The following is a 144,179-nucleotide window of genomic DNA, read 5'->3' as shown; positions in this document are numbered from 1 at the left end:
CTCGGAAGACGTGCTTGCGTGAGAGTTCATTGCGGGAGGGACAATGAATATGTATGAAAATGTTCTCGGGATCCTATCATATATCAATCGTTGAAGAATCTACACTATGAGATATTTTCAGCACTCTGGTCATATAACGCGTAACAATAAAAATATAAATACCATCTTCTAAAATTATTATTGCATGGTGAAAACAAGGAGGCTGGAAATTCAACAGAAGATGTAGCTTATGATTCAAAAATTTCAAGAGTTGGTTTAAATTGAGCATCAAAACGTGTGAGAAGTGGAGGGTCGACTTACCATACCATAACATAACAAGAAGGAATTTTTTCTCCTGAGGTTACGGTGAACGTCCGAAATAACCTCCTATCCATCGACTATGAAAGAGCTTTTTCCACAAATAAAACAAAGAAAAATGTAGATGGCATCGTTTACGGGGTAACACTACTATGTATGTTTACCACGAAACATAAAATATTGACAGTCCAAATTGAAAGGAGCTAGTAAACTTACAAGGAAAATGTGGCTTGCCTTGTATACATCAGATGGCCAATGGATTAATTTTAGATAAAACCATACACAAGTGCTTGTCAATAAAAACTATTTTTACGAAAGCAAATATCCAGTAGGAAGTAAATTAGGTTTTGTTTATGGCTCGACTGTTTACGTACTGTTTAAATCTTCTAATGCGTTTACTATAGAGGAGATGTTGAACTTCCTTCTTGTTTCAGCTACCATTCCATTACCGCTTTTAGTGTCCTCGCTTACACCGGGCGGTGCGTCATCTGTGGTTTGATCACCATATGTTCCCTCGGTGTCTTCCTGTGCTTCTTGTGCATTGGTGTATTGATTAAGTGACAATCCTAGTAATAAAATCATACTAATTGCGTTCCACGGAAGTACCTAAAATTCAAAAGTATTTGTTAGTTTTAACATTCTTGATGCGATTTCAATTGATAAATTTATTCCGCTTACCCGAATAAACAGTTTTAAACCCATCATAGTTTTTGTTTTTTTAGAATTTATCTTAACTTTAGAAATTTTATGCTTAAATTCTATTGTTATTTGGAGCCTTATAATTGGTCACAGAATGTTGCCCATATTTTATAGTTTCTTAATGACCTTGACTAAATTTTCAATAAAATTTATAATTTAAAATATTATTGTAACATATTGCCTTGATGAAAACATGAAAAAATAATGGATTTTTGTGAAACTGTGAATAAAAGTAAGAATGCACTTCGCTAAGTTTAATTTAACTCGAGTTATTATATATTATAAAATATTTGTTTTTAAATCAATTACGAATACAAAAAAATTATAGCGTTGCATTCGTTTATTCCTTTTGTTATTTAATTACCGCTTCAATCGAGCATGCACCATTATCCACTAAATACTTTATTTGCTTGATAATAATGTTGTGTAATTAAGTTTCTGTAACTTTGTTATTAGATTAACCCGAATTAAATACCTGTGTCAAACCATAACGCGAGGCTCCAAAGTAACAGCGATCCGATATATAGGTAGAGGGGTAGGTTAAAAATTCTTAATAGAGTTAAAAATAGAGTTATTAGCGAAAAAAAGTTAACACCTTTTATATGGAAAGTACTACCGAGAGTGTTTAAATTTTTTACGAATTAAATTATCTCAATTTTAAGAAAACAAACAATATATCTTTTTTACACAAAAATGGCTTAATATTATTTACGCTATTATGTAGGACGGAGAAAATGGATCATTGCAAATTGAAAGTAGTATATTGAAAGAAAAAATATTGTTACGGTATCCGAAAACTTGCAAGGAGTATGTCAAATCATTTTTTTACCGGCCGATATAACTTATGCATGAGGCTCTTGGGAGAAAGTATCCATTTTACTCTCCGAATAAGTATATAAAATAAAATTTTAATTAATTCCTATTTTTATTGAAATGGTGATATTCACTAGTTATAAATAATGCTATACTTCGTGCGAATTCAACTCTTTCCCAACGAATCATTGTCATCATCGTTTCTATAGGACAATATAGGCCTTTTCATAGATTTACACTAAGTCCGGATGGAAGCGGCCTGCAACCAGCGTTGGAACTCGTAGAGCAATTCCGACCATAGTCAGTCATAAAACATAATATCACTACTGCTTTGAATTATGTATAAAGACCTTGAGACTAAACCAGAAAATCAATGACTAATAATAAAATGTATATTGAATAATTATATTCAGTTTTAAATTTGTTAACTTCTTAGTATCTTCTACAGTTATTGTGTACTTGTGTAGCTACGTCACAAGAGAATATTGAAGTCATAGAGAAGTGCGAAAAATGTCAATAGAAAACTAATTGGTAAAAACTAGAATCAGATTAAGGTTTCCTATAATGTCATGCTTTAAGGAGGCTTCCAAACCCAGGAACTACAGGCGGGTTTTTTTTGTAGTTACTACCACAATATCCTTAATATAGTAGTATAGCAATTGATAAAGAGATATTATACGAGAGTGTCTTCTTACTCGTATATTTGTTATATCTTTTTTATTTGTGATATCTACTAATCTTCAAGACACATATGTATATAATGATTTAAGATTTAAGATGTATCTTAGCAATAAAATTGCATCGAGAATAAAAACTGCCCCTAGGCTATTCGAAAATCAGTAAAAACATTCCTAGCTACTCGATAATCTTTTAAAACATGGAGGAGTTATATCGTTTGCCCTCTTATCATATTGCACGGAAATGCATACCGACGAAGATCAATTTGTGTATGACGTATAGTTTCATAAATCTGCTAAAATATAAAAAAAAACTACATGAAAATTGATTTGTTCTTCGATTCCTTTTTTATAACTTTACTTATTTATTAAAATATTTTGATTACAAATAATAAATAAATAGGCCACATAAGAAGATCATCCAGAGAGCAAAGGAGAGGGCTATGCTCAAAATTTCGCTACGAAACTGAATCAGAAATGAGGAAATCTACAGAAGAACCAAAGTCACGGACGTAGCTCGAAGAATTGCACGTTTAAGATAGGCATGAGCGGGCACGTCGCTCGTACAGCTGACAGTTCTTAGGACCGAAAGGTTATCGAGTGGCGAACGGTATGTCGGTGATTTAGTTAAGATAGCGGGTGGTCGTTGGATGTAGCAGAAGACCGGTCATTGTAGCTATCTTTGGAAGAGGCCTATCTTTTGAAGTGGGCGTCTATCAGCTAAAATCAAGACTAAATAAATCATAACTCCCCAGGGTCTCATACATAAAAACTAATACTTTTAAAAAATTATTGCCTAGAAAGGTCTCTTGATCTGATCCCAATAATTTAGATTGCATGCTATTGCTTGAGATAGGATATTTAATTAATAATAAGCTTTATTAAAATGAAACGAAATTTCTCGTGTCGTGACGTACAGAACAATGTAACTGTAGCGCAATAATGTGAATATATCTGTAATATTCACTTTTTGCTTGTCTATCCAGTCCCTGGAGGGCCACTTTCAGTGACATATGCTTGGGACGGAATCCGAAATGGGGCCCTTGAATACATTTGTTCATACGACATGATATGTAAGCTTTTTGTCGCCATATTGGCGAGTCATGCGCTATTTGTTCCACTAACTATGAAGATACGTGTGCAAACACCGAGTTGTGCTTCTTTACTCTTGCACTATAGTTGAAGGAATTTTTAAATTATTGAGTGGGTTTACAGATGTCAGAAGTCAAGTGGACTTGAACGTTTTTTTTTCGAGATTTATCAAAAATAAAACTAGCTTATCAAAGGCAATGTCGGGTCAATGCGCACGTGATATACTCGTAGACTTAGTGGTCTTATTAAGGGTCACAAATACTTGTATATCTAATAACTTGTTATAATACAGGTGACAGTTTCAAAAATATTTCCGATCATTTAGTTTATCTTACAACCGTCCTCAATTTAAGTATATAACTAAATGTAATAACTATTAAATTTATACCTAAACTGTGAACCTTATTATGCTTATACTGATAAAAACTTTTTACTTGAAAACTTATTACACTAAAATTCGATTTATCTTAATTTAGTTTTATTTAAGAGTCCTCGGATTTAGAATTTAATAAGATATTTATAGGAGAATTAGGGTTAATACCCTAAATGAAATATAAAAAGATTTAAAAATAGTTAAAGCGATAAGTTTTCTCATCAATCTGAAATATGATATTTCTTTGTCCATTAGCGAAGCAATATATCTAAATTTGATACATGACACTGTTTTGATCTTTTATTTTAGAGTTTATTTCTGGTAAGTTTACAAATATTAGACCATACGTAGAATTTTTTTCATGAGTTATTCAAGTGTACGACGGCAGAAAAAGATTAATGTTAGGTTTCGGACGGCGAATGAGGCGGTACATGGCTATTTATATGTAAAGAAATTTTAAAATTGCAAGTAGATTTCTAATTGCCAGGAAAAAAGTCATTATCAGACCTTGATCCAGGTCTGGTGATGCCATAGACTGAGTCGCAATTTCTCTAGTTTTACAAGTCATGAGTGTAGTACGAGTATATGGTTAAGCATTGTCTCATAGATGTATAAAGGTAAACTTTAACATCATCATTTTTAATTCTTAACATATCTGCTTGAATTATCTCATCATCATCAAATCAACTAAAGTATGTTTACTACTGGCCTCCCACATAGATTTGCATTAGGATCAGTTTGGAGCGACATGCATCCAGCTTCTGTCATCGATAAGGTTGTCTGTCTATCCGACATCTTTGGATACACTTGCCGGATAGACTTGATTTCTATACCTCAATGCCCCATAAGACATCTTTTCTGCGTAGTTATCTGCGCATATCTTTAAATTATAAAGAAGTAACTAAATGTTATTATTTCGCGAATTTTATCAGTTCTATTTACGTTGTACATTCACCGCACTGATTCAGTTAGTGTACGTGACGCGGCATACGGACAATTAATTTCAGATGACAGTTACTTTGACAGCCGATCGCATTATGTGATGGTATATCGTATTGTGAGCTTGCCCTTACTGCGACTTGTCTTTTGTGTGTGTGTGCATGTGTGTTTATCTGTTCAAATTTATCATATATTTAATATCTCCATAAATATAATTACAAAGAAAATATTTTTTTCTGTCACGTAAAACATTAATTAAAGTAACTTGTCTTATTTGATTCAGATAACTATCGATAATTTGGTCCCGGGTCCGCAGGTCCAGTTCCAGGGATACAATATTATGTCAATCACACTTCTGTATTAATAATACTGGTTGCCACTGCTAACAATTAAGTTTCCAGAAGATGGGCAGCAGCGTGATCTTTGTACTTTGTTTATATATATATATATATATATATATATATATATATATATATATACATAAGTGTAAGGCCTGTGCTTTGCACAAGGCGCCTATGGGCTGGAATTCTCATTGGTTATAAGTAAAAGTTTTGTGTTAAAGCTTTAAAAGAGTACATCAACTTACCAGCACAAAAAGGGTTAAAATTTTTCACCTATTTCCAATTATTTCGTATAAATTTTGATCTGAAATATATATAATACGTTAATTTTTTTTTTATTTAATCGCGGCAAGTCCATAATTACTGGCTATACAAATTTTTTTAGGGAAAATTCTTCATTGTCACTATTATCACTTGCTTCAAATTATCGTGACGTTTAGTTCATGCCCCTTTAAAAGCATAATATAGATGGCCAGTTTTCAGCTCTGATGAAGTGCGAAATTCACTTTTACTACTACGCTTGGGTTGATCGAGCTTTAGGAGCTCCTGATTAAAGAATCCTTCTTACTTATACAAAGTGATATTGTTAACCGGCTTAACAGGCTTGTCAAAAATCGTATCTTGATATATTTGTGCCGACGATTTAATACAGTCTGTTATAACTACTGTGAAAAAGAAAACAAACTAAAACCCTAAAATAATTGTACTAAGCACTGAATCCCTATCTAAATAAGGCATAGGCAGTGGGCAGGCCACAAAGTGGGCGTATCTGACGGCTGCTGGAGTCTTAATGTTGTAGTGTGGAGACCAAGGAACGGCGAGGGTGTCATAGGAGGTCCACTCAGAACGTGGATAGGGTCAAGGTCGACAGAAGACGCTGAACATGAAAACATATGATTCTCGTAAATATCCTAATATAGAAGAGAAAATGATTACCAAGTTGTATTATCATTCATTCTTTTACAAATGAATGCTAGTTTTTAAAATTCAAAACCCGATAATTTAAGGTCTATATGCAGAAGTTTGCATTGCGCGGATATTGCAAAGAAGTCCTTGAGAAAAGTAAAGATAGAGGAGGCTATGAATACCAATAGGCAATTAGCTTTTGTCAAAAAATATCAAGCTAGGAGTGCCGATGTGAACAATGGTGATCTAGATGAAGGATATCACGTTTTAATACAATGATATAAAATTAAATAAATACATTTTGAAATGACATTACTAACTTTTCTATGAAAGCATATTACTATGGACGATCATCTGTTTTGCCAGCGTAATACCGCACTATCCCGCGCGAAAATATGCAATATCGCTGGCGCTAGTATTCGCGTTATTTCAGAGTTATATTCGCATGCATTCATGTTATAATTTTCTCGCATAGTTCCTAGGCAATATTGCCAACTATTTATACATTCATCCATGGCTTGCGTAACTGATTTATGTGCGGGCCCTTACATACACTGTACAAGAACTTGCACGTGAACATTATGATATAATGTACAGTTGGGTAATAAAGTTGTTCTGAAGTATTTAGGCGAATATTTTGTTAGAAAATTGAGACGTGTAACATTACATTAAAGAAAGCAGTTTGCGTTTGCATTGCGATAGAAAGTGAGACACGAAATAAAAAAATACAGTTCTAAAATATACGAAAGATGCAAAGAATACAAAATGTAATAAATTTGAAATACAAATACTGCCAACAGTATTTAGTTTTAGTTGTGAAATTCATTTTCTCATGTCGTACTATAACTGGTGGAGACAGTTTTCTTGTAAGATGCCGTCTAGACGGGTACCATAGCAGTGAAAATTATGCAGCAAAATATTAGCTCTAGTGTTTTAGTTTTAATAGAGCTGTGACTACGTAATAATACTAGTGGATAGTAATAATGATAGATTGATATGGTTTACTCCCTATTATTACAAAGTGACAGTAAAGTGAAAGTCCGGTAAAAATTGACCAGACCTGAACGAGAACCTTTAACTTTAGCAAAAGAGTAAGGCAATGTCGCATTGTCTTCAAAAAGATAAGTTATAATTTGGAGAAATTTAGTGTCACCGGAAAAGTAAAAGACAAAATATCACAAAGGCGCAACTATTTACAATACCATATAGGTTGCCAATAATCCGGAGTGATGACAATAAACGGCGAAAGCTAGTTAAAAGAGAGTCTCAAGAGAACATTGTAAATAAGATAGGTCCTAAGGTAACGAACGCAAAACGTGATTAGTGCAAAAATCAGTATGTTATTTATTTTTAGAGAATGTAAACAATCGATATACAATTAAGTTTGAACGAAGCAGGTTAATAAGAAGTGCCCTGGTGTGTTATTTGCATCATTATTATTCTGATTCCAGCCGTAGAACGTCAACTAGATTTTAATGATTTATTAGATTTTAATGGGACCAATTGGCAGTAGCTTGGATCAAGCGACTTCTTTTACCTTCAGATCGTCAGTCGTTTTGGGTGGATTATTGTACTACGCTATGCTTCCCGGTCCCAATACAGAATTTTTAGACCCCGACGGTCATTAACCAAGCCATCATACTATTAGAATGTACAAGCATCTTGCTATCAAATCAAATGAACGCAGCTTAGTTCCGAGTGTTAGAAAACATTGTATAATGTAACTACTGTATTACGTGATGATTATTTATTTCAAAACATCTGGACAAATACAGTCTCATGTTTCTGGGTAAATCACAACGATCGCCATTAAGAGCATAAATTATTTATCGTCGGTTTAGTCCATAGACGAAGCTTAAATCGCTCCCAAAGATATCTATGGGTATCCATTTGTAATAATCGCCACGCTTGGCAGGTAGGTTGAGGATCATGTATCATATGATCATGATGATCATATATAATCAATGCACAAAGTGTGATTTACGTAAGATTATATCGCGGGAATCAAAGCAAAGAACGATCTAGTCGCAGTCCTCTACCACTGGGTTACCACTACACAATGATGGACAAAATAAAAAAAAAATCTATTGAATATTTGTAATAGACAGCCTGTTTTGAAATTTTGTAATAAATGGAAAAGTCCCCGTTGAGGTATTCTGAAGATACCTATCTGATGATTAAATACCGCAATTAAACATCAAACATGAAAGATCAGTTAAAAGTTATTGTTTTTTCTGCAACCAATATTTGAATAGAGAATAACTGATAACAAAGCATTATACTTGTCTTATTATGATTGTCTGTCTACCACATATCCACATAACACATTTATTAATAATTAGCAATTCTACGAGATTAATATCGCGTTCGTTAACTAATTACAATATTCTGCGAATGAGAAGTGGGACTATGCTAATGCAAATTCCGTTTGGCAACCAGTTATAATTAGAAACGTGTGTCTGACATCCCTTTTAGTTAAAGCCGTATTACTTATGGCAGATTTCTTTCATTCGAGTGAGAGGCAACATTGTACTTATTGTATAACGCTAGGTCATTACCAACGAATACAGAAAAATGATAAAAAAGAGTAACTAACTATAATAACCTCTTTAAGAAAATGCAACCTCTTTGGTGCACTGACATCTAAACAATTATAAAAAAGTAAGGATAGATTTTAATTTAGAATGACGTGCTTTTTTTAGCACAAACATTACTTTTGATTCGTTAATTGTAATGTATTTTATTTTAAAGGTTTGAAGCCGATCACACATGCCTTTTTGTACATTTATGTTATTATGCTATTATTTTATTCATAGTTAGTTACTATGTTAAGCATAATAGAGGTTTTAATTAATCTTTGTTCTGTAGTTAATGGGAGAAACTTCTGCGTTTAGAATTTCTTACTAATTACTTTTTTATAAACTAAAAAAAAACATTTATTTACTGGCTAGTACAATAAAAACAATATTCAATGCAAGGGGTATTCAAGGTCTGTTATAGTTATTTTAAATAGCAATGGCAATTATAAAGTACGTCTATAATGAGACATTTAGTAATATAACATTTTAATCGCATCTGTAATATCGTTATATCTAGTTATCTTAGATACCAATGCAAGATATAGAACTCCCTCAAAGATATCTATGGGGAAATATGCCATAATCGTCATGCTTGGCAGGAAGGTTGAACGCAGTGTGGTATTATATTGCGCAGAGGATGTTGCTGCCCGTCCTCTGGAAACTTTTTAGTGAGGAGTGGCAAGTCTATATAATATAACACGAAGTGTTTGAAAAGATTGTACACTGTTAATCGATCCCGCGACCTACGATTGCAAGTTCCAGTCCTCTTTGGGATACCAACAGTAAGGTGTATAAAATATATAACAGTAAGACTTATATAGGATATAAGAAATAAACAAATGTGCTAGTATGAAAGTGGTGTGTTTATCAATATCTCCTTATATAAGTAACGATGGATCATCAAATGTTAGTGAGTGTAATTTTTTTTTCGGTAACTCATGGGAAATGTTTTTAGAGAAAAAAGGAAACCGTACGAAGTAAATGGTACAAACAATACTAATCTTTTTACATAACATAGACGGAGTATATAGAAACATGTAATCTGTTAAACATTTGGGACAATTAAAAAAAATAATGCGTGATAATTAAGACTACCAAAATATAATAACATTATATTTTGGTAGTCTTAATGCGTGCTTAATTTATATTTCGTGGCCAAAATAGAAAGTTATTTTTGTTAGTAATAGTTATTATTATGACTGTAAAGTAATAAATAAAGTTATGTCACTATGATACGTTTTATTTACTTTCATTATTAATTTATTTATTCATATACTACATTTATACATGTGTTTATTAAATGTCTAATAGATTCAGGCGTTACTTTGCGGAAGTCCATCCTAAGTAAGGAAGGGACTAATACATAGCTACTTCCGCTTCATTGCACGACTACTGCTGCATAGCGGAAGTAGCTATATATTAGTACCTTTCTTATTTATTAAATGTTATAAAGCTAGGAGAGTAGTGTATTATTAATTTGTATCGGTAGCACTTATATTATTATTTTCAGCAGATAGACGGTCACTAAAAAGCATAGGTCTTCTCCAAAGATCTCCACAATGTCAGGTACTGTGCTGTTCGCATCCTGTGATTTCCCGCAACCTTGTGGGGGACCTACACACGCCGCGTTTACCGGCTCGTGGTTGCCACTTGAGCCATGTCCATTGCCACTTAGGCCGAGGAATCCTTCATGATACGTCGATGATCTTGGTTCTTCTGCGGATCTTCTAATTGCCGATTCGATCTCGTAGCGAAACTTCGACTATTGCCATCTCCATTGCTTGCTTGGCGACCTTGAGCCTAGCATTTATACAGGCCTAAACTTATGTTGAAAAACTTCTTTCACACTAATTATTCAAAAGTACGATATGTGAACAAACTATAGAAAGCATGAGATAAAATATCTTTAGTGTTTTTTATTATCAATTAATCTATTATTATTTGATACAATATTTTATAACTTTAACAAAGAAAAAAAATATCAACGTTATATTCTAAAATAATCAAGTAAACATTTGGAATTAATTTCCCAGCGTTTGAGCTTAAAAATGTCTGCTCTATATTTTTAAAAATTATATTCTTCATGTAATTGCATGCAGTTAATCATGAATGCGCGACATGACATCTGCAGATTGATTTAATTACATTCGACGCTTCAACACGCTGCAAGCACTTAAAATCTTGTCGAGAGCTCCATTCGCAACTCTTGAAGTTGGAGCGTGGCCAAACCCTAACAATGTACGTACGTTAACAATCATCACTGTAATTGACATCGTAGACATTTTAAAAATTATATTATTCATATAAATTACGAATAATATTTATAACTATCTAAGCATTTCCAGTCAAATGGCCAAATCATTTGGTATGTTTATAGTATACCATTTTTACTTGACAAATATTACATTTAAATTAACAGGTAAAAATGAGAAATTTTAGCCCTTTGTATATACAAGAGAGTGCAAATAAATAAAAAAAATATGATTTAATGATGGAAACTTATGTAAAATAGTCTTTACACGACGTCCAAAAGTTGCCTTCAGTGTTTATATAAACATAATATTAATATCACAGAACATTTGTAATATAACTAATATTTAGAAACTCCGATTTTTGAAGAGTTTAGATCCGAAATAATGTTTGTAGAAACAGGATACGTATAGTAACGAATAACTGTTATTTTTATAACAAATTCACATCTTTCCAAATATATTAAATATAATGTTAAAGAGATTTTATTTATATGTTTCCGGAAATGTGTAAATGCGTCATAATTATGACTTCGCAGCTTTGTTCAAATCTTTACTACTATGTTTACGTCATTCGTTGGTATAATGAAAGAGATTGCTTGTAATGACGGTGCCTTCACTACAGTGGTATTGTAAGGCATTTTTAATGACTTTTAAAAACGAATAACTTCTAACAGTCAAACAAAACTTCATTCATTTTAAAACTCAACCAGAAATGGATGAAAAATTTCTATTTAGTATTTATTAAAGTCTATACGTGGCTTTAGATGAACCAATTTTATTTTTAAAACATAATAAAACCAGATGGCACGAAAAGTGATTTTAGGCGAGTCAATACTTTTGGTACACATTAAATCTGTACCGAATTTTGATAAGATCTTTAAAATAGAGTATAAATGATTTGGTAATAGCAAAGCAACTAAACGAGTCAGAATCGGTTTGTTTTAAATTAAACTTGGACGACTACAACGACATTTAACTGGAGATCTTCTCTGGACCTTTCTAGAATCTGGGTGACTGATCATTGCATGGAGCGTCCATCAACTGACAGGTTTGGTGGCTATGCTATCCGGGAGAATACGTAACGTGTCGACCTGAGCCGAGGCTCCCTGAGCTTAGTCACTTTAAAGAGATTGAGGTGTGGCATCTTCAATGGTATGCTATTGCTCAGCCGGTAAAGCTGGAGAAACCATCAAGTAGTGTGGTAAATGGTGACCAAAAAAAGTTAAATAAACTGATTTACTTTGATAAGTTATGTACTATATTGATTATCACTCTATCTCAGGGGCCATAAGCTTTAGAGATTTGATATTTAATAAAAATATTCTTTACACCAAGTAGAGGTTAGCTAAGAACGAAATCTATGAAATTCAACTCAAAAGGAGTGGAGGGGCCTTACGGCCTTAAAAATAAAAATGTATATTTTCTAACTACGGCTGTTATAAGTATAAAACTTAGCCACAAGATTTTTGTTTAAATTATCAAGAATAATAGATCGCTAATAAAAATATATATTTTAGTTAGTCATTTATTTAGATTATTATCGATATATTATAGAATGATTTAGAGTGATTACATCTGTGAGAAGAATGCCAAAAGAGAACAATTTGATAAAAACTACATAGGATGACCGAGGCTTCGCCGCGCTTTCTGGTGGTTGCACGCCCACTTCTGGACATAAGGCTCTACCGTTGATTTCCAATAAGGTCTGTATCCAGCGTTTTCCCATGACCTTAATAAAGTCAGTCCAACAAATGTTCCAAATATAAATTTGGTAACACCTTTCTCGTGTATAACGGTACGCTAATGGAATTGAACCTACAACTCCATTATAAATTTTGAAGTCGCGATTTAATATTACCACGCGTTATCAGCAATTTAGACAGATTTTAATGAAGCAGCAAAGTTTGTTCCACTGTAGAATAATTAAGTCACAAACTTATACGTGCCATAAAATTTTAATTTCAACGTGTATATACTTATGTACTCGAATGAAGTTTATGCGTTTTATTAATAACGTACTGATGAAGCGCCATTAATATTTGAATTACGAAAGATGAACAAAGAAAAATGATAAACATTATAACTAACGTCTAATTTTTATTTAAGATTAAACTCTTGTTAACCATTATTTAAAGTGTAAAGACTTAATATTAGTTTTTCACCAAATAACACACGATCAATAGCAAGTCATGTTCATAAGCGTTTTTGTGGTTACCGTAGTGTTAAACCTTGATTTTATTCGTTTTATTACAATACTTTGAGACCTAAAGAATACAAAGAACACTGTATGAATAAAGAAAATATATTTATATATTTAAAATTGTCAATGTATATATATATATATCTTGGTAAAAAGAATATGCAAGAAATTCTGTGTATGCATGTCTTACTTGCATATTATTTTTGCATATTAAGATGTTGTATACTTGTTAAAAAAACATCATTAAGTGTTTTTTTGGTAATTTAACCTAATGCATATATTTTAACATTTACGAATACTATTGTGAAACAAAAAACTGAAAGATTAATGTCTCGAGAATGGGTATGAGATATATCTATTAAAATATTATTCTTATGAAGGTATGAGAGTGCAATATTGATTACCAAATTATTTAGTTGAATATAAAAATAAATAAATGTTTTGATATGATAATCCCTTAGTGGCGTCGTATAAATCTCGTGTCGTGGGTGTCATTGGAGAAGAGGCAGCTAATTGATGGATGGACCGCTCGTAGGCACAGATTGAGCGATCGCTCTTCAGTCGGACAAGTTAGTCCCACTTTTAAAAGCTCTGCTGTATATCTAGTATGTGATATGTTTATATTATGGGGTGTTTGTTGACAGGCTATTAGTTGTAAGTAGGCTGCAATGGGATTTCCCAATAAATTCTTGATAAAAAATCTTACACTGTTCACCGTTAGGTATTTGAATATTATCACCATCGTCATTATACCAGACGTAAAACGTCCACTGTTGAAAATTGATGGACTTTATTCCAGAACCTTAAAGAACCACCAGCTATATGTTCTCGGCGATCTGTAGCCTACCCATTGCCATTTCAAATTGCAATTTATTTTTTTCAATGGAAACTGCTGGCTCTGTTTTAGGATCTTTAAATAAAAATTGTATATCAATATCCTACTTCCTGCTTTTCCACCGTTAATATGGTCTCTTAGTTATGTAAAATTTAACCGTTACATAATAACTTTTGTACAGGTAGCGATGATACGAAACAAGCACATCATGCTACTGATTGTATATGATATGCCTTCATACCAATGTCACGTTGGCTTCACCAGTTTGGGTGAGTTGTCCGCAGGCAGAATATGCAAAGAGGAAGTTGCCGGCAATAAAACTGCAAATGTAGATTTACGCGTACATTGTTAGAAGTAGTGGTATGCTTAGAAATACTAATTACAGGCGATGGTTATAATACGTTACAATTCAGGTCCCGACATAGACTTACGTACTTTCGTTCTGGTGTTATTGTCAATATTGCCAATCAACAAAAAATGGGCGGTGTTCCGAAACGAGAAAAATTGTGCGTCTGATAATAACAGATGTACTTTACAAACTCCGACCTTTCATAAAATCGCTAAATGCACAGGTGATCATTTAGACTTTGTAAATTGTAAATAATAGTTAGCTTATATTTAGCTACCTTAATTTTGTAAAATATCAATACGGGATAGGAAAAATAGTTTGGTCTTCAAGACTATATAACAAAATAGTTCCTTTTGTCGTTTTTGAGCAATTTAAAAAATTACCAAGTTGCTAATTAATTTTGACAGGCGCTTTTTGTAAAAAGATAATTTTCAAAGACAAGTCACCAAAAATTAAATAACATTACTCTGATACTAACAGAATTTCATGAAGCAGATAAAAAGTTAAAAAATGTATAGAAATCTCGACAGAATTTTAAATGAAATAACTTTTCTTTTAAAAATTTAATTTAAACATTCTCTACATATCGAACGCTTAAATGAGAGAAATAATGTGATAAGGTAGACAAGCGGAAAATTATTCCAAAGCAATTCAAACAGTCATCATTTACTGTCAGTAAAAATTTCTGAAATTGCATTTATTTACAATTATTTTAGTAATAATGAGCTTCTGCAATCTCATATAAGCTCAACGAGCAATGGGCTGTGCTCGGGATTTTTTCACACTCTTTTTAAGAAAATTTGTAGGTTATTCCAATACAATGTAAATGATAACGAATGAAATAAATAGTAACAACCTAATAATGACATTTGTTTTGTGAACTAAATATGTATGTATCTTTCAATTTTTTTATTTATGAATATTACGATAAAACTAGAGCTTTTCAAAGTTTTTTTAAAGCTTACTTTGTATTTTTGTTTTGGCGCAACAATGGAAACGCGTGGTCCTCTGTGACGTGAGACGAAGACTAATAGGGCAATGCCGCACACGGGCACCCTGTCCGCACACTGTCGAACCGTTTTAATGTAGTGATGAATGTTATGAATGAACTGCTTCCATTTCTCTTTACTTTGTTAGGGTTATAAAAGTTCAATACTGATTAAACTAATATCAAATGACATGTGATAAATACTAAAAAAAAAATTTAAAACAACTTCGTAATTCCTAAATTTAGTCTTTAAAAGTTTAAGCAGTCCTTCAAGGATCTGAGTTACATTATTAAAAAATCTAATTATAGCATTCAAAAATTTTAAGTCGATCAAAATGTATGGTGCTTTTGGTCTGTTGCTTCATTTACATGGTTCATATTAATAATGTATACGTCAAACAAATTTCATTTTAAAAGAGCAATAGTTAAATTTCTGGCCGGCCATTCCTAGCGGACCGGTACTCTAGTGGCAGCTTACTACTTGTAATGTTAAGAAAATAGTCGATTCAAATACACACTTGAATGGACTATTTTATATTGAAATTCATATTCAATTTCATTATTCAAATAATTCAATTCTGTTAATATTCAAATTCATATTCTAAATATCTTTATTTAAATAGGCGTGTGTAAATGTGTATTTATTTTTTGAATAAAGATATTTTGAATATGATTTTGTATATATGTATACAGATACATGGTTGTTATTTTTTATTACGTCTTTTAAGTTAGTTAGTTTAAGTTGGTATCAATTTATTATACTACATACATTTAAATAAGGAAAGTGTATCTTAATCGCATTGTAAGAAGACTGATAAAATTTTAAATGCTGCTTTAAAAGCCAATTGCAAAATTGACGTTCGACCATGACGGACCTAAATCCTCCAGGAGGCTATAAAGGTGTTTCCTTGTTATACTTCTTGCTTTAATCTCCGCCGCATACCAATTAACTATAATTTGGAGACTCTATTTTTAGTTATTTTCAATCGCAATATTTGTTCTACATTATTTTTTACTAAGCATAAACAATATAATGTAAACAGACAAATATTAATTTTAACGTTTGTTATATAAGGTAGTTATGATGCTGTTGTACATAATGTTTTCTTCTAAATATCAAATAGATTTAAAACCAAATCATCACTAATATTAAAATGAAACCTATGCGGCTTCACGAAGCGGTATATTTTAAGCCTTTGGATACCGTGTCCCACTGTGAGTTAAAACCTCTCGTAGAAATTCCCTTTTGTCGAACTAAAATTCGTGTACGGTAACAGTGCAGTCACTAGTTTTAGTTCGACTGATTCAAGTCAAGGAGCTTAGCTTTTGTTACAATTGACATAACCGCGATAGAATGTTAGAACCTTAAAAAACTTCGGTGTGTATTAACTAAACTAACTTAAAAATATATATAGTTACACTTTTAGCACCGATTACATTATTAACTATTTAAAAATGGATTCATTTCGTAAAGCATATATAAATACATGGGTGTATTTCCACCGATATAAACATACATATATTAAAAAGTAGGTAATAATTTAATTTGTAGCCAATATTATTTATGCTGGTTAGGGCACATCGCTAATACAATGTATGGCCGTTTTTTTTTATTAATTCTAATTTGTATACCTAGTGTTTTTTTTTTACAATATTTTTTTTCGTTTTTACTAAACGCAGACAGTTGGGAGAGGGCTGCCATTATTTGATACGGATCTTTCTACTTCCAGCTGCAAGGCACGACAGCGTTTTATAATTTTTTACTATTTTTCTTACACAATTTTGTGTTATGGGTAAATACAGCTAAAATTTATTCATATTAACAATACAATTTGGAAGTTTTACTTAATTATATGTTAGTTGGTACATTATTTTATTTCAAGTCGCTGACCAAGCGCTACAGACCGTTAAATGTTTTGAGATTAAGGACAATGTGCCGGGCCAACTCATCAAAAAATTCTGCAGTACATATTTTCTTGAGAAGGTCTGGTAAGTTGAACGGAGTTATATTAAGGTTTTCACATAAGGTCACTTGGTTACGTCTTTTGGATGCGAATCTGGAGCAGTGTCTGAGTAAGTGATGACATGTATGGCCGTTAAAGACAAAAAGCTATCGAGTGGCAACAACGAACCGTAAGACTAGGCTTAGGCTTAACGAAAAGACACTGGATATAGGTAACCCAAGACCGGTCTATGCCTAGCAGTGGGTGTCAATCGACTGAAAAGAAGATAATTAACGTAAGCAATAGTTAGTGTGATCATAAGGTTCTATAGGTCTTAATTGTAACTGTAAAGAAGGGCACGTCTTTATCTTTTATATAGAAGGGATCCAAGGGTATAACGTAAATCTAGGTAAACTTATGTTTAATTTAGAGAAAGGCGTAATTCCAAATCAGCAAACGAGGCTAATTTAAGATGATAAAGGATAAAAAAATGCTTGTTAATCGCTAAGTTAAAAAGCATAGTGTAAAATGCCATATACATTATCATAAATATAAGATGATACGATGCGCATTTTCAGATAGATTATAATATAAAGTATTGGGTGTCCGGTGGCAGAATTAAAATTTCAAATTTTTGGTTTTGGTGACCGTCTCAGCTTTTATAGAAAATATCGTTGGCGAGGTTAATGTTATCCCACAATTACTTTTAAAAAGTGGGAGTGTAGCATGAAATACTGAGACCAAATCGAAAGAGTGTCCGACGTGTTGGTCTTATAATTTTTAAGAAATAAAATCCACATAAATTTTCTTGAACTTCTATTAAAATAAATGTTTTGTTATAGTATTTTTTTTAATTTAAATTTTTAAACCCAATCTACCACCGGACAGACACCCTTCACAAAATTATTGTGTAGGCGAAGCAATATTATTACAATATGTTTGTTAATAATAGTGACACTGGCATATGTACATTGTTTATATTTATACTTTGTGTAATTAACAAAAAGCATAAATGTATATCAAGAGGTTGGCTATATCTCAAGAAGATAAAGTATAAAGCATTAAATAATAGCATAAATTTGTCCTCAGGCGGAGGTCCAGAACATCTAATTCTTATCTGTAAATACTTTCATGTTTAAAAGACCACATTCCTCGGATAAATTTCTAAGAAAAGGAATTAGTAATAGACAATGTTTTTTTTTAAAATGATTTCGCGTCATCAATAGAAGAATTCATGCTCCATTTATAGTTCGATTTGTCTTCATCCGTCACCGTCTCCTATGACGCGACATCCTATTGTGTCCCGGTGACACACGATACCGTATTCACAAAAATGCACGCGAATGTAAAATAATATCGTCCTTACAGTGAGCGTAGCGGTATTGTTCAATAGAAGGAATGTGCTTTGAAAATCGAGAAATTTATTGCACAATTTTTTATCAACATACTCATATTAACGTCGATACGAACGGCATTTTTCTAGGTGGGTTATTGAATAATAAAAATATTTTATATTTTAAAACCATGAATGTTTAATATACGCTGCTATGTATAAGTATTTTATATTATAATACATTACATTGATATTACATATAAATATATTTATCTTATTTAAGACAATATGTTGACAATGCTACTTTAAGCACTGCTGGTGTAGTGGTATCATGCAAGATTCCCATTCTTGCGACCCGGGTTCGATTCCCGGGCAGTGCAGTTTTTTATTCAAATTACTCTTGCGTTTTCCTATTTTTATAAAAAAAAAAAAACATTATTTACCTTTTTGGTTTCGTAATAGGTCTTAACATTATAATTCCCAACGTAAGACGTCTACTGCTGAGTATAAGTCTTCTTTATAGATTTGCAAAAAGACCGATTGGAAGCGATCTTCTGAACTTTATAGAAAATATTCGTATATGGCACATATCCCCCGTCTTGCATTGTGAATTATTTGTTACCTTAGATTTTCTCAACTACATGTTACGTATAGTCAATTTAATGTAAGCGAAGATTGAAAAGCTTTTCAACAAGCAAAACTTGTCAATTACTCTTACACATTGCTCCTTCAGGACAACGCTTTGCAAGACACTGCACGAAAGACTTTGAATTTAAAGGAGCTGCGATTGGATTTTTTTTTTGTTTTATTTATGATCTAGACCTGGCTCTAACTGATTACAACAGAATATTAATAAGTAACAAGTAATATCTTTTTAATATCGTGATTTTGTAGACTTTATCAAGTTTCTTCTTCGTATACGCCTGTGCAGCGCCTGGCGAGGCATTTAAGTGGCGGTTCGTGGACCTGATAGAACAGAAACTTTCCTTTCTCACAGACGGCAATGCTGGGCGGGTAGTTGGTTTGGTCGACCATGGATGACCATGGTCGACCAAACCAACTACCCCCGCATCCATCATCAGATACATTCTGATATAAAAGGAGGTAGTTAAACGGTATCGACAAAAGAGAGACCAAGCTCGAGGTCGACGCTGTCAGCGCTCAGTGTCGAGAGTATTTAGCATCCTAAACTCCCAGTAGCTTCAGTGACTCGGCTGAAGACAGGGCGACTTGGTCTCGAACAATCGTGATAGAAGTACGAGATGGTGATAATTTCATGGGTAGTGTGAACAACTCATACCTTGAGACGGTCTATCCAGAATAAAAAAGCGCTAGCGACAGTGAGAAATATAAAAGAACTCTTTATAGAGTTACCGGAGTTCCTCACACCGCGTAGAGTTATAGGAACCCTTTCACCACCGAACTCAAAAAAGATATATGTAAATACCCAAAAAATAGAATGTAATAGTTTTATGGTAAATACAAAAATGTACGACATTATTCACAAATCAGACCGATGTGCTCGGTTAAATCAAGCGATAATTGAATGATTAATTGAACCACACGCATTTTGCGAAAACAATTTGGTTATGATTGATCAGCTATAATTTTCCCTTTAAACGAGCACAAAGATAAAAATATTTTTAGTGATATTTCATACATAAAATTTGTATAAGTTATTATTTTTTTGAAATACTAACATGTATATAAAAGTATACTAATACTAAAAATTTATAATCAAGCCCAGTAGCCAAGTGATCGAGGACTAAGACTTTCAATCGGAGGTCGCGAGTTTCATTCCCGGAATATATTCGTAAATAGCTCAAACTTTGTAAATTAATTATGCAAGATTGCCACTGCTCACAAAAAAGTTTCCATAAGATGGGCAGCATCCTCCGGGTACCGTAATACTGCTATGTATATCCCTTCATAGATATCTTTGGAGGAAGCCTATGCTTTGCAGTGGGCATCTACGGGTTCCAAAGATGATTTGAGGGCATAATTTTTAACGCCATTATAGAGAAAAATACTTTATTAATGGATAAACAACACTCGCCAATTTATTTCTTAAGATTGCAAGCGTGAACAAAGCCTTGCCTTCTAAATTTGTTATTATAGAATCATGAGCATTTACAAGTTATGTCAAAATTAAATTTATACAACAAAATGAATAAAAAAAAACATAAATTTATTGTGTCCCGGAAATATATATAGTCAACATTATAGTAATAACTGACGGGAATATTTTTTAAATTAATTTCTATATAGTCGGATGGCTTTTGTGGTGACAGAAGTCTCGGAATTACACTAATTTTATATTGAAAACATATTTAACTATACTGCGTAAATTGATATATAAATAAAAGAAAATCTAGTAAAATTATTTGTTAATAATAATAAAAAAAAATCGGTAACATCGTTTTGTAATAGATCTTTATATTCAAATGAATTGTTTACCTATTTTTGCTATTATAAATTACTTTATTATAAAATATCATCACTCTTCCATCCAGATACGTCCAGACTAGTGACCGCGGTAATTACACGCCTGGTTACACTAGAACGCAGCACCTTTCTATTACAAATGCACTTGGGTCACAGCTGTAATGGTCCATTTAACTGGCGAGCTCTCAACTAAATCATGGCTTTCATTAATTGCTCTGATTGTACTCGACAATACAGACGATTGAATGGGCTCGAGTGGCGTATGCTAAACGTGTAGTACAAGATTCAGTATTTATATCGAATTGGTATTTAATCGATTATCTATTTAAGAACTGGATTTTAAAATAATTACTGACGTATTTGTTTTTTAAAATAATTATAACATATGTTATAACATAATCGTAATAAAGTGAAGAGTGCTAATATACTTAGATTCTGTATTTACTTATTATACCGTATCACGCTGTTCGTGGTAAGGTGAAAAGAAAACAGCTACTCGGTAACAGAAGAAAAATATATTTAAATCAAAAGGATAGTGGGCAGAAGGCCTGTTCTGATTTTACACCGCAGCTCGGTATTCCTCTGATGGGTGTGGTAAGCAGCCGCAAGATCTTCCAGGCGGCAGCAGATCGATAGCAGGGAGCATCGGTAGTTGATAGGATGTGTTCGTTCCGGTGCGAGGTACGAATAGATTCAACCTCAATGACCGAAGATTATTTTTAGTATAAAACTTGCACCTTTGAATAAATGTCACAGTTATAGTATACATCTATAAATATATGTACAATTTGCTCCGCTGTCAGTAAACCTCAAGATGCCTTGCGATGAAGGAAGGGAAGTTGCCGAAAGCAGTTGATGTGATTGCTTTCTGTCAGAACGGAGTTACAAAATTGAAAATATTGTAAAACAAAAATAGAAAAGATAAACAAATAAACAAATTGAAAAGTTATAAAAAAGAATACATAATGATGGATCAATGGACACAGAAAAAATGTTGAGCTCTAATTTATAGGTAAACGCTACTTAATATTAATGTTTTTGTAAAAGTTGTTCAACACATACCTATTTGGGGTGCGAGACGATATTAAGGTTGTAGCGTGAATTTAAAGATGCTCCGAGAATCAAAAGAATCAAGACAAGAATTTACATCGTAAATTTGTAAAGTAAAGCCCAATTGGCCCGGCGCGTGAGACGTCACGTAGCTAGTGAACGCAACCGACACAAAGAACACGTCGATGCGTGAGACGTCACCTAGCTAGTGAACGCGACCGAGGCCAGGGTCCTTCTCCCGGACAATGGATGTAAGCTGCTGTGGCTGGTGCGCGGGCGCATTGATATGTTTGTTATAAAAACAAAGGTCCGCTGAACCAAAAGCACGTTTCCAGATGTACCGTTCCTCGCAAAGGGTTCAACAATTTGTTACTGTATTGCAATTTATGTGACGTTTCTTGTGTTTATATATTTTTGGTAAAAATTTTAATTATAGATGTATGGGACGTCAAGATGCAACGTTACATTATTTCTTTTTGGAGACCCTTTGATACGATTGAGATTAGTAAGAGACAGTAGAAAGCCATATACTGCACAAAATGGATGACCTCTAAAGCTTTAAGGTTTCGAAGTGGAAATCCAGGACCCGACAAGCGCAGCGTACTTACAAAGTTGAAAGACGACCTCGTTAGGGTTTCGGAATACGCTGGATGCAGGCCGCTTGCAAACGGAAATCTATCTGCGAAGCCTCTGGTTGCTAAAGTTGAAATGATGAGGATAATGATGACCCTTTAAATCTTTATGTCGCAACTCATAATGTCAAACAGCGTCCTATCCAAAACACACCTTGTAAACTATACATGCCAATATTTTCGTATTTAATCTAATGAACATTGGTCGTGCGATACAGTGAACTTACCCGTACTACATTTAAACGGGTTTGTTGTAGTTTATTATTTAGTTTTTATTTTTGAAATTTCGGCCATTTTTAAAGGTAAATAATAAAAAATCTCCAATGAAATGGTATTTAACAGGATGGATTGCCCTTAAATAGCCACTACTTATTAAAAAAAAAATTTATGGTATTCTCGCCAATTTTTATAGTTTCCCTATCCACCGATCTAAATTAATGTAAATATAACTTATATAGAAAAGTTATTTTAAATAGGCTTGTTTTACGAGAAAATTACATTTATGTTCCTATGTAAGAGTAAAATAAATACATTAAATTATGTATTACACTTGTTAACATGTAATAATTAGGATTTTGGTATTAGTTGGTATAAAATTAAAATTTAGCCTATAAATCCAGTAAAATATTTTGGATTAACGGCTGGCTGGCGAGTTTTTGTCGCGGTTTCGCAGAACGCACTCGTATCAATCCATCGTTTAATTTACATTTGGCCGGATGGCGGGGAGCTATGTTTTGTAAAAACCTAAATGAATAGAGGCACAAACTTTTGTTTGGAAAGACAATTAAAAAATGTACTGATGAGAATGAAATCCTTTGTTTCAGAGTTCCAGCATTGTTGTAAAAATTTTTTATTAATACAAAACATGTATTTCGTATTGCCTAAAAGAGACACATATTTAGAAAAGTAAAATGATTAAAACAAAAATAGGACATAGCTGTCAGCAGGTTTATAGATTCTTGCGGTTTGTAATTGTCATATTTAGCAGTAAGTGTTGTATGATTTTAATATAATTAAAACGTCCTTCTGTGTCCTTGTGACGAAAGGATTGGCGGTTATTACAGACGAGTGACATACTGAATGCTGAAATCTGCTCGTGCAGATCGTTGTGTCGAGTCATTCTATAGAGAATTTGCCGAATTAATCTAAGATTACGGCAGTTTTCTAATCCGGTAAAATAGTAAGTAGTGATCCGTGCTGAGGTCCTCCCGAAAGTTCTCGACTCTCACTACATTAAAAGCGATCTTAGACTTAGTGCCCTCTACGCCCTTCTGCTTTGAAATTGTGCAAAAAAACTGCAAATGCAGTTTAAGTAGCGGTGTCCGGCTCAAAAAAAATCATGTACCAAGTTTATACGTAAGCAGCGAAATATGTTTTGAAAATGTCTGATTATGGGTATATTAATCGGCAATTGCAAAAAGTGCTTTTTTCTTATTTCATTTAAAGAAAACTTCGAACAACTGGTGATGGCTGGAAAAGTCGAAGGTTAACGTTAATCTTCAAGAGTTGCTCCAAGATGTTAATGAACAGAACAGTTAACGCAATATAAATACGGTGACTCTGTGTCTAGAGTAACTTTTTTTCTGTGTCCAGAAGATCTTCGTTTTTTAAAGATGGCCCTCTTTTTGGAGACCTCCCGTTCCTCCCTGCTATGTACGGGACAGGGATGTTACAACTCGGGTAAACAATTTTTTTTCATTTTATTCTTTTACTTCACTTCCTCTTTTACTTCACAATATCTTTTATTACAATTCTCATCTTTCCTTCACAATTTCTATTTTTCGTTACATTCAAATCGTCTACCATTGCATCACCTTTCTTCCCTCATCTTGGGTCATAGACCACATTTTGCTACAATATCAGAGTTTGTTACATTATCACAGTTGTGATATTATTCGATTCGATATTATTTACCTTTTACTATTTGTTGTAATGTCTATATCTAGTTTTACTTTTGTACAATTGCAACTATTTTATTATCTTTTCTTGTTTACTAATCCTATATTGTTTTAATCATGACTGACTGTGTCCAGTGGATCACAGCCCCGAGCAATGGGACGAAGATACATTTTGAACAGAATTGAAATTAGAGTTTTTTGCAATCGCAAAAATTATAATGAATATAAAAATTCAAAATGAATCTATTCAGTAAGACAACGTGTAATTTACATTTACTTATGTGAACATCGGTTGGCAACTGTAATGATGCACTCAGTATCCGAGCTCTTAACTAAATCGTGTTTCCTGTTGATTGCTCTAATTATACTTGACATCGCGTCCGATCGTGCAGGCCGGGGAGCTCATGCGAACTCTGATGTAAATCTTTAATACTCTAAGCTACACTAGTCTCGATATCCTTTTTACGAAAGAAAAATAGGAGATGTACCAGTAATAGACACGTATATGTAATTCCGTCACTAATAAAACTATTAATGGGATTTTTAATATAGGGAAATTTAAATAACTAATAATAAAAATAATAAGGATGGAAAAGATGTAAATCTTTAATACTAGATTAATAATAAAGTTACACTAGTCTCAATATACTTTTTATAATAGATAAATAGGAGAGACACAAGAAATGTATATAAAATAGCAAGAATGAACAGTGATAGCCCAGCGGTAGAAGACTCCAACTTTTGATTTCAGGTCGCGGGTTCCCCAAATCGGATTGCCACTGTTTACAAACAAGTGTCTAGAGTGAGGCGGCGTCCTCTGCGTAACCATCTTACCACATAGCGATTGACAGCCCGTTTTAAGGGAAATTTAATAACATTATGAGTTATAGAGCTTTGTTGAGATCGAATAAGATGTGACGATATCTGCAGAAGAACCAAGGTCACTGACTGAGGTGGAATAATTGTCCGTGTAAAGTGGCAAGGGAAGCGGCACATCGGTTACGCCATCAACGGCCGTTGTGACTGAAATATTTTTGTGTGGCGACCGCGAGCCGGTAACACTTCTACTAGGTAGTTAATGACATTGTGAAGGTTGCGGAAATTTGCTGAATACGGGCAGCACAAGACCGGTCATTGACGCTATTGAAGCTTACGGTTTGCAGCGAGCGTCCAGCGGCTGATGTGATAACTATAATGAAGACTAAAACGAGGTAGTTCCGTTCACCAACAGTGGTTTTGTATGAAACATTTTGAAAACATTAGAGAGTACTAACGTCGTGTAATCGTCATTATTTCAGATTTAAAAATATTGGGTGGGATATATGCATCTAGTTTTTCGATTTGGCAGTTGTATAGAACATTTTGTTTAGAATCGCGTTTAAAAAACGTCTAAAACATAAATATAGTGAGCCGGCGACTATGTGTAAATTGAATAATGAATCGACGCTCGGACGAGTGCATTTAGTGAGAACGGTGCGATAGTGCCCGCTCAGCCATTTATTTTGTCCATTTTGTTATTGTTTCAAACGTGTTGTTGCGGATCTGTGCAGCTCACTGCTTGATTTTGAACATTACATTGCTTCGGAGTTAAATATTTATGTGAAAACATTGTAAGGCACCGGAAAAGAATTTACGAAATCAAAAGTTTTAGTATACTAATTGTAGTTCATCATCATTATCATCATTGCAGCAAACTACGATCATTGCTGAACATAGACCTTCCCAGAGATTTTTACCAGCACCAGCTGGACGCAGCAAAATCTATTAACTTAATGAGGTCCTCTATCTACCTTGTGGGTAGACGTCGATCTGGCTTTATTCGACTTGGATAATCCAACGCCAAAGAGTATCGTACGTGTTTAAATTGGTTTTTAGCTGTATATTTCTGCATGTTCTTAATTTAAATTTTATTAAAAACACGTCTTGACAACTTTATGTACTATTTTAATAACATGTCAGAGGAACTATATTTCATTTTGTTAAAATTCTATTACGTACCTGCCTCGACTACTAAACTTAAAATATTGGTCTACCACACAATAGAAAATATAAAAAATAGAACGTATTTGAAAATGATTCATGCTTTGATGTCATAGTAATGAATAATGATTACTCAAAAAAAAATAAGTTTCCTATTACGTATACTGCAAGATTTTACCAACAATATGAAAATATTTTTTAAATTTATATGGTGCACAATATTTTTTGATTGATTTTCTACAAACAAGCTTTTTTATTATTTCTGGTGTTCTAATTTATTCTGTGATTTATATTATAAAATAAACGTGTCGTACCAAAGGTTTACACAAGAGGCATCGACGATCGTTGAATAAGGTTACATTAATTTTCTTATTTTATATTGATAACACTTTTTTTCATACCATCAAACAAAAATGAATAAAAAAACTGGCCGATTCTGTTAGTGTCTTATATTAAAAATTTATTTTAAAAAAATTGTTTCATTATCCGTATTAATTTCATTTTCTCCGTAAGAATTTTTCCTGAACAGCAAGGCGCATCAACATGGTCACCCTGGACAAATCCAATGTTAAGACAAGATTCTATACTATAAGCTACCATCGAGTCTTTACTTGCTTTCGCTACGTCACTTGCCAACAGACAAAAAACGTCGAAAAATTAGTGGTTTAATATTCGCCCTGGAAGAGCTTAGGGTAGGTTAGCTTCTAAATATTTTGACATCAGTTCTGTCAAGGCATTTCAGGACGGACATCCAAACTTCAGACTTCAGAACTAATAAAACAATTCTATGTGTGAAAGAAGAACATTCCTTGTGCCCTTACTGAAATATAAAGAACTATCATTTGAATTGGACAAGTTGTTAACGTGTTTAGATAACATATTTAGTCATTCATATTATTACATATACATTTTCATTTATATAGACATATGCACCACGTCATGCGGGGTATATATATGTATATATATATATATATATATATATATATATATATATATATATATATATATATATATATATATATATATATATATATGATATCTATGTCACAGAGCGTAAAGAAAAGTCGCGTATTCGAAATGTTACACGTAAAAGGCGTGACTGAAAGAACGATGACTGCGTATGATCGGAACCGATTGGACTGGAACACTACCGACGAGAGAGATTTCTTTTATTTTCAGCGGCGTCTTCAACTTTAAATACAGCTTTCTTCGTGTTCGCTTTTTATCATAATGCTTATGTACGTACAATGTATGACTGAATAACCTATATGAAATGTTAATAGCGCTTACAACGTTAATGAAGTTTTTAGAACTGGCCAGTTAGAAAACAATATTTTAAAAACATTAAAGCTCTTAACTAGTTTTTCCTCGTACATCAATTACTCCGTCACCTATTTTAAGAATATACCTTATGAATTACGTCATCAGCGTCATTGTGGACTTAATACGTATACATTTTCTGTGTCTATTTTTTTCGATTTATACATTTTCTTTTTTATAGTAATTATGTAAATTTATTAACAACTATAGGAATATTTTATTTGTTACAAAATATAAAAAAATAATTATTTGTCCCTTCCCACGAATACAGTTTTGTTATTAAATCCGGCTCTGGTTCAGCGAGCCGTATACAATAGCCCATACATAGTATGATTCATAATTGAGTCCTGAATGTATTAATACTTTTATAGACAAACTTGTTTTTAAAATACAAGTTTATTTTTTAAAATGGAAAAATGTGCCTCTTTTTAGATATCTTTTTATTTCAGGGACACAGCGTTTTTTATTGTTTATAAATACAAAAGCTTATTTTAAATTGTAAGTATCAAAGGCATTAGACGTAGATATTCATTTCCAACTGTTAATTAAGGCGAAGGTTAGACTCTTTGTGCAGTTTGATAGAAAGCTAACCAGTTAGTTAGAATAGGGATAAGATAAGACATTCAAGCCGCAGGATGTCCACTTCTGAACATACGCCACGTTGCATCGTAAATACTCTTTTTATTTATTAATCATGCGTAGAGCTTGTCCCAATGGTTATTGTGAAAGGCAACTAAAACGCGTAGGGCGTTCAGCGTGGGCATTGACCACTCAAAGCGAACCAGGGGAGGATAGTCTCGAGGTAGTTTCGTGTTATTGCGGTCCAGTGACGGTGTCGGTGTAATTACAGCTTCTCTCCGGGATGTGTCTTGGCACAATACTGTGAGAAACTTAGCGCGTTTCGTAGGAGAACCTTGTCCTTCACCTATAAGGCAGTGTAATTTATACGTATCCAGTAGATTTACTCTCAGAAACTATAAAAAGGTAAGTTCTACGTTTCATCTGATAACAGTTTGAAAACTAGGAAACATTGCCTTTTAGTTGCATACTACTTGTGTACATCAAACTATTTTGGATAAGACCAGACAAGAATAAAATAAAAGCAGATAAATGACTCGCTTCTTTTATAATTGCTATTTTTATTCGATGCAGTGCAGTTGTTATCGTTGGCGCACGGCCCCTTTTTCGCAAGTATAACCTATACTGCTTTCAAATAGTCCTTTGCTAAGTCATCGTAAAGAATTATCCCACAGGCATTAATCTGGACATCAAGTCGCTTATCACCATCGCATCATCTATCTATGCTTTTTCTCGTTATATTTGCTTGAACCTTTGGCTTTGTAGAAAATGTAGTGAAGTCAAAAACTGACGCGAGGTTTAACGACTCAAGAATATTTTATTTCTTAATTCAAATTATTCTAACAATTTATTCCAATTATTTGAAATCTATGGGAAAGGCTCGAGTGCAGCAGAAGATATCCTAAAGCTGAAGGGTTGATGATGATGATAAAAACTCTATGGGCTGATGTTGACACCTTTTGACATAAAATCGATGGTTTCAATTATTTTAAACGTATCCTTAATTAAGAAGAACCTACAATAAACTGTCTTTTCCACAATCACTTTTACATATATTCTTAGTCTGCTAGTTATAACAATTCTCTTTAAAGCTTAAGTTTATATTTATACACTTTAGTAGGAATTTTGGTTCGAGTGTTTGGTTAATAAGTTAGTCTAAATCACTACGTAACCAATATCTTAGACCACATGACATAACAAATGTTCAAGGTATTTTTTTTAATTTGAAAATAATTATCATCATGAATTATTATATCAATCACCATTTGAACGTAATATTTTTTCGGTCTTCATTCGTTTAAGAAAAAAATAATTTCACTTAATGAATATGCATATTAAAACCGAAACCTCAAAAATCCTTTTGAAATGCAAAGACTTAGTACAACTTGAAGTTGTATAAGTTGATTAATTTAACGGTTGTTGCCTCTCGGGACGAGAAGTGGCAGAAATTTGAATAACTTAGCATTTTTTGGCTTCCCACTGTCTGTACGTTAACACAAAATAGGTCTATACATCTCTAGCTAATTGCTAAGTAGGCTGCGTTGTGGTTACACATATTCTACATTTTACTATCTATATAAACTTTTATCTTAATTGTTCTTATTGCATTAAAAACGTTTAAAACAAAAAAAAGTGTTAAGATTTTTTTAAAAAAGAATGAAGATTAAATATTAATTTATCTACTATTGTTTTAAGGATTTTGTGGAGTTTCTTCAGACCAGTGCCCGTTTGGAACCCTCGTAGCACAAGTATGTCAGGATGGGACCGCTTAGGAGTACGTTTGTATAAAAATGGACTTTCTGATTTACAAATAGTTTTGATGACGTACGCAAGTGATGACTGTAAATGATTCTATTTCAAAAATAAGATGTATAAAGAATAAAAAAATATAATTCAGGGTTTGAAACGTTAACAATTATAGCAAGAAATGAAGTATATATGAATAATAAATTACATTTCTTTTCGTAAAATCCTTTTAAGTATGACTAAAAAAAAATCCCAATATCTTCTTAAATATTACCAAAAGTAATTTAACGTAACGGGACGGTTTATCAAAGCGCGGAAAGTTCAAAGTCCATTTTAAAGCTTTAAGTTTGCGAGACTCCTAACTCATAAAAGTTCGTTTATTTAACGGTAGCACGCGTCCCAGTGGCCGCCGACGAAACTTTAAATTATCTTTGCCATCGGCTTGTTTACTATTAAGATGTCTTATTAGTTAATTGCGTTGTTTTGATCTGTAGATGTTGCTCTTCATCGTACATCGTCATTTGTATTTCGTTCAAATATACAATTGGTTATTGGAATCTTAATAATTGGAATGCAATGTAAGGGGCAAATTAATAGCTCATTTGCTGTCAATAATTTAGACTTTATTCAAAATCATCGATTTCAGAAATAACAATAATGCAATGATAATATAGTAAAAAAACTTCATGTTACTTTATATTAAAATATCTTCCTGCCAAATTAATTTTATTAGAGGTCATTAGCTCATCGCATTGCAACGAAAAAAAATCATACATAAAGTGTAAATGGGTGTTTAAAAGATGTAATGCTTTGATTATTTTCTCTGACAAACGAGACCCTTTAAAGACTATACATATAAACACCTAATATCACTTTGTGTTAAATTAAAAAAAATAACTTATATTTTAAGTGACGTCTAAGACTAACTATAATAAATAAAATAGTATACGGAGAGTACTATGCGGGGGATTTCTGTACGAGATCAAACCAAGTAAACCGACATAGCTCAGCGATTCGCTAAGATGAAGTGTTAGTGGGTCACAAAGTGATAAGAATAGATGTCTGCGGGGGAGGAGGGGGGTTAGGGTGTTGCACAATGTGGACAGATAACATTTTTAAAACCATCGGAAATCGTTGGGTGCAGCTTTAACTGGTTTTTTTGGAAATCTATGGGGCAGGCCTATGGACGTATTATGGCTGAAGTTGTTGACGATGATTACTTATGATAACAAAGCAAAACTCTTTTTAGTACTCGTGACAATGGGTGTTCAAAGTGTCTCAGAAATCGGGAACGTAAATATAAAAATAATCTAATAAGCAGTAAATCACAGTATTTGGTTTAGCGAATATTTAAAAAAAATATTAATAATAAACTACAATTTTGGGATTTTTTATTAAAATAATACCATCCGAATAAAAACCATCGCGTTTGCTAGACTTATTTAATGAAACAGTAAAATTTCTTATCACGACTCAGCAGGTAGACGTGATGGGTACCCATTTCGGGGCGAATATTTTCTTTTAAATGCGTGAGTCAGTTTAACTTTAAATTTGAGGAGACCCCGCTGTAAAAAGAACGTAGGAGGTAAATCAGTTACATGGAAGCTAATTTATGTAATTTCTTCAGGGGATCAGCCTTAGATATTATTTCGAACGCACGGCAAATAGATTTTGAATTTCTCGGCAACATGGAATAAAACAAAAACCGAGAAATTACTAAAATATTATATACCTATATTATAAAAGCTTATATTATAAAAGCATTAGTTATAAAACCATTAGCATTATTTATAAAACCATTGATTTTTAGATGAAGTGCACCGTATATTAATCGGCAGCAAAATACATTTACCACTTTGGAAATTTTACACCAATGAACTATCATTCTGTGTATAAAAGGTTTTGTTTTTAATTGAAAATAAAAACAGGCCATGTAACCTTTTGATTATTGATTTAAAAAATATATCATTCTGTGTTTTATTACACATAATGTAATTGTATTAAAAAACTACACTAGTCACTAAATGGATATTGTTGCTATCGACTGTAATATCATAACATTTATTGATTTTTCGTATAATTATTCGTATTATTTGTGACGCCTAGAGGTACCTATTTATCGACAAAGGAATTACTTACGCTTGACCCTTAGCCAACGCACGGCGGAGATTCGTAAGCCACGCGATTTATGACTGTACTCTAATTAACTCCAAGTGTGGACTTTGTTTAGTGAACAACCCTCGATAGTGAAAGCTACAGATTAGTTGGAAAAGTACTATTTGTTACGGCTATGTGATTTAAACCACGAAAGTTAATTAGATTATTTAAGGTTGGGCAGGCCACATAACGTTTAAAAATGTGTGGCGATGGGGCGTTAAGGTTCTGGAATGGAAACCATAGATCGGCAAGCAAAGCGTAGAACGTCCATCCGCTAAACACACAGACAGACAGATTAATCTAATTAAGGTCGACTGTCTACAGGCCGCTTCCAAATGTTCGTATTGGTAATATATTGGGGAAGGCCTATCTCTAAAATAATGCTGATTTGAGTGCCATTTGAACCATGTGACTGCGGCGAGTACTTTGCTTACATGACCGGAAGGACAGACATAACCTCTAATAACTGATGGTGACTGGAAAAATCGCAGTTAGTTGTATCAAATGATTCGAACTTCGTGCTGCATTCCACAATGGTATTTACCATTCATCGGATCAGGTGGCGCAGTATAATAAAGACGAAGATTATTCAATACCCAAGGGATCACCTCAGCAATGACGATAACGAAACGAGAATTTGAGCTTGATTATAAAAAATAATTCATGTTGTTATCGATTTTAGTAGGAATGAAAGATATCGATATCGTCGCAGCCGCTCTCACTTTTTTTATCGATCTAAGGCTAACACTAAATAGGTAAAAAGGCGATGCTATTCACGGCTTGCAATATAAAATTAAATATACCTCTACAGCGCTAGTCACGTTTTTACACTTTAGACGTAATTATTTCAGGTTACACAATAGATGTATTGTAAAAATAAACGCCTGCAACTTTGTATCCGTTAAATAAATTATGTTAATTAAAGTATTCATGTCTAATACTACCTTGTCCATATAGGACTCCACAAAATTTAAAAAGCTTGTAAAAAAAAGTAGCCGACGGACAAACAGAATTTGGTAACGATAAAACTTTTAGTGCTTTGAGATATGATTCTTTTATTAAACAAAATAGTAACAGGAGTGACTTACACCGAATATATAAAAATTGTTATTATTGTAAAGTGGATGTCAATTAAATAACACATGCATTTATTGCACATTTAATGCACCGCCTATTCCGTTATAAAGATGTTATATGTGTTTAAAATATTCATAGCATATCGTAATGAAGAAAAAATCTCGTAAACCTTGCTTAGCTCAACTTCTCCATTTGCACGACTTATTTCAGTTTAAATTTAAAGTAAACCATGCGACTGCTCTGAGAGCATACATCATTAGTTGCAAACATATGCGTTTGTGAACAGAAAACTTCATTTAACTTTACATAACTTGACTTGCATTACAGTCTAGACAGGTGTTGAAGTAGTGTGGATATGCCAAAACGCTTGTTAAATTTATGACTATTATATTGCAGTTAGTATGAATAAGCCTTGCAATGTTTCTTCTGTTTGAAAATAATAGAAGTAATTTACGACGCAGGCTTAGTACACTAAGTAGTATTAATATTATAGAAGCATATGTAAATATTTGAATAACGTATTCAATCCCAATAATGATATCGATATTAGTAATGGTTCACAAAACCTTCAGAAAGAAACTGATTGAACATAATGGTTCTTAATCTTTTCTATTTTTACCCTCCAGTTTATTGTATGTAATGTATATTTATTTTGTTACTTTGTAAAAACCTTATTACATTGATGTAAATTTTAAAACTAGTTTGATGTGTTTTAACATATTTTTTAATTATTCGTTATGGCACTAGGAAGCTTAGGTTACGAAAGCTTATAAAGAAATAAAAAAATCGCAGAATGCAGCAAAAATATCACTTTTCTTAACTACAGAATAAATTATGTAATCGTCAATTATTATTATTTTTATACCATTAAAATGATATGTAATAAGAGTAATCAAATAAAGAAACAAAACAATGATTTCTTCCAATAATAATAATATATAAAACATTTATAATCACACTATACAAGTTTTGCAGTGTATGAAACAGAAAACTTTCGCATGCAATATATTTTAATTATTGAGATATGAAATCTTTAAATCTAGCCGAGCGTTAGACGACTGAGACTTGCGATCATAGGTCGCGGGTTCGTTTCTCAGGATAAAATGTTATATGATTCACAATTTCTGCTATAATTATATAGGATTGCCACTACAAAAGGAAGTAATCAGAGGATGCATACACATACTGTGATCGCCAACCCGCCTGACAAGCATGGCGATTATAGTATATCCCTTTATAGATAGGTGGGGGCCTATGCCTTGTATGTAGGCGTCTATGGGCCGAAGCGATGACGATATGCACATATAATCTACAACGCATTAATGATAAGTTTATAAATAAGTAAGACACTTTAAAATAAGTTTTCAAAGTCTGTTGGTGGCACCTAGTTTAATTACATAAATATTCAATTTAAAAAATAATGATTACCAAAACTTATTTGGATAAAAAATGCAGAAAAGTTTATTTCTTAATTAGTAAAGTTAAAAAATGTTTTATCGAGGAATGTCCACACAAGTATAACGTCACCTTGAAAACTGCAGATTCTTCCAATCAGAACTTGAACATACTGCGCTGCAGTCTGTAAAATAAACAGCTCGCCATTAAACACGCTGAAAACTCCACTGGAACTTTTCATTTGCATAACTTCTTAATAGAACTTCTTTTACTTTCCTTTAAAGTTCGTCTGTTCGAAACGATTGCTATATTGATCATTTATCACATTTACGTCTCGGAGACAAGAATTTAATGTACAACTTTTATGTTTTTTTATTTAAAATATAATTAAATTTGCCAAATAACACTTCATTTATTAAAAGTACAAATGATCGTATTTAATAACAACGAAAAATAATGAACTACTAATGATTTCGTACTTGTATAATCTATAGGTTCTTGCAAGAATGTGAGCGCGTTCTTCTAAATTAAAAAAGGAAATGATTTATATTATGTGAAATAGTAAAACATTATTGAAGTAGAGAGAATTGATCTTCATAATATGTTCCACTTTCAGTATATTATTTAAGGTTGAATAATAAATTAACACATAATATTTAACTGTAATTAACACAAATATTATTACTAAACGATATCCTCAGAAAAAGTTCGAAGTATCTTTATATATCTTTTCTCAAAATTTATTTAGAAAAAACTTGGGTGTTTTACTATGTGTATATATTTAATTTTTTTTTTCATTTTTAAGATCGTACGTACGGCCTTGCATATAAGGTAGTAGATACGGCCAAGGTAGAGAAAAGCTTGTGTAAGTAAGACATAAAACGCCGAAATCTTTTTTATTTTTTATTTTAAGCGAAAATTGTTTGCACAAATTTAGCTAATATAACTACAGCATATTTATAAAGCATGTTGTTGCCTTAGGAAACCTGAATAATGGTTTTAATATAATTAACAAAAAGTGAATAATCGAAAAATTTTCAAGTCGGTTCGTTCACCAATAAAACCGCTGTTCTAATAAATCGTTAGCATTAAAAGCCCTCCCCTTAGATCCTCGCAAAAATAAAATTGTCACCTCCTGTCCCTGAGTCAGCGGATTTAACTTCATTTTAATAAAATGAACGAGAGGGAAAAAATTACGTTCAATTCGCCGAAGTCTCCGCTTGGCGTTTTTTACAAACGCATAATTGCAAGATCATTTGGATTGATGTTTTTGTGCCGGAGGAAGGGGTCCGCAGATTTTAAGTTGATTACGATTTGTTTTCACGGAATTAGAGAAATAAGACTTTTGAACTTAATCATGTTTGACTTTTTTCTGATAATTTCGCAGTTATGTGAGAATAATTCATTTTACAAAATTACTAAGTGTGCAGTGATAGCCCGGCGGTAGAGGACTGAGGCTTTCGGTCATAGTCCGCGGAAAGATACAATCATATATAATTCACACTTTGTGTATTAATGGTATAAAATTACCACTATTTACAAACAAAATGTCAGCATGGTACGCCGAGGACGCTCTTCTCCTCCAAATTGTGATCTCCAACTCGCCTGCCAAGCGTTGCGATTAAGGTATATTTTCCATAGATACGGAGGAGCCTGATAATTTGATCTCATTATATCAACATATAATGAAATTAGAGAATCTTGTATGTACGTTGGTCGTTTACATATATATATTTATAAATATATATGTGTGTGTGTGTATATATATATACATACGTTGAAGCCTAGGGGAGCTTGATCTGGTTTCCATGAAATTAGGCTAGTTAATAATAACCTGAATAAGTAAATAATTTCTATTAATTCAGGTAAGTGTAGATAAGCGACCTTCAAAATTCTGCCAGAGCTTCGTCCGTCCTTATACTTAAAAACATAAATAAAAATTTGTAGATACAATAGTAGAAAGGTAATATATCCTAATGTTATAAAATCCAAAAATATATTTAATAGCTGATGGCTTGGTAATATTATGTTTAAGAATTTATTTTTTGTATTAATTTTTTTAACGTAAATATAAATATGAAACTAACTTTCGTGTTAATGAAATAGACATGAATCAGTAATAATATTTGAATTGATAGTGTATTTCAGAAAACCTGTGACCGAAGCCGGGGCCAATTAGTTGGTCTTAATTTAAATCCCCACTAATTACGAGGGTATCCCATTGTTAGTAAAATTTGTGTTTTGTGTAATCTGACGCTGCGTATTGTGAATTCAAAGTTAACAAAAGATTTGTAATATGATGTATGTAGAGGAATAATTAGATTATAATGCATAGTTAGGTTTAAGTTAATATAGTTATTATATTATTTTGTGTAATAAAATTCACCAAAGTTTATTTTTTTCTGAATGTGTTAGGTGAAACTTTGACGTCTTTTGACTAGACGAATAATTATTTTGTAAGAAATATTCCTTGGAGATATTATGTAAATTTTTAAACAATTAAATTGTTATTGCGATCCAATCTCCTGACAATATTCCAAAAATTGGTGGTATCGAAACTGCTTTGTTTATAATGATAAGGTATTGTTTGTAATGTAAGGTTTTTGTGGACATTAATGTATTTAAAATAATACATGCATCGATATAAAAAACTCTTTTATTTTTTACAACGAAAACTTATTTAGTTCGTAAATAAAATCTAGTTTCTTAGTTTAATATTTGTCTTGTGGAATATTTTATTTCAGCTGATAGATGCCACCTGCAAGGCATGGGTCCCTAAGATATCTGTAAACGAATATACCATAATCGCCATGCCTGGTATGCGGCTTGGTGGTCTCTGTGTGGTATTATGGTACGCAGAGAACATTGCTGCCCATCGTATGGAAAATTGTTTGTGTGCAGTGGTAACTCTATATAATTAATGTATAAAGGGTCAATTGTATGATATTGTACCCCGTGAATAGAACTCGCGACCTATGACCGCGAGCCTCTTCTCTACCAATGGGCTACCACCGCTCACTCGTTCACCTGTTGGTAAGTAATAGGTACCAGCAATTACAAAGCAACATGACGCCTATTGGAATACAAAACCTATAGCAGTGTCTTATTCGTATTTGTCATCGATGTCAAAGATTTCATGAGCTCCTAGAACTTTTAAACTGGAAGTAGATAATGACTGCGCATTATTGGTGAACGGCAGAATTAAGTGGTTCCTGCTAAAGACAATGCTCCTCCTTGTGTGGTATCAAGCACTTCAGAGGATCGTGACTCTCTTAGGAATGTTCACGGCGCGCTATATCGCGTTATATGAGTCAGTCTTCGGCGGCGTGAATTGCTTTTACCACTGTGACGACGAGCGTGGTTCAGACTTGAATGAACCAGCCCATGAGGGTACCTCATCTACTCTTCCAGTGATAATTATGTGATAGTTAGCGCTTTTTCTGAATATGTGATATAGCGCATCATATAGTAGAAAGGCGTTAGTTCTATGAAGAAACAAGAAACCATGAAACTGCTTAATTTAGTATAAATTAAGAAATGATCCGTTTCTTACTTCTTATTTAGTTCAGATTTTGAAATAAGAATAACTGTAGTTGCAATTGAAAACGTTGGTGATCCTGAAACTTTTTAGAACTGGTCAGTTTAAAAAATACATTAAAAAACCTTTTTAAATAGTGCTGTAAATTGGAATTAAGAAATCTTTCTATTATTAATGCACATTAAATTTTTTCGTCCTTTACATTTACAATTGGCGGCAACTTAAAAATAACTTTTCAACGTGTTATTATATTAACAAGGTAAAATTTTACTAAAATCCAATAAGTAGTACATATGCTTTCCGATATCATATTTTTATCATATAAGTTATTTTTATTCTTTTTGAAGACTAAAACAAAAAAAAAATGGAAAATGAATATTTAACTACATATTTTTTCCTTGAAAAAGGTTAGTGGGTAAGTACTTTTATAGCCTGACATTAGTTTAAATATGTACAGTGATTGACATTGAAATGTACAGTGATTTTTTTAGGCTACAACCAGTGGTTTTAGTGTTTCTCCGTGGCAGTTGAAATTGCTGATGCCACTGAGTATACGGTTTACATGAAATATTTATCAAAACACTTATGATTTGTGTTGGGTTACGTTACGAAACTGCCTTAAATCTCGTCTTACGGGCGGCGTACGTGCTCCTAGCAAATTGTATGCGTGAAGTATACTTAAAATAGCAACGCTTCGGTACACTGCGGGGGGTGAGCCAAATCGCATTTGCCTCCAAATAAAAGGAAGTAGCGACAACCACGGGCGTTCGTACGTAGCGATACGAGATGCGCGTTTCCATTGTCATATTTTTAGCAAATGATTTAATACGTTTAAACATTTATTTATTTATTTAGTTACTCTTTATTGTATATAAAGACGATATAAAAAGAAATCTTATGTAAAGGGCAAATATTTGTTTATTAACCACCATAATTTTTTTCCAAATTTGACCTCCTAAATCATTAATTGATATAATTTTCATGAAGAATGTAATCTAAGACTAGATTAACTTTAGATACTAGAGATAACAGACAACAATAATATAATATACGGCAAGTGAGTACATATTTCTCAATGACATTAAAAAAGTTAGCGCCGAAAAAAAGTTATGTAGAGAAACTGGATCCAGTATTTTGGTCATTAAGTTTTAGATCCATTAACAATTTTCAACAATTATTAAACCGCCATTGTTACACTATACATATACCTCCCCCAAAGATATCTATGAGGGGATATACCATAATCGCCACTCTTTGTAGGCAGGCTGACAATAGGAATAGGATATTATAGTAAACAGAGGTCGCTGCTGTTTATCTGGAAACTCGTTTTTGAACAGACGCAATCCTACATAATTAATGCATAAAGTGTGAAATCAAACCAGCGACCTATGATCACAAGTCTCGATCATCATCTGCTGGGCAATCACAGCTTACCTATTGTTACATAAACATAAGTTACAAACAATATTTTTTTGATAAACAATGAAGATTATTATAATTAACCTTTTACTTACGTGATTTTATAACTACATGTTAACATATAAACTGATTAAGATGGTATCTAAAAATATCGCTTGCTGGCACCCTTTTTTTAGCTGCATTAATAATCACTCGTAATCGCAGACTTCATGGAGAAGAAAGTTAATGAGAATTATGCGTAATTGATAAAAAATATTAGTAATGCTTGGCGCTTATATTTAAAAAAGGTAAAGACAAGTTACCATCAACATGGCGTCGATCGTGCCGTGTGGGACAATGCCAACCAGCCCTCATCCGGTACGCTCCATAAGGATGCTTATGATGCGGTGTTGCAGTTTATTTAATTTCCTCAAAGGTATTACGTGGAAAAAGCATGTTTTCAAGTGCCTTCTTTCGTCTCCCTTTATGCGCTTCCTAGAAGTTACGAGAAAAGCTTTTCATCGTCTTTCACGACGCAAATAATAACATATTACTTGCCAGCTTCGGATATATACATACTTATTATTAAGTTATTTATCATTCAGAAAACAAACTTCTTTGTTTGTGATCATGTCTACGTTATTACATCATATATATCGATACGATATAGTGTACGATACGAATCCGGCTTGCAAAGATTCGTTCTAGTAGAACGAAAGTAACCGATATAGCCCAGCGGATTTGCAAGTTGAAATTGCATTGGATTTTGAATTGGAGTGGAGACCAAAGACCAAGTATAGCGCAAAACGCACCCCCTCCTCAATTAAGTAGACTATCTTAAGGTCGTTGGAAGGAAGATGCTGAATGCAGCCTGATTCCACCCAGGCCTATTAGAAGTCTATATAGAAGAAATAATTTACACATATCATACTAGGATTAACCCTGTTTATAGTAAAATATAGATGTAAATTTATGCTATATAGCTCTTTTTAAAAACTATTAAATCTGTGATATCCGCTTATATGAGATCAGCTCAAGTCATTTTTTTTAAAATACAGTATGAAACAATATATTATTAGATACTCTGGTTAATATTTTAATGTAGTAATCATTATGACTATTTTAATTGAAATGAACAAATAAAAATATACATTTAAGCAAAGGCATACAAAATCTCTTATTTTATATTTATTCCATAGTAACAGACGGCATACTCTCTATTCTTGACTCAATGGGGAGTCCCCCGAGGTGGCGAGATACGCTACGTTCATGAAATTTCAATTGAATATACACTTGATGCTTTTTTTCTCGGAGGCCTGGCATAACAAATTTGATAAGGGTGGTGTAAAAAAAGCAGGAGATTTCAATGTGTTTATTTGAGTCGAAATTAGTGTGGCACTTGAAAATTATTATACTTCATATGATTTCTTTTATACTATGTAAAGTTCTCTCTTGTAATATGTACTAAGAATTTTCTTAACTTAATAAAAATAAAAGCAAGGAATAGAATTAGTATAGATTTTTTAGAGAGTGAAATTCATGTATCTCTTTTATTAAATACTATTACTTTGTTGCACCGTTTTATTAATCAAACGTAAGAGAAAGTCCATGGTAATAACTGTTAATTTAATCCGATAGTTAGAGGAGTATGTAACGGCCTGGGCCTAGGTTCCTGTGGAAGTCCTCGGAATTTAAAAGCAGGTTTATCCTACGCGCAAACTGTGCCTTGCCTCCTCACACCTGGAGAATCTCTAAATGCAAATAGGACAACAGTGACCATCTATTATAAATCAACAAGCCTATTACATATTGCAATATTTACAAAGAAGTAACCATTAAGTTTCTGGAGCGAAAACCGCAGACCGGTAAACGCAGCGTCCGATCACAAGGTGACAGACGAGCTTTTTAGGGTCATTGGAAGTCTCTGGATGCTTGCTGCGCTGCCAACCGGTTCTAGCGTAAATCTGTCAAGAACGCCATCATCATTTCATCACAGGTTGTTCACTGCTGGACATAAACGGACGCACTGTGACTAAAATAATGATAATGAATTGTCGTATACAAGAAGAAAGTCATATCTTATTTGCGACTTAACTGATTTTATTCAATCTTCTTCCTTTTCTTTATAGACTGTAATATTATTTTTCTAACCAGATTTTAGTTACATTAAATGAGAAATAAAATTTAATCAAAGGAATGCGTCCAGCTTGATTGATTACTTCGAAGGCGCCAGCTCCTAGTGCATCGCGTAATTTACCTAAACATCCTCGGATTAAACCACATGCTATCGGCGTGATGCATTGCGGCCATTGTACACAGTGAATCGACGTAGCACGCTCCGTGAACAATGGTGTCTTGACGTAGATTACCTGGTCCCAGCTAAACCTATTGCGTGGCCGACCATTGTTCCGGACTGTACAGTTATGCCAACACGTTTGCTTAGTTTGCCATAAATAACAGATTTTGTTACATTAAGTAAAGAAATATTCTAGTTCACCAGGGCATAAGTGATATTAATATTTATAAGAGGGAGGATGCGGATACTTATCATCCATGCGGGCTTAGTGTGGATTAAGTATTGTTGGGTATCGAGTCATTGACCTATTATGGTAACATAATTTGACCTTTAAGTGACATACCCTATGTACATAGTATGAGGGAGGACCGGTTTCTCCAGCAGTGTAAGTCCTAAAGTTTAAATGATGTTGATATACCGAGAATCCAATTACAAAAACATGTACATAACTACATTTATACAGTATACTATATTATTTACAGTATATTATTATAACTTTTGCATTCATCGTTATAAGTAATCATGACTAGTTACAGTAAAATGATATAAATGATAAACTTTGTGTATTAATTGCTCTAATATATATAGGGAAAGTTATCATAGAGAAATTTGTTTGACTTCAGCGAGTGCGTTTTGAATGCTAGTAGCGCTAAGTCGAAGGGTGCTATTACAGGAGAATTCAATTTTATTATTGTTTAAGTCAAATTAGGCACTTATAGCTTTCTCCTCATGGGGTATATAAATTATAAGTAAGTGATGCTAAATCTATATAAAAAAGCAATAAAATAGTTATTTAATGTATTCTTCTTTTTATTTTTCCGCCGATAGATGCCCACTGCAAGGCATATCCCGCAAAGAACTGCCAGCTGCCAGCGTCTAGCGCCTCCATACCACCTTAACCAAGTCGTCTGTCTATCTAGTGGGAGCCCTACCACACGTCTGATGGTTTGTGGTCGACATTTGAGAACCCTTCGGTCCGCTCACTGTCACTTTAGATTATTTATCAATAGCTCCATGGAGAAATAGATACGGACATAATAATAAAAACTAGTAGTAGTAAGATATTAACAAAGGCTACCATCGAAGGATTACTTAATTTTAGATGAAATCTTTTATATTTAAATTTTAAATTGATAGACTCAAGTCTTTAGTCAAAAAAGATCAACTATCACTTCAATTTAAGGGCTGTTACGATAGTCATAATTAAAGAATTCGTGTTTAATTATTAATTTAATTTATACAAACTGAGATAACTCCTATTAAAGCGACTAAAGATGATTATTTTTTACGGATGCTTAAATCATATTAATTACTGAAGAAGTAATTAACGCTTTTACGGCATTCGTTAAAAACTACACTCGCCTGCCGCGATGCCAGCAATGTGGACCGCATTATGCAGAAACGAAACATACAAATAAAAAAAAATTCAGAAAGTGTACTTCGTGTACCTCATTCTTTCATTTATTTTGATTTTGAAAATCCAGTGTCGAGAAGTAATAAATAAATAAATTTGTAATCTTCCTTATTTTATACATATCATAGTCCACTAGATTTTTCAACAAATCTTTTAATACTTTTTATGTGACAAAAAACAATCAAAATTTATTTAAAAAATTCACAAATTCGACTTGGTTCACTCAGCCGCCTTTGTAAATAATAAAAACTTAAGTAAAAATAGGGGAAATAAATGCAAAAGGTATATACTTGTGTAATATATACACACATAATTACGTGTATATAAATTGAGTAGTATTGATAATATAAATTGTTATTAGAATATATTGCGCGAGAGACGCGGCAGGTTTTGTCAGGTTGCTTTGCAAATAAAAATAGCTTGACTAAATAAAATAGAAGTATATAAGAGCATAATTTTACTATTTTATTTAATCGTAAAATCGTTTACCTTCAGCCGCAACCTAAATATACCAAAAAATAACGTTAAAATTTACTATATATTTTATTGGTTCTATCTATTGCATAAAACTATCCCAACAGGTCTACGCGGCAACATCTTGTACTAATTGGTCCACGGCGCGAAGATGCTCAGACGATTTATGGCACGCCTCTGCACCTTAACCTTATACATTGTGCGCTTACTGATTTTTATTCAGTTTAATAATAATTACAAGTATTTTATTTTTCATTCAACTGAAAAAATAACATGTTTCGATTTAAATTGTGGTCGTAATTAAATTTAACATCGAAGTCGTCACACGCAAGTTATCTCATCATACGCATCGTAAGTCTCAGTCCTCTATCGCTGGGCATATCTTATATGAAATTTCTAAAATGTAAAATGAATATGTAAGACCATTCTAGACTATAAGCCACAGTTGTTAAGTACAACGCTATCATAAAATTTTTGACTATTTATCTATGGAAGATGGACACAGACCGCACCCTACCAGCCCTGCCGGTCACTATAGACTTTATAGATTTCTATTTAACAACGGATATCATTCGGCTGAAATAATGACGATAAATTCTATAGAAAATTCATTTGTTGTTTTGCTTTATTTTGGCCCCCGTTTTTGGGGAATTTAAGTTCTCCCCACCATATTTAACGTCGGGGCATTACAGAAGTTTTTTCAATATTCACATTTATTTCTTCTTTTATACGTCGCATGTTCATTCGTTCTTCTATCTTTCATTCATTTCTAATTTTTCCACTCTTCTATTTTTATATATATTATATTCATCTTTTTATTTATCGGTTAATTATATTTCTTACAATTAAAATTTGTCTTATACTATTTAACAATATATCTATACTTATGCTATCCTTATATAATATCAGTTATGAGCTATTTTATATAATGATGGTTCACAAACTATGTTAACGTTATTCTATACAGTTCAATAATTTTTGTACAAAACTTATTTTCTTAATTTCTTACTAGATTCTTATATAATTTTTGCAATAGACTTACATACTACTACTAGTTTTGTTATACTAATATCTAATATTAATATCTTTTATTCTATAGTGGACTTACATTTTATTGCTATTTATAATGCTTTTAACTACATTTGTTGCGAATTCCAAAAATACGGGACGGCACTGAGCATCGTCTAGAATAGAAGAGATGTTATTCCTCCTATAGAAATTGTCATAGCACGACATGCAGCGTCGTGTTTTAAAACTCGCAATCATATCTATTAGTGATCTATTTTTAAACACCACCGAGGCAATTAAGGTCTAAATAGCAACATTAAACAATAGTATAATGTAACAACATATAAATAAAAATTACTAAGATCTTTTCAAAATCTGCCATAGCTCGTCGATCGTTTAGAAAATAAATTTATGCATTTTGATCATTATTATTATTTAGGACTTTGGAAAGACCAATCTGCATAGCCGCGGTTAAATTGTTATTGAAATATGGTAAGGTTCATTCGCGTACTAATTTCCTGTGCAACGGCTCCATTATATTGAACTGTAAATACGGTTTACGAACGTATGTTGTAACTTATCTTTCGCAACTAAGTTTGGCCAATATATGTATATGTATTTATATTAAATTATATTTACATGTACATATATGACAGAACTTCATTGTAACATCGCATTAATATCGAAAGAGGTTATATTTATATCAGTTTGATATTTTGTTTACATTATTATTTTTATACGAAGTAATCTATGTCTCGTCAATTTGATCATGTTGATGACACCGCATTAGAAAATCATGTAATTACTGAAAATTGATTATTGTGGTGCGATTGGGTAACCAACTCCAAACAAATTGTTACCATCTTGTTAAAAATTAATTGTTTTGGGCAGACGAATAGTACTACATTGTCAGGCCGTGTTTTAAGTTTACGGACCCTACGGCTCCGTGAACTCAGCTCTGACTAAGGCGTAGAAGACCCCCGCGTAACAGCAACAACATCAACAGAGAATTAGTAAGAGTCAGGCTGTGAGTTACATATATTGTTATATAGGATGTCATAAACGCCGGAGACATATTTATGTTTTCAATAAAGCTTACGTTGCATACCATTTAAAGCTATTATTTCCGTACCTAATATTGCAGTATTTTGTCTTACAAAATCAAATCGTAAAAGAAAATTTGTATGAAATGAATGTTACTGCGTGACGATGCCATTCATTTATATGAAAAAATTGAACGCACGCAATTATAACACACCGGAGGGAACGTTATCACAGGATTAATAAGTAAAATATATTGCCTTTGCCGACAAAATAATAAATAAATAAACGTGAACGAATTGAACGACAGCAAATGAATCGTTCTTTATTTTGCATATGGGAGTTCGTTGCAAACAAAAATGCAATTTTTTTTGCATAAGCAGTATATTTATATTTTTGATAAAAACTAAAGAACATAAAAATAGATTTTGTGTGTGAATGTAATTTCTACAAAATCTTGCAATTAAATAGCGTTTTTTTTTTAAATTCAAGTATGATTATACAATATGATTGGTTATAGGTTTAATAGGTGCTTTAAAGGGGTGAATCTATTGCTTATTTATTAGCAAAAGCTTAAATGCTTTTACACCTATTTAGATTCTGTATAATGTGATCACTCTAAAATATGTCATTATACATTAATTATTTTTTCTATTATAATACAACTGGCAATAACTCTGACAATATAAAGTCTGTAGTGATACATAGTAAACAATTGTTAATTCTAAATGCTTTTTTTTATTATGTTATTAAATATTCGTTTCGTCTTCAAAAGTTAAATATATCGTTTATGGCACAATGTATACGTATGTACAAGAAAATTATACAATTAATTTCAGATCTGCCACTGGAGAAATTTAAAACTAATATTTAAGAAATATTATTGATAAAAGTATATTAATCTATCCAACAAAACTTTAATGATGTTAATACGTGGAATTAAATGTTGATGCTCACTCAGGAATCTATTTATTGTCTAGCACTCTTTACAAAACTATATTTTAAAGAGTAACTGTTGAGTTTCTCTTCGGCTATTTTCAGCAGAACTGCCTTCCGAGCCGAAGATAGCTTCCTACAAGGACAATAGTGTCAATACTTTGTGTTGATTGACGATTCGAAAGTATTTCTAATAACCTTTTCGAATAATGATTTGATTTTTATTAATTATTTCTGAATCCATTGACTATTGGATACGTAATACAATACATTAACTGACTGTAAATAATCTAAACGTTCACCATCCCATACTTTTTACATCTCTAACGAATCATCTTGTATAAAACAAGTCATTAGATATATTTTGCGTCCAGAAAAGGTTTTGTCGTGTTGTTTCTTTTTTATTGTTTTTTTTTTCAATATTTGATTGTCATACCCTCTATATTCCATATTCGATTTTTTGTTTTTGAGATTAACAATTTTTTTTTAATTTTGAATATCCTGGATCGTTCTCTTATTCCAGGGTCATGTCGTTATGTCACTTATTACTGTAAAAAAAATATTTTTTGGGTACAAAAATAACACCGTGTTTTTATTTCCAGTGTCTTTGAAGTGTTTTATTTCAATTTACATAAGTAAGATAAATAATTTATTAGTGTAATAGTGTAACTTATAACATATAACTTTACACATCACTGAAGTGCCTTAAATAGGCGAAATGTATAGACAGGAAATTTTGTCCCGTCGAATAGCATTGGCTAACCATCGGCACGCGAATAGTCGGAGGCGAATACCGATTCCAGATAATCGGAGTAGTTCGGATGCCGAACAAGACGCTTACAAGCATCAAGACGTTTTGATAATATTATCTTATGATTAATTGATTTCGCAGAGCCTATTTTCTATATCTCTGCTCTTTTTTCGGAAGTGTCGGAGCATCTTCTGCGCTACCTATCTGTCTCCATCAGTTGCTTTTCATTGCTTAGTTATGTATATCTTTTTTATCATTTAATTACCCTCTAAGGATTATTTATAGTAATCATTTGTGTACGGCATGAAAAGAATGCAAGTACAGCCCATCTGGATATAAATTACATTCACATCGAGGTCCCCTATGATAGCAATCTTCAATTTAAAACGATCACTTTCACGTTAACTTTAACACAGGATTAGAGCATTTCATTCCCGGGGTTTATTATCATTAAAATTGCTTCACATTGTTTAATAAACATTTTAAATATAAAACATGATAATTCAAAGACATTGCATGGGGTTGTATTATAACAGTACAGTTTCCCGCAAAAAATATGATTTTATAAAACTTAGGAGTAAGAAATAACAACCTTCTTTTTATTTTTAGTACCAATCATTATCAGTATTATGTACAACGCTATTGTTCTTACATTGCAACATTAATTTGCAAAGAGCTGGATTCTTGTGATCTCTGGTCAGTTAATCGTTTAGGATTATGATTTTTCGGTCCATTTCCTTCCACTTTCCTAGTCACTATCAGTACAAACATGTTCAAATCAAAGAGCTTATTTTTATGATTATTTTGGTACTACTATGATGACTTATTACTACATTTTAGTTAGTATACATTTCATTGGGATTTATACTGACGAAAATATATAATAAATGTTAGGCATGCAATTTATACAACTAAGGCGAAAGGCAGTCTTACCGCTCGAGGCGATCTTTTCCAGACTTCCTTTGGATGGATGAAAAAAATTACAGAAGGGGCAGCATAGGGCGTACGTTATAAAAAATGCCTCTCCCACAGAATTCCAATAAGTCTTGTTAGAAGCGTTTTCCGATGACCTTTATCTGTCCAACCTGAGTTTGTAAATCCGTGATCTTCTCTTTATATATTTTTGTAGTACAAATATTTACATCAAGTACATATGTGTTACCAAAAATTAAGTAACAAATGCTAGTGAATGTAGTACGGTTCAATTTTAGACACTAAGGAAGTATTCTTTTATTATTTCTTTATAATTTGGTTTTGATCTGATTATCCGTCTTTTTACTACTGGAAATACATTCCATAATCTGACAGCAAATGCAGTAAAGGATTTCTCAATAAATAATGGAATTACAATAAATATTTTCAATATATTAGGGGGACCGAAAAGTAATCTCGTTTCTGCGCATGTCGATTTTAAATTGTTATTTGGTAGGTCATTTAGTACTCAGAAGACGTATACTATATGGCATAAGGTTGTTGATAACGAAGGTGAATTTATTGCGAATGTGAAATACAAACGTGTTGAAAATGTAGTAGGGTGATTTTAACTTAAGAAAGCGACGTTACTTTCCGGTCTCCCTAACACTTGCTACATCCATATAAAACCAAAATAAGATAAAGTTTACACTTAGTTGGGCAGAAAGGTTTTCGCGTCGCAAACACGAGCCAGAAGGGGCAGCGAGGCAGGCCTCCATTAGATAGACCAACGAAATAGTCAAGGCAAAACTGGTCATAGTGACGACTGGTCATATTGTTGTCAGTTCGGGTACAGAAATAAAAAAAAACATTATTCAAATAATTACTGGCTAAATAGACAGTCTTAAAATGTGTACTTTGTAAAATATGAATTTACTTACTATTTGTTTTCATAATTACTCTGGAACTATGTACAATTATTGATCTGAAAAATCCGATCTGCTGTCTGTCTGTATCAGTGTCGCAGATTGAGTCAAATCATTGAGCAATTTTGATAGGCTTTGATGTAATTTATAGGATTAAATTGGATAACACAAAGTAATTTCTGAATTCATAAAGGATTAATCGGCTATAATAAATACCATTTAGCTATTGGATTTCTTTTTGTTAATGTAAACATTTACGTTATTTATTGAATAAAAAGACTTCGCTTCACATCGCGATTAAATATCTCAAATTATTTTTGGTTAGTTTCTGTTTTGCCAGATCGTTTGATGACTAAGAGATAATGAATATATCTAATAAAATAAATTAGTAAGAAATAAAATGCAAAACAAAACAAATCTAGACATAAAACATAAGAATTAAATCTTATGTTTTTCTAAAATTTGACCAAAATACATCGATTAATGCTTGCAACCACCACTTTATAAAATATTTACTAAAATAATTCAAAATCCACTCAATTACAAAATAAAACGCAAAGAATGAAATATTTTCCTGTTATTGTTAAAAGTACTACGGATGGTGGGACTAAGGAACATAGAAATGGAAAAACTAAAAAAGTAACACAAAATATAATAGAAAAACTAAAGTTTTCTTTTTCAATTCAAATTATAAAGTAAAATAAAACACCTGTCCCTGGTCAAACATTTGACGTCAATTATAATTAAAAAGGGGTATAGTACGAGTACATAATTTGTGGAATTTTGTAGTTGCGAGATCTGGTAGCCCAGCTGTAGAGTACTGAAACTAGTGATCATAGGTCGCGGGTACGTTCTATGAATTAAATAGTATTGCTACTGCTCACAAACATGTTTCCAGAGGATGAACAGCAGCGTCCTTTGCGTACCGTAATACTACACTGCGATCGCCACGCTTGCCTGGCAGGCTGATTATGATAAGTAAAAGGCAAAGGCCTCCCCCATAGATATCTTTGGGGGAGGTCTTTGCCTTTTAATAGGCGTCTATTGTCTCATGTGAAGTTTTTGCTGTTAGCCTTCCGGCTTTTACAGCTTCATTGGAAACGAGTTCACGGAACGGAGGGGTCCGTGAACTATATAAGTAGGCGTCTATAGGTTGAAATGGTGGATACGATAATGTAATTTGTTAGCAGTGAAGATAGCAGCGATAACCTGCTCACTATAACCTTACTCTATAACATCAGCGCAAAACAACATTGGTAGAATCATTTAAAATTTGGTTAGATAGGAAGAGGAATTTGGTTGGTCAAGGTGAAAATCAATGTATTGGATGCAGGCTTTCTTAAACCTGCTAAGCGAGTCGTCAGTCTTAAGCACGGTATTTGTTAACGCGGCGCACCCGCACCCGTTCGGAAAATAAATATAACGCTAAGAATCTTTATATATATAAAAGATTATGAAGAAAACAAAAAGAAAAGTATTTACTAAGTTAAATATATTCATTAACCCGTAGGATACTTAAAAGGTGACGGTGTATAAAAGCGTAACAATCACCATTAATTCAAAGTCGCTTGTAGATATTCCATAATATTTAGAAATAAAATCGTTGAACATCTGAACAGTAAATTATGAATATATTTGTTTATTTAAGATATGTATTATTTAATATAATATTCGTTATAATAAAAGAAGCCAAAATTTTTGTGTGATTATCGATTATTTTTAATGGGAAGATTTAGACCTTAAGTGACGTAATATTTTCATAAGGGGTCGCAGAAAGTGCAACGTGGTGTGACTACTATTTCAGATGACGTATGAACGGCCACAAAATATAAAATAAAGGGATATAAAATGAGTACAGACTAAAAAGAAAACATAATTTTTAAACAGGGTTATCTTAGCAATATTCAAGTGCTATGCATTGCCTTAATTATAGACAGTAGTGTACGTTCAAGCATACTCCTAGAGCAGTATTAACTGGATCAGTGCAAATCTTACTTCGGACAGATTAAGTCGGTGCCAGGTGCTATCTATGTCGCTAATTATCTCACTTGATGAATGAACTCCTTGTTTACCATTTATACATAATTAGGTTCTATTATGACATATATAATTGTAACGAAATTTGAATTTTGAAAATTAGGAAACAAAAAAAATTGTCGGATTTTAACAAAACTTAGTTTTCTTATAAATCTTAGCTGACTCCTGTTTTAGCCTGAATACAAAAAAAATATTTAAAAACGTAGTGTTCATGACAGTTATTTCTATTTTAGAGTTTATACGTAATTGATGTTGATTCTTTTCCAACTCGGGACGCAGTGACATACAATTTGCCAAGTAAAATACGTGGATTTTCAAGATGGATGTTACAAATACTAAACGATTGCCTTTGCGATTTATTTATCGAGATTACAATTGACGCACCTGAAGTTCTTTTATTTTTACATAACAACCTACTGCAAAGTAAAAGGAAACATATAGAATAGTTAAAAAAATAAGCAAAATGGTTATGGTGTGACAAACGGAAATAGAGATTCTATTTTTATGTACTTATATATATGTATATTAGCCACTAATTGTTTCAACGAGATGGTGCTGTAGAACCGTCATCTAAGCAAACAATTTACAGAAAACCAATTTTCCTTTTGCATAATTTCAAGAAATACCGCTGTCATTTGGCTTATCCTTGTCATTTATTTAATTTTGAAATCGTTAGATTGAATGACTTTATTAAAGGTATTCATGTATTCACATTATTATATACTAGGTTCGTTAACAGTGAGAAATATGACAGTAAATAGTATCAGATTGAGCTTCCCTGTAATGGAATTCTTCAAATTAAACTCCGTTGGTAAAAAAGCCTCGTGATCAGAGAAGAGCTGCAATAGTATAGAAATTTATACTCAAAAGTTATTATCGCCAAGAAGTTAATCACACCGTTTAAGGGTTTTATTGCAAGTGTCTGATTAATGAACTTCCTAATGTATTATTACACGATAATTCAGCGATATTGCATGGGATTGTATCGCAAGACTATACACGGTTACATAGTTATACATGCAGCGGTAGTCGTGCAACAGAGTGCACCGCCCGCCTGCTCATTTTTTTGACCATCGCATGTGCGGAAGTGGCTAAATATTGGTCCTTTTCTTACTTAGGATGGACTTCCGCAAGGTAACGCTCGATTCCATTAAATACGAGTAGATTCTATTTGTATAGTTACTGGCAACACTGACCAGACATGCGCGCTAGCCGTAAGTTCTGCCGGCCAGTTGGGTTTGTGTCCTCGAGGGCTGACTGGGTTGGCCCCGCTGCCTCTATCTCGCGGCCACTACCTTTGTGACTTACTCGTCTCCCCGCCGAGTACTGATGCGGGTTCGGAAACTCGAATCTTGTAAATTTTATATAGTTTACGGACCCCTCCGTTCCGTGAACTCACTACCGATGAAGCTGTAAAGCCGCAAGGCTAACAGCACGAATTTCACACGAGACTATTGACCATAGTTACTGGCACAATGCAAAATTCCTTATAAAATCTTTTCTTTTAACAAATAACGTTTGTTAATTGTTAATTATAAAAAAAAATCAACTACTCTTAACATTTTGATGTCTACAAAAATGGGTTTATTCATGTGTTTTTGTATTATTTATATGTACATTTCAGTACAGGAAGTCTATCAATGTACTTAAATCATTACCAGAAATTATTCAAAGCCGCGCCCCGGGAGCAACACGTCCTTCTTGTCACGTGCAGCAAAAGGGGTATATTTTTATGGAATACGTAATTCTATTTGACTTCATACGCGATGTCCATATTTACCGAAGTCTTCACGTCCTACATGCAAAGAGCGAAGCAAGTCTCCATTATTATGTATTTTATTATTTGTCGTATGTGACACGTGAATTGAAATTGTGTGATTTTTTTTTCAATATTTAATCAATAAAATATTATTACATTACAAAAAAATATTATTACACTAATCATCCTCAAATAAATACTAAATTAAGTTATTTGCAATTAAGTTAAAGGTTTGTGAATATAGGTTATTTCCCATTAATATTACAAGCATGTGTAGGCTTTGTTGAATGACATTAAATATGTCTGTACTAAATCATTGATATGAATCTTTAATCTCAACCCTTTGCACAACAAATTAAATTATATTTCTTCAATCATATAATAGAAATGAATTATAATGTTATAAATTAAAGGATGATTTTGCTCTATACATAGGTATGCAGCCAAGATTCACCGCTTATTTAGTATAAAAATCACATAACACCATGGATCTACCTTGTTGAGTGTAACCTATGTAATAAAATAAATCAGAAAACACTATGACATATTTATAAATATTAGCTAGCGCAAATATTATAACATTAGCATAATATAAAACAAATATTAGCGAGTTTCGTAAAACAAACAACTGTATTTTAATTTTTCAGTTATAACGTAGTCCGGTCAGCATTTACGGAGTAACAAACGGCAGAGAATTGTTATAAAGGTAACTCTCTTATTATACAGTAGTTGGGTTCCTAGAAAAGGACGTGTTGTGTGAAACCGTGTTGTATGAGCCCTAGAGCTAGTACAAAAAGGTAGGTTCCAAAAACTTTTTGAAAACAACTTTTTTCGAACAATTATTTTCGACGTAAACAACTAAATTTTTGTTAAAAAATATATAAGTATATAAAGAACATAAAGTAAAAAATACAAATTGTATTGTTATTGTATGTACAAAGGACTTGCAATTTTCTCATTGCGATAAAACGAAACCGTGTTGTAGTAGGGTTCCTGTAATTAACTAATCATGTTATAACGAAACCGTGTTATAAAATACCGTGTTGTATGAGGGCTACCAGTATTTTCTACAGAGAATTATAAATTTCATATTCGAAGACAAAACCCAAGATAAATTTTAAGAATTGTAGACTGTTTTAGAAATTTGTGACATAGATTTCTCATAGCATATGCACAATATAAAATATGTATAAAGAATACTTAAAAGTCAATATTAAGTATTTATTATTTGTGAAACTATCACCATACAATGAAGTTAAACAATTAAACAAATAAGTGAATAAATACAGGGTTATTGAATATTTTATAATTTATCTTTGTCAAATTTTTGTTGCTTAGTATACATTAAACAAATAATAATATAAAATGATGCAATGGAAACCCGCGCTACCTTTAACGAAACAGGTCTTAGCAAATAGGGGGAGACATTGACTGTTAGAAATATTTTCTCGAGACCTTTTGAAAGAAAAAAAATATGCGTCAGTTGTATAATATAATTTGCCTGATATAAGACAATAATGCGGTCAGTCAGATATTTTTATTTTTGCTGTTAAGATATTATTTAAAAAAAATCAAACGCAGACGACTTTTCTTCATTTTTTAAATAATTTAGTTTATGTTATGAACACATCTATTCGTTTAACTGGTTATGTTTTACGCACTTTTAACTAAAGGCTTAAGCGTCTTTCAGCGACTTTCCTCGATTTTGACTATTTCGTTGGACTATTTAATGGGGGCCTGCCCACGCCGCCGCTACCGGCTCGTGTTCGCGACGCGAAAACATTTCGGCCCAACTAAGTGTAAACTTTATCTTATTTTGGTTTTATAAGGATATTGCAAGTATTAGGGGGACCAGAAAGTAATATAGCTTTCTTAAGTTAAATTTATACGACTACACTTTTAACACGTTCACTGCGGCTTGAGGCCGATTCAGCCTCATGGTAGACTTTGCACTGGTGCGGCGCGTAAAACTCGTGTTTTCTCTCTAGTGCGGCGGCTGTTTACATTCAACCGAAACATGAGGCAGAAAAGGCCTCAACCGCACTACTAGGAAGTTCAGCTTGAGGCTGATTCGACCTCAGCCGCACCAGCTGAAAGTTCTTCAAAATTGGGCCCGCAGTGAACGTGTTAACAACTATTTATTTCCTTACCTTCGTTATCAAGAACGTTATACCATCTAGCATACAAATTTTCAATGCCGGAGCGGTAAAAATCAACCGGTTCTTCTGTAAAATATGTCGACAGAAAGAACATAACTTTCCGGTCCTCCTAATATTTTAAATTATAAATTAGATTACTTGTTATGTATATCCATAAAATTGCGTTTACCTTAATTCCACGAAATATAAACAAAGGGGATAATGTACGATTTACGCACGAACATTGTTTGTTGATTATCATGCGTTGTTTGTTTACTTTTCATACTCAATACAACATCTCTCAGGTATTCGTTGATATTGAGATGAAAGTCCCGATCTATTTTATTACTGATCAGATGAATAGTGTGTAGTGTTGTCAGTCGTGCAAGATGTTAAAAACGGAGACATTTGCTAAATTGTTTTTCCTCGTCAGTTGCACTGGCTTACTTATGTATGTCGTCCTTGCGTTTTACACATTTCACACCGCCTATACTGCTATTTCACAAGTGCAAAAGTTTCGTGATCGTATACAAAATTTTCCTAGTACGGATGTCACTTTCTCCGAAGATAGATTCAGGAATGATTTAAAATATATACTATTTTGGCCAACAGTTAATCTGACTCATAATTTTCTTGAGTCTGGACAAGGTGTTTTTATTAATTACAATTGTTCTTATTTCAATTGTTACGTAACTACTAATAAATATCTTCTGAACGGAGATTATAGAAATTTCGAAGCAATAGTATTTAACGCTAGTGTTTTTAACACGTGGGAAGAACAAAATTTACCTCAAAGAAGATTGACTAAACAGAAATACATTTTCTATAGTGCTGAGCCTTGTGATTCTAGCCCCATGTGTAATCTTTGCGCAGAAAATTATTTCAACTGGACATGGACTTACAAGTTAAGTTCTGATATACCGAGACCATTCATAGAAGTGCGTGATACAAACAACGTGGTTGTGGCACCAAAACAAAAAGTGAAATGGCTAACAGACGTTCTAGATATAAACGACATAGCTCAGGATAAGGAAGAGAATAATAATCATACAAAGTTAGCGGTCGCCTGTATAATCGACAAATGTGTAACAAAAAGTAACAGAACTGAATATGCTAAGAGACTTCAAATAATTTTAAAAAGAAAACAACTAGTTCTTGATATATACGGCTGTTCTTTTCTTAAATGTCCAGGTGGATCTTGTATTAATGATATCAAGAACAAATATTACTTTTATTTAGCATACGAAGAGAGTTTCGCGATGGACTATGTTACAAGTGAAGTTATAAGAGCTTATGATATTGGAGCTATTCCACTTGTTGCGGGAGGTGCTAATTATCACAAGTGAGTTATAGTCTACACTTTGTATAGTTGTTGTCAAATCGATAAATATATAAGTTATACTATTTATATCAATAAGCCCTGTAATATAGATTATTTATTATTTTTCTTAACGCTCTTAATCACAATACTCTTAATTCCAGTATGAACCTGGTTATATTTTCTTCTTATTTTGATCCGATAGACTTCCAGTGTATGTGCATAGGCCCTTTAATACGCCACGATGACCGGTCTGGATGTACTTTCGATCTCGCAGCAAAACTCTGAACGTAGTTTATTGATGTCTGGACTACCTAGACCCTTCTTATTAGGTTATTAATTTAACTCATGATTGTATCATCAAGAAACAGAATAAAGATGTTAAATAAATCTAACAATAAATCGTACTAAGTGTGTCTTATCGCAAATGGTAATTTCTTCTAGACAACCATTGCATATAACTATCCGCTATTCAAAAAAACATAAAAAATAGTCCTCAAATAATAGAAGCGATTGAATATCCGATGTCTATTACAATTAAAATATAAAATATTTATTATACGTATCAAAGGGAATATGCATTAATACTATATTACATATCTACTTATTTATTAATGATTAGCAGAACTATAAAAATAAACTTTCCGTGCCAGTAAAGCTTTATTAGCCTTTTGAAAATATAAAGAAATATGCAGGTAATTCGTTCAATAAGCTAGACAAAGGTAATGATTTATTTAGAAAATTAGTTGCATGCTTGAGAATTTATGATTACTGATTCTTTGACAACCGTTAGCACCGAGCGTGAGTGAATGTTACTAAGGAAGTGGAAGTTGTTTTTAAGATAAGAAGAGTGAGAGGAAAAATAGTACACTGTGTAATAGATATAAGTTTAGTCAGAAGTTTAGAAATTTGGTTATATTTACGTACTTCGAGTATACACCGTATGAAATATTGAAGTCGTTTAAGTTTATTGAAAAAGGCACCACGTGTTTTGATTGCAAAAGAGTAGATTTAAACATTTGATATGCCTTTAGTATTTTTAAGTAAATGTAGAGCTAAATCAATAACATTTATTATAGCTAAAGATAAAAATTTCCTGTGTTTTTATTTAGTAGTTTCAAAAAGGTAATGATATTACCAAAAATTTACGATTTTCGGTGACCGGAAAGAAGTTTCACGAGTGTTGGAATAAATATTGAATTATTTTTCTTATTTCAATCAATCAAAGAGAAACTAACGTTACTTATGTAACTATGATCTTAAGTCATTTTCCATTTAATTGGAGCCGTAAATTCTAAATATTACGTATATTTATCGCCCAATGCGTTGACGGATAAGTGGTCAGATTCGGTGACCGAGGTTGATGCGCCTGGCAGACTTAAAGCCTCATTGCAATGCGTCGGGGTTCACCTACACGGACTAAATTCTTCTAGATAAAAAAATTAAGGGATCCTTCTCATGTTACTTTAAAAGCACGTTTTCCAAATAGGTCTCAAAAATAAGTCCTAAGTCCTTCTGTGAGTTAAAGAGAAGTTATATCCCCACCGAGAACAAATCCATAGTGAATTTATATGGTAGGTATGTTTTGTATTTATTTCAACACCGTAGCGCTTTGAAATAAATGTTATATGGATTTCCTAGATTTTACTTTATGTTTAATAAAGTAAACGTGAACGCAATATGAGAATGTCATTACAATTATTTTTTTTACTAACACTTGCATATTTTATTAAATAATTTCGATAATCTAATCTTTCCGATTCGTTACTTAAAATGCACAACTTTTATTTAACTTCTATTTAACACGAATCTTTGTATACTGCACTAACCATACATTTTCTTTCAATTACAGGTTCCTTCCAGTTGGTTCCTACATCAATGCACGTAATAAGAGTATTGAGAACTTAGTTGACTTAATTCAAGTTATAATCAAGCATCCAGCCATATACAATAGCTTTCATAAATGGCGCAAACATTACGTAATTCGTGAAACCAGGCAATTCGAAGGCATTTGCGATCTTTGTAAAAGTCTTAATGACGACGTGAAGTTTAAAACAAGGAGCTCTCTTAAGAATTTTCGTTCATGGTGGTATTCTGGATCTCTTTACGAGAAGTGCAAGATAGACCCTGATCCATCCGAGCGTCCTCAACAGATTCTTAACGTATCAGATCTCTCTTTGTATTATAATTTGCTTCATCCGGATAACGGGTTGGATGAAAATGAATAATTATTTAATCTTATGTCAACCTTTATTGAACAATACACTATTTTCGTCTATTGATAATTTTTACCCTTTCTTTGTCTCCAAAGGTTATGAAGTCTATTTCTTGACATTCAAGTTTCTTTTGTCGAAAAACGACATTTCTGAAATAGGCACCCAAAAACTGTATTTTTAGATGTATGCATGTTTATTTTACATTAATGGTGAATATTGTTATTAATAAATTTTGAGCATAATTTTCTTATTAAATAAAGTTTTTAGTAACGTTATAGATCAACGTCAACACGTTTTGTCTGGTTTTAACAGAACAGTTTATAATAAAAGAATAAAATCAGTGGAAGTGCTTCTTCTTCCGGTCCAGCGCTGCCTGCATGCTGCGACTTTCCGCGACCTTACTTATGTCGTCGGTCCCGTAGGGGATCTGCCCACGACACGTCTACCAACTCGTGATCGCTACTCGCTTTCGGCCCCAACGGTCGTTGTTCGCACGGATAATATGCCGCTCCCCCTATCATTTCAGACGAGCAGTTCTTCCAGCTACATGAATGACATTGGTACATCTACGGATCGCTTTTTTTGTGATTTGATTTGAAGTAGTTAAAAAGAATAAAATCATATTTATCATAGTATTGATGAAATTATATAACTAGAAAAATATAACTTACCTATTAAAAGTTGGAAAACTATTTTAATTTTTTTAGTTTTTAGTTGTCGTTATACCAGAGCATTTTTTTTTCTACATCAGATTCACGGATACTGAAGGCACTTCTAACAATTTGTAGGTTTCCGGAGATTTCTTTTTGTCCAGTGACACAGTTGATTCAATAATTCTGTGCGTATTTTTGTTTTAAATATTAAATAGGCAACAATTTTTTTAATCTGAATTTTTAATTTAGCTTAATCGAATGATTGTTAAAATGTTTAAATGTATTAATATACGTATAAACAATGTAATACCAATTCTAGGCATAGAATTAAATCTTTTTGTTTATTTCTTTTATAATTTTTATTTAATTGAGTGTAAAAATCAATTTAAGACACTATATTGTATGGTTTATATTGCCTTTGAAAAACCCTAAGCAAAAAGCTTAGATCACCACTACAATTGCACGGAAGTTTATGCGAATGTAAGTAGCGAAGATCTGGGAGAGTCATGATGTCAGTAACTTTGAAGCCACTAACATTATTTTGTTAACACTCTTCTTTCAATAAAATGCAGTTTGAGAGAACCTTTTTTATTTACCTAATAGCATGGATATGGTAATATCAGAACGCACTGGCGTTTTAAATGGCAGTTGTGTCTATACTGTCAGTGCGATGTTATTTATATACCCAACAAGATTTACAAAATATTCGTATATTCTTAAAGAGTCTTACAAAAACACATTTTTCAACATGCTATTTTTCGACCAAGATTTTTTTTTTCAAATTTTAATTCCTTTTTTCTTCGATAATGTTATGATTGGATATAATTATTTACCATTAATCTCTGAAAACAACCTCGTTATATACATGGGATCAATGGTTATCTGTGAAAAACTTTAAAGTATATATATAGTTCATTTGTCGGCAAATGAAAAGCCTTAATGCCGTTGAAACTATTTTCTATCGCTCTGTATAATCACTCTAAAGGATGTTACATTAATTTATTTTTTCTATTTAAAAGTATATAAGCACAAGTCATAATCTGGTAATACTAAGTCTGCAGGAACAGATAGCAAAAAATAAATAATTTCAACATGTATTAATCCGAATTTTGAAAACACTTTTTCATATTAATTATCATTACCTTATTTATTCTCACTGAAACCTTTGATTTTTGGCTGGCGTTTACCATACATTAATTGACAATAAATTAGCTATAAATTTATCCAAAGTTTTTACCCATAGAACCAATCAAATTTAACATTATTGTTTAACCAAGACGCAAATTGATCTTTAGTAAAAATGGAATAACTTTTGAAATATAATCGAATCTTTTAATAAAGCGTCCTGACACAGAGGAGACACATGGGTTGAATCATTACAGAACCTTGATTAAAACCGTTTGCAATGAGATTTGCCTATCAATCGAGTTCGGCTGCCAATAAACAAGTGACGTCACGGATTTGCATAGTGAAGGAGCGAATAAGTAGGGTCAGAAACAAAGAGCTGTTGAATATGCGAGCAGGCGACGAACTCGGCGATATGCTAACCAGCTGGGCGGGATCACTTGAGTCGCCTTACGTACTCCTGCTCGAAATTTAGTACTTGGCATATTTCGAATTTGTTTACGCTACGCTCTATTTGCTTCTGTATAGACCCTATTAATGCCACTGTGAAAATTTACTTTTGTATACTTAACTATAACATTACTTATACCTATACATAGCAATTTAATTCGGGCTCTACTGACAATTACTTCTTCATCTAAAAATATATGTCTCATATAACATTAAGCGTAGTCAAGAAAACATTATCAAAAGTGAAATTTCAATCTAGATCACCTTTACAAATAGATTTAATATAGTATATAAAAATATTCATATACACTCTAAGTTATTTGATGACACAGATGAAAGTTTTCTTGTAGTTAGACTTTGTATATGTGGAAAATATTTGTAGTTAATAAAATGAAACGTCCCCTGTTTTTACCTTTCATTCCCATCTTATTCCTTCTCTTTACTTCCTTGTCCTTTCCTTTTTTATTCCTTTATAATTAATTGTGTATAGTTTTATACTGTGCTACTGTAAACTATTTAAAAACAGCTTCATTTATACGAGTACATACATATGCATGTTTTAGATAACTGCCAGTTTTTAAAAAACTATTAGAACTTTACTTCTCAACACAGAGATGTATATGTTTCTACTGTTTATCTCTGGGTATATATCTATATCGTTTCAACTCACAGACGGTCGTAGCTTTCCCCCATAAATGAGAGGATCTACAATAAGCCCGGTAGGTGATCACAATATGGTATTATGTTACACAAATGACGCTAGTGCTCATCCTCTGGAAACTTCTTTGTGAACATTAGTAATCCTTTATAATTAATGCATAAAGTGTCAATTATATAAGATTGTATTCTCGGAATCGAACCCGCTACCTAGGATCGCGAGTCTCACTCCTCTACCGCTGGGTTACCAGTTCTCTTATAAATCTATGTATTGCATTTTAACTGTGTAGTTATTTTAATGAGATATGTTTTAAATTTAATTTAGTCCTCTTTACTGCACAAGCTAGAAAATCGATACATAGTCGCATAATAGTAAATAAAAAGTACAATAGTGGGGCGGTAGGCAATCACACGAGGCAATTATTTCCGGACAATATATATAAATACAATAATAAACAAAAACATCGAACATGTGCGACATAGATCGCACTTACCTCAGAAAGAATAAAGGAACAAAAGAAGAAAATAAAACGAATAAAGGATAAATAATCATTCGCCATATTTGTACATCGAATACAACCTTGTTCACTTGATTATCATTCGACTTTTGTCTTTGGTAACTTTTCTTGGAGAAAGCTACTTTTTGTAATAAAATAACCATTTGTTTTTAGTTTCTTTCTTTCTTTTTTTTTCTTGCGCTGATGAACAATAAAGAGTTAAATTAATATGTTTCTGTCTATCTATACTTTAGTAAAGGTATCAAGACATCATAGGCATCGGTACGGTGTAATCTAGCCGACTCAATGAATATTCTACTAGGCCCGGCGACACTTCCAGCGCTATTGAGTCAAGAGTGTGCCACTGAACTCGCTGCCGTATGAATTATGCCCAGTCAGCTCCTTGAACGACTATCCTACATTTTCTGATGACGTATAAAATTTCTACCTGATCTATGCTGAAAACTATATTGAATATGAATACAAGAATCATAAAGATTGAAGCCTTTTTCATTTATGAAAAAAATATAATTTTTCTCATGAAATGTTACAATAAAATATGTTATATTCCTATTATATGCTAAAGTGTTACCAAAACCGCTGTACCGCGTTTTTAAATAAGCACGCGGCATGATGCAGGGGTGGGGGAGTATCAGCCGTTTCGTTTCGTCAGTCTAACGACAGTCAACACTGGCGGTGACGGCGCTTATGCTATTTATCCCCGGCCCGCACCTCGCCGCGCCTTCCTAAGGCACGGTACTATCGTTTCGGTAGCATTCTAGTTAAGATAATTTTAATTAACCAAACCTTAAAATACAATAATTATACTACATTGTCAGGATTTTAATGATTATGTGATGGTGGACCGAAAATCTTACTAAAGTCTTTGGATGACGTCGGATGCAAACTGCTCCCAACTTCTCGTATGGGAAATCTATGTCCAGCAGTGGAACTTCTATGACTGAAATAACGTTCATGATGATGAACCTCTGGATAGAAATTACTCTTGGTATTTCCTTAGTAAGATGAGACCTTTCACAGTTATAAATGTAGTATATGATTGGAACAGTGCGTTGCTAATTACGGTAAGATTCGACAGACATTCATTAAACAACCTTACACTCTTGATGAGAGTTTTTACTTAAAAACGCATGAGTACAAATGTAACTAAAATCTGGTAATCTCTTCATTTACATATTGTGATTGCGTTTCAAAGACCATTACGCGTAAACTGCACACAATCAAGCTGCAGAATTGGATTCCGTTTCAGGCTCGGCGATATATCCAAGTCGATAGGTGTTAACGAACCACGGCGCACCTGCTGCACCGCTACAGTGTTCTTTGGTTGCAACCATTTGCTCTAAACTCGTTACGAACTCGAAACTAATTTTGTACATTATTTATATCGGATGTATATGGTTTTACACATATGTTAAATGAAGTAACTATATATATATTTATCGGTAATTATGGTAATATTCAAGATGCATCGTTAGTACGTCCACACTAGGTAGACATAGGTAATATGGGCAGCGCAAGACTGGACACCATGACGATTTTTGGCAGAGGCCCATCTCCCGTAGAGAGCATCTATCGGCAGATATGACGATAATGAATATTCAAAATTATCTACATTTCGTTTTAAAAAGTCAAAACACTTGACAACCGTTAGAATTATTTATTAATAAAAACGAGAACTTATAAGCGCACCTTAAATAAAATATTAATAACATATGTTTCTATATCTAGAATAATTACAATAATTAATAGGTATTTTTTTTAATATTTCTGTGTATCTGTTACACAAGTAAGTTTTGAGTTCAGTCGATAACCTATGGAGGGGATTATTTTTAATATATTTTAAAACCAGTTTCATCAATGCATAATGTTTTTACAGGATAATAAGATGATAGAATTAACAAAATTAAAATGCTTGTTCTAGTAATATGAGTCGCTCATGCATAAGAATTCTGAAATACATACACCTGCATCCTCGGCTCAATATATATCCTTCAAAGTTATCTAAAGTACGTAGAAAATTATAGTGTTTTATATACAAAATCAGTGTTAATCACTCTATATCTAGTTGGAACACTGTGCTACTAAGACGGTGCTCTTTAAAACCCGGCTCAGTCGATCGTTGCCGTTAGTCTTTTGCACGCTGTGTCAAATCAAATGCCGGGATTATTAACTTCTGCCAACTGTATTGGAAACCTATTGGGGAGGGCTTATGTCCATCAATGAATGAAATGATGATGATGATGACCGTTTAGAGGTAGATATTTCATTCGCGATAATACCTCTCAATATGTAAGAATGTCCTGCTAGAAGGTAAAATATATAGTAGTAGTGGACATGCATAAATAGCATTTACTGCGACCAGAACGCACCTGGGTCCAATGTTTCGGGTATTTAAACTCCGTAAACTATTTAAATAGTAGTAGCGGTGATGCAAGCGCGGCCGATTAAACTGCATAATTTATAATTTATAATTTATAATTTTAGACAAAATGTAATGCTTACGTAACTAATTAGGTTATTCACATTTGTACATTTTTAAAATATATTACATGTAACATTCGTAAAAAATAGTCGTAGACATAAAAAACCACAATAAATTATGACTATAATATCTATATATATAACCATAATTATTTGTATAAACCAAATAATTTCTCTTATATGAGATATCATTACGACGGAACACTGGAATTCTAATATATTGTTTATTGACACAAGAGTTTGATGATTTATGTCTTATAATAAATGCTTCGAATGTTTATAATACATTACGCTACATAATAGTTGCTAATAGAACGTAAATGTTTAAGTTGTTGACATATTAAATAAATAAATAAAACAAAGTTTTACAAATTAATTCATATAAAATACACAGGTCTTCTCTAAAAAATGTAAGAGGAATCATCGTCATAGTTTTAGCCGATAGATAGCAACTTCAAGGCATAGGCCTCACTAAAGTCTCTTTATGGAGGGATATACCTTACCCGCCACGCCTAGCAGGCTGGTTGGTAATCGTAGTGTAGTATTATGGATCACAGGAGATGCCGCCCATCTTTTGGAAACTTATTGTTTAATTATTGCACAAACTGTGAATGCGACCTTCGATCACAAGTTCCAGTTCTCTATCGCAGGGCTACCACTACTCGGTTGAATGAGAAATACAGGCGTGAATCAACACATACACGAAATATTGTCTGGTGGTAGATATCGTATTAGTATCTACTTAAATGTCCAAGTGAAAACATCAGTAAAAATAATTCTAAGTAATTTAGTAATAAATTAACAAAAACCGCATATTTTAAAATTAAACCTAAAATGTTTCGCCGGGTGAACAGTTGACAGCGTTAAATAATGAATTGAATCCCCTGGGTGTGATTCGGTGATAGATTTACAAAGGTCACTCAACTTTGTTGAACGGAATGTACCTGTTTTTGCAGCTAAGTAATGATCAACTCTGGATTATATAGTTTATAGTTTATTCTTAAACAAATTTATAGTAAATAAAAAAATTGTAAACATTTAACGTCAATTTGAAAAAAAAAAAACGAAACATTTTTAGTCACATATCCTCAAGGTGAAGGTCTTTGGTCAGTGGGCAGACCACATTGCGTGCAGTACAGATGGCCGTTGAGGCTTTAAGATTCTGGAGTGGAGACTAAAGATCGACAAGCGTAGAACATCCACCTACACGGTAGATAGATAAGACGAACGAGTGGAATTTAAAAAATAAATATTAAGTTTTTTTTTGTTTTTTTTTTTTTTTTTTTCTCTTATAAGTATTTTCTTAAATAAAAGCCGAAGTTATTTCTTATTCCATCAGCTACCTGTCTGTATAAGTTTCGTCAAAATCGTTTCAGCTATTTCAGAGATTAGCTGGTACAAACGGACAGACGGATGAAAACAAAAAAATGTAATTTTTGTATTTTTACCGTGTATATATATATTCATAGCCATGTATTAAAGTTATTTTAATATTACAAACAGACACTCAAATTTTATTAACTTGTTTAGATATAAATAATAAATATATGTATAAATAGCAAATTCGAAATCTTTAATAATTAAAAATAACGATTGTAGGCATACTGTAAGAATCCAAATATAATTTAGTCTCATAAAATAATTAGTATCATATTCTAAAAACAATACATCTTATACGTCTTTGTTAGAAACACGGGTTTGTAAATTACAATTGAACTGAGCATTTTCATCCCCTTGTTTCTAGTGTTTTGTTGAAGAGGTTTTTGTGTTGATCAATGTGCCTTACAATAACCTCTCTTTTGTTAAATTGAGTAACAGTTTCATGTATGTCAGGCGTTTGATCAACTCTCTTGTGATTAAATGTTTATTACATGTATGCATTTAAGATAAGGCAATTGTCTGGTTTATTCAAAATAGAACAGGAACTGTAAAGGTTTAATAAAACGTAGACATGCTTGCAATATTTTAATACATTAAAATATTTTATGTCTACATGTAAATAATATACAGAAAATATTTAAAAACTGAGATTTTCGATGTTTTTAACTGTTGTTTTTAATTTTTGTTATAAAAGACATACCATACCATAACAGTAAGTTAGGGTCTTTGGGAAACGCTAGATAGCATTGTATGTAATGTATCCAACATTCGCATTCAACCAAAAACTTATTGGAAATTAATAGGGAACACCTATGTCTGAACGACCTGTGCCTGTAATGATGATGATGTTAGCACATGGCGCAGAAACATAATTATTTGTGATGCAAACACGAAGTTCAATGTTATATAAAAGTAAGTGATTCCGATGTATGTATAAGCAAGTATTTATTAAATACGCTATTCAGAATGATTCCGAAAACAACTTTGAATAGAACGAAGATAGACGAGCTTCCATTCTATTGACAGAAAAAGTGAGAGATAAAAAGTATTCAATAAATCTGATTCAAGAGCTGTCGATCACAGATGTGATGCCGGCAGTGAAAACGGCGTCCCTTTGTTAAGAAGCCAATGCGTTGATAAAAATAAAGAGAAAAAAAACTCGCATAAAGTATTGTAACAATTTGAATAGTAATTTTCATACAAAGCGTACGTATAATATTTTAGATAAGATAATAGATACTTTTTAATTATTTTAATAAACATAATTACTCGCAATAAAAGAGGATCACAAGATGATGTTTTGCAGACTGTGCTAATACTGTCTGTTAACCCTTATCTAACAAGGTTACATTTAAATTGTATAAAATATTAAAGGCAATATGAATTTTATTCAATGAACATGTCATACATACGCTTTTCGTGACATTTAAGAGGGTAAAAAGGATTCCAATACTCTCTAAAATTTTTATATATCTTACTATCTCTGCGTCTCCCAGTATTCTTATTTAAATATTCACATAAATCGCACACGTAATCTTTAGGCCTAAGTTTATAGTGATAGTAATTTTTCCAGTCAAAAAAATATCCGTAAATATCAGGGTTTTTGATGAGGTAATCGAGGATTGATCCTAACTCCTTTAACGTTGAGTTTCTTACGTTGATGTATGAACCAGGAGGTAAAAAACTGTAACGAAATTATATTAAAAACATTATTAATACCGTTAATATTTTTATACTATAATATTAAGGTTAAATATATGATTATAATTAGCGATATAAATCCGCAATTACAGCTCAGTGGTGGACTCTAGCTCAGGACTGAGAATTGCAATGGTAGTTCGCGGGTCGATTCCAGCGATACAATCTTATGTAATTCACGCTTCGTGCCTTATTTATATAGGGTTGCCTCTGCATCAAGGATGGGCACCAACTTACTATGCGTACCATAATACCACACTGAGATCGCACACCCGCCTGCCAATCGTGGTGATTATGGTATATCATCCCACTGACATCTTTTCGAGAGGCCTAAGAATTGGGTTTTGTATACTATTGCAATGGGCATATATGGGCTGAAACGACTATCTAGCTGCATCAGTCCAAATTTAAAATGCACATACTATTGTTATGTAATTATAATTTTATTTAGTAAAATAAATATTAAATTTGTTCAATAAATATAGCGAAGAAATGCTTACGATGAAATTCACGTTATGTTAATTTTTTTGTAAGAATGCTATTAGCAAATAACTTCTGACAGTATTAATCCTGTAAGGACAGCTAGTAATTAAATAAACCCGGTTGCAAGTGACTGTAAAACTTGATAATTACACAAAAGTCTTTACAAACACGTAAGACTATTATATCATATAAATTATATTTTTTGTATACCTTGAGTATTTTGAACTTCCGTCAACGATGGGTATTGTAGTATACATCATTGCCAGTCCCATTCTTTCGGAAATATGATCTATTGCTATTGAATCTTCCAAAACGAGTTGAAAATAATATTCTCTCTCAATTAAACTGTAGCAACTTAAAATATCATTATTAGGACACTTTCGCCCACCACAACGTCCGTATATATCCAAACTGTAATTATAACCTTTTAGCTCCTTTTCAAGGTTGGTTATTAGTTGCACATGCTTGCGTCTGGATCTGCATTTATTAACAATCCACGCAACTGCTTTGGTCTTGTTTTGAATTATCTGCTTATATTTATCATTATGTTTCATATTAGTAATCCAGTTCATTTGTATTCTCGGGCCCACTAAAGTATTATTAGAATTGTAAATATTAAAAAATGGTTGTGGTATATCGGAATCCAGTCTGTATGTCCAAGTTAAGTTAAAAAAATCTGAATACATAGGTAAACAAATAGGAAATAATTCAGCCGAATCCATAGAATTGAATATATAAAGCTGTTCATGTGACCTTGGTAGTTTTAGATTTTTATGTTTAACATTATAGATTTCATTAATGTTAAATACAACAGTACCAAAGTTTTTTATGTCACCATTAAGAAGATTTTTATCGTAAGTAATGAAACAGTTAATAAATTTGCATCTCTGGTTAATAAACATCGTTTGACCCGTTGGTAACTTGGGCTGACGTTTCAAGCCAAACTCTGATTTAAAGTTCTTGTCTTTCCTCCAAAAAAGAATGTATTTCAAGTCTGTCGGAAACTTTAAATAACGATCTTGGATTATCGATTGATTTTCTCTTATCATCATGTTTAATATGAAACACACTGTGAACATAAATGTTATGACAGCAACGTAGACACAATTTTTAACAAGAGCAACATTGCAAATATTTGCTAACACTAGATTATACGCATGGCACGTTTTAAGTACTTTATTTCTTTTAATTATTTTCATGGCAACTAAGAATTGGCTTGAATGCTTAGAAGATGGTCGCAAACTGAAAAGCAGACAATGGTCGACTGTGAAATATTGCAAAACGGTCATTACACAATACATTGTAAGAAAAAGTTTGTAAATATTATCGAAAAGAATGTCTTTTGTTCAAGCTTCGACATAGTGGTATTTTTAGATACGTGATTCGTGTAATTGATGATTTTTATTGGAGTGTAGGTCTCTTTTGCTAGATGCTATCTAGACAGTTATTTTTTTTAATAATTTCTCGTGATTTCTACCGGACAACCTTTGGTTGGAGATGAAAGACATGATGGATAGGGTAGTTAAGGGTTAACATAATAATATTAATATATACTACACATTCCAGAGTTAAATACATTTGCACATATACATACACATACACTTAGACAATTACATAAAATACTATACACACATACATATATACAAACTTACAACTTACGTAAACATATACATGGAAAAGGTATTACATAAATACGATTAAAATGTACTTTTATTATGTTTTTAAAAGCTGACAGCGATTTAGCGCATCTTATTGCTTCGGGTAATTCATTCCATAAGCTGACACCGACAATAGTGAAAGATTACTCCATAGATATAGTAAAATGAACAGGCATAGTCAATTTCAAGTTCTTCGTTGATCCGAAATCTAGATTCTTTTACAATGCAAAGTCAACTAACTACTCTAGTAAGGATGTTGGTGACAGTCATCACAAAGCGAATATCTCACTGTATTTGTAGTTTGTTTTCGTATTTTTGCGTTTGTAGCTCCTATTATATTATTTTAAGTTGAGATGTCATTACAGAACAACTCAATTTGAGTAGTTTCTATTGAATCCAGTTTTTCTTGTATTTTACTAATGACGTAAACAATATATAACAATAATAATCACAGTGGCGTTATAAATATAAAGTTAAACCAATATAAAGAATACATGAATAAAAATATAAACGTTTTGGTTTATTAATAAAATTATCATGTGAAAAACTTGCTCGTTGTATTAAATAAAAAAATATTCTGTTATAGTTCAGTATCTATGATGTATAAATTGTGAAGTTGTAAAAAAAAAATAAACTAAATAACAGCAATGTATCATGTATGAACTAATACGGTAACTTTTTGGGTGGGTGGTAACATGTTGTAATTTATGTGTTTAATTTCGCAAAATAAAGTCGCGAGTTTAACCGACTGGCGCGAGAAATCGTATTCTCGTATCTGACTGTTAATTTATGGCCAAAATACTTTTCTCGAATATGAAAATCGAGTATGTTTTTCTGTGAAATTGTTTTTAAATTACTAATGTAATGGGACTAGGATTATTTATACTTCACGGTATTTGTAAATGCTTAAAGGTGTGAATGTATGTAATGTGTCAACAAAAAGCGTTAAAGTTTTTGCACTTATTTTCAATGACCTGTATAAAGTGATCACTCTGAAATATAAAACATTAATTAATTTATTTATTGGAATGCGTTAGGCCAATAACCTTTGTTTCTTGTGACATTAACAATAATTAATTTGAACCTGTAGTAATCTGATTTTTAAAAATCCTTTTTTTACTATGTTATCATTATATAATTTATTATTTCTGAAATCATTGATTTTTACTTAAATTTGTTTTAAATAAATTTTACTTGACTATTGTCACACTTGTGTACATGTTTTACTGTTCTAAATATAACTATTTAGAACAGTAAAACATGTTCAAAATTGTTTCTGTATAATAATTGGATGTGTTCGTCTAGAAAATAGCTTTCAAAAATTTTTTTTTAACACAAATTTTGTACATAGTTAATTTTAAAAGGAACAGCTTATATAATCATTACAAAAGCAGAAACAAGCAGAACAAATGATACACTTATTTTAAAGATATATTGGCAGTAAATACTATTACCATCCTAGGCAAATTTGTAATAAAAATTAAAAAAAAATGTTGTTATTTGTATAAAATTTAAAAAGGTCGCTTGTGTAATTGTGATATTTGATAGAAATTTGTGATCGTAGCCTTATTAGTAAGTTTCTATAATAAACTACGCGGAGAATCTTTAGACCGCGAAAGAAAAAGCGGGATCATTACACCGATTCTCGCTAAGTCCGTTTGTATTGTGGATTAAGCGAAACATAAGCCGGTTAAGTCTTGCTTATTTTCTGTTGTTACGCCTCAAATTGTCGACACTTGAGCACAGATTAGCTTCGTTACCGCGCCGAGGAGTACCTGCAATAGGGCGGAGACGTCAACTTGTCGATAGAATTTTAATTTTTTTTAAATGAAACGTGAAACGTGGTGCCCAAGATTTCTCTACAAGATTGAAACGGGTGGCCGCTAGAGGGTTAAAGGTTCTGGAGTGAACTGGAAAGGTACGAACTGGTATGCGAATTAAAGGATGTCCACCCACAAAATGAACAAACGACCTTGTTTAAGTGGTCGGAAGGTAATGGTCGCGGGCAGCTTTTTACCGGTCTTATTGAAAATTTACCAGAAAGAGACCTATGTCCATCAGTGGTTATACAGCGGTGGAAATGATCCTGATGATGATATAAAGTCTTCAAGTTGGTGTAATAGAGATAGGTGTAGACAAAATTTATTTTTAACAAAATAAAAAGTAAATATGTTTAATTCTATACATTTTTCACCAAACAGCTACCCAGAAAATTGCGATCCTTAAAAAAAGTTTAGCTAACAATGGTGGTGTAATTTAACAATAGAATGAAACCATTGTTATCATCATCATATTATATCATTCATCATTTCAGCACCAGGATGTTCACTGTTGGACATAGACCTCTCACATAGATTTCTAAGAGAACCGGATGGAAGCGGACGGCATGTGAAAAGATTTAAGCAAGGTCATTCCGTCGGTCCGCCATTGTAATAAGAAGAAATTTTTCAAATACTCATCTCTATGTATTTGGACCCACAAGTATTCGAAAATTATAGCTCTTATAGACATAAAACTTCGCCTGAATATTTTTTTCTTTTAGACTCCCGTTTTAAGGGCCCTCTCCTCCACTCCTGCATGGGTGATAGGGACTTGCTTTACAAGGGTTTTTTTATTATTTCAAGGCCAGAATATTTTTGTCATGTTAAAAATTACAAAGAACGGATTTTAAAAAATGACACCCACAAAAAGTAGTTCGAGCCATGCGAAGCGGCCGGATGATAGCTAGTATACATAAATATATATAAAATATAACTTTGACAAATATCATTAAGTGTCGACGTATAAATATATACAAATTGTTGTAGTAATTTGAAATTGCCGCGTTCTCAACTTCTCACTACGTCATGACGTTTGACTGTTTTGTTAAACGTCCTTGCCGCCCTCTCTGCTATAAAAGGTTTTGCTAATGTGTATTATTCTGTTAAATAAATAAGTAATTAAGTATAAAGCCTATTAATTACATCAGGTTATGGGCCCAGAACGTAATCTGTTTGTAATAAGTATCAGTGAGAAGTAATATCAGTGAAATAACGATATACAAAGTCGCCGGTCATTAAAACTGACACGACATAACCTAAAGCCGCGTGGTTTGTGTAGAAAAATATTTTTTTTATACAAAATGTCTTCAAATACAATGACTCTTATCGAAAAGTTAAGTGGTCGAGATAATTACAATACATGGAGATTTGCCGTGATGACGTATTTACAACATGAAGACCTCTGGTGCTGTATCGAAAATAATGGCGAACCTGTTGATTCAAAGCTCGACCTGAAAGCAAAGGCAAAAATTATATTGTTGGTTGACTCAGTGAATTACATACATATACAAGAGGCAAAAACGGCAAAAGAAGTGTGGACCAATTTACAAAAAGCTTTTGACGACAAAGGGTTGACAAGACGCGTGGGCTTATTGAGAGATATGAATACAACGACGTTAGAAAATTGTCAAAATGTTGAAGATTACGTTAACAGAATAATGAGTGCAGCACATAAACTTCGAAACATATCATTTGACATCAATGATGAGTGGCTGGGTACATTACTCCTTGCTGGATTACCCGAAGTCTACAAGCCAATGATTATGGCCCTCGAAAGTTCTGGTGTGCCGATTACAGCAGACTCTGTAAAGACTAAGCTCTTACAAGAAATAAAGAGCTCCGAGTCAGTAGCATTGTATGCAAGTAAGTCAAGTAAATATAAACAAAAGGACTCTGATAGTTCTCCGAAGTTTAATAAAGGTCCCCGTTGTTTCAAATGCAACCGTTATGGTCACATAAGTAAAAATTGCAAAACAAAGAAAAAGGACCAAGGCAAAGAAACTGGATATGTCGCTGTGTTCTCGGCATCCAGTGCAGCAAATGACAGTAAGAGCTGGTTTGTTGATTCAGGAGCGTCCATGCATATGACAATGAGGCAGGACTGGCTATACGATGAATCATCACCTCCAATTACAAGCATCCGTATTGCTGATGATGAAATGCTTAAAGTGAAGAGCTGTGGAAAAATAGATCTGCCTATATGTAATAGTGTAGGACAAACACAAACCATACAATTAACCAATGTGTTGTATGTGCCTGAGTTAGCAAGCAATCTTCTCTCCGTGAGTCAGCTGATAAAGAAAGAATGTTCTGTACAGTTTAGTAACAATGGCTGTAAAATATTCAACAAATCTCAAAAAGAAGTAGTAGCTTGTGAATTAGTGAATAACATGTATCGTCTGAACTTAAGTAGTGCACAAGCATATGCATGTGATACAAAGGAAAGTGACAGCTACTTATGGCATCAAAGGATGGCTCATCTCAATATGACTGATCTGAACAAACTCTCCAAATGTGCAGAAGGTGTCAAGCTTACTGACAATAAGCTGGATATGATATGTGAATTTTGTCAAGAAGGAAAACAGTCCCGGCTGCCGTTTCCTAAGGAAGGTTCTCGTGCTAAGAAGGCTCTAGAACTTATACATTCCGATATCTGTGGGCCACTGGAGGTGAAATCAGTTGGAGGAGCGCAATATTTCCTCACATTTGTGGATGACTATACCAGGAAAGTATTTATTTATTTACTTAAAAACAAGTCTGAAGTATTTAATAAATTTAAAGACTTTAAAGCATTTGTGGAAAATCAACTTAAATGCAAAATAAAGAAATTAAGAACTGATAATGGAAGAGAGTATCTAAGTAACGAGTTTATTGAATACATGCAAAATTGTGGCATTATACATGAAACTTCTAATCCATATACCCCACAACAAAATGGGTTAGCGGAACGTATGAACCGTACATTGATGGAGAGAGCTCGCTGTATGTTGCTTAATGCTAATTTACAGAAACACTACTGGGCTGAAGCAGTGGCGACAGCTGCGTACATAACGAACCGCTGTCCAACAAGATCCATTTCATACGCTACACCTGAGGAGTTATGGTCCGGGAAGAAGCCAAATTTGAAGCACCTTAGAATCTTTGGATGTGAAGTCATGGTTCATGTTCCTGATGCTAAACGTCAAAAACTGGATCCTAAGGCAACAAAAATGATATTTATTGGCTACTCAGAAGTCACTAAAGGTTACAGACTATTAGATACTAAAACAAGAAAAATTCTTATCAGTAGAGATGTTGTATTTCTGGAAAATTCTGTACAAAGAAAATATTGTATGGTTCCGCTAACAGAAAATAATAATAATGTTAAAATATGTGCTGATGAAACAAAGAACATTGATGAATCTGTTGAGCTAACAAATCAAAGCACAAGAGAGTTAAATAACTCATCTGTAACATTATCCGATAATGATGAAGAAGAAACATTCTTCTCCGATGATGATCCTGCATATGTACCTGAAAAAGAAATAAATATTAGTGGACCTAGTAATATAACACTTAGAAATAGAAATAGTAAATATGAAACTAATACTTACCTCTGTCAAGGTGGAGAACACGAAGAAAATGATACTCCAATAACTTACCGAGAGGCTCTGTCATCAGTGGATAAAGATAAGTGGAAAAAGTCTATAGAAGAAGAGTTGCAAGCACACAGTAAGAATGAAACATGGGAGTTGGTGAAAAAGCCAGATAGAGTGAGAACTATTGGCTGTAAGTGGGTTTTCAAAGTGAAAGATACACCATCGGGACTACTGTATAAATCAAGGTTATGTGCCATGGGCTGCTCACAGAAACACCAGGTTGATTACACAGAAACATTCTCACCAACTGTCAGGTATGACTCTGTAAGAGTTTTGCTTTCTAAAGGGTGTCAGGATAACTTGCAAATGATACAGTTTGATATTAAAACTGCTTTTCTCTATGGATCCATAACTGAAGATATCTATATGAATCCACCAGATGGTTTAGATGTACCTGAAGGGCATGTTTGTAAACTTAAAAGGTCATTATATGGGTTAAAACAAGCACCCAGGTGCTGGAATCAAACATTTGATTCTGTTTTAAAGAAATTTGGTTTCACCAATAGTCACTCAGACAAGTGTATCTATATTGGTCAGTTAAATGGTAGTAAGGTGTACCTAATACTGTATGTGGATGATGGACTAATAATTTCCAAAGATAAAAGTGTGTTAAACAAAGTTATTGATGATTTAAAAGTAAATTTTGAAATAAAAGTATGTGAACCTAAAAACTTTGTTGGCCTAGAAATTGAGAAAGGAGAAAACTACATATTTCTACATCAGACCACATATATACAAAAATTGCTGAATAAATTTAGTATGACTAATGTCAATGGGAACAGTACACCAGTAGAGACAGGTATCAAATTAGAAAAGAATACATCGGAGCTAGATAGAAACATTCCATATAGAGAAGCTGTGGGCTCCTTGATGCATCTAGCTATAGTCAGCAGGCCTGACATAATGTTTGCGGTTAGCTTAGTCAGCCGATATCTGGATGGTTATGATAGTACTCACTGGAATGCCGTAAAACGAATAATGAAGTACCTCAAAGAAACTAGTGATTATGGTCTGTACTATACACCTTCACAAAATAATACACTAGAAGGTTATTGTGATTCTGACTACGCTAATGATGCTGAAACAAGAAGATCAATGACAGGATATGTATTCATTAAGAATGGTGCTGCTGTTACTTGGGCCAGTCAACGTCAGCAAACGATAGCACTATCTACAACTGAAGCAGAGTTTATGGCTGCCTGTAGTGCTACAAAGGAAGTTATTTGGTTAAAGAGACTTTTGTTAGATATAGATGAATATAATCAGGATTCTGTAACACTTAACATAGATAATCAAAGTGCAATATCTGTCATAAAAAATGAAAATTATCATAAACGATGTAAACACATAGATATTAAATACAAGTTTGTTAAAGAGAAATATGAAAGTACAGATATTGATCTAAAGTATATAAGTAGTAATGAACAAAGGGCTGATATATTTACTAAACCCTTATGTAAAAGTAAATTTAAATATCTAAGAAGTAAATTAGGTATTAGGAAAATGTAACTGTACTTATAAAACTTGATTCTGTAATACTTTGTTTAGTAATTTCTGTTTAGTAATTAGTAGTTTCTGTAATACTATGTATGTATAAAGTAACTTAACCTATTGTTTTTGTTAGTTACTATTATTTGTTTCACTTTACAATGAGGAACGCTGTAATTTGGAGAGAGTGTTGTAGTAATTTGAAATTGCCGCGTTCTCAACTTCTCACTACGTCATGACGTTTGACTGTTTTGTTAAACGTCCTTGCCGCCCTCTCTGCTATAAAAGGTTTTGCTAATGTGTATTATTCTGTTAAATAAATAAGTAATTAAGTATAAAGCCTATTAATTACATCACAAATGATACAACATATAAATTTATTAAAACAACTGAAGTCTTGTTTCGAAATATATTCGATATAATAAATATCTATAAATAATGTAACGAACAATAGACGTGAATTATTGCACGGAATCTAATGTACTACAGGTACTTGTGGTGTTGGTACATTAAGTAACTATTAAAGTAGTTTATTACTCTTACAACAATATCGATAAATTTCTAAATACCTTGCTAAAACATCACTAGTTTTCCAAGTGGTCGCGCGAGGAAGCTCGCGGAATAATGATTTCTTTGAATCCCCCACTGTTTGAAGTGCTCGCCATTACTGCCTCTCAGATACGTTTGTGTTCTGTACTTAATAGCAGATCTCTATGTCAGTTCTAATTGTTTTCTTTACCTTTGTGCGTTGTTTTGTCGGTGCCGTCGAAAAATGACGTGGTCCCTGGTCACGACTGCCTTTGTGAAGAAATTCATTTCAATTAGACTCTGTATTTCTATTTATATGCGATGTTTTTCTTTCAATATATTTCTGAGTTTTTTCTATGCTATTAATAGTGTACTGTATATTTCAATGCCCCGTGTACGGGCACCCAACATATGGATAATTTTATGTCTTTTTATTTGATGTAACTTTTAATTTTTATAGAGAAATAACTGATAAGATACGTAATGACTACTTAGATTTCTGCGAATATTACATATGAGATAAAACTAACTTTTGTCGGAGTAATTCGATGTGAATGTTTTTTTTGACGTTTCGAGTATATTTCGCTTGGGTACCCATGATCATGGGTGGGACGTACCTTTATTTTATAACGTAGTTAGTTTGATTTCAATCCGATTTTTTTAAATAAACGTGTAACATTGATATAAGACTAGAAAAAATTATTCCAACACAAATTAATGTATGTATAATATACTAAAGGATTGCTATTGCTTATAATCAAGTTGCCAGAGGATTGACAGCGGCGTTCTCTGCGTATGATAAAACAACACTGTGATCTCCAACTCGGCTGCCAGCGTGATATTTCCTTCCAAAGATATTTTTAGGAGAGGCTTATGCCTTGCAGTAAGCGTCTGTTGGCTGAAACGACGACTATGAGATCCGATAGAAGCTCACTGAATAGGTCACCCCCAAAGATTGCCGAGACATCCAGCTACTTCTCGCGACATTTATTACTATGTTGTCGGTCTATCCAGTGGAACGCCTATCCATGCTGATCCTAAATTATACATAATTAAGTTATTCAGTTTTAATTATAGAACATATAGTGTTGATATAATAAGTTATTGAATTTAAAAATAGCAATTAAGTTAAGATAAAAGAAGATGAGAGAATCTATCTCACAAATTGCTTTTATCTATTTATGTTATTCGCCTTATGCATTTATATATAGTGTTTCATGCATTGACAAATCGAGACACAATGAACAGGTATCGCTACGCAAGTTGCTATAGAGGTTTGCGATATTTCAATTGCTATTTTTTATTTTACTACCGCACGATCCGTTATCGTGGTGATCCTTGGAGATGGCTTATGCCTTACAGTGAGCTAGTTCAAAGTCTTTACAATACAAGACAAGTTAACTAAACTTAAAGAATAAGATTGCCAAAAACTACAGAAGATATTCAAGCAAAGCGTCAGCTTAAATTGGACGGACTCAATCAATTTGAGTTGGGTGCAGAAGAAAAATTGGACTTCGCAAACTGAATTGTCACAGTTTCAATTCCATTCCGGCGGCAGACGACCGCGGGCCGGCGGCGCCCTGTATTTGCAGAGGTGTGTCTACATTGGCACAACTAAGCGGAATTGAAATTTTAAATTACTGCATGTAAAGTTTAGAAACGTAATAAATTGTAAGAAACATTTGAATAAACATGAAATCGAATCGGTTACTGTAATAAACAAAATAAACATTACAAAATGTTATGCAGTTTTTATAGAAACTTACTTTTTACTAGTTAAATATAATATCTACAAATCCTATCTTTACCATTGAAAAAGAATTTCAGTTAACATTTTACATTTTATGTATCTAAGTGTAGACGTTTGGAATAAAATATTCTAGATTAACTTGAGTTGAGCCAAAAGAAATCATTTTCAGACTTTTAAGAAGTTCCTAGCTGTAATTTCTTTTTGTTCCGGAGATTAGTTTAAAATATGGAGTGGTGAGTAGATTTTTGAGGTCTAGGACGGAAGAAAAAATATCTACAGCTTGCAATGGGGTGTTATGGAAAAATATTATCGAAACATTCTTCAAACTATATTATATCAAAAGTGTAAAGAGGAAAAAATTCTGTGATAGTAATTGTTTCATGTAGGATCGCTTCGACGGATATCTGTAGATACGGAAATATGTTATTTAAGAATCAAAAAACACTGTTTGGTGTTATTTGTATGTATCTCAGCAGCGATTTTATTTGGTACCAACCAATCATTAGCAAACTTTACAATTTTTTTATTGAGTGCGATGTTGTTAATATTGATAGGTTGTAAAAACCTTTTTATTTTGTCATAGTGTTAGATTTATAAGATGTAATAAGTGGTGGTCTGTAATTTTCATTATTTGATAAGGCCAAATGTCTGGTTAGACAGCAAGGGATGGTATGTATTTAGAAGACATTATTTAAAAAAAATAGAGGACGCATAATTTACATTTTAAATTTTTATTAAAATGAATATTTGATTAGAGCTGATTTTTAAATATAAATTTGAAATGAAAATTTTGCCGCCGGACACTACACAACTATTTTGAATTACTATAGCTTTGTTGATATTAGTCTGTGTAACTGAGGTTTACAGTTTACTAAGAGTACTTTAGTAATGTATATATACATATACAAAGTGCATTGACATTAATAGTCTTGGAAAAGCTTTACTAAGCCGATTTAGTTCTGGGCCCGAATTTCTATCTCTAACAAAATATCCCCCTAATGGCTGTAGACTATTCGCAAGTGTAAATCACTGTTAGGAGCGAGTCGCACTGTTTCCACGTCGGGTCTCAGTCGTTTCCAGTGATTTAACACCTAATTAGTGGCGTATGCGGTGCCCGTTGGCGCGATGCGCTAAGATGAGAGAACAGTGGTTTCTTAATACACGTATACAATTAAATATAACGTGAAACTACAGTCGCTGTACGCTGTGAATTTAGTCATTCTAAACGTTACGCTATAATTTATATAATCTTTTAGAGAGTGGGTCAATGTAATTTAAAAAGGATACATTTAGGTAAAAGACAGAATGTTTTCCTGAAGGAATAGGCAGGAGGTAAAATTGCTATTTCAAGTTATGAATACATTATGATATGTGATAAATATAATGTTATTTCCATTTAAGGACAAGGCTTATGAAAAACACCGTAAATACTTAAAAAACTACGAACTGAACTTAAAAGTAGAAATTAAGCTAGTCTATTAATATTAATACATGAATCTCTAAACAATGATATCATTCACAGTAAATTTCAGATAAATAAATAAATACTTTCCAGATTCTTTATCACATTACAGTATTTTTTTTAGTAATAGTAAAATTTATTTTATTTCAAAACTGTATATGAAATATCAGTTAAAATTTTATATTATTAAATAAAAGTTTGTGTGTTAATAAAAACGCATCTTCGAAAATGTTGCTCAAGGACTGTCTTACTACTTCAGTTACCTTTATTTTCATATTTTCCGACAAAAAAAAAATGCGAAAAAAAGTTGGAATTGCAATAAATATAGTAGAACGATCACTTTTAGTTTTCCATATAAAAAACACGTGTGTGTTTATAAAGGTTTGAAAAGTGAAAGTGATATACGGACAGGTATTTTAACATTGGTGAAAAGTCGTATTCGTTGTCGTTTCAGCCCATGGACGCCCACTGCAAGACATAGGTCTGTTCCAGAGATATCTATATAACGCTTGGCGGATGACAATCGCTGTGTTGTATTATGTTTCGCAGGACGCTGCTGTTATTCCAACAGAAACTTGTTTGTGAGCAGTGGAAAATACTTTATAATTAATGCAATAATTACGAATAAATCTCATATAGATTGTATCACGGAAATTGAACCCGCGATCTACGAACGCATGTCTCAGTCTTCTACCACTGGGCTACCGCTGTGCTACCACTCTGCCTTAGGTGCTGTCAAATACTTGACGTCAAACATAAGAAAAGAAGCGTATTAGGACTATTTTAGTTCTTTATTTTATTTCTTATAGTGTTACGACTTGAAATATACTAAAGCAAATACGACTTAATTCGAGTTGCCTGCTACCGTAGTAATATATAAACATGTATTTATTTTACTGACTTTATAAAATAACTTCCGAAACAAAATATAAATACAAGCGATAGAATAATTCACTTGCTATAATTATTACGTTCGTTCACGGCTGGATATAGACCTTCCCATAGATTTCCAATAGGAGTGGTTGAAAATGGTCTGAATCCAACGTCTTCTGACGATTTTAACAAGGTTCCAAATTGTGGGTCGACGTCTTACGCGCTTACCCGTTATTTGTTTCCACTACAGAATCATGCTATCCATTATTCTATTTTACGCCACACATTACACGCAACCGCGTGGCCTATCTACTGCAACTTCGATTTGCCAGTCAGATAGGCTGTGTCGGTTACAAATAAACAAAAATATTTTTTAATTTTGTATTATTTAAATTAGTAATAGTCCTTTTACTCAATTTTTTTAAAGTAATATTATTTAATAGATATTTTGTTTCGTAGGCTAAATAAAGCCTGTCTAGATATATATATAACCTGTACTGCTGCATTCTATAAAGATTACACGTTATTAGAGGTACCAGAACGCAAGTTTTGCGCAGAGTGAGTTGTTTAGGAGCAATAAGTGGTGCGCTCTGTGCATTACGCCGTCAATGAACGATAACTTAGTTGCGACGGAGACGTGTAGTGTCAGAAAATATGATCAGATACTTCGAATTTAATTATTTAATATTTTTTACACGCATTTAAAAAAAATATATTTATTGATTAACAATATGATGGAGCTGGGGTCGGCTATTAATTAAAGATTGCGACTTGACACCGTAGATTTGATTCTAAAAACCTGCATATATTGGAGAAATTACATAGCCATATTTATTATTTGTCATAACTATTTCAGTAATACGACCTTCACTGCTGGAAATAGGCCTAAAAGGATCGGTAGGTAGCAAGCGATTTTTCATTGACCTGAATAAAAGGTTTTCTGTCCATCATTCAGGGCATGGTTGCACAGACTTATTAAGACTAGGGGCAACTCGGGCAAATCATGAACTGATGGCGGGCCGACCGTCAGAAGTATAGGTAATTAATTTTTTTTGGTTTTATTCTGGAAAAGAATTCAATATTTTTCGAATGTACGAGATTATTATTTTTGCTGTCGGCGGGCCACCAGTATTCGACCGGCGGGCCGCGGTCTGTGCATCCATGATTTAGGGGATGTCTTTTCCTGTACTTACATGTATATATATATATATATATATATATATATATATATATATAGTATTTATATTTATTTACATAAGAGATCCTTTCCACCCCTGTTTTTACATATACTTATCACGATATTTTTGGAATTATAAAGTAGCGGTATGAAATATACTCCTTCCAAGTAGAAGTCAGTTAAGAGTTTCTACTCGCAGAGAGGGTTGATAGGATGTCCATTGGGTTCGCTAATTCGACGGGAGACAGTAGGTATATAAATATTTCTTCTCAAATATATAATCGTATTTCGGAATATTAAAGGCATAATACTTTTTCTAAGAATGGTCACATCCTTTGTAAGTATTGCAATTTACTGATTTTTTTTAAAATTCTGAATTGTAAGTTTTTGATTAGCATAGATAAAAGCATTTGAAAGCATTATATTTAGTAAAATAATAATACTGAAGTACTTTAAAATATTTTTGTTAACCGTACAACAAACCAACCACTCCGTGTTACCGTAGCTAGATGAGATTATAGATTTTTATCGATCTCGAACGTTATAATACAATTTATGCTTAAATATTTATCCAGTAAACATAGTTTTACTTGCAAATATACAGGTACAAATGTTTTTTCTGTGTTAATACATTATAAATATCCAATCGTTGAATACCTTATCTCATGTTTACCTATATTAATTTATAGATATTTATTTTAAATATTAACCTACTTAATATACTTTGTTGTCTACGTTAAAGTAAATATAACCAACACGATAGTATTGGTAAAATTATTTCACAAATAACACAAACTGTACCATGATACGTTAGGCCCAATCGAACTGGCAACCGACTGCAGGTACAGGGCTGTCCTTTCTTATGCCAATAGCGACACCCACATCTGTATCACAAGCAATAGAGTCACCATCATGTCCAAAACTAGAAGCCTTAAAAATTCTTAGCGTCATATAACTTTCATTTAATATTTTTTTGTTATTTATACACTTCTTATAGTATGTAAATTATAACGACGAACTTAATAGATGTTATTATCTGTCTGTTATGTGAGCGGTGCGAATATAAATTACTGAAAGTAGATAGCATAAAGAAAAAAAAATTAAAGAAAAAAAAAAACAGGTCAGGATATCTAAATATAGTTATGAAATGTCTATGCTTAACTGTAACTAGCGGTGGTAGTACAGCGGTAGAGGACTAAGACTTGTGATCGTTGGCCGCGGGTTCGATTCCCGGGATACCATCTCATATAATTCATATTTTGTGCATTAATTACATAAGATTGCTTCTGCTCACAAACAAATTTCCAGAGGATGGGTAACAGCGTCCTCTGCTTACCATAATACCACACTGTGATTGCCAATCCGTCTGCAAAGCGTGGCGATTATAGTATATATCCCCATAGATATCTTTGGGGGAGGCCTATGCCCTGCAGTGGGCACCTATGGATGCATTATTCTGGATTGCATTATCTGCATTATTATGGATATTATTATGGATGGATGATTACATTTCAGATGAGTTATATATTATTCTTTTGTTTTACCTAAGCCACATTTAACTTTCATTACATAAAAACCTTAACAAGGTAAGTGATAAATGTTCCATCCAGTCTTTTAAAATCGTGTGATGGTACTAGCGCTTTCGTTTTTGCTAGCTAAATTTTATTTAAGATAACTTTAGAATGTGTTTTAAAAATATGTTAAAGTGTTCATAAGCAGTCTGAAAGTTTCAACGAAGACAAGCGGCTGCTACGGAAACGGAAGTTCAGCCGCAGACAACATGGCCGCCGGCCACTTCCTCCGACGGAATTTCCTGTTACGGAGAGCTTTCAAAAGAACATTAGTAACATGGTAAGATTTATTTTAATTGCAGTCGTCAATACTTACATGTGCATGTTGGAAAATAATACATTGTGGAATAGCATTTTAAAGGTATTAATATCTGCATACATAATTATATTTCAATGTAAATAAATTACGTGTTTATGTACTTTAAATGCCTCTTTATTTAATTTATAGCATTTAGTAATTTTAAATTGCCATGTGCTTCAAAACGCTTTTTTCGTATTTTTGCTGTACGTAGATTAACTTCATTCATTTATCCATTTATGTCAGCCGTTAGTTGCATACTGCAGGGCATAGAGCTCCTCCGAAGATTATCGCAATGACCGGTCTTGCGCTGCCGACACCCAGGAACATTCCACGACTTTGATCGTGTCCATTTAGAGAGGGATTATCTACGCGGTGTTGGTCGCAATTTGAGAACCTTTCGGCACCAACAGCTGTTGGCTGCACATGCTAAGCCCAGCACTCAATAAAATGTTTTTATAAAAAAATAGCGACAGATGTATTAAATGCGCCTAAAGATCGAAATCCACACAAAAAACAGTACATAACTCACATTTCAAAATAAACAGTGATAGTCGTAGCATATTGCGTAGGTTCCGCTACGCCGTAGAGCTCTCTGTCCTAGTAAGCGCTACCTCCGCAGGAAACGGGGGTCGCAGACAGCATGGCCGTCGGACACATCCGGCCTCACTTCCCGGCGTACGTGTTGTATCGCAGTTTCCCCACTTACTTGTTTTATTGCTAATCTAGTAGACATAACTCTGCAAGTTTGCCACTAAGGAATATATTCACGCTATTTTATGTACGAGCATAAATTATTATGTATGCAATGCTTTAAGTCTGTTTATAAGGATTTTAAGTTCTTTGATGAAAATATAGAAGCAAGTGCTTGTCACACTTGACGGTATACTAGGTCTATAGATGGCTCCGAGAAATCACTTATTATAAAAACTACAATAGATGTATGTACCTTAGTATTAGTTCATAGGTTAAAATGATGAGAATAGCTACAAGTAATTATAATCATCATCATCATAGTTTTAGTCGTAGTCAACGTCTCTATTGATTCCAATAGGATGGCGACTTTTGTCGACTTCAACAAGGTCGCGTATTCATCTAGTGGCTTTTGAGAAAGTTCTACTACCGATCTGTTAGTGATGACTTATGGTAGTAAAACGTGTTTTCTCACTAAGGAGCTCATTGAAAAGCTAACAGTCGCCTAGTGGCCATGAAAAAGCCTATGTTATGGGATTTTACCCTCTACGGCTGAAATAATGTCACCATCATTGGTGATCGGTGAATTATGTAAATTTTTATTAGAGCGCCTTTTAAAAATAGGCACGTGTAAATGCATCTTAATAGAGTTTATTAATTTATTTACTAATATGTCCTTGCCTATTTTTATTTATATGTATATTGAGCTAAGAGGTATTGCATTTATCATTCTTAATTAGTATAATTTTAAACGTTAGTATTTGTGTATTAAAGTAAGAAAATTGAAAAAAAAAACAATTGTACTGTAATTAACGCTTTATTTATAGGTTATATAAACACTGGCATCTATTCTATAACATTTAATTCCATAGGTACATTACAGCAATCATTTAACATTCATGAAACACGCTTGTTTTGACAAAGAGTATTATAGTTACTTAACATAGTTATATACGGATAACACCTAATATATTCAAATTCCTTTTTGAAACTTAAAAAACATTACAATCGTTATATTTCAAAATTTCTACATAATATTATCCTCCAAAAGCTTTTGTCGAAACATTTACATCAATATTCTATTTAGTACCTAATCATAAGCATGTTTTTTTTTACATATTATTATACAAAGATAATCAAAAGATTGTTTTATATTCTATCGCTAATGAAAGAATTTTATTATTATTATTGTTATATGATGAATATTTAAATAGAAACGTTAAAGCCGTGCTTTCAACAGATGCGTTCTTGTTTTAAATTTTTAATAAAAAATCAACGTTTAAATGCGAAATTAATAATAATGAAAATGTATTGCAATCAAGACATGAATAAATTTATTTAGTTAAACCTAGCGTACACAGACGCTTAAACTTTTTCAAGAAAATAAATATGGTATTTCGGGCAAATACTTTTTTTTCTAGCAATACCAGAAGAAATAACTTGGTCGATAAAGCATTGATACACATTGCAGTTATGAATCGGGTTTTGTTTTGAACTTACTTAAAATATGTATCGTTACATTACAAATCAAGCAACACTATAAATTGTATTAATAAAGAAAGAGCCATAACAAAGTTCACTTGAAGTCAATTAAGTAAATTAGTGTCTTAATAAACAACGCGAAATTAGTTCAAAAGGGACAAGGGCACTTGTCACATACCAGCACGGAAGTCGTACGAGAAACATTATATAGGAAAGTCATCTCGAAGAGGGGTTAGACTGAGAGCGCATGGTCTAAATTTATCGCGATACGATTTGTATAATGGAGACATATCAAGGGCAGAGTCTTCTGTAATTCTCCGGAAATGCTGAACACTTGAGAAGAAAGAGCAGCGGTTTCAATAGCTTAAACTTACAGGCGTGTTTTTGAAAGGCTTCAATGTCGTTTATAAGAATGTTCGGGAATGTCTAAAGAAAACGTTAACTATAATAATCTTAGTGATGGATTTCTTTTGTACTAAACCCCACTGAGACAAAGGCGATTTCCAGAGTGCGGACAGTGCAGGACAGTGCGCAGATGGCGTTTAGCTTTTTGTTTTTCAGGCAGCGAAGCACGAGGTCTTCTTTGGGAGAGTCGTTATATTCTACTGCATTACCGTATTGAGAGGCCGCCGAGACCTTATGTCGCTTAGATGAGCGCTCCATGGCGTTACCTTGCGCAAGGGTCCTCGTAGTGGGTGACCTTGGTTTGAGCTCGTTTAGGCTTCTGATTCCCGAGAACGTCAAATTGGGCGGTTGCAATTGCCTTCCTTGCATTATTATCACTTTGAAAAGCCTTTACTAAAAGCTAAATTACAATGCCTTCATTGTTTACTAAAAAATATTTATTTATTTGTCTGTTTTTTTTTACATGAGTTTCTAAAGTGTACTTTCTTATAGCCCGCTCTATATGATTCACAATTGAAAATTCAATTTCATTATATTAATTTATATATTTCGGTATATATTTAACACCGTGGACGTATTACGATATTCCATTTAATATTTTTTTATTTAATATTTATATACAAATTATTTACATCTACAGTTCTATGTTATTATTACCTCGTACTCGTTTGTATTATTAAATTTTAGCGAAGATTTTTTTTGTATGAAATATATTTGTATAAGCTTAGTTACATTTATTTATATTACCTTTATAAAGAAGTATATAAGGAAGATATTGTCTACACAATTGACTGTTTACAAACGCTAGAACAGAAAGCCTTACTAATCTTTTTCTAAAGTAACATACTACTTTGATGTTAAATATCGTTTCTAATTGTATACATTAAGCAAGCATTTTTAGTCTGTTTGGACTTACTGGAATAAAATACATATAATTAAAATGAAATAAAAAAGTAAAAAGTATGTAATCAAGTATAGCACATAAAATGATGTTACATTAAAGCAATTACTTTATTATATAATGTTAAAAAAGAGAAAACATCAATATTAACAAGAGACAACAAATACATATTTACAATAATAAACAATTAATTAAGTGACAGCATAGATATATCGTCAGCGCTTCGGTACCGCATGGTATGTTCTCGTGGCCATTGAGTAGCTGTAAAAAAGTTTATTTTAACCAAATGAAAAAATAAATTATGTTGACATAACCTTCATCTATTTTTAAATTTACTTTTATTTTAATGTAAGTGGTTTGCTTTTACTTATGATCGATAATACAAAAAGAGATAACACGAGAAAATTTCGTTGAACAAAAGTCTTGTTTAGAATTTGAAGTTTAAAAAGTTAGCAGTCATTTTCTAGTTTAAGAAATCCCCTAAAAAGATAGACGTAAAGTATAAAGCCTACTTATTATAGTGCTCATGAAACTGCAGTACTGGGTCTCAGGAATGTGCAGCTAGATGAGGTCCGAGGAGAAAAGAGCATAAGCGACGCCTCTGCGAGGATTGTCAGCTGACTAATGGAACAAAGCGGTCGATATTCCCCGCCGTCTCGCCGCGCGCACACCTTAGGCGCGGTATAGTGGTTTCGATAGATTTATATTTAACTTATTGGTAATATGTTATTTTTTCAAGGTCTTGTTTAGTGTTTTGGTAAAACCAAAACAATGTACATAATAAAAAAAGGAGTCTTTCCTGAAGGTAATATAGTTTGCTCATATGTTCTTGACACTTGTCCTTAAATTTAAGTAGGAGATAACATACTTCTCTGTAACTTACCTATTACGGAAGTTGCATTCAGAAAGCAGTGTTCAATTATTCGTGAAAGCTTTTATCGATCATGGTGTTATTAACTAATATTTGCACTAAGCAGTTAAAAGCTGTTATTTAGTACTTACTGCATTAAAAAGCATATGTGTGTATTTTTTAGTCTTGATTTAGTGTGTCAATTAACAGATTCTTTTGAACATTTTGTAATTGTACCAAAAATAATAACTATGGCTGTGAATATTTGGAATATAAAACCAAGGGTTATATGACGTTTACTTTATTAAAGGAAAATAATTTTATGCTGTATTTTTGAAGCATATTATCATAAACTAAAATGACTATTTATGTACCAGACGTTGTTAAAATAAGTTTTCCTATCAGAAATATGATTAACAATATATAGGTTCTATAAGTTGACTATTATAGATGATTACAATGATCTTATATAATAAAAGCTACTTTCACTTTGGCTTTAATTTTGGTTCTGTTTTGTTACTAACGTCTAGAAGTTAATCACGCATACTTAACTGTATTCAAGTTGGAAAGGCACCGTAGCCGGTGATATCACTGGTAAAAACGTAAAAAAATCTGGTAAAAAACTAAAAATTATGTAAAAATTTTAGTCTCAATAATAGTGTAATATGATGTTCTACTTGCTTAGTCGCTTTGTTAAAAAAATTAACTACCGACAAACAAATTTCATTAAACACATTCTGCGTTACATGCATGCTCTAAAATATTTAAAAGGCAGGCTAAAAGCTATTTTATTTTTACCAAAACCGTGCGATTGACAATACCTATTTTTTGTGACAAGTCTTAGTAACATTCTTTCGATTGCATGCAAGACTTTTTTTCGTGCGTGACTTGCGAGAAAAACGTGCTGAAATCACATGAATTTATTAAGTTGTGAGATGATAACTTAAATGCTAGACGTAGAGTGTTCATACATGCTTTTACAGATTATTAATTTGTGAACTAAAAATTAAAGTTAAACTACATTCGACATATTATCTCCATTTAAAAAGAATATGTTACGATAGTTTTTATTTGTCACAATTTTTAGTAATCAATCAAATAATCATGTTTTGGGTCGCAAGGCAATAAATATTTAACTCAACGAGGACAATATTTTAATAACTTTCATTAAATGTTTATGGTATTTTATATAGAGCTACTAGCTAACGGTAATTGGATTTAAATTTTACTATTGTTCTATTTTAGAAGGAAAAAAAATATTTCTATTGGAAACGCGAGAGACAAATTATACTAACTTAAGTTTATTACACGAAAGAAAAATGTAAATTTATAATAGCGTAAAAAGTACAATAGTCGGTCTTATAATGCAATTTCTTTCAGATTACTAAAGTAAGGAAAAAAAGAAGTATAAGTCGATAAGTACAATGGACGAGATGGTAAAGTTAGTTGTTTATCAGTTTTATAGAAAAGTTTTTGAAAAAAAATGCACTATATTAAAATCAATGTAATTCAGGTTATTTAATGTCCACTTTTACGAAAAGGTAACATGAAACACAATTAAAAGTATTTGATTAAAAATCCTGAACAATCATGCGAGTCATCTAGTACTGTGCAATGTATTACTGTGATATTTACCGGTGTAGTGCATGTTACGGTACATATCGGGGCAGTTGCTTGATACCTGAAAATAAAGAGGAAAATGTTAAAAAAAGGTTAAAATTTATTTCTGGAAGTGTCATACTTTCGCGAATCGTCAAAAAATATTTTTATAAAAGATAGGTAAATTATGTATTCGATGGCTTACGCTGTTTTGAAAGTCAGTGGATTTAAAAGGACGCTCCTGTCTTTTAAAATAAATAAATGCTCTTCCCAAACTTTACCGAATTGAGTTTAATTACCACATACCACTGGCAAATCTTAATCTCACAGTTTTAGTTTAAAAATACTACTACAGTTAATATCACTTGGATACTCTCTTTTCTAAATTTTCTTTTCGAATCAATATAGCGATAAACTTATGGTTCAAAGTTTATCCCTTTTTTCCTGTTGTAATCTGTATTAAATTTGATATAAAAATATGTGAAACTATGTCAAATTTAGTCTAAACGAACAGAAACTCAGGTACAAAATACAGTGTAGCCAACGTGTAGCTACGGCTTGCGTCACATCGAGACAACATGTGAGGCATTACTGGCCGAGCAATTTCATTAGCTATGAGACGTTTCATGCTGTAACACGGTATTGTCTAGATAGAGCCGCTTACCGTCAGAAATAGTAGACTATCTTGTTCGTGTAGTGCAATGGTTTTGCGAAATAATTTTGTGAAATATATCATTTGAGCCGTAAACAGTATATTAATAAATTTAAATATTGATGCAGGATTTACACCCCTTCTACCTTTCTCCTTATAGAAAGATCTTATTTGAAACCTATGTGCGAAGCCTGTGTCCATCTGTGGATGTCCTATGGTTAAAAAATGATAAAAAACTTTGACCGTTGCTTCTCAAATATTACACACATTCACAAAAGGTTGTTTTTCACAAAAATATTAAAGAATTAAAAAGCAAAAACAATATTTTTGTAAACCTAAGAAACAACCTCATCGAGTTAGTAAACATGCTTTTACAATAGCTAACCAGGTATGTTCAAAAATTTTCTATAGTTACATTTAAAAAATTAGCAATTTTCAGGTAATAATATCGGACTTGTTTATTAAGTAGGTAATTTTATGTTTTAATATTTTTTACTGTTTAAAAAGTTTTGATTATTCTCTTAGGTTTGAGATTTTAATCGTATGTTGTATGTTGATTAAAGAATTTTTGAGTTTGATACGCCAGTGTACCATAGTATAAAATATGCATTATAATAATGCTAATTTAATATTGCTGAATATTTGTCATTGCAGTTGAACAGCCCTGGCTAACCGCAGCGCTCGTTTTGCGCTAATTAAGCTAATGGAGGTACAGTAAATAAATTAAATTTACGTCTTGTCTTGTACGAACCTAGTGCAAAGATTCGTTGTTGGTATATTGTAAATAACTGTGTGCTTTTAGACACTGTAAATACGGGATGATTAAATTACTCTTATTTAAATTTGAAGAATGCTTTGTTTTATTAGGATACGAGTCTAGTTTGATGGTCGGAATATTCCTTTTTAAGGGTATATTTTTAGATCAACTGTAGACTACCTTTTTTCAATTTCAAATATGCCAAAAGGAATCTTAATCCGAAACAAAGAAACATTCAAACAAAGTGTACGATACTATTATATAAGCGGAATTTATAATCTATTAATTTTTAGTTATCTATGTTCTTACTCGTCATTCTGTGATTGTAATTGTGATAACTCTATTAATCATCATTATTATTTCAAATTTAAGAAGTCTACTCCTAGACTGAGGCCTCCCCCAAAAATTTATTTCCATTATGACCAGCAGGATGGGGCTTGCATTCAGTATCTTTCAAAATTGTCAAAAAAATCTTTTTAGTGCATTATAAAAACGCCAATATATTTAAAAAAAAATTGTATAATGAAATTGTATTGCCTACGTGTTCAGGGAAAAATTAAACATTTTAATTTTTAATATTCTCGATTAATTAAAATTTAGAAGAGTCATAATATTATTAACAAAAATAGCGAAAAGCAGAGGAAGTTGGGTTGGTCTGAAATATCTTGCTGCACCCAGTTTAACGTCCAATGCTTATCTTCAAAATGAACGGCTCAAAAACTAAAAGCGGTAAATTTATGAAAGCGCGCAGTGTAGGTTTAAATTTCTGTAAACTTTCCGGTTTGTGAAATGATATTTACTTACTAATGTTAACTGTCAAGAAAGTATTTTATAGTGGCTATTAACAATTTAAAAAGTTTACCGTACTAATAAAAATCTTGTTATCATCTCAAGTATTATAAGTCATAATGGAATGATTTATTTTTATTACTACTGTAATTAGAAATACTTGTAGAAGTAATCACCTTAACGAAAATCTCGGCTGTTGTTTAAGTATTGTTTTGTTGTAGGTTGTTCTAGGATTAAAAAGTGTTTCGAACAATCTTTGTAATGTATGTTAATTTCATATTAACATACATTAAAAAAGATTGTCATTACAGAATGATGAATGCCCTTACAGAGGCACTTAAATTCATTCTCAGCTTGTAGTATTAGACTCTTCTAGAAAATAATTTATGATATACATTTTAACCATGTTATGGGCATGTGCCGGCAATTACTAAAGTCACACTAGCAGTAAAAAAACGTGAGTCCAACTTTGAAACCGCGGTGGTTAGCTGTGTAAATTTTATTATAATCTGTATAAGCGAATAACTTTCAAAAACATAACTTTTTAATATTTCATTCTTTCTTAAGAATCCAATTTTAAAAACAATAAAAGAATTATTAGTACTGGTAAAATTTTATCCTACTATTATTAGATGTGGTATATAGTTCCGTGTTGTATTTGTTTAGGTAAGTTGTTAATTAAGTAAAGCGCATTCCAAATTTAAATAACGTGTGCATAATTAAAAAAAGGGGACAACAGGGATGTTACCAATTGATATTCACCCATAATTGAGCGGTTACAAGATTTTGTAATAGAAAATCACACTGCCATGTGATACTGATGATGTACTTAGGAAATTTAAAATCTAGTTACACTATACTAGGCGACTTATACAATAAGAGTCATTACAAGTTTCCGCCTTTACCATTATTTACATTGTAAGGACCTGCAAAAGTATCATAATCCTACATAGAAGAAAGTTACTTAATAAACTTTATAGCATATACACGATGTGTAGCGAAGTCTTATAAGATATATAAATATATACACAAACTCACATGCACGAATAAATACACATATACACGTATATGCACATACAGATATAGATACAATATATAAACATGATAAAAAGTTGTATTTTAAATTCTAGAACCTAAGAAATCGTTCATGTATTTGCGGCTTAATGCATACGGATTGACACTAAATACGTCAAATTCTAATTCTTCGACTAATTCATTCAAAGTACGCGGAGTACACAAAAAAAATAAGTTAATGCCTTTCAACCATTATACTGCGACCATTAGAACAGTATCCCGGGAACGATATGATCGCAAGTCACAGTCCTCTACCGCCAGGCTCCCACTGATCAATGATGATGTGTTACAGAAGGCTTCGTAATTTCATTTTCACCGCTAATTTTTAAAAAAAAGACAGTATAATACTGTCTTTTTTTCCACTTAGTCTTCATATTTTACCACTTAGGGTTTATAATTGTGACCACAAACTTCAAAAGAGGTCTAACACTAAATCGGTATAGGAGGCGCGATTGTTTGATATCTAGTTAAACGATCGTTGTTTTGATTCGATTAGCAAGCGAAACAAAAGCAAGTGTATAGCGTATTTTTTAACAAGACTTTTTAACAATCGTGCACGATACTTTTGAAAATAGAATAACATATATATTTACTTCCGTTGATGTTATATTTCTAGTTTGTGCAAATTACTTTTGCAGTGACAAACTGTTATAGTTTATAAAATATCATATATAGCGTTAAATTTAATTAAAGAAAACTTTAAGTATAATTAAAGCTGATATCATACATATCACTGATATATACGCTCGAGAATACATTAAGTGTTAATTAAATTTAACTTATAATTAATATTAATATGTAAGTGCAATTCCATTTATTTATTTGCGTCAACCTTTAGACGCCCACTGCAAGCCCTGAAGATCGCTACAATGAACCGGTCTTGTGCTGCCTTTATACAGTAACTTTCCGTAACTTTGATTATGTTACGATCCAGTTACTAAGGGACCTGGTTAAGCGACGTCTACCGGCTCGTGGTCGCCACTCCTAGTGTATATACTCCTAGAGTACCTTTCGGTCTCAGATATGGTGATGACAGGTCGTCAGATACACGGACGATGTACCCCGCCACTGCCACTTCAGATGATCAATTACTTGAGCTGCCTCAGTGACTTTGGTATTTATCTATCACAAATTTATTGCTGACCTCTAAGTTCAAGGCTGTTGGTATAGTATTAATAAAATACCACTATATCTAACCTGTCTGAAATTATGTGGCATATCGCTATGTAGCAAATATGTGATTCGTTTATCCGTTTATGTTTTATATGATTATTCATCTATCTATTTATGTATCTACGTCTATTTCCCTCACGCGTTGAGAATGGCTTTACCGATTCTAGCTACATGTTTTTTTAAAGTTTCCATATGCTTTTTATAAACAAGTTTCTTTTGAAAATTTAAATACAATCGCCTGTCCTTGCAATTTAAATTCAAATAAATAAATCACAAGTGGCAGTGGTTGAGTGTTTGTGGCATCAATTTTAAATGGCCAACTTTAAGTCGCCCATTTACTTGTTGAAAAAGCATCAACGCTAATTAATGTCGCAATAGAAAACAAAACTATGATGTGTATCCAAAAACACCAGTAAAAACCCTGTGATTTTAAAATCATCTATATTTGTAATTTATTAAGTTTTAAATTGAATATTCATAGCTAAACCAGAACAACTGGCGAGACAGTTAATATATAACATTATATATTAGTTCAATTAAAATTAGAACCCAAAGCCGGCAATAACTTTGAAAAATACTAAGAAGTCATTATTGTTTTAGGTTGTAAAGGTTTAAATCGTATTATAATATGCAAATATAATTATTATTTTTGCGTATAAATCCAGTTTTAGCTCCGTAGAATAATTATGATTCCAATCAAATAATGATTATGATGAATATTAATAAAAACTATATCAAGTAGGAAATTTGAACGTTTTGTTAAAATCCAAATGAGACAGTAAAAAACGAAACTTATGTATGTGATTATAACATAACATGGAAAATCCCTGCGTCATAATGGTATATGGACTTGTTGTACAAGGGATATAAAAACGAGTACCATGTTAAAGTGGATTACCACCTATATACGTACAATTATGAGTCTATACCAAAGTATTGGCAAATAAATAAAGTTTCCAAAGTAAAATAATTATAATTATTAACAAAACCTTGCCTTAAATATTTATACAAACATAATAAATTTTCGACCAACTTGTACATGATTTATTAATGCAATAAATACTTACTGGAACTCCTTGTCTGTTGAAATTAATATTGGTCCTGACGGTGCGATGGTGCAAAGGCTGCACTGGCCTGGCGTTGTTGCCGAGCGGTGCTTTGGGAGATATTTGTGAGCCCTGCATCAGTCGACGAATCGCGTACATCTGTTTTAAAATAAACACATACTTAGTACATACTCTCGTATATCAGTATTAAGGTATATAATAAACTATTTTTATTTTAAAATAGCTTACCTTTTAATACATATATGCTGAGAACACGTATAATTTTAAATCAATTTTTAATCAATCAATTGCATGCATGCATGTTGTTTATAAAGATTCGTTGGTCAACTTAATTTAATGTAGTAATATTTAAAATTAAAATATTTTGCTTTAAATTTACTTTATCCATTTCGAATATCAAATAGTAGTGCAAAAGTATTATAGATTCTGCTACGAGTTTAGGAACCGTATCATATAAACTATTATGTACCACGTGGTTATATATAGCACAATTACGTTTGTATTTTTTTATTATTTTACTTCCACTGAAATAAAGATCTGATTTTTTTTTTTACAGTTTCTTAGTTTGTAAAAAAGTTTGTGCCCTGTGCTTATCTTCCTTATTTGTACGTTTACATCTCATATCATTGTTTGCCATTACTGTTGTCTATTATTTCTAGTAATATAATTTATTTACAATGTAGTGCACATTTTTAAATTTAAATAAATTTTTATTTAATTATACCTTATTAACATAATATATTCCTAAATACAGTTAGGCTATTAGGTTTTGTTTTTTTTTTCTTAAGTATGTGTATATTACTTACTATAATAAGATTAAGCTATAAGACCGCCTATTGTGCCACACGAATTGTTTCTTTTTTTCCTCTATTTATTGTTTATGGCGTACAAAAAAGTGTTAACAAATAAAATAAAGGTTCAATTAGTCTCAACTTTTTATGGTTTATAAAAATTAAATTCTAACTTCATTACAATGACTTAATAAGGTTTTAATAAATTACTTACTTCCTGTTTAGAAATGTAAATAGGTTTGTTAAAGATGATCCAAACAGCGGTCTCCCAACATCCGGGATGTGTAGTGGAACCTTCGTATGTGAGATACTGTTGTGTGTCCGGAAGCAGTGAACTCAACGGCAGATGCTTGATGGGGAAGGAGCTCCCTGTTAATTGAGATTAACATTCAAAATAAGTCAATCATTATCAATATCATTGCAAGAACGAAATAATGGCGTATAAGCTATAATTGCTAAATTTATGTTTAGTAAAAATTGTAAGCTATTTTATTTTAAAAGTTGCTTAAGTTTACCTCTAAACCTTACGTTGTTAAAGGCGCTGGTAATTAGCCTCAAATCTTTGTTTATCGGTTCACCGATCTGAAAATTATAAAACATGTAGTGACAATTCAGCAATTAATTTAATATTTATTATTAATTGTATACATAAACGAAATCTTTTACTTTTTAAATAGTTTACCTAACCCATTAAGAAATAGAGAATTAGAAATTCAATCAATGGAAACTAAACCTGAAGTATTACATAGATGAAATTAATATAAAGACCATGATTTTCTAGCAAATGAGTCAAAATTATCTGTAATTATCAATTCCGTAGCAGATGTAAGCAATTTAGAGTCACTTTTAAAACTTATCGACCAAACTTACTTGGACCATAAGGGAGATGCCAACGACGCCTTGGGACTTATGTTGAGCTTCTGACATGTTATGGTACAACTCCTTGTTAAAACCGTAGAGTTGAATCTGATGAGAAGTAAAACGATAAGATTTTTAATTGAAACAATTTGCATTAGTTTTCATATTCTTACACTATAAACTGACGTTTTAACAATTGAAATATACATCCATTATAATATAAATTAGAATATTTAGACGTTTCTTTTAAGACTAGGGTGCGTTTAAAACACTTCTATATGTATTTTAAGTTTAAGGATGTCATTTTAAGAAAACTATTTGATTCTAGTTTCTCTCAAATTAAATTCTTCTGCCATTTTTCTCATGGCGTTCACAAGTGACCACAATAATTGTTTTATATACTCGATATCTTTTATCTGTTTACTAATCATTTCTTTGAAAAAATGTACAATTAAATTCAAAAAAGGTTTTCGACTTTAGACAACGCTTTTTAAAAATTAAATCCATGTCCATTTTAAAATACAACGATTAGTGATAGCGCAGTAACAGAATACTAAAACTTGCGATCGTAGATTGCGGGATCGATTCCCGGGATACAGTATTGAATAATTCGCACTATGTACAATAATTATGCAAGATTGCCATTGCTCAAAAAGAGGCTTTCAGAGGATGGGCAGCACCGTCCTCTAGGTACTATAAAACCACATTGAGATCGCCAACTCGCTTGCCAAGCGTGGCGATTATTGTATATCTCTCATAGATATATTGGGAGAAGCCTATACCTTGCAGTGGGCATTTAAGAGCTGAAACGGTGAGATTTTTTAAAACAAAAATTGTAATTTTAACGAATTAAGGAATTAGTACATTATTGAATAATGATTAATTAAACTAACCATCTAGCCAACGACTGACAAGACTGAGCCAATCACTTGATTATTGGCAAACAGTCGCTCTCTGCGGTATTTGTGGTTTCTTAATATTGGCGTCGTAAATGAGGTTATATTGTCAGCTGAATAATTATTTATACTTCTAGAAGATATTTTAACATATATTCTACTTAAATAGATAAGACCTGGGTAGACTCAATATGTAGGTGTCACGTTGGTCTATGGTATATTTCAAAGGTATTTAGAAATCAGAGACACGGGTGCTATTCACCCATTAGTATGTAATACATATATTCATTTGCCGGATATAAAGAGTGTCCAGTGGCAGAGTTCGAATTTAATATTCTAAATGCTGACGCAGAAGTGTTCGTTGGTGATATATATATATATATATATATATATATATATACATATATATATATATATATATATATTGTAAGACGTAGGTAGATAATAATATCGTTAATGTCATCGGAATACACATAACGCGGGTGTCTTAAAACCGGTCCTATTGGATTCAATAACATCTAGCAGTGGACTTTTATAGTTGTATTAATAATGATGGTATAAATCCTTAATTGCACCTTATTGTTTCTTTCATGTTTTTTATTGTCAAACGCTCTTTACCTATTGATACACGTAATTTTAATGGATAGAGCAATTGAAGCACTTAACCGAAATTTTATTGTATTACTTATTATCTAGTGCCGTTGTGCTATATAATTCAATCAATCGGTTTAAAGACGTCTAGATCTCTATTCATTTTCGCAATTAACGACTCCTTTGTTTAGCTTTTATAAGATTTGAGTTGAGGACGTTTGTTTGGTAATGGAGATGTGGGTCGCTACCAGTATAATTATATTTTACCTAAATGCAAAATTATTTTTAGACCTGTATCATCTTTGGGCAGCAATAGTATTCAGTGAACAGTGGTAGCCCAGCGTTGGAGGACTGAGACTTGCGATTGTTGGTCGCGAGTTCTATTTTCGTAATAAAATCTTGAATAATTCATAATTTGTACCAATATTTTTGAATCCACTGCTCATAAACAAGTATTCAGAAGATTGACAACAGCATCGTCTGCGTACCATAATACCAAACCGTGATCGCAAACCTGCCTTTCAAGCTTAGCAATTATGGTACATCCCCCATAAAGAGCTTTTAGTCTAATCGTTGCTTAATGGGGTTTCTGAATTTAAAACTTTTTAAACTCAAAATCAGGATTTTTTAAAACTATATTACATATATAAAAATAGCTTTAAAAGGTTGTTTTTTTCTAAAAGTGGAAATAATTTTGTCAATTATATTAAAAATACAACATTACAATGCAAACAAAAGTGATAACAAATTATACATTTCGTTAACAATAAAACAAAAAGCAGTGTAAATAATCGAGTCTTGTGTAACTTCTATCGGTAATATCATTGAACAATCGTATCCAAACAGGAAACGGCTCTAAAATAACTGAAGTTTGAAAGTTTATTTCACGAGGGACTAATAACGGCTTCGCCGATAATGACTACAAGTTTCAAGTGTAAATTTGTACTAAAGGTTATTGTTTGATCGTTGCTTGTTAATAAAATCATTCATTGAATAAACAGGTAAATTGATTTCGAAAAGACTTTTGACTTGAACTAAAATTTATAAGATTTATAAATATATGACTTACAAATGTATATATATTATTATACATATATGATTTATTCGTATTCAATTTTACTTAATTTTATGTAATATTTTTGAATATTTGTAAAAAATATAAGTATATAGATAAATATAATTTTACTATTAACTTAAAATAAAATGACAGTAAATAACAAATGATAACGACGTATCTGGTATACCTAAGAAGACGACATCGAGCATACCTTGTTTTAAAGTAAAACGAGAATTAGTTACTTCGTATTTACATTGCTGATAAGTTGCAATATCATTATATTGCAACTTATTTGTGTACATAAAAATAGATAATATACGTATAGCCGATAGCAATGTAAATACTTAAAACAATTAGATCTATTTACTTAAAACAATTAAATCTATTTACTTAAAACAATTTTTTTGTATAATGAATTCAAATTTAACTTAAGTTTTTTGTTTTCATTTTCTGTTGTTGATAGACTCTGCTCGAAGCTTCGCTGCGATATCGAATAATAAACGAGGAGATAAGCGGAGGAGCAGGGTTCAACGAGTTGGTTCAAAGAATTGTTCGTCTGACGTGACAGTGTGTGGGTCACAACACTCGTTAGAGATTGAAGCCGAATGATCCCGTGTGACGGCCACAAGCCGTTTTATGGTAAAAGTAGGTGTGACTTGCTTTCACTAGGTGAACTCATAACTTGATCAATATCGCGGAAGAGTGAGTGTGAAGAGAAGCGCAAGACTACTTATAGTAGAGATCTTTGGGGGAAGCCTATAGAACCTAGCAGTGGGCATCTATCGGCTAATATGATGATAATTTTGTTCCGGGTACACGTGCTTGAAAATTTATTAAAAGTATCATCTATGGCTTTTGTCCGTATGCTATGTGCATATAAGTATATGAAATGTAATAAGTTGCGACTATAGCAATATGTAGCTATAGATTAATATAATGTAAAATTCTGCACTCAACTTTCCAGAACTTATCTCTTTCAAAGCATCTTTAATTAAAATATTGCTTCCATATCAACCACTATTTTGTATCACGTATTTTTATCTACATGTGACTTGTATATTTACAGCCAGCGTCTAATTACGGAGATCGAAGATTAAAAATCGAAAAGTGAATTAAAACTACTTACATTCTTTTCAATCTTTTTTAAGTGTTAATATTTTACACGTACGAAAAAAATATTACCAACTTATTATATAAAATATTTGTGTTAGAATTTACATGTCCTTAAGTCGATTACTTCAGCAAAGACAATCATTATGCAAACAACCTTAACGTTATAGTTGAATTGTAAATAGCCACTAATGGGGCCAAATTTAACTACAGTTGGCAAATGACATTGATACCTCATGAAAGTAAAGTTAGATATATTGATTAAAGTAATATGGTATAAAATGAATTAACAGTGTTTATAAACGCATGTAACATTTCTAATGAAAGGAATGTTAGCGTCTAGGTAAAGGTGTTGAGTAGCTAATAAATTTAAAGTACTTTCTAAATGGGAGATTTTATCAGACATAAGTGCGGGTTGGCTTTGAAACGAGGGTGCATAGTTAGTGGAAGCGTTCGAATGCGTTGTTCAGGTTGTTGGAGTTCTTTGTTTTAAATAGTCATGTAAAAATAAATACTGACTTAAAGTTGGTTCTGATCATGTTACTCAACAGTTAATATTTTATGCTTGTAAACTTTGAGCAGGTGCATTGTCTTAAAATTTACAGCAAAATCAGTTTTAAGAACGTTTTCCCAAATTTTTACAGATAAAAGTTTTTGAATTATTTACACATACAATTACGTATTTTGTTCCTAGTTCTACTAGGCAGTAAAAGATAAACTGAGGCAGTTTTATTGATAACTTTGCAGTCGTAAAAAGCACGAACACCTACTTGTCTTAAATTTTATCGCGTCCGCTAGAGGGTTAATGAATGAATCTTAAATTAAAATTCACTATGATGACGTAATTGACGATTATCGTTATTTTTTATTCCAATATTTTATTCTACATAATAATAATAACGTCCAATCAATTCCTGTAAAAGCATATCTCAGGTTTGCCTGGAAGTTGGATCCCAGCGCAAAACTGTTTGGTATATAATAGATTCAATACGTATAAGACTATTTTAGAAAATATGTAACATTGTGTTTTTATTTTATAACACAAGTAGAACGATGCAAACATGATTTTAAAATTAGGCAAAGTACTCCCTGTTCAAATTTAATTTCTTCATATATAATAAAGTTTATTTTTAACTATAGACAAGAAATAAGTTTAATCGAATCGAATGTATGTGACATTAGTGTATATGTCTATTAATCTCTGGCTGAGTTAAGAAGCTTCTTTAATGAGAAGCTTAGAAAACTTTTCTTACCATTAAAGATTTTTCAAAAAATTATTTTTAAAGTCATGATAAAGATATATACTAAATATATTATTCTGGGGCAAGACCGCAGCTTTTCGGTCAATATTTGTAATTCAAACAGAGCACCGCCTTCGGTTACGTCATTATGTATCTAAAATAATGTTTTGTTTATTCGTAAACACATTCAAAGCTATTTAAAAAACAACGATAGACGTGGTATTGATACTAGGAATAAAATAAGCTGATTACTTCTGGTTTTTGTCTTTAAAAGTTAAATAAATCATTTATGGCAACAAGGTGTACATATGTACAGTAAAATATCACAACAATTTCAAATTTAAATTCATATTAAAAACAAATTATTGAAAAAAAAAACAGTATTCTATCCAGAAATACTATACTGATGTTAATAGATGGAAATAAATGTTGTTGATGCTAACCCAAGAAACTAATCATTATCATGGATTCATCGTAAAACTATATTTGAAAAGAGCAACTGTCGAGTTTCTTACCGGTTCTTCTCAGCAGAACTGCCTTCTGAGCCGGTGGTAGCTTCTTGACCGTACTGATAATTTATGTTGATTGACGATTCAAAAGTGTTTATAACAGCTTCATTGAATAAAGAATGTTTGGATTTTGATATAATTCGTGTAATAAAAGGAAACAGTCACAATGAATTATGTATTACTAGTAATCAATGTGCATTACACATTAATTACTAGTAATACATAATTCTGTTGTCAATGTTTTTTTTTTATTTAAAGGATTTAGTAACAAGTGGTCTGTATCATTTTCTGTGTCTATATCTTCATCAGCATTTAGACTATAAAGCCATAATAATTTGACAATTAACCACACTTCGAAATCTCGTAGTGAAATTACATTCATAGGTTTAGTTTGAGCACACTATTACCGCACGTGTTTATGAAACGATTCTATATGAGTTTTTTTTTCTTAAATAATTTAAAACCATAAATGACTAGCGAACAGTGTTAGCTTTGTTGATATCTAAGCTATTTCTAAAAGAGAGAGTATTTCTTTCTAATATATATTCTAATTTGCTTACGATGTTTCGGATTTGTTTAGCTTATATGTTTGTATATAATTATATATATAAATGCAACGTAAAAACGTAACTTTAAGTTTACTTTGTCGAATATTGATTAACACAAACCTCGCCAGGAAACGTGTGATGATCGATCTGGTGCTCCGAGCCGCGATGATCCTCGAGGCCATAATGGAAGTATATCTCCTCGAACTGATACCGGTACGACAGCGGGCCCCCGCTGATGTTCACCTGATGTTTGGAGTCTTTATCTACGCGGAATACCAAAGACTGCCCGGTGTTTTGGAGGACACCGCTCACCTATTTAAAAAAAAATAATTTAGTATATAATACATTTTTGATCAGATGGTATTTTATAACGAAATCTTTTTATATATAATTAAATGTTTAAGGTATTCTATTTATACAGAGTAAATTGTAATATTTTCAAATACACACAGATACAATTTGGGGAAAAATAATGACAAATGGCATTACATATTACACTTCGAATATTTAAATGAAATGTTCTTAACTTTTTGTTATTTCGTTCTGGTCGTAAATTTACACAAGCTATTATTGGGAAAAGAGCCCGCCGACCTCTTACATCGCTTCAGCTGGTGCCCCATGAAGTGACCTAGCACATGGGCCGATGCAGAAAAATCCCAATATCACACAACGCAATTAGTATTCTGATTTCAATCAGAAGGGCGCCTGGGTCGTACCTCGAAATGGGGAAGCGATTAATGCCTTGCTTTTATTTACTTTTTTCCTTTCTGGTACTTCGTAAAGCGTTAGCGGTAGGAGAAGAAAAAGAAAGGAACTCCGGCAGTAATTATATCTACGATGATCGGAGGTTATCTCTCTCTGTAAGTTCTTTATTGTCTTCGCCGGCGAGGCCGTCTGGATTGTGATTGGCTGCCAAGTTGCATGTAAGTCGTGTTGACTAGAGACACTAAACTACACTTTTTTTGTGCTTAGATAGAAATTTCGAAAATTATTTTTTTTCGTTTATTTGTTAGTAATTCCCAAAAACTTTTGTTTATTCTGTCACAAAAAAACTTAGGTAAAATTCACTTGCAAACCCGAGCTTACGTAATGTTTAATTATGATTCAAGCAGTTGCGAACAAATAGACCAACAAAACATTATTAGTATTTACAATGAATAAACTACCTATATAGTATAATAATAATCTATTTACTTAGTTTGTAAGGTGCGTGTTACTCTGTAATAGATTTTAGACAATTTTTACTGCGATATAAATTGATTGAGGTGTGATACATCGAATGAATCAGGGTGTGAAACGAGTGGTTTCCCCGCGGCGAGCCGATCCTATCAATCAATGGACCCACCTTGATTAGAACCTAGAAACGTAGTAGGCTTTGAATTTAGATGACGTATTGCCCGCTGACACGCAAGTGTCGTGCCACGGGGACTTGACTATACAGAAAATGAATTTGTACTTTTGCCGCGATTATTTATCTAGTAAAAATGTTTTACCACTTTTTGTATAGTGAATTTTATCTAAGTAACTTTTTTGGGATATTTACGCATTGATATTGCACAGAGCCTTATATTATTAAAGCTTAGCCTTTTAATGTAAATTCATATTTAAACTCGGAAAACTGCTATAATATACAAATTTTTGTGTCTATGTATTTATATGTAATACACAGACTTTAAAGAACCATATGTAAATATAAAGAATTCTCAATGAGTACTTTTGAATACGGTTTCTCTACTTTTACCACTATAAAATATAAACACAAATAAGCGGGACTATAATGAACACTTAGTCAAAAAGGAACACAAAATGTTCGGTAATTCTTTATCAAAATGTAAACACGTCATAATGAAAATTATTTGGACGTAAATGTAGCGGATTAGTTTGTCGAGTATTATGTGTTCTGTTTTGTGTTAAAAGATTATCTTAGATTGTTTTATTAATTTGTTTTAAATAATTTTATATTTTAACATTTCATAGCACATGTAGATAAAAATTGTCTATTTTTTTCTTCATAATGCATATTTTGTCTCTTTAGAGTAAAGATGCACATTGTTTTGTTTTGAAAAAATAGTAATAGCTACGTAAAATTATGTTACGATTTTCAGGTGCTCCATGTATTTCCGAGGATCAACATAATTAAGTAATCCATTGCGTATAATCCCATATTTTAAAATTACTTTTGTCTTCCTGTTTGAACACTAAAATACCTCATTTATACGTTTATTGTACATGTATGTAAAAGGTTTAATTCCGATCATAAACTTCCTTTCTGTTTTATTTAAACCGCTTCCATACTATTAAATTATACCTTATCTTTCGGGTCAAGAAGTTAAATATTACACGGTCAATTTGGTAATGTAATTAGAATTGCAAAGGACAATGTGGCATAATGCGGCAAAAACAAAGGCGCACTCGATCCAGACTCGTGCGGGACCAGCAATGTATGTTGCAAAAACTTTGATAGTCGCTACGATAGTCTATCGCACTCCGCATATATTACCATGGCATTACGGCGCTGTAATTCAGTCTAAATGAATAATTACGCATGGGTTCACTTAGAATATTCATTCGGTTTATGTACTTAGTAAATGGCATGTAACTTAACTAAACTGGAGGTTTAGGGTTAAAGTGCATCAAATCAAAATATTTTAAAGAAATTAAAATTTTCAGGTATTCACTAAGTTGATTTTTGACAATAACATTTTTGTTGTACCTAATTTAAATCAAAATGTTCGGGTAGGACAGCATCACTATTTGGGTAAAAGACTGACATTTTTTTTTGTTAAATTTATCAAATAATGATACTGTTAATAACCTATTTAGTTATAAAACGAAATTTTGTTATTCATCGTCTAATAGATTTTTGTATTATTGCTATTTTAGAATTATAAGGTGTCTAGAAAACACTAAATGAAAGCAGACTATTTTTTAAAGTTCATATTGGCAGAATAGAAAAAAAGAAAAATATTACTTTATGAATACTATCCGCCAGAACATTCGCCAACCCGCCGTGTCTCATTCAATGGCTGAAAAGTGTATTTTAGAACGCGTCTCGTCTATCACAGGCGGCTTACCATGTTTTAGAGATTATGTCGGCTTACCCGTTGCAATGTTAATTCGCCCATTTTGCCGGCTCACTGTGATTTTCAACGGTCTGTTAACGATCCGCGCGCGGAATTTTAAATTTTAATTCGTTTCGCACTGCAACGGCCGTGTATTTTTGATATCACTCACAAAGTGATCATGTTGACGTTCGAGCATTGAATTATTGATGCTAGCGGAATTAAGCTTCATAATCTACTGAATTAAAACGAAAAAGATATTCGCTGTCATTCATTGAAGGCAATCGTCTTGCGAACTTTGTACAAAATAAAACTTGATTCTATAAATAATGTAACACTATGTACAAAAACATCTGTAAATTTAAATAAAGTACATATTTCATAACATTATCAATGATAATTTCAGGTTTCTTTTGAAAACATCACCCGCATACCACTAGATAACTTGTACAAGCTACTTACTGGCTGTAGAAAAAGTAGACAGTAAAAGACCACGTATATGTTCACTCACCTGCTGGTCTGACCAAATCTATCACGTGACTTCTTATCTCTACCGCTCTGAGAAAAGTATATGACATAAAGGCATGAAAACAGCTCGCTTTCGACTTCCTAAAGGCATTTTGATAAACTTGATGAGACCTTTAGTAATCAAAATACGTTTATGAGTAAGACACTGATAATAACGAAAAAATAACATATTATTGTAAACTTTAAATAAATTTCGTATTATTAAGACTGTATCATGTTGCGTAGTTATTAAAATAATAATCAGGTTATTAATTATCATGTCATATTTTGGTATTGCGATGAACTAAATTAAAAAAAATAAAGGTTATATTTTTAGTGTTAAACAATGTTAATAATTTGTTAAAGTTACTTTACCTTGTGTTTGTCGAACTGGATGTCTCTCAACCAGGGGTCAAACAGCAGTTTCTCGGGTTCGACATTGACCGGACTCTGCCGCCTTCCCTTGTTGCACATGCTCCATTGTGGATTAATTAGACCCCAGAATCCAGGACCTGCAGTACATATATACATTAAATTGAGTTTACAAATTAAGGTAATTCCTAATAACGCTCAATATTAAATCTTTTTAAATTAGCTTCTATTAATTTTTTTCGAACTCTGTCATCTTTTTTGTTTGTCTAAAATAATGTTAATTATTACCAAGAAACATATTTACAAAATCCGCACTTTGCAGTGGTTGCAAATGGGTAGGCATTACTATTTTTTATCTTTGCGGCGTCAAAGTATATAAGCAGAGGATTATTTCCCCCGCAGCTTGAACATCTACACTACAATAACCGTTAGTCGCAGCAAAGAAAAAAATGGGATATTGACATACCAATCACTTTCTTTCGTGCGATTCCTCCTTCACTATAGAAGTATAAAATCAGTGTACAGTGAACCTAAAACCTATGCTCTACAGCAGGCAAATTTATCAAGTTTTATATGTATTTAGTTAATTCCTATAAGGTGCGCTTTACGAGCCAGTCTTGGCTTTAATTTGTATGACCATACCATAGCATCATAGCACTTTCTTCACGTCTTTGCCTCGAAAGACAAGTACACAGTCGGGGTGATTGTGTATATCTCATAATGAAGTCTTAAATTTTTCGAATGTTCGAATAAAGGAGCATAATTTAACTGAACTGAACTGAACAAGGATACTCTAGAGTTTTGTTTCCATGTATTTTCAGCAGATGTGGCCTATGTCCTCATCTGTAGTTTTACGAAGAAAAAACAAACGTTTCATTCATTCAAACATAACTTGATGTAAAGGTGCGGAGAGGTGCGCCTTATAATAATTCGCAAGGTTATTTTACAGGTAGTATATGGATACTACCTGTAAAATAACCTTGCGAATAGTAGGTAACATCATTCGACCTCACCAAATTTCCGCGTGTATAATCTGCCTTATTTAGATTAATACCAGCACAATGACGGATCAAAATTCATTACACATGACGTTACTCAAATATAAAGGGCCATTGAATGCTCCAGAATAGTTCCACGTAGCTCTGAATGGAAATTCGGGCCGCCGCAAATTTTGTGATCGCGGTGCGTTGGTTCGTATGTAATTTTACATTACCCTATAATCACGTCCACCGAGACGCTATCGGCTACCTATTGGGCTGTGAATACCTCGAATTGAAACATGCTTTATATTATGAAAGTGCATTCCATTTACTATTATGACTATAGACATTTGGGTATACAAAAGATGTGTGTATTTCTAATAATAACATGTTTGAATGTATGGATGGGCACGCCTCATAACATGCAGAATAGATATTTGGTGACGTCTAAAGGTTGGCTATCCACATTGGCAAGCTCACGGTCGCTTAATGAACCATGGATTAAGCAATACTCCGGAATTTTCTTCGAGAAACAATCAGGATTGTGGAGAATGGTAGGCAAATTAAAGTAACGGACTTAGCCTAGGATTAACGGAATAAAGTGGCAACTGGCGAAGTTCTGGATTGGATACCACGGATCGGCAAATACAGAGTTTGACGTCAACCTATAAGGTGGACGGAAGAAGTTGGATGCAGGCCGCATCCATTCAGTCCTATTGGAAATTTGTGACGGAGTCTGCCTACTAGTGCATGTCCTACGGCTGAAATTTTAATATGCTGAAACTGTGTTCGTTATTAATTATATTCTGTTTTAACTTATCATTTTTGTCACTGGCATATTTAATAAAACTTACATGTTAAATTTATATCAAAAATGGTTCTTAACATACGGCAATATTTAGCAATAAAGTCAGAGACTACATAAATTTTGTTTTGAAAAATATTCAATGAATTATTATGTAAAATATATGTAAAGTAATATTGTTAATGAATGTCACGATAGTTTTTGAAAAAAACTTTGTCAGATTAAATAAAAAAAAATTGACTGACATGGAGTATTATTCGCCTTTCTTTAATGACATACTTGTATTTTGCTGGAAAATATTAAATTTTCTGACGATAGTCGCCTATATCGAGATTTGTTACACGACTTTGGACATTGAGAAAGTGACGAGGAAAAGAGAGAGTGAGAGGAAAAGAGAGAAGTGGTCGGAAATTGTGTATATGGGAGAGAGAGTAGGAATCGAATACAAAGCTTGAGCTTTATGATGGGGTGTGCCATGTGACCTTAGTATGTTTCGTCCACGAACTTAGTTTTTCACATTTTTTTTTCTTATAACATCTCCCTATAAGAAAAAAATTGTTGTTACTTTTAATTTTTAACTGTAGGTCGCCGCACGTAACCTATTCGTTATAATTATTCCTAGACGTTTATATAACTTTTTATGATTTAAAAACAAAAAATCTAAGTCGTAAAAGTTTAAGTGTAAGTGTAAGTCTCATCGTTTGTGTTTAACGTGTCAGCAGATAAAAAGTAAAAAAAAAAATGCATTTTTAAACCAGTCGGAGAAATCTCTTAACGTGGTAGACTCCGTTATTTTCCGTTTCTCCATAAAAAGATAATAAGATCGATACGGCACCCTGATGTAAAGGAAGCCAGAAAACCGAAATAGATAGCTAAGTACGGTCGAATCGGTCGTATAGTGACTATTCAATGTAATGACACAAGTGAGCGCGCGCTATCATTAAGATAGTATCTGCGGTCATTACCCGGGTGTCATTACCCGGATATGTAGCGTACGACCCAGTTTCGAGTAGCGGATAAAAAGTGATTGTGGTATTTCTGAGATATCTCGTGCAAGAATTTCTAACTTCTATTCAGATCCGAAGCTGCGTATGGGTATTTTACAGCTGTTCGAATAAATATTCTAAAATAGTTTTGAGGATTTATAAATAAAGCTGTTATAACGGCAATATCCCAGAGATTCAAATTGAATTTGTTAATAAAACTGCTCTTATTTAGTTATAAATATTTTCTTTAATTTTTTAAAATTTAATTTTAACTTCCTTCAGATAGACAGTCTATATCAATTATGCTGAGATGAAGAAGTCTTTTGTGTTAGCAAACTAAAACTATAAAAATGTATGAATAGGTTGCTACGTTTTGCACCAAAATATATGAATATCAAAAATATAATTTGAGCCTTTGTAACGTTTGAAATTTAGTTTCTAAAGTGACCAGTTCTTGACTTCACCAAAAATAATTTGCCTAGTGTAGCCGTAAATTCTGTTGCTGGCGGTTTACGTACATTATAAAAAAACATTAATTTAAATTTCGAGCATTAGCTTCTATGATAAAAAAATACACATTTTTCTTGCCAATATTGTAAGTTTTTTGTTTAGAAATTATCTGTTTTTAAAATGGGGTGGGGCACTAAAGAGAATAGGATTGCAGTAACTGTACAAAGTAGGTAAAAAGCCAGCCGACATTTTTGATACATTGAAAAAGCTAGGGTTTAGCAGAATGTTTATGTAGAAAAAATACGGCTGAAATGATAATGATAATTATTGATGTATTAAGAAGGTATCGTGACACTGTGGTTGCTTTGTGGTCAAATCAAAGTCATTGCGCCGTGTCGGATTTCGCTTCTCCTGCGAGATATGTGTTATAATCTTCGTATTTAATTACTAAATTTACTATTATTAATATTAATTCTCCTATGAATCTAAAAATCGGGCTAGTATATTAAATGAATGTTATTATTATAATTATGCTAAATGAATGTTTAATATTAGAAAAAAATCGATTCACTTGTTTCCGCGTTCAATAGCTTAATAAAACGCATACCTGATATTCCATCGTAGGTCCACCACTCTTCCCAACTGCCTGTTATATCTGTAAAGAAGTGCTTTCGATAAATTTTGAAAGGTAATTAATACGTAAGTATTCTTATTTTATATTACCGACTTTTGCATGACGTCAACAGTACCTATATTTGTTTATTTATTTATTTATAAAATGAACACTATTTGTTATACTATGCCTTTTAACAATAAGATGTAAGTTTCCTTACTTTTTTGTGATCTTAAATAATTTACTAAGATTCAGAAAATATTTTAAAATTTTAAAAGTGAATTTCTTAAGGTAAGGCAATCATTTTTTATTTATTATATAAAAAACCTAAATTATTGATATCTTTGAAACCATACGTATTTGGATAGTAGAATACATTTTAGTGTAATTGTCACATGTCATCCCTTTTACAAAATTAGCATCCGCTGGAAGTACATACACTAAAACACTTGTCCTAACTCAACGGGTTAGTTTCCGCAACCAAACAACACTGTGCTCATTTCACATCAGGTTTGACTTTAATTTAGCCAACTAAAATTCTCGGGGAATCCCACCAGAGCTTTGATGTCGCCGGCGATCTCGGGGGGCACCAAGGAAAACCGAGGTTGGTATTCCAAAACACTCGTTGTTGTATAATTAAAAACAAATATTTTCAATTATTGTAAGTGCAATTAGTAAATAACTTTAATTGAACTTAAATGGCTAAGAAATAATCTGTACATTTACTTCTTTAAAAATTTTGTACGTATTTTCAATCATTTGTCACATTAATTTTTCTATCGGAATGCGACTTATGTAAATAATAATAATAACTAAATAATTTATTAGTCATCTGAATTTGGAAACGATTTTTTATTATATTATCATTTTATTATTTTTATTTTTGATACCATTGATTTTTGCATGGAGAGTAACAATACTTTAGTTACTATACATTCAACCCTTAAGGGCTTTTATGACCAATCAACCTGTGCTATCTTGTTTTAAAGTCACCAGCGAGTGTATCGCATGAATTAAGGTTTTTTTCATATATCAACGATTCGAGTTCTATTCGTTTAGTTACTATATGGTTAATTTATTTTTAATTTTTTAACTCACGAAGAATTAGTTAATTATATATGTGCAGTCTTTATTTTATGGTTGAAAAATTTTAGCTGAGACTTTGTCAATGACTATGATTATGATGATATATATGATTGGTTTTTTAACCATATTGTCCAAGTTTGACCATCTACTCGTCTGATGGAAAGCAAAGATTTGGTAAAACATGACGAACACAGTCTCTGTAGTTTGCCTATTCACTTTGACCCTGAAGAGACCTGGGCTGCAATTCTAGTCTAATGCTATAAGGAAGCCGGCAGATCGTTCCATACTCGGGCTGTGCAAATTTTAATGTATGTGTCACCTTTCACTGATAGGCAAAGCAGCGCGAGGACTAGCAACGAGCATTGAAGCATCGTGTAGCCGATGATCACTCTGGTTGCAGCATCGGAGTGTATCTGGAAAGATAAGAGAAGTACATATACAACCTGCTATATTAAAAAAAAAACGAATTTATAATCATGTTGCTAATCGTAAAACTTGAAAATGGATCTACCGATTCTGCTAATTTTTTTTAATAACTTTTAAGAGAGTCAGAAAAATTATTAGAAAGAGATAACATTGAAGAATAGAGAAATACATTATTGATACAGCATTTTTTAAATTTATTCAACCTATATGTTTTATATATATTATATATGTTTTAACAACATCAGTTATTATTTCTGTATTTTTTTTTACTTTCCTGCATGTCACTGTGTTCATTAACTTACTCTATTCCCATCTTAAAATATTACCTTACTTAAATCTTAAACTGTTTTAAACTTAATTAAACTAATATTTCTTTTAGTCCTCTTAATTTTTTTTGTTTTAGTTTTTTTAATTATTTAGTGGTGATATGTTTTTTAAAACGCTTTATCAATTCTAGTTTTAGCATTAAAATTCGTGCGACCATTTTCTCATACGTACACTATATTGCTATCCTCAGGTTGCATACTAGTATTCGTGCGGGGGTTGCCGATTTCGGTACATCGATGAATTTCGCTATTGGATCTTGAGTTTGATCCGTGTAATACACACATGCGTTCGTGTGACGTAATATTCATCCCACCACTAAATAGGTCACTGGTAAGCAGCACTGAGTGTGTCTGTTCGAGGAACAATACGGTGAGCGTCCTTGATCCTGCCTCTGTTACTAGCCTGGGTGTATGTTAGGTACAGGGTGTTTACGTGTTCTGGAATATACTTTTTAGAGTAATAACGTCTACTCAGGGAGCATGCCAACTCTTTGGATGAATTTATGTCTTCATACAACTCCATCAGCATATGGGACAAATAACAAAAATACAGACTAGATTAAATTATCTTAAAATAGCTGTCAAACATTTTTCATGAAACAAAACCCAAGCGAGGATAGTTAAGATGTAATAAGTATCGTGTATTGTATAAAATTAAAATAATTTTATTAGTATTGACTTTTTGCTGCGTACAAAATTGAAAACTAATTTTTGTGTGTAAAAGTTGTTTGTTATTAAAATATCAATTCAAAAATATAGTATATTATAAGGATGTTAGTCTGGAAGATTCGAAATTTTTTATCCAAAAATAGTTTTAGGCACCGTTGCCTGTTTATTATATTTTAGTATCGCATATTGATTTTTACTTCAAGGTCTTGGAATGGAAACCACGGACCGGCAAGCGCAGAGTGGAATATCCACCCTCAAGATGGGCAGAAGAGCTTATAATGGTCGTCGAAAGATGTTGGACGATTGTGGCTTTTTGGGGCTATTTTGAGCACCGGATATTCTTTATTGAAATGATAATTATTATGATAGCATGTTGCTTTTTACTTAACCTTAGGTAGATTCCCGCTAACATGTACGGAATTTTTATACAGCCTAAAACTATGTCACGATATAACCAAGCTTTAAAATCATTAGTCAACGAAATTATAGTCAACATAACTGAAAACGCTTGCTACATTAACTGGAAACGCAACTTTTAGATACACCCACATCCGGTAAGCAACGAGCTTTGTCTACCGACCGCTGTTCGCTTCCTGTTTGGCTCCGTATACTTTTAACGACCCGAGCTAATGCTGAACCATTTGCGTCCTAAATTTGTAAGCAGTGAGTTCTATACTTGAGTGCAGGAAGCTGTAGCCGGTTTAGATTTATGCATTTCGCAAATGTATTTTTCACAATACTTCTTTTTCGCAGGGGAAAAGTTCATATTTAATGAACCATTCATTTTGTTGTTACTGTTGGTTTAGCTAAACCATTAAATAAATTGCCTGCTTGAAGTATACATTAATTTAATATATATTCTTAATACTAACTGTTTTGTATTGAAAAATACCGCATACTTTTTTGATCTAAAACTTTGAACATCATTTGTTCTTTGTTCTCTTAACACAACACAATTTGAGTCGATTATTTAATATCCTTGGGTAGACAGTCCTCTAAACGGGATATCATTTCAGCCCATAGTCGTCCACTTTACAGTATCCGTCTTCAAAGATATCTATGGGGAATCTAGCATAATCACCATACTTGGCAGGTTGGTTGTGGATCACAGTGTGGTATTATAGTACTTAGAGGCCGCTGCTGCCCATTCTCTGATAACTTGTTTGTAAGCAGTGGCAATCGTATACGTTTAATGCGCAAGGCATGAATTATATAGGAATCTACCCCGCAATCGCAAGTCACTGAAATTTCTACCGCTGTGCTACCAATACTCTAAAGTGATCACTCTGAAATATGTTATCTGTTTTTTCTTTCTTTTTTTTCTGTTTATTTATTTTTCTTTTTGTATGTGAATGGGTATATATGGGTATAAACTTCTGTCTGTACAAAATCTTTCCGTACAGCCAGCACAATGTTAAAGTGTACAACAATTCATGTAATTCTTGGAAGTCAAGGAAGTCAAATTTACTATAAGTATCTTTCTTTGGATTGATGAATAATAAAGATAAAAGATAAATATAAAATTCATATATTCAACATGAGAACTATTAACAGAGCTCTTGTTGATCAGAACTATTTTTAATCTATTTTATTTTTGACTCTACTCCGCTTCACAGTGTGTTATAGTTGTAGAGAAGAAGCGAGATGAAACTATACCCCGTTTCACTAACAACAGCACTGTTGTTGGTGAAACGGAGTAATCTTGTGGATAACTCAACAATTCTGAGTAACAAAATTGATTTCAAAGAATAAAATGATGTTATGTTTAATCTTGATTTAAAGTAATATTTAAAAGGATAATAAAGTTTCATAATTATGTAAATCCAACATTTTATCAGTTTAATAAAGCTGGTGATGCACGTGAATATTTATTGAATCTGAATTTATCAAATTAAAACTGCATATTTTTAATAGTAATGAGAGAGACTGAATACAGTAATTTGTTTTTTTTTTTTTATTTCACACTCGGCATGTTTTTATAACAAAGGTATTAGTTTTCTTTACACAATTTCAACTTATTGTTATTTCTACCTGAATCAATACCGTTATATTAAAATAGCTATATATTTAATATTTTCTATTCTGAATTATCAAATTTCTCTTTTATGTATCTATATCTATCTATGAATCTATCTATGAATCATTAGAAAACATCTTAGAGCACTTTTAGGTCATGTATCGCACGTCTTGACATCCATTATACATCGTTATATTCATATCGGTGTGAGAGCGTTGTAAAATCGCATAATTCTATCTATATGGTGCACGAGCACCGACGTATAATCAACGACGCTCCGACAGCGCAAGAGGGGAGTTATTTCACGTAAAAGATTTCTACTTATATACTTACTCATTACGATATCTATGAAATCATATGACAAGCTCGTTTATTTACATATACTTATCTAACCACTGAAATATTAGTGATTATTTATTATTTTTACTTATGTCTTATTGTAAGTAAGTAACCCTTTTTTGGGAGAAAGCCTTAATTTCTCCCACGCATCTCTTTCTCTGTCTGGGTTCAACCAGTATTTCGCTTTTATGTAGATTATAACATCAGCCCACTATTTGGTCTTCCCATCTTTCTCTTTCATGCTTGTCGCTACCGATTGGTTGTTTGTATAGAATCATAAAGTTAGAAAATTTGCACATATATTCCTTTCACAAAATAGAAATCAGCTAAGAACAAATTATATATTCAACCTACACGGAACCCTTTTTCGCCTTATAGGCGCTCATTAAAAAAATCGCTTTTTAAACTATAGTATTTATAGGTCTTGTAACTTTACCTAAATATTTTTTGGGTTTTTAAAAAATACCAACAATAGATTTTATAAAGTTACAGTTGAGGGCAATATAACGAACGATCTTGCTTTATATGATCTTGTTTACAATTAATAAAACATAGATTATATCAAGCCTTTTTTATAATTATAAAGAGGCCCCATTTTATTACCTCTATCGTTTTTATTTATTTAGTTAATGGCTATCTTAATTAGTTAACGCGTAAAATAAGTTAGCATTAGCGTGCGTAATTATAATGAATTCAATAATTGATATTTAAGCTTACAGTGTGCTACGTAAATGAAGAATTAGCTGAATACTTTCAGTAAAACTCGCAAAAGCGTTGCCGTATGATTGTAACAAAACAAGCGATCCCCCAGTTATCAATAAGTTTTGGCCGCTACCCTCCGACGCCAGTCTGGCGGGCGCCACGATGTCTGCGACTGTTCCCCAAAGTGGATTGTTGCTCCCGTTTCATCGCTATACGCTTCTACGAGGGAATATACACAAGTTTCTTGTAAGCACCGCTCCTCGTTTCATAGTTTTAATTTCATTACGCCACGAAATTTCTCAATGTGCATGAACTAATGGAAGATTCTCGGGTGTATATTAAAATTTTAATTAATTTAATTTAATTTCCGAATATACAATAAAGGTTTAGTGTTTAATATAACCATAATGGATGATCAGATAAACCTTACTTTCTCTAAATTATAATTATTAACATTTCAGCCGGGAGACGCCCATTGCTAGACATAGGCTTCCTAAAAGATTTACAATAGGTCAGATATGAAGCGACCTTCATCCAGCGTATTCTGACGACTTTGATATGGTCGCGGGTCCACCTTGTGAGTCCAGGACTTTAAGGCCCCGTCAGATATTCTGTGCGCTGTAATTTTAATTCCAAATTTAAAATTTAAATTTTTTCGTAGTCGTTTAGTACGAGGGCGGATAAACGGCAACACCAACTTTGTAATTCGTGCGGGTTTTCCACTTATTGTCATATTTATTTAATTGATTACAAGTAAATTTTAAATTGTTTACATCTTTATTGTTTGTACATAATACTATATTTTTTGTTTTTAGTATCTTTCGAAATACCTCTATTAAAATAGAAATAATGTCTAATACATTGAAAGGTTGTCTTAAAGAAATCGCAGAATACGACAGGTTCGAATGTAATTCTAAGTTGGTTTTGGAATATTTATACGTAACATTCATAAAATTTACAATAAATAAATAAATATAATATCGTACCTAATGGCTAGATTAATAAATGATATTTAAAAATACGATAAAAAAATTCAATAATCAAATAAATTTCTATAGAGCATTCTGTTGAGTGCCCGTTTTATCAGCAGTCGTTCACGAGCGTCAAACAAGGGAAGTTGTGCCTCGTTAGCATCTCTCCCTTTAAAATTACATTCGTATATGAGGAAATTGTTTAGATTTTTAATTTCTCTATATTAGTAGTTCAAATTCAAAGACACACTAAAATATAATGGTAGTCTATCAAAAACCACGACAATGTTTTGAAGTTATTATGATTTTATAGCTGTGAATCAGCATTAATGCTTTTTTTTAGACTTTTTTTAGAGTTTCAAATTTGTTTTTACAAAAAAATAAATTTTCTCTTAGAAACTGCAGTTGCCTTTATACACTTGTATTACCCATTAAGCCCAATGATAATTAACAAAAGCAAGCCGTGCTGCCGTACAATTTGGCCGACATTAGCGTTATCTTAACTGATTGCGGTCGCTGGCTTAGTTGAGATAAGAATGTAATTTCCTCCTTCGAGCTGTATCCTTTTTTAAGGATGCCGCCTAATAACTCTCGTGTATACTGGAGCGTTGTTGTTGAAGACATTTTCTTGTAGATAAACATTAAATAATTTAAACAACTAAAAATCAAAAAAATCAACTAAAAATCAATTTAATACAATTCTTATCATTATTGGTCGCTGAAACATTAGGATATAAAGACCAAGGGCTGGTAATAGTAACGTGGTACATTTATCTAAAAAGTACCTTAAAGTTGTCGTAAAACGATTTAAAAGCATAAATAAATAAAAATAGTAAATCAAAGTATTAAACTAAGTAAGAAAAGGACCAATATGCGCACAATGTGCGAAAGTGGCTAAATATTGGTCCTTTTCTTACTTAGCATGGACTTCCGCAAAGTAACGAATGATTCCATTAAAGTATTAAACGTTTAACTATTTATAAATTCAATACAATATAATTTTGATCTAGACAAAGTCATCGTATATTTTCTTTTCTCTGTTTGCAACGCACTATACTTCCGCTAGTTGTATTTTCATGTCGTCATGTCCTTTACCGTGACTCATTAAACCTGTAATTTGACTAGCTCCGTCTGCTTCCGACATGCAATAATACTCACGTGTTAATGTTTAGCGGTAACATATATTCATATACATGTGGATTAAAGACAAAATTATTTTACAAATGACTAATATCTTCATAAACGTGCCTTAACTAACAGTCAAGTCAATGTAATGTCAAGAAAAATTTAATGTGAAAAGATTGTTACGCTGCTATGAATAAAATAAAGTCTTGTGTACTATATACTGTTTCGAAGATGTTTTTGCGGTTAGGCCCAAGGATTTTACAGCTTCGTCTGATATGAGTTCACGGAGCGGAAGGATCTGTGAACTGTACTAAAAACTAATGCATTCGTGTATCAGATATTTAATGGAATCAGGCGTTACCTCGCGAAAGTCCACCCTAAGTAAGAAAAGGAGTAATTTGGCGGTGGCGGTTGTGTGATTCGCATTGTTTGCCGCTTACGCATTTATCAGCGGGCAGGCGAGCGGTGCATTTTATTGCACGACTACCACTGCATGTGCGGAAGTGGCTAAATATTGGTCCTCTTCTTATTCGTGTATCAGAATCTACATTTGACATTGCGATGGATGTTGAAGTAGTGAAAACGAGGCCTACATGATCTTGTCTGTGTTGATGTTGGCGTAGTGCGTGGGGAGTAAGGATTAGAGGGCAGTGAGGTCCACTCGGAAATCTAAGGAAGGAAAGACTTGTGTTAGGAACCGCCGCTTCTATTATTTGAACAATGCCTCATGTACGTTTATATATATATTCTGCGCCAGTAATTTGGCAGTGAAGCGTAAAATATGTAAATAAATTATCTGATTTACACTGTACAGGTTACTAAATTGGGATATTCTTACTCTTACGTTTAGATTTATGTTCACATATTTACGTAGACAATAGAAGGTGGAAACTTGTTATCAACAAATTTTGTTTTGTTTAAATTAAAGAAAACAACAAAAGTCGTCACGAGATTTAAAAAAGGTAAGAAAAATTGCCTGCATATTTGAGAAATTAATAATATTTTATCAGATGTAGTATATAATATCCAATAAATCCATAGTTATCTTACAATGTAATTTTTAAGCGTGAAAAAAATGTCTAAAACATAATTCTATAAATCGGGCTCGTTAAGGAAATTTGTATTAATAATATACAAGCTAATAGAGGTATAGATGTAAAAAAATTAAAACGGTTAATATATAGCTCATTTGTCAATTAATGTAATTAATGTAATCAAAGGTTTTAAAAACAATAAATAACGTAATGATACTCGTAATGCAGTAAGAAAGAGCGATTTCAAAATTCGGATTACTTTATAATAAAATTAATTATTGTTAGTGTCTTTGCAGATTTTTTACTACCAGAAGTTATTGGCCTTTCATGTTTTAATATAAAAAAATAAATGTAACATGTTTTAGAATGGTCACTTTATACAAGGTGATTGGAAACACATACGTGTAAAATATTTAAAGCCTTTTGCTAAAAAATATATCATACATTCTAGTTAAATCTTTTACACCTATAAGAAATAGCGATGTAAAATAAAAAAAAATCGCCTTAATCAATCCGCAACAGTGTATAAATTTTCATTTCTTCGATTACCTCTGGCTTTTTAATATAGCTGTGGCTTCGTAGCCGTGATCCTATATCCTATATTCCTACCAACCCTAGTTTGCATTAAAGCAAGCCGCTCCGCAAAATAAACTCTCGTGTTTGCATGTTAAGCGGCGGTTAGCGCCGTTAACTCATATTTGTCTTCAGTGAAAGCCGCGGGCAGTTAACTTGCGATAGCCCAGTAACTAAGCTTTTCATTTGAACGTGCTCACTAACACCGGAGTGATTTAATCAAATTTACTTGTTACTTTTTATACTTTACTCTTCGAGAATTTGCACAAGATATTATAAAAGTCTTACGTATCAAATATCAGTTTACAATTAGTGTCATATCTAAAAATAGTTAATAATACTATATTTTTGTAATACATTTAAAACTTTCTAACACTTGGTACGTTATTTATTAAAGACGATGAGCTTGTGAATCACGTTAACACTTATTTATGCCATTATATATGTCTATATACCCCAGGCAAATTGTTCAGCATTAAATAATAAAAATCAAAAGCGATTTTACATTAAACGAAAAGCCTTTGTTATAATAATTTCAGCCGTAGTTTACTGGATGTACACCTCGATCATAGATTTCTAGGTGGAATCGTAAGAAAGCAGCCTTCTTCTAGCGTCGGATTTCCTTGTACTTATCCTACTCTGCACTTGCCAGTCCGTGACCTCTAGTCCAGAACCTTTAGCCCCTGTTGCCATTTGTTCTGTACATTTTGTAGCCACAGTGATCGAAATCAACTTGGGAGCTATGTGGAAATATTTCCATATGTGGCTACTTTACGAATGGCCTTATAAGATCACTCAAAGAGCGTTGAAAATGGTTATGCTTGGAGCTGCCAGATTGAATCAAAGCAAAGAAGAATGGCTCGTCTGAAATAGCAATAGACTGGACTCGTGCAACTGATGGTCGTTGAGAATGAGAGTTTATCGAGTAACCACAACAAGCCAGTAGCCGCGGCGTGGGTAGATCCTCATAAGGAGAACAGACGATACAGTCAGGGTGGCGGGAAGTTGGTAGATGCGGGCAGCGCAACACCCGTCATTGTGGTCATCTTTGGTGGAGAAATATGCCTTGCAACGGGCCTCTATCGGCTGACATAACCAGGAAAATTGCATAAAGTCAGCAAGACAAAAGAAAAATTGGTCAAAAATGTATTTGCACAAGATTTGACATTATTTTTTGTTCCTAACGTTTTTACATTATTTTGTAAAAAACACGACCGCATTGTTAAATGTTGTACACGATACATCATCACGTAACTCTATTTAAAATATGGTATACTTTATTCAAAATACTTACTGATATAAAAATATTATTGTAAAATATAGTTGTCGACAATAATTTCGAATATATTTTTTGTGGAGTATGCTTTCGACAGTTGTAATTGATGCTCATGTATAAATAAAATGTAAAACATCATTGGTTGTTATTTTTTATTCCGAATGTTTGCAGTTAGATTTTCCTTCCAATCCAATTCAATAAATTTATTAGAATGTATTGAAGGGATAACGTATCGAATTCACTCCAAACGAAATACAAATAGAACATTTCGACGCCTTACACACCGTAACGTAATCTTATTTTTTATTTAAATTAAAAATATTCTTGAAATACAACATACATACACATTTATGTTTAAAATATATTATTCTATATTAATTAATATTTGCGTTTTATTTTACATACATCCTTGTTTTAGTAATTTTATTAAATATATCATAAACTTAAAAACATTTTAAACATAAATTGAATCAATTAATATTTTATTAAAATGTTAAAATAATCTAATATTAATTTCGACCGTCTATTATAATTGTAACTGTAAATTTTAACCAAGTAAGTTAGTAGCGAATTATGCTTATAGTTAAACCAAGATGTAGTTTGACGTAAATTCACTATTATCTATAGAAATTAATAATTTGTAAATAACAACGACATATATCTTTAGCCCAGTGGGTTAACAAGTTAAAGTTGCAGTTGGTAGCGCGTAGAGCGGATGTTCATTGAGACCTTAAAATGCCGGAGTGGCGAATACGGAACAACTAGCACAGCTTAATATATTCACCGACAAGGTGGAGAAACAACCTTATTAAAATAGTCCGAAGACGGCTGGATGGAGGTCGCTGAAAGAGGTTCATGCCAGCATTGTACGGATTATCCTAAGGATGACATTCTGATATTGATAAAATAACTATTGCGCTTATTATGATATCTAGAAAGTATTTGATTAAATTTAATACATTCATACGATTGTTTACAATTGACTATAATATAAATCAAGAGATTCTTTCTTGAATTATATAAAAACATCTTTTAACGTGTAAAATCACCTATGCATTAAATGTTTTAAGTTAATATTATTTAATAACAGTTGTTTAACAGCCGAATTACAAAAAAATATTACAAGTGCCCATTGGATCAATAGACGATGCTACCAGAACTTTCCAGGTATAACTTAAATAAAAATATTTGCCATTGAAATTTGCCATTGAAAATGTATAATTAATGTGAATGATTTTGATACTGCAGTATAAAAATCTTTTTAATTATTTTACTCTACTGGGAAAGAAAATATTAAATTGACGTTATGAAAATTGTAAATATTTTTCTGTCTCTACGCGTTACAGGCATAAGCTTTGATGTGGTTTCATGCTACAAATTAAAACTGCTATATACGTTTCACTACTCTATGTTATTTGATATTAAAATTCCTTTACAATAAAACCAGCAAAGAATATGCTTTCAATATTTAAAATTAAGTTTTCAATACTCAAATTCAGAGGCTATATGATTCGTGTATAAAGTAACACATACAAGCTTCTATCTAGAGATAGAAGGAGGATGGTTCCTAATTAAAAAAAATTAAGTTAGGTCTTAAAGCATGTCAGTCTGTGAAGGAAAACGGTATGAATAATGCATTTTGTTTTTTTTTTTATTTTCGATGGCACGTATGGTTACCAGTTTAAATTTTTAACCACAAAGGTACCTCTGCTTCGTTAATTGAGATTTATATACCGTGATAAAACTCTTGCAAAATAGTTTTAATTCAGTAAATGGAGAACATGTCATTGGACAGGGACTTTGTTTTGATTTTTTTTTCTGTTTGATATTTTTACCTTAAAGGATCTTTCACTCTTTCTTCTCCCTTCCATCATAATATATATCACTTTTTTAGTTTCATCACATTGCTTTCTAATAAATAAATATTGCCGTTTATTTCTTGTCTCATTCTATGTTTTTGTTTACAATTTATTTCTATATCAATTTTAAAACTCTATTGTACGACTTGTACATTTCCATCCTGAATTTAATTTCTATGATTTATTTCGTCTAATATTGCCTTCGATCTTATCAGACTTGTCCTAACTTTAGGTTTTATATCTGAATGTGGCTGCCTGTCCCATTTCCTGGTATTTTTCAGGAATGTGTGGAAGTAATTATATTACTCGCAACTCAGTTGGCGCAGTGTTCAAATGAATTGTACATATATTGCTAAAAAGCAGAGTTTCAGGTACGATCCCATCACTAATTTTGATCTAAATTAACTATCTTAGGCATAAAGAGACACACATTAAAAATAAGTAATATTAATACTTTGGCGTAAAGCAAGATTCAATTTTTTGAACACTATTCAACAACTGTTGCTTAAAAACGGTGCAATGACATTAGATCAAGGAAATCAGACTTAAATGATAACTTTCTCTACATGTTTATTCGAGAATGTGACAAAGATTTTGCCGAGGTTATTCATTAGTGAATTTAAAGTTGCTTATTAGTACGAATCACTCGTAAAAATTCTTTTATGTAGACAAAAATTTAATTCCTTAGTCGTATAAATTTCAAAGTTATCAGTGTCGTGTAATTTGAGAAATACATTTATTACGCTACGTTCTAACGCTTATCCTAATGCAGTAACAGGTCGGTACTGGCGAGTTAATTTAGTAGAGTGGATTTGCTCGTGCATTGTCATCGCTTGTTTATCGTCGACCGTCCGTGGCGAGCTTAATGGTATTAAAGTTAAAGAATAACTGTTCCTTGAACCACAGATTTTGTCCGTAATGAATATATTTAACACTGAAAGGAATAATGAAACATTAGCGCAAGTTCTTGTTTATGATTGGTTGAGGTTTACAATTTATATTTAAACGTAAATATATCATAACTGTTTTTTTTATATTTCTTTGTTAAAAGTGTTACAAATACGCCTGTGGTCTCTAAGGACATAACTGCGCTGTTACTTGTTTGAATAAATTAATAATAAGTAAAAAATAAAAAGCTGGTACTGCAACGGCTTATTGGTTCTAGAAAAGGCTGTCTTGAGCCGAACTTGACCTCTCTCGGACAGCCTCGAATAGTCCTTGCGTAGTGTTGTCCTAGAAGACTTTAGCAGCTTAACAGCTAATCGGTTTTAGTTCCCTTGCGTTTAATAACTGTAAGGATACCTAGGCTAAGCGCCTAACGCTCTACGTCTTAAATCTATCACCATTTAAATCATCGGATGGCCACCGCTGGACATAGGGCTTACCCATGGATTTGATATAGGATTGCTTGGAAGCGGCCAGCTTCAACCCACTATATACTATAGGAATTTTAAATACGTTATAATCTAAGAATCGAAATCAAAATATTTTTCACAGAGATGGACTTCAAAGAAGCACTAAAAGTCATCAAATTAACCGAAATGTGATAGAATATCTAGTTTTAAACTACATCAGGTTTAGTACGATGCCATCGTCTGTTTCGAAAGTTACTTTTTCCAAAAAGATCGGACGAGAAACCTTGACAGTCACTCTTATAACTCGTGAAATATTAAAAGAACTTCGTTCTGCCTAACAGTTAATGAAAGAACAGATTTCAAATTTACACAAAATTAATAAGTAAAATATTTTACGCGACTTACTGATGTTATGACTGCTATCATTATGGTGCCACTTTTTTAATTAATGAGTGTCATATTTTCAAAATTTTTGACTTTAAATCAAAATAACTATACTTTTATTTATATTATATTTAAGTTATTATTATAACTATATTTTTTTATTATAACTATATACAATATTATAGATGATATATTTATATATTTATGTACATATATAGATCGTGGTTTACATAAATGCATAGAGCAGTAAAGCCAGCTGTTTTATTAACTTATAAACCTTACAAATTACCTTATAAGTAAGTAATTTCTTTGGTGAAACATTCTGTAGATAACTTTTAATAATACAATTACAAAATAAAAAAAAAACATTTAAATAATTAATATATAATAAACATAATTTATTACGATTATTTTATTCTATTGTTTATGTACGGCACATATCATACAATTTAAAAGAAGCACCCTACGCAACATCGAATTTGCGTCGACGAGCGACAAGATGCATGTTTAATTAATCCAGTAATTTGACTCCACATCGCCTTCCAAATTGGTACACAATAATTCATGTACCGCAATAATTTCCCCGCAACGATCTCGGGAAAGAAGATATACGGAAACAAATTTAAAATTTTAGTGCCATATATCGGTAGTACTATACTCATTGTAGATTTTTAAAATCATCATTATAGATATAAAAAGTAATGTTGCTTAGCAAATAACTGTACAGTGGTGCAATAACTTCGGCTCATCTTTTGTCATGCCGTCAATCAAATAAAATTATTACTATGGCCTTGCATTGTTCATAAAAAAAAAGTTGTTAGAGACTGTTCTTCTATACCAAGATAATAAATAAATGATCTGATCAATCTCAAATAAATTTTAATTATTTCTTCTTTTTGACTGCGATAGGTTAATAATCTTCGTGAGTGCGAATTATGTAGGAGTTGTGAGTCATTAAATAGAAATGTCTGTACTAGACGTCTTACAACTGAAATGATGATTAGTTTTTTTTATTTATACACTGCACAATTACCCCAAAGGCTTTTGCAGGCAGAGCGTGGATGGCGTTAAGCACCTCTTTTATAAGTAGCGAAGCTCGAAAGCTCCCTTGAGAGCCTCGGCTCGAGCCACTACATTCCACTGTATAATCGAATTTAAAGGCTTACTAGTTCTTAGATCCCTTAGGCGGGTGCTCCATGAAGTGAACTGGCTCAAGGACCCCCGAGAAGCCTAGGCTTGGGCTAACACCGGATACCCGTTAAGCAGTTTCTTAAGGGTGAGGGTTGAACTTCGACTTGATGTAACATGATAATGATCATGACAACATGCTTTGATTCTATGTAAGAATATAGCTCATAGTTGAAACCTCGGTCATACATAACTATAAATTTATTCTACATGTTGTTCTTCTCTCAACTCGCACTGTGGTACATATAAATGTTACGTTCGCTTTACGTGTTTTGCCTTTCGTTCGAAAACGATAACAAACGAACTTAATAGTTACTCTTAAAACATCAAAACTTTGTTTATATGCATTTCGATCACTGCTCGAAAGTCGAGGTCGCGGAGAGAAGTTCAATAAACGTTTGATGCTTCGTTTATTTTAGCATAATTACGTTTTGGCTTTTGTATGGCTAGAATTTAGTCTATCGTTTTCCAATACACAAATAAAAAAGGTATAAAATATAAATTAACTTATTTCAAAAATAACTTTATATGGTGTTAAAACTTTTGCACCTATTTACAATCGCCCTGTAAACGATGTAAAAGCAATCCATGGTTAGTTCAATAATTTTACTTATCCCAGTGTAGTTGGTCAGAACGGTCGGTCTCTTCCTGTTATTATGTTTCATTGCATTTAAAAAAAATATGTGAATTTATGCGATAAGAATTTTCTAGAATAGATTTTGATTTGAATCACGGATACTATTTAGGTTGTGTGTTGATTTCGAATGAATAGACACCAATCGCGGGTAACGTACAGTGAAGAGCAATTTTAGTGTTTGTAATTATGCGCCGCCAGGTCTGATGTGATTGCCCTCAGTCGAGCACACAAGGGGGCGCGCAGTGAAATTTAATATTTATACCGCAAGCGCGTCGGAATAGCATTGTAGCAAGATTGTTTCGTTGCTTATTTAACAAATTGTTTCCACGACTTTCTTTGTGGCGTTGAAGTTCGGTAAAGTTAGACTTTTGTGCGGTTGACAATCGGGAAATTGGTATTTGTTTCGATTCTGTTATTAAAATCTTATTAATCGCTTATTATTAATTATACCGTATATGAGCAGTGGTGGACGAGCGGTAGAACACTGAGTCTTGCCATCGCTGATCGCGAGTTCATTTCCCGGGACAATCATAAATAATTCACTTCTTATGCACTAACTATATAGAATCCTATATAGCAGCAACCTCTATGCCCGCTAAGCGTGACGATTATGATATATCACTCTACAGTTGTCTCTTGGTGTGGCCTATGCCTTGTAATAGACGTCTGTGGGCTAAAACATTTACGTTATCAAGTAATACCAGTACTTGTCCACGTAAATAGTGTTGGCTTTATGTGTAATTGTTTCATATGCAACAATAAGTTCTTTTAGTACTAATCATTTCAATAATAGTAGATTAGAATCTATAATATCAAAATAAAATTACAAAAATCACGAGCCATATATATCCAAGTGTCCTCTTGCCGTTGTGGTACTGGCACATAGTATCCTGTGGTTATTGTAAGAGCCAGCTAAGGGGAAAAATAACCATGGACTAGAATAGCATCTCCCGAACATATTTAAAATTGTAAAAAAAAACTGCACTTGCCAACCCGCATGATAGCGGGATGAGATTAGCACATTTTTCCCATATGAGAAAATCTATGGAAGTTACTTCGTGTAACAAAACTATATGTTATCTATATTGTTATTGTTTGGATGTGTTGTGTATTGATTGTGTTATTCAGCAGAAAATACAACTTATTATATAATATGGACAATGTTTTGTTTATTTTCCTGTAAATATGTAAGTACTAAAATGCACGATTTTGAATTTTATGTAATGTCTGCTGTGTCATTGCGGTTGGAGCCTTGAAGTTCTGTAGTGGAGGCGGATCAGTATGCGCAGCGTTTAATGTTCACTCACAACATGGATAGACGAACTTGATAATGTTGTCGAAAGACGCTGGATGTAGGCCGCTTCGAACAAACCTTAAAGGCTTTTCTTCAGCAGTGGACGTTCTTAATATTATGGATGTCCTGAAATATTGACATCTATTTCTATAGAAATAAGATTCGATTTAGTAATGTTATGTAATAAGATATGTATAAATTACGTGCGGTGTTATATTACTGCAGTAATAGAGAACGTTACGGGTGTAACTACGTTTTCTCAGCGCGAGCTCTATGAATAACATAAAGTTCGTAAGACTTCGTTTACGTTAATATTGCACACTCTAATTATCCGAGATTAGTTGGAGGATGCTAGACACCGATGTTATACTTAGACGCGTTCCGAATCGTTGATAAGATTATTCGTGAGTTCAGTACAGTTACATAACCGAGTTAAAAGCAAATAGTAAAATTTTTTTTTTTGGTTATTTCAATGACCAAATTTTAAAAAACTCTAGGCAGGTATGTAGTTTCTAATTTCAAATTAGATTTTAATGCCCTTAAGTTTTATCTTTTGTTGTTTGCTTATTGATTCAATCGCTATATTTTTGTTGTACCTAATTTAAAGAAAAATCTTCTACAAGTTTGTTAATGTATGCAATAATTTTAAGATTTGCTGCCATTTCACGTTGTCAATGAGCTTAAAAATAAATAAATTAATAATAAGTCATTAATGTCATGAATGTTTTTATCAAAATAATTAAAATAAATGCTATAATTTTTAAATTTTATAATATCGATAAAAGAAAGAGAATCTATAATAAATAAATTATTACTAAGAAGAGTAGCGTGATTTCATTGTCGTTCATTTTTGAGTCGTTTTGGGAAGTCTTCTGCTATTTCTTTCTCACCCACTCGCGAAGCTAGGCTTTCTGCATCTTATACTATTCACTCCACCCTGGACAATAATTCTTTCCCAAGTAACAGCTTCGCATGTCGTGTCCAAGGCATTTAAAATTTAAGAGTGAACTATTGCAAGAAGTAAATATTCAATCTTGAGCTCTTGAAGAATAGGAACCATAGTGCGGTGCTGGAAGTATCACTTTTGTGTTCTCCTGTGCAATTCACGTTTCTACGCCGTAAATCAATACAGAAGCCCAGCGGAGCCAAGTGGCAGTCGCGCCGTTGGTGTAGAAAGGTTTTCGAGTGGTAACTACAAGCTGGTAGACGACATATGCGTAGGTCCTCCACTATGTGAACCGATGATATAATCAAGATCTCGGGAAGTAACTGGAAGCACAGGATCGGTGATTATGGCGACCTTTGGGAATGGCTATGCCCTGCAGTAAACATCTATTGACTGACGTAAATGACTGAGCAGGTTACTAAGCACGCCGAACAGATGCTCTCTCGGGACTTAACATTTGCGCAGCGTTGGACGCCCACAAAAAAGATGGACAGTTGACCTTATTAAGGTGTTGGTAAGCGCTCCAGCACTCCCGGCAGGCCGCTTTTTACTGGTATTATTGGAAATTTAATGAGGATGCATACGAGTATATCCAGCTATATTATAAACAGAAGGTCATACAAAGCGTCTTTATTTCTTTCTTAACATTACGACGACGCGATGGTTAATGTCACAACAGGCTTATACCAGCAGTTTATATAGTATAACTCTTTGTTTTGTTACACTAGCGCCATAACTTTAGTTACTATTTTAAACTAGCATAGTCTCTTGCAAATAGTAGATAACACGGTTATTATTTAAACGTATTTTGGCTCTTTAGTAATGGAAGAAAAAATAAACAAACTTTTTTCAAACAGTTTTATTTGAAAATTTTATAAGGAAGCATGAAGTTCAATGAAAATAGCGTTTCACTTCTCAACTTAATCATTTGATATTAATGTTCGCATGTGGCGATTAATTGTGATTTATACGAAAGAGATGACCGTGCAGAATGTTAACATTGTTTTACAAATCGGAGCATTAAAAAGCTTGATAATTAATTTTAATTACACTTATCACAATGGCCGCTGAATGACTAGTAGCTTTTCTACACAAAAGTCCAAGTTAACGAGGTTATTAATGTCTTAAATGGTTTGTTTGTATGAAACTCATTTTATTGGCGATAGAGCGTCTAGGAGGCGCCGAGACGACTTTGTGTCTGTTATCTGTGTCTGTGTTTGTGAGCGCCGTTGAGCAAGCATTTCCGAAGAGAACATTACAGATAGTATGATTATAACTTTATAACAAAAAAAGATGTTCTTGTAATCAACATTTATTAAGACAAATTGAAGAGATTTCAAATGAAATATGTCACCCATTATTATATAGTATGCAGGTTTTAAAATATATGATCACTATCTCTTAACAAACTTGTTTTAATAGTATGTATTTCTCATGCGATGAGGTAATATAATATAAGGTCTATCTAAAAAACTAAATTCTTGTATAATAAATCTGTTAACGAAGGCTGTGGTGATAATGACATATTCGCTGATTCTGTTCATCGTTTTCGTTACACTGTTCTAATTTATCTGTCTGGCAGAATTCCGTCATAATCCTTAATATTACACTGGAATAAACAGCTGCATTGTTCACTTCTTTCTACCACCTGTTGTCTGTTTTATAACTTTTTAATTATTTGTGTTTGTACTGTTTGTATATATTAGGCTGTGCATTTTTTATTACGTAAGCATTATTTTTAAGTAAGCGTATGATATTTGTATATATATTTGATTTTATGGTGCCAGCGGAAGTCGAGCGACAACTTAGAAAAATGTTGGTTACCGAGAAAGTTGAAGATAAAAGAATACATGGACGCAGTCCAATAGGTTATCTTGCTCTTCATTTGACAGCATCAAATCGCCGTACAAATGGACAGCAATTGAAGTCGATATCGTGATATCAGGTTTCGGAAGCTTGGAGGTCAACCTCACAGTTGAGAAGAATAATACAAGGAAGAGGAAAATCTATAGTAAAAATATTGACATACTTTTGTGCGCTTTTAAACAGTAAAATAACAAAGACATCAAACTTGAAATAAATGATATGCCTACAGTTTTACGAAACAATTTTTTAGGAATAGTCGTCCTCTAAATGTACAAACTAATGCTACACAAGAAACTGTTCACGAAAATAAAATGAATAGACAAAATATTCTTTTTGTGAAATATAATAATATAAATGGTAAAAACATACAGATAAAATAAAAAAATATTATTGTTTTATATTTAATAACTCTAATCGGCGGTCAAGTTAATAGTGATAAAAAATAACCAACGATGTACCTAACATGTTCATAATATTTATTAAACAATACGATATATATAATAAATTCCGATAACAGTATGATGAACGCAAAAAAAATAATTTTCAGGAAAACCTTTTTCGCCGGATTAGCTTAATATTAATACAGGCAAGATATTAAAAGAGTACCGGCAATAGGTAGTCTTAGCTATTTCGTGGGTAGCCCCCACCATTAGGTGGTCGGATGACATATTTAAAGTCGCAGGAAGTTGCTGGATGCGAGCAGCGCATGACTGTTCATCGTGGCAATCTTTGGGGGAGGCCTATACCTTGCAGTGGGCGTCTATGGACTGAAAAGAAGAAGTGAAAAACAACCGTGCACATATTTTTTCCTTTTTTCATCGTCAACAAAAATAAAAGTCAGTTATAGTCCAAATGGTATGTTTGTTAAAAATGTTTCTTATGATCATGATTGACCTAACAAGAAGAATTAATCTATTTAGTGCAGAATAGCTTATTCCGAACTACAGTTCTGATTTTAATTTACATCACACATATAAATATATAAATATTCCACGTTTAGCATACGAGTGAATATGAGACACTAGCGATGTAGTACTCGAGTCATCGGACCTTCGAATCGCAATACATCTTGGCTAACAAACTGGTTACTTTTATAGAAAAGCTGATCATCTATATATTACCTTACATTTGTAATCGTTCAGAATATGTAGTTCTATATATAAATAGCAGTCAACCTTTAACAACGAATTGTCGATTCATCGATAAGTATCATGATGTATTCATAATAATTACTGCGCTATACACACTTGTGTCGTCAATGTAATTAACAATTGTTAATGTTAGGTTACATTCCTAAGTTATCGTAACATCGGACTGCTATTATTGGATGTTAAGTGTATGTAAGAATCGTGGTCAAAAGTTCATCTATTATAATTAAAATAAATGGATATAGTAAGAAATGTTTTATAATAGTTGTAAATAAGTATACATAAAGCAAAAAAATTTTTAAGTGAGCCAAAATTTACCTTTAAATACGTAGTTAAGTTACTTAATAACTGCATTTCATTTGGTCCTAACCTTCGTAAATCCCACCATCAAGTCTGTGTTTGTCGATCTGATCTCAGAGGGTTTCCCATTCGCAAGCGTACAAATTTGCGTGCTACAACCATTTTCAATTGTTTACTTATTTACAACACTGCGTTTCAACTCATATTTGCAATTCATTAACTAAATGACTGAGATAAATCTAAGAACAATCTTTTACTTCTTTGTCCTTATCGAATTTTTGATTTCGTTGTTTTTTGTCATAGCGGCCTCCTTTTAAATAAATTTACCATCGACATTAGAGTGTTTGTTATACGTTACATGTTTAAAAAGAATGTTGGAGACATACAGCCTGTAAAATTGTCATAATAATAATTACTTTTCTGCATTTTAATGTTTATACTTCAGTCTACTAGTTATCCCTGGATCAAGTTATTCTTGTTTCCTTAAAAAATCCTGCTTAACATATTTTTCCGTTTCAGGAAAAACTTTTTTTTGTGACAGAAATTAAATCTGCCAATGTAAGTGGAATTATGATTTTTCTGTAACTTCATGATGTTACATAAGATTAAAAAAAGCCTTAATAAAGTCATGAATCAAATTATAAATAAATAACTTGTAAATAGTTATTTGGATATTACTTGATACATTTGCGTATTAAGCTACGAAATTCTTCGCTGTTCTGTCAGAAGTTTAGTTTAATTAGGTCTAGACCTATACAACTAATTTTCATCTGGATTAACTTTGAATATAATTAAAGGAGTTATTCGCATAGTTCTTACAAGAATTTAGATATAAGTACCTATAGATTGGATTTCAAATCAATTACCTTTATTAATTTAGCGTAATGGAATAAGATTTATGTTATATTTAAATATCATATCGACGGGTATTTTTTGATGGGCACAGGATCGGAATGATAACTATAATGCAACTCTTGAATTATAATAAAATATATCTGTGTGATGAAAGGTTAACTTAGGTGAGTAATATTAAAAACATAACCTAAACAATTTTTTTTTTGTTAAAACGGCTATTTGGCCTGATGCTCGTAACTTAAAGTATACTTCTATTTCTCCAGATAAGGCTAGTCCAGGCTATTATAAGTATATTGAGAAATTATTCATTTTTCTCATAATAGTATACTGATTTTGTAATTTTCAAAATTAAAATTTTACGCTGCATTTTTTTCAGTTATTTTATGAGATTGAACAAGTTCTTTTATCTGATATCTGCCAATCACCTTTTGCGAATTAAAAAAAATGGTCCCTTCACAGTAACCATTTATGTGAGTGAGAAGTCTTTAAGAGTTTAATTTTTTAGAAATGAGTATTGAATTGCGCTTCCCAACAGTGGCATCCTCCAACATAAAGCTACGAGGGTACCAAACATAATATGGTTAGAGTCCACACAAAATTCAGCCGGTTTTTTTGTGCTCATTTTCGATATCCTTAATACACTAACACGGCAATTAATACCCAAGCGTTATTGATACTTAAAGAATCCTTCATATTATAGCATGGTGTATTTACTATTTTTTATTTCATAAACTTCTTAAATTTGTTTTATAATAATTAAGAGTCATGAGACGGAAGTGGACGGAAGTGGAAGTGGAAACAGGTACTAATTTTATAAACAGTTTTTCGGTTTGATCATTTCAATAATTTAAACTTAAAAAGAAATTAATAGGAAAAATTTATTAGAAAAATTATATATAGTAATATATAACAATATACTAATAGTCCTATTATGGTAGAAATCATTGAGTTTTGCTGAAAAAATGTATTCCCTTTTTGTCGCTTACAATTTTCCTAACTAACTCTCAACATAGATAAATACACTTTGAACACGTGTAATAGAACACTTCATACAAAGTCTTGAAGTTTGCAAGATGTCGGAGTATTAAAGCAAAAGAAAATTTAATCCATAAGCCATAACTTTCTTTCAAAAAGAGCACTCTTTTACAAAGAGGCTCTTTGCCGTGACTGCGTCGGAAAGTTACTCGTTCCTTTACAAGGATCTCAAAAAAAGGAAACGTCTGGAAACGTCGATTAATATTATATTAACTTTGTAACGTTACAAAGATTCTTTTTATTTTTCCAATCTAAAAGTACCAAGAATAATATTAATATTTCGCTGACAAATATTGTTATCTGTTTACATTTACAGATTCATTTAGTTTATGTTGGTAGACTGTTAAGGATTTTTTTATACTTCTTAACAGAGGGCTTTCACAGAAACGTCGTTTGAGGTTTTTATTTATTATTTTTTTAGACTCAGCAGCCAGGCTCACTTACACGCAAGCCACATATATAAACGCCTGGAGTATTCCGGAACATGTTTGTACAAAAATAAAAATTATATTTTCCTCAAGAAACATTCATATTAGGGATATGTCCAAAGCCGATTATATAATACATGCACTAGAACTTGCATACGCATATATATATATTTATATATATAATATGAAAATATAATACTGCTTTGTTATCCGGAGATAAGAGAGATAAGATGGACTTATGACTAGAACGGTTATTTTTGTTGCATCAAAAAGAGATCTGGTAACCTAGATGTGAATTGATTCAAACAAACCCAAAGTGGAGACGGAATTTGTCAAGGCGTAGGAGACATTTGAGCCTGATTTCAAGGCAATCAAATTTGATTTGTGGTGTCCTCTCAAAGGACGATCATGGAGAGAACTTTAGTTAGTAGCTATCTTACACTTAACCTCTTTACAAATAAAAGTGTATCTAAAGCCAACTATGTTTACTTACATGATTCGTAACATGATAAATAAGTTTATTTTTTAACCCGTTTATTATTAACTAAAGATTGTTAGTTTAACTAGTTGGTTTATTAATTTAGTAATATTTTTTAAACAAATGTATGAATTTGTACTAAATGTATCATTTCAATATAATGCCGTATCCAAAATTTCTCACATCCATTTAAAAAGGCGTTTATAAGTTTGCTATGAAATGAAGTGCGGCGCCCCGCTGTTTAATATAACGGCTCATCTGCTCACCTCGCGGAATATGCCAAACTTTCACACGTCAACTTTTTTTCGTTCCAGGCCGGCTTTTTTCTTGAGCCCGGTTGAAATGAGGGAACGTAAATTTCGTAATATCGCTCAAGTTTTAATACTCCCTTGCTTACCGTACCTGGTAGAAATGAAGAGCTTTTGAGTTTTGTTGATTACCTTCATATTGTAAATGTTCTCACTGATTTTGTTTCATTTCACAAATGGAGACGTTAGAATTGTTTTTAAGATGTATGAATCTAAAGCTTTAGTAATCATGAGATGTGGCTGATGTGGTGAGGCATAATAAAACTTAAATATTCTCTAACAAGTAAAACTCTTTGTTGGTAAAAATACACCCATTGATTATACTTGAATGGGCACGAATAGATAACATAATCTTCGATTTTTATTAAAATAGGAAAAAAAAACAGTTGTTCTTTTAAGTCTAATAATAATATTTATGAAAAAAGACGTTTGGTTTATTTATAAAAATATGTGTAATTTGTTAATTAAATACTATGACAGCCGTTAATTTAAAAAAAAATTAACAACCAATTTTATACGATATTTTAAAAAGCAATGCTTCTAGTTATCGATAACTGCAAAAGTACATTTTCAATTTATTATCTCCTTCAATAGAAGTTTTAATAGAAGTTTATTATAAGTATGTTTTTGGGAGATATAAAGCGCAAGACCGGTCATGGTAGCGATCTTTGGGGAGGCCTAAGCCATGCTGTAGGCGTCCATTGGCTGAAAAGAAGATGAAGAGGCCTGAATATTTTTAAATAGCTGAAATTTAAATCATGTCTCTCGTGATCTCGTGTCGCCTATCCAAAATGTCATTCACCATAACATGTGATTTTTGTAAAGATGATAAGGGTCTTAACATGCTGCATTAATTACCACGATTGATAAACTGATCAGATGTCACAGTTCTAAACAATTGAATATCGGTTGGAATTCTCGAAATCGGGAAACAGCGGTGTGAAAAGTCCTAAATTAACACTCGAAGTGACAGTTGGAGTTCGCGGCGCCCGTGCCCGGACAACTTTCCGACAAGCAGGTGCGAATCGCTTCCAAAATATGCTAATCCGACCAAGTCTCCTTAGCGTGCTTAAAATTCAAAAATTAGTCGACTTTGCTGAAAGTTCTCATCTCAGGATTATCGTACGGATGATTCACTTTCTATCCGCCTGGTAAAGAGATATGGTTATCATCATCATTATTTCAGCCGTATGATCTTCCATAAAGTGTCTCTCAAAGATTTTCAATATTACCGCGTTTTTCGACGACCTTAAGGTTATTTGTCTTACGATGCGCTTCTGGTCTGTGGTCGAAAATCTTAAAGCACAGGCAGCCATATGTTCCGCTCTTTATTTCACCTGCGAACTGCCTCCTAAATTTTCCAAGCTGTTGGTCTATCTCGGCTCTAGATATGAAAGAATATAAATGCGTGTGAAGAAATAGTAGTTTTGCTAGAAGTCATCACCAAATTCACACGCGCCATACAAGTCATCTGCTTATAGCGCAGAAGCAAAATAAAAATTATTTTTTAAATATTTGTACGTAATTTAATTTTAGGATATTTGAAGGACAATTTGTCGCTTTTGGCGAATATCTACTGCTTACTCATGGTGGTGATTAAATCGACTCTTTTGTTGCCGTAGTTTTAAGTAATCAAAGAATATCGATGCGTGCCACAAGTCAATTATAATAGTCACGGACGTCATGGAAACATTCTTGTTGAAGCCAGTAATTACTAGTACATTGTTTTCGTATTAATTTATTTTACATGTTTTATTGTCCTTCCTTTAATTATGTTATATACACATTTTTACTTTTTGTGTTTCAAACAAAAAATCTAGAATTACAAATGAATTTATGGATTGTACAGATCACAAGGATGTATGAAGCTTTCTACTGATCTCATTGAAAATCTATGAGAGGACTATTTCCAGCTGTAAACGAACTATTGCTGAAATGAAGATAATAGACCGCATATACTTGTCGTTCACGATTATAATTAATTTGCGTTACGGATTTCAGAGGTAATCTAAATACGTAAAAAATTATGGGAAAAATAGTTCTTTAAATGTATTATGTATACATAGCTGAGTAAGTTTGTGAGAGATGTAATAAGTATAATAGTTCTAAAAGATATTTATCAGTTTTTCCGTGTTTTTGTATTTAAAAGGATACTGCTAATATTTTATTTACATACGTAATGTTAATTTCTCTTCAATCTAATTTTTCTGTTTTATATTCGATATAAAATAGAGATAGATTCTTAAACGCCAAGGTTTGCAGGGACACCATCGTTCGCAAATCAGTTCGCACAGGGCGGAGTATTTTTAAATCAACTTTTTCTTCATTTGAAACTCCTACTACAGTAAATAGTCAGTCAAAGTTAAACAGGTTCGAAACGTTTCCTTAAATATTTACTTTTAAGCCATAAAATATCTTATTTCTTGAAGTTATCTTGTACTCTGTAGGAAGTATCGTATACATATATAAAAAGATTGCAATGTATTTTTCGATTAATATTTAACGAAATAGATTACCCGGCCTTGTTAAGCAAGATTTTTTTAGAACCCCACGCAGAGAAATGAAGTTGGATCCACCTATATAAGTGCCCGCAGTTTTTTCTAATAGCAGGTTAAATTCTGACCCGTATACCTAATACCATAAATTGTTAGTGTTTATTTTTATGTTACCTGCTTATGTTTAACATTTAACTGCGGTCCGTACTCCTTTATAGCGTTTGTGTGAGAACGGTCTATATTATTGCATTACGTTCAGTACAACTACGGTCATCTATGTTTTTAGTGTATAGATTAAGATTATTGCTCATCGGAATACATGTGGAAATTTCCATTTGAATTCGGATAATGTAAGTTATCTGATTATTGGTCGTTGCTAAACTTGTTGGGTCAATCATGATTATAAGAAACTTCTTTAACATACACTAGCTGGACCATAACTGACTTTTATTTTTGTTGTCGATGAAAAAAGGAATAAAGGCGTCAGACGGCGGTTAAGTATCTCGAAGCCTTTATACACCGTTCTCCATAGTCGTGAATCCTGAATCCCTCTCACAAGTTTTGTTAGTAGTTAGAGGACAACCCTAAAATAAGTATATATATTTATATATACATATTATATAATTAATTATTTTATCACATAATATATAATATATTATGTGTGACGTAAAAAAGAGTGGACCATTGTCGAAAGATAAGGCTTCCAGCCGGCCTTATTTGCTGCCTATGTTCAACATTGGGAGTTCTAGGGCTGTGATGATGATGATTGAAAGAAGAAAGAACACGTTTAACAATTTATAGATATTAAGATGTTTTATATTATTTATAGTGTAATAATAGCATAGCCGGTAGTGAAGGCGTCCATTCGTAGCCCAAAATATCAATATCGAGCATATCGAGTAACGGTCATAGGCGCAGTATTTTTGCATGCTCTTGCGCTCACTTTATGAAGTATCCAACTAAAGACGTATGTACACAAAGTCCTAAGCCGAGAAAATCCTTATGGCTTAGTTAATATGAATAGTTTAAGACTTAGTTCTTTCAGCGTTCTGCCATTCCACATCCGTTGAATGTATAATGTCAAAGAACTAACAGTAATCGTCAAAAAATCAGATAAATCCGCAAAATTATTTGCATATATATATTTATATCATCGAAAGATGTGCATGTCTTCAGTTGATGACTATTTGATTTAAAAAGTCAGGTCATTATTAGAAAACTGTATATGTCATTTTATTGGGTTACTTTAAAAACAAACTTCTAGTGTTCATTTACGTTGAGCCACGACGAAAGTCAGTAAATCAATCCACAAATATTTTGACTTCAGATAACTTTATTATCTTATCACAATGACCCAGAGTATTGACTGAGATCAAGTGTGCATACGCTATGGCCAAAAACAACGGCTAATTATTTATGTATTAAAAATATTTTTATAATTTTTAACTTTGAAATAACTTTAAAAAAACTACTTTACAACTTTAACAAAGTAATCAATTCGGGCTTTATTTTCATGTTTCCGAAGCTTCGAAACAAAACATAATAAGAGACATTTAAAATGAAGTTAAAAGTCTTATATGTTAGCCGGCCAATAGCAATTGAATAACTAAAATTTAATAGAAAAAATTATTTTACAGACAAAGTTTTTATATCATTAGTTTTGCGCTATCAGTTAGTAAATAAAGAAAATTTTTCTTGATGTAATTAATTTCACAATTTTTTCCAATACAAATTTCATCCAACAAAAAATATTAACCAGTTAAATGAGAATTCACGAGGCTCTTAAATTAAAAAAAATTAAAAAGTAATATTAATAATGTTTTTGTTTTGGAAATTAATGTTATAATTATATAATAACGTACCTTTTGCAGGACTTTTCAAGCGAATGCGATAAATTAAGAAAACTTCACGGGCTAAAACGCAGTAATATCGTTTTTCACTGCGACGACTAGGTCACGTAAAGTTTTCCGCGTGATTATGTGGCGAGAGCGAATCATTCCCGGGAGACGACTGGTCCCGCGAAAGTCCGCGGCAAACTGAATCTATATCTCGGCTGCCTGTCTCCACTTTCATGAAATGAACTGAAAGCAACACGCCAATTCAGCAACGGCGTAAGCTTTTAAGTCATTCACATCACTTGAGACCATATTCGAATGATGTAAAGAATCAAAATCGTTTAAGTTCTTCATTGTTTTTAAAGTACTTAGCTGTTTGTTTGGGAGGGTCACAGAGGCGGGAATGAGTTTGCTGAAAAAAAAATAAGCCAACCGCGTCTCACTGAGTTAAGGCTTCATGGGCGGGTTTTCAGTGAATATCTTTAATTAAAACGTGTAGTTTCAATGTGTTAAGATTAAAGTTGCGAGGAAAAAAACACGACTCCATGGCTAGGTAAGGAAGCATGATTAAAAACCTCACTGAAAGAGATTTTGGCGTCATCAAAGAGATAGTTTGCTGGTTCGTTCCTGATTATTATATCCTTGCTGTATTCAAAATAAGTTCCTGTAATATTAAGACATATTCTTTGGTTTTCTGGCCTTTACTATAATTAATGTTTTTAATTTTACCAGTAAATTAATTTTTTTCGTTATTATTTATATATATTCGAAAATAAAGTAATTTTTTACACATTAGGTACCGTTGCTGCACCAAACTGTTAACAATATATGTAATGTTAAATTGTTTATATGAATTATACAAGATTTTTCATTTTCATTGTATTAATCGTTTTCAGGAGCTACATATTATGTAAACCAATTTAAAAATTGAAGCTTTAATATTATTTTTTTGAACTATAGTACTACAAATCTGTTTATTTTAGTACAATTTCTTTAACACATGATAAATATTCGTTAGTTATGCTATATAACAGATTTTAAACTAAAGTCTAATATAAAATATAAAGAGATTTTTTTAATCTGGGACCTTTACAAAATTCGAACATATCAGAAAAAAATAAAAATAAAAAAATAAACAAAATGTATCTGTTGTAATATTAAATAAGTATTTGATATAGTTTAAATCAATTCAGTTTATATGAACTTCATACAGCGTCTCTATTTCGTGGGCATTCTAGCTCGTGTTAAGATGCAGGTGGGAGGATATTAATATATTGGAGTCATGAGTATAGCGCCTCGTTACAGTTGCAGAGTCTATTTAGTGTCGAGCAACTTGAAAGTCTTAAAATTCGTAAAAAAATCAGAAGAACTAAAAAACTTTTAGGCCAGTTTTCAATCACGTGTGTTTTTTTACAGTTTATTTGATATTATTACTTAATTAAATATTTATTTTATGATTTGAGAATAACAAAATTTGGGACAATAATATTGGCTGACACTTTCAATGTTATTATGGTATAATAAAATAAAAAAACAGTGAACTTTTATTTGTATAACTTATAAAAAAATTGAAACAAAGTTTCGTTATATTTACAATGACATTTTCTGTATACAAATGAAAGTACATAATATTCTATACATATACAGGTGGGTTAGCTATTGTAGTAAATACTTTAAAAATTTGAACGTATAGCACATTCGCTGTCATTTAATGTAAGTAAGAAAGGGAAAAATCGTTTTCATTACTAAAATTACTACATGTTAAAGTTATTCATTATTATATATGTAAACGAATGTCAGAATTTATTGACCTGTCGCATACTGATGGAAAAAAAATAATGTAATATACTTCTGAGTGATTACTTTATACAGGATGATTTGAAATAGGAATAATGACAGAATTTTTAAACTTATAACCAAATAACCTGTTTACCAAAGACTGGTTCAAGATGACGACTCGGACTTTATTCATGTATTTTGAAAAATTAACTAATGTAACATATTTCAGAGTAATCGACTTATACAGGGTGCTTTTTGCTAACAAATGAGCTGTATATACACCACTTTAAAGCAACTGTTGTTAATTACTCTGTATATATTTGATGTCAAAGAAGCTATGTTAATTTTTAAAATAATCTAAAACAAACGAAGATATTTTTTCATAGCACAAAAGTTTCTGCGCTAAAAATGAATTAAAAATATTGATGATTACGTCATATGGTTGTAATTTACCAGAGTTATCTATTGGTTCGCTTAATCTCGTTTTTTGAATGAGATAATTATCTTAAATAAAAAATCATATCAACAGTCATTAAGGAGGCTATAATAATGTATCTGGTAAATGATCGAAAGCATTTTGATTGCAACAAAAATTTTATCTGAAATCAATCTTATACGGTAAATCAGATTGAAGTGAACTGAAACCAACAATCAATTGTTATCTCTTTCAGCCAAAGGCGTGGCTTCATCCGGCGCATGCGCGACGCTAAATCTTAAGAATAAGAAGTTAGATTCTTTTTGTACTTATAGGATAATACATGAGTTGTATACAACATAATACATTGCTATAAATACATAGTTGACAGTCGAGACTTTATTAAATGTCGAACCCGCCGAAATACATCAATAGAAGTATTTGTCCATAAATGTTCTAAAAGACATTTTGAAAAGTTTTGTACATTATATTCCAGAAAATTTGTATTTAAAAAGTTTGAACATGTTTATCCTGCATTTAAAAAGACGCTTGACATTTCTTAGATTGCTGGGACATACTCCTTAACTTTGGGTTAACACTTTACTTTAAAAATGTCCTGAATAAAGAGATCAGTCTGTAACATTTATTTTTTCAATTACAATCTAACATGCCAATAAATTAGTGACAGTACAAAGTCTACAGGTACAGAGACTGAATAATATAATATTTAATTTTAATTTGTACTAATCCAAATTTTGAAAACGCTTCTTACATTATTATCTTACTAAATCACATTATTTATTAATTCTCAAACCATTGATTTTTGTATACGATTTACATATATTAATTGACAGCAAATACATTACATTCAGTGGTAATTGAGCAGTGGTACCCAGTGCTAGAGATCTTAGACTTGCGATCATAGGTTTCGGATTCGATTCCGGGGATATAATCTTATATATAACTTACAATTCGGCAATAACTATATAGGATTGCCACTGCTCATAAATAAGATTCCTAAGAATGGACAGCAGCGTCCTCTGCATACCACAATACTACACTGCGATCGGCAACCCGCCTGCCAAGCTTGGTGATTAGGGTATATATTCCCATATATATCTTTGGGCGAACCTAATGTATTGCAAGTGGCATCTATTCACCCAATTAAGGCTTTTACACCTACATACAATTATCATCCGGTATGAAAAAGATTCAAGTAAAATTTAGTTGTAAATTGATATCTTTAAGTGATTATAATTAACGTCAAACCTGCATAAGAAAACTTGTGATTAAGACGTTATCACCCTACTTTAAATTCATTGTTAAAAGAACACTAGATATAACAGTAACATTATACATTAACTTCCTTTATTGTTGTAATGGAAAGATGCTATGTGATTCAATAGTTAGTATGTGCATCTTCTATAAGTTCTAAGTGAGCTAGTTT

At 32.4% G+C, this 144,179-nt stretch overlaps 4 protein-coding genes and 1 non-coding gene across 5 annotated transcripts in view; 2 read left to right on the top strand and 3 right to left on the bottom strand.

Annotated features, from left to right (window-relative positions):
• LOC137923720 (uncharacterized) overlaps window positions 1-1,085 on the bottom strand; it is a 1,769-nt gene extending 684 nt beyond the window's left edge. Inside the window, exons 1-2 of the mRNA XM_068766968.1 lie at window positions 976-1,085; window positions 672-903 (exon numbers count right to left, since the gene is read on the bottom strand). Coding sequence (XP_068623069.1) covers window positions 672-903; window positions 976-1,002 — 259 coding nt within the window. The 5' untranslated portion in view covers window positions 1,003-1,085. The remainder of the gene's footprint in view (window positions 1-671; window positions 904-975) is intronic.
• A 17,840-nt stretch (window positions 1,086-18,925) lies between these two features.
• On the top strand, window positions 18,926-18,996 carry TRNAG-CCC (transfer RNA glycine (anticodon CCC)). The gene has a single exon. It is a non-coding gene; the product is annotated as a tRNA-Gly (tRNA).
• A 36,916-nt stretch (window positions 18,997-55,912) lies between these two features.
• Window positions 55,913-59,069, top strand: LOC137923591 (alpha-(1,3)-fucosyltransferase C-like). Its single transcript, XM_068766809.1, has 2 exons — window positions 55,913-56,865; window positions 58,694-59,069. The coding sequence occupies exons 1-2, from the start codon at window positions 55,913-55,915 to the stop codon at window positions 59,067-59,069; spliced, it is 1,329 nt and encodes a 442-aa protein (XP_068622910.1).
• Window positions 59,070-67,707: 8,638 nt separating this feature from the next.
• LOC137923590 (alpha-(1,3)-fucosyltransferase C-like) lies at window positions 67,708-69,554 on the bottom strand. Its single transcript, XM_068766807.1, has 2 exons — window positions 68,713-69,554; window positions 67,708-68,005 (listed from the first exon to the last, which is right to left on the bottom strand). Exons 1-2 carry the CDS (start codon window positions 69,552-69,554, stop codon window positions 67,708-67,710), a joined length of 1,140 nt encoding a protein of 379 aa, XP_068622908.1.
• An 18,739-nt stretch (window positions 69,555-88,293) lies between these two features.
• On the bottom strand, window positions 88,294-140,728 carry CARPA (Carbonic anhydrase-related protein A). The gene is made up of 11 exons (XM_068766954.1): window positions 140,566-140,728; window positions 112,989-113,082; window positions 111,578-111,625; window positions 107,753-107,889; window positions 103,929-104,120; window positions 97,869-97,964; window positions 97,514-97,580; window positions 97,213-97,367; window positions 96,208-96,345; window positions 90,732-90,777; window positions 88,294-88,507 (listed from the first exon to the last, which is right to left on the bottom strand). The coding sequence occupies exons 2-11, from the start codon at window positions 113,038-113,040 to the stop codon at window positions 88,434-88,436; spliced, it is 1,005 nt and encodes a 334-aa protein (XP_068623055.1). The 5' UTR covers window positions 113,041-113,082; window positions 140,566-140,728; the 3' UTR covers window positions 88,294-88,433.
• Between the last annotated feature and the right edge of the window lie 3,451 nt (window positions 140,729-144,179).

This window comes from Battus philenor, unplaced genomic scaffold (genome assembly GCF_028537555.1).
Source record: "Battus philenor isolate CCGP_79_NKW_IND1 unplaced genomic scaffold, ilBatPhil1.0.hap1 SCAF_22, whole genome shotgun sequence".
Taxonomy (NCBI): domain Eukaryota; kingdom Metazoa; phylum Arthropoda; class Insecta; order Lepidoptera; family Papilionidae; genus Battus; species Battus philenor.
The sequence above is the reverse complement of the archived record's forward strand: the minus strand, read 5'-3'. Positions and strand labels throughout refer to the sequence as shown.

Bases quoted from the DNA above. Each gene is read 5' to 3' on its own strand.
- LOC137923591 (XM_068766809.1), top strand. From the start codon at position 55,913: ATGTTAAAAACGGAGACATTTGCTAAATTGTTTTTCCTCGTCAGTTGC. The intron at 56,866-58,693 runs GTGAGTTATAGT...TTTCAATTACAG, and splicing joins GGAGGTGCTAATTATCACAA to GTTCCTTCCAGTTGGTTCCT.
- LOC137923590 (XM_068766807.1), bottom strand. From the start codon at position 69,554: ATGATGATAAGAGAAAATCAATCGATAATCCAAGATCGTTATTTAAAG. The intron at 68,006-68,712 runs GTATACAAAAAA...ATTTCGTTACAG, and splicing joins GGAAGTTCAAAATACTCAAG to TTTTTTACCTCCTGGTTCAT.
- CARPA (XM_068766954.1), bottom strand. From the start codon at position 113,040: ATGCTTCAATGCTCGTTGCTAGTCCTCGCGCTGCTTTGCCTATCAGTG. The intron at 107,890-111,577 runs GTATGCGTTTTA...TATGTACTGCAG, and splicing joins GACCTACGATGGAATATCAG to GTCCTGGATTCTGGGGTCTA. The intron at 97,965-103,928 runs GTTTGTGTTAAT...ACTTCTCATCAG, and splicing joins ATCACACGTTTCCTGGCGAG to ATTCAACTCTACGGTTTTAA.